General features: G+C 37.8%; 1 protein-coding gene across 3 annotated transcripts; it reads right to left on the bottom strand.

The window, feature by feature from the left end:
- Window positions 1-27,660: 27,660 nt before the first annotated feature.
- On the bottom strand, window positions 27,661-142,295 carry PTPN3 (protein tyrosine phosphatase non-receptor type 3). 3 transcript variants are annotated; one of them, XM_072329831.1, is made up of 27 exons: window positions 142,158-142,295; window positions 112,329-112,483; window positions 103,658-103,765; window positions 103,481-103,538; window positions 102,419-102,497; window positions 100,876-100,920; window positions 99,013-99,065; window positions 91,982-92,102; window positions 87,749-87,836; window positions 82,328-82,416; window positions 76,531-76,594; window positions 72,184-72,356; window positions 69,212-69,346; window positions 68,763-68,939; window positions 57,143-57,166; window positions 56,187-56,385; window positions 54,655-54,732; window positions 53,695-53,751; window positions 50,225-50,381; window positions 48,396-48,553; window positions 45,370-45,460; window positions 45,028-45,089; window positions 42,698-42,844; window positions 40,458-40,586; window positions 33,617-33,762; window positions 32,895-33,030; window positions 27,661-29,109 (listed from the first exon to the last, which is right to left on the bottom strand). In XM_072329831.1, the coding sequence occupies exons 2-27, from the start codon at window positions 112,464-112,466 to the stop codon at window positions 29,032-29,034; spliced, it is 2,790 nt and encodes a 929-aa protein (XP_072185932.1). In that variant the 5' UTR covers window positions 112,467-112,483; window positions 142,158-142,295; the 3' UTR covers window positions 27,661-29,031. The 3 variants fall into 3 exon arrangements, with proteins under 3 accessions (XP_072185932.1, XP_072185933.1, XP_072185931.1); XM_072329832.1 differs by having other exon boundaries at window positions 142,162-142,295; XM_072329830.1 differs by having other exon boundaries at window positions 103,481-103,523; window positions 142,162-142,291.
- Between the last annotated feature and the right edge of the window lie 1,884 nt (window positions 142,296-144,179).

The raw sequence follows: 144,179 nt of genomic DNA, 5'->3' as shown, positions 1-144,179 counted from the left end.
TTGAAATGCAGTGTGTCATACCTCTGCACATGTTGTTCTCCTGGATGGGCTGAAAAGGATGAGCAACACTCTTATGAGTCAGTGCGCTCCCAAGAGAACCTTCAGCCGCAGCAGTATGAAGGTAGTAGTAGTTTTGTTAATTCAGTCTCCTGAGTATTTGCCTTCAGCCATTAACAGTGGTAGGACAAATCATTTCTTTCATATTTTAGGAAATCTATGCTTCACATCATCAAAAGAGCTGTTTTTTGAAGGGAGTTTGATCAATCTTGTATTCACTAGAACCAGTTCCCTATGCTGGCTCTGCACTCTCACCTACACAGCTGGTTTGGCTCACTCTCCTAGAACAGCTGAGAGTAATGCAGCTGGCTGCCATTATTAACATAGGATCACAGCAGGCTTGCATTTATCACCTGGTAAGTCATTGGTGTCTGGACAAAGAGCATGGTATTTCTGCTGTTATTTCCATGGCACAGTGTAACAATGATGCGCAGAGATGGGGAGGTCGTAAGAGCAGAGCCTGCTGCTTGGGCTGGGCTACTCCTCCAGCAACATTAGCTGGGTCTTTAAAAGTTAAGGTCCAGTGTTTACCAGTAATAAAGCAGTTAGCTTTACTTTTAGCTTAGTACAGGCTGCAAATCTGGCCATCTCCATGTAAATGATTATATATTCCAGCCGCTGAGGAGGAGCAGTAGATGTGCCCAAGCCTATGTGAAAAACTTCAGATCTTTAGAAGCCTTGACAGATAGAGATGACTCCCAAGAAGACAAGGCGCATCATGTTTAAGATCTCAGATATTCCAGTGGTAGGTGATAATTTTACTTTAGCTTCAGCTGTCAGCACTAGTTAATTCTAATGCTAAAGAACATTCGTTCATGTGCATCCCTTGGTTGTAAGGAGAGGGAAATCTCACACGCTGTGAGTGCTGTGCTACCTCTTTGCCTCTTGTGCTTTCTACTAATGCTTAATGCATACTTTGTATTTAAAAACCTTTTCTGTACACATAAGGGGTAGGAGTGCGTGTTCTTCAAAACAAATTTAATTTATTCCCAAGGTCTGTGTAGCTGAGAGCAGAACTGGCAGCAGATAGATCCAGCTCATCTTATTATATAATACTAAACAGTTGCTGAGTTATTTGCTACCTGCAATATCCTTAGAATTTAAACAGAAGTTTACAGAAAGTAGGGATGTGTTGTTAACAAAGCTCACGGAAGTTTGGAGTTGTCTGTCTGCTTGCTTTGTGGCATCTACAAAGGCTGCAAGAGCTGATTTTAAGAGATGTCTGGCAGTCCAGCATCAGAAACTAATGCTGGGATGACTTTCTGGAGTCACCATCCTCAAACGTTTCCTTTGCACAACCCATTTACAGTGACAAAATAGACAGCAGATCCTTTCATTCCAACAGATCCTGGCTTCAGCACTGCTATCTCAGCAGGATGTGAAGACAAGATAAAAAAGCCAGCAGTGACTGTGCCTGCAGATGGGTCAGAGGAATTTTTCAAAAAAACAGCTTTCATTTCATCCCTGAGATGGAGTTCAATGACTGCATCACAGTCAAGTCCCAGGCTATTACATGTGTAAGTAAACTGTTCAGAGGTTAATATACAGCTGAGAAATTGTTTGCTTTCTCCCCTGACTCCCCCTTATTTTTTATACATATTTTCCATCTGAAATGGGATTCAGGAGTGTACCACAGCAGACACGTGGCACAGGCTGGACTTCTGTTCCAAATTACTTTACTATAACTCTTCCCTGTGATTTAATCCTAAGGACTGCAAGCCAAGTAAGATGCAAGATTTACATTTTGCAAGCCCTGGCACCACCTGCTCCCCCAGAACAATTCATCTATAGCAATTAGTGTACAGCAACAAGCCCTACACTAAAGTGATGTGTAGAAACACGGGACTGACCCAGGCTCTCCCAAGGCAGTAAAAAACACATCAAACAAGAGCCTAACAAAAAAGCCATTTTTCTACAGAGGTAAGTTTCAGAAAACAATCTCAAGATTAGGTAAGTGAAAGCCCAGCTCTTGATAGCTAAAGGTGAAAAATTCAGAGGGTGAAGGCTGAGCACGTGAGACAAAAAGGCTGAACCCCAGTACTGCTGTGTGTGCTGAGCACAGCACCCAAGCCCAGCCAAACAGAACACCAGCACAGTCTGAATCAGCTGGGATATTTATCGGAGTATGAATGCCTGAAGAGTTACTAAAGTATTTTTCTGGATCATGGTAGCTGAGATCTTAGACTGGAGAGTTTTCAATCTGCAGAGACTTCTCTGCATCACCGAAGAGGAACATTTTAACTTATCCAAACACAGGCAACAGAGTTGGGAGACACTTAATGCCACAGATGTGTTGATAGTATTGTGCATTTTTTATAAAACAGATGAGAAAACTTCATCAGTTTCTACACGTCAACAGAAAATGTAGTTCTATCGGTCAGCTACTTAATAACTTAATAACAATTAAAATTGTTCCTTGATCAAACAAAAGATGTCACTGAATGATTATATTGTGGTCACTTCTGTTATAATCTTTTGCCATCTTCGAGCATCCATAGCAACTTCTCAGTTTGAAAACTGTAGTAACTTACACAAATTACTGCATCTTGAGTCTTTTCAGAGGAACAGAAAAGGTGAGTAGCAGTTGTTTTTGCAACACGGTGGCTCAGACATATTTCTCTATATGCAGAGTTATTTCTTTTTACCAGAGTGCATTCACACCTTTTCTTTTCAAAGCTAGGCCCTAGAAAAATACTCTCCCAGTTGAATAACAAACACTCTTCAAATTTTCAATGTAAGCTTCAGAGAGGATGCAGGGAGTCATACACCTGAAGTGCTTGGCCTTGAATACTTTAAAAATAGAGGTTTCTACATCTGTCAGAATAAAGAATATCCAGCCAGGCATAAAAATAAGAGCCTTGGTCTTAGTAATCTAGCACTTCCACCTGGATAAAGAAACACTGAAAGAAATTTGAAGACAGCCAGCAACATGACAAAAACAAATGAGTCTGTGTGCATACCCTGAAGCAGCTTAAGGAAAAGAGGTGTAAACTTAGAGGAAAATTCTTGATATGACAGGAAGAAAACAAATTTGGACAGACAGTTCAATTCAAGGAGACATTGGTGTGCTTTCCTTTGGCCATCTGGGCAGGCACTGGCCTTGCACAGGCTGTGAGCTCTCCTGTCTCCCCACCACTGGTGCAGTTGTTCTGCCTGGTGGGGCAGCAATGTGTATTTCTGAGAGATGACAAAAGGATGGCAAGGGACACTGTGGGGGACAGGGCTGGAGTCTCTTACCTGGGAGGTGTATTTCCATGCCAAGGAGGACCCACACTGGGTAAGAGGAGCAGTAAGAGTGTGTTGGCAGAGATAAACTGCTATGTGCTGTACTCAGCCTCCTGTGTCATCTGTCACTGCACCCAGAGAATTCTGCAGCATGTGGTGGACATAAGGGAAGTGGGGGACCAGGAAAAGGGGAGGAGAGGTATGGGGCTGAAGTTCAGCCTGGGAAAGGGAGAGGAAAGACATTTCCCTCAGTGTTTGTTTTATTGCTTGTTTTCTTTTCTTCTTTTCCTCCCTCAGTATTCAAATCAGTAATTAAATGTTTATGGTAACTGGCAGTGAATGAAGTTAAGTGAAATTCCCTGAGTCAAGACTGTTTTGACTGGGAGAAGAGGTCTTCGTTTACTTGACATTTTCACATAGCTCTGGGCTGCTGGGGATTTTTTTGTTGTTGTTCATCTGTTTGTTATAGGCAAAGGGCAACCACAGCAGTCCTCCAGTCTGCTTCTGAGAGTCTGAGTATGGGGGGGCTGCCATTGTTGTGATGTTTCACATATTCATATTCCTGGCTAGGAGCGAACAGGGACTTACCTGTACATAAACACCAGCTCTGTGGGCTGCACCACCCACACACCAACAGTGTGTATTTAGGAAACCCAGCCCTCTCAAGACACCTTCAATACCACACAGTCACAACTTTGTGCTAGGAGCATGTGTAACACCAGGACCCATTGCAGCCAATGACGCATAGCACCATCATCAAGCTGGTAGTGACAAAGTCATCCCTAATGCATATGGGGGAAAAACAAAACAAAACAAAACAGCTTTGGTCAAAATGAGCAGTGTCCCCCAGGGGTCTGCCTTGGGACTGGTGCTCCTTGACATCGTTATCAATGACAGTGACAACGGGATCGACTGCACCCTCAGCAAGTTTGCTGATGACACCGAGCTGAGTGGTGCAGCTGACACAGTGGAAGGAAGGGATGCCATTCAGAGGGATCTCAACAAACTTGAAGGGTGAACCTGGGTGAATCTAATGAGGTTCAACATGGTTTTGCACTTGGGCTGGAGGAATCCCAGGCATGTGTACAGACTGGAAGGAGCAGTCTTTGAGAGCAGCCCTGCAGAGCAGTACATGGGGGTCCTGATAGATGAGAAGCTTAACATGAGCCAGCAGTGTACTCTTGCAGCTCAGAAAGCAAATGGTATCCTGGGTTCCATCAGGAGAGGGGTGGCTAGCAGGGACAGGGAGGTGATTGTCCCTCTCTACTCTGCTCTTGTCAGGCTCCATCTGGAGTACTGTGTACAGGTATGGAGCCCTCAGTACAAGAAAGACAGAGAGCTGTTGGAAAGGGTCCAGAGGAGAGCCATGAAGATGACTGGGGACTGGAGCACCTCCCCTACGAAGACAGACTGAGGGAGCTGGGCTTGTTCAGCCTGGAGAAAAAAAGGATGCGAGGTGACCTCATTGCAGCCTTTCAGTACTTGAAGGGAGCCTATAAACAAAACAAGTGAGGAGTAAACTCTGTGAAAGGGTGAATAACAGAGGACAAGGGGAAATGGTTTTAAGTTGAAGGAGGGAAGATTTAGGTTGGATGTGAGGGGAAAGTTCTTTACTATGAGTGGTGAGGTCCTGGAACAGGCTGCCCAGAGAGGTTGTGGATGCCTCATCCCTGGAGGTGTTCAAGGCCAGGTTGGATGGGGCCCTGGGCAACCTGATCTAGTAAAGGGGGAGGTTGGTGGCTCTGCCTGGCAGACGGGTTAGAGATCCATGATCCTTGAGGTCCCTTCCAACCTGGACCATTCTGTGATGCTGTGAAAACATTTCAGAATTCTAGAGGAAGGAAGGATGGAATACTGATATGACAAGAGGATTACAAAATCTTACATGCAGGGTCAGAAAAGCCCATAGCTTTTTAACCAGCTCTGTGATATTTGTAATCTAGGCAAAGTCCTATGCTGTTGAGTTAGGAGTTAGAAATATATATAGTGTTTCTGAAATCTTTAAGTGTTTTGTGCAACCAGGAAGCCAGGAACAAGGGAGGCCCAGCAGCCTCTCATCAGCATATTCAAGCCTGTTGGGTGGGACAAGAGTTCATGGGTGTGGAGGAGAACAGATCTATGCAGGGCATGCAGCCATGGTTTGTCATTAGCACTTAAATACTGGTTTAAAACTGAAACTATGTTGTTCTCAATTAACTAGTACACTAATATTATTTTTTACTTTCAAATATAGAATACGCAAATGTTCATGTATAATTCTCCATTAACTGAAATCCAGTTTTGTTTCCAAGGTTTGTAATGACAAATGGTCTATTCTGGGTGTACTCCAGAGGGAACTGAAGAAAGGTGGAAAACGAGACAACACATTGTCAGATTAAATATATGTGATTTGAGCAGTTTCCAAATGCTGTTAGGTACTGAATCGAGTATGTCGATTCAGAGTAGGCATCAGTGCATTGTAATAGACAATTTAGTGACAATCTCTGGACAATCATCTGTAAGCAAAAACAAACAAAAACTCTAAAAGTAAAGAAAATGTTACAGAAAAAGATAGAATAGCATTGTACTCATATCTAGCTCACCATAAGAAAAAAAATCACATGAATAGCTGCAGCATACTTTACGTCCTCATCCAGCAAAGCACTTAAGTGCAGTCATTGCTTTGTCTTCAGTGAACTGTAAAGGAACAACGCTGCTGTGAAATTCCTTTTCTGCTATGGCCTGTGTGCCTTGAGAGGGTTCAGGTATGGTGGCAGCAGAGATGTGGGAAAGATACTCAGACAGGCACTGACTTTGTCATACTTCACTCGTGAAAGTAATGGATGTGGAAAAGGCTCAGTCATCTGCCGGTTCAGTTTGTTGGAGGTTGTAATCCTTAGGTCAAGGGAGATGTGGCAAAGGCTTATGGGCATGAATCTTGTCCTGTGTGAGTCCTGTTTAACATCCTTGTGAATGATCTAGAAAAGAGGATTAACTTGCTTATGACATTTAGAGATGGTCATTAATTAGACAGTGAGGCAAGGAGCTAATAGGCAGGTTATAGACAGTAAGATGATTAAGTAATGGTGAAGCATACACATGTGGTCAACAAACACACATATCTGTGTGCATTCACACCTACTTACAAACACAGTAAAGGAAGAGATTTTCTGAATGGCTGTTATTAGTGTTTTGTGGACCCACTCTGTTGAACAGATCAATGAAAATACTTTTCCACCAAAAGCAACCATCTCTCACTGCAATGCTGCTGATCTGTCTCTTCATCTATTTCTGCAAAGGATGAAGATTCCTGATACAGAGCAGATTCTTGATACATTTGATTCCTTTTATCTTCTGTTCCAGCATTTGAACATCTATGTTTTGTGAAAGTATTTCAGGTAAATTTCAAATAGAAAAGCATAATTTGTGTGCCCCGGTGGCGCAGCGGTAGAATTCCCGTCTGCAACACCAGGGGGCCCGGGTTCGAATCCCCCCTGTGGAGCAGGGGGTAGAAGTGCCGCTCTGCTACACAGAGGGCTCGAATCCCGGGAGTTGGACTCGATGATCTCTAAGGTCCCTTCCAACTCGCACAATACTATGATACTATGATACTATGATGATAATTTAAAAACACACATTAACTCAGGGAGCATGTGAGTTCTGTACGTAAGAGAACAAAACTTCAGCTCGAGGTGCGTCCTGGAAATGTTGTGTGAGAGGATGGAAGGAAAGGGTGCATGGAACAACACTTGAGGAAGCTATCAGGGAGCTGGCTCTCTTTCCCATGCAAACACACTCAATGCTTTCAAGTCCCGCTTTCTCTCTGCCTGGCTTCCCTCTGGGGCTCCCAGTTGGACGTGATGGCAGGAGAGCAGCAGCTGAGGCATTAACACCTTCCCACCTCTTTGCAGACAGCAGGAAGGCTATTTTCTTTGCCAATTACTCTGTGACCTATGAAAAAAAACCTTTTCATCTTTCACTTCTGAACACTAGGAGCCAGAGTTGCTCATGGTCAGTGCGGGGATAGCCACTGAATTGCTGCTTGCTTTCCATTATACTACACCATTGAGCTTTTCTTTGAAAAAGCACTTATCCTCCCTTTGCACACTGTTTGTTTAATCTCTTCTTGACTCATGCACAGGGCTCAGCCCCCCCCCTGCCCCCAGGATGCCTGCAGCAGGACCACTTTCTTGCCTACCACAGAGGTGCTTTAATGGTAGTGTCTGGGGGCACATAAAGGGGAGCACACAGTGCCCTGAGGGTACAGGAGCACTCATGGAGGTTAGATATCTCAATGGGAGAACAAGAGGTGGAAACCAAAGGGCAATCCACATGCTGAGCATGAGAGAGCTGAGAGAGCTGCCTGTGCAGCTAATCACTGCCTGCACATCTCACCCTCACAGCTGCTGAACTTGGCCTTGCTCTGGACCTCTGCACAGCCGGCCTGCTGCCGGGCCTCCCAGCAGCAGGGACTATATCAGGAGCACTGACTTATGCTGTGAACTTGCTGCCCCATATTGCACATGCAGATGTGCTGCACCCAAGAAGCCCTTGTGTGGTGAAAGCATCTTGCAGGCTTGGCTGGGGCCAAACTTTTGGGTGTTAAAACTCCAGGGTATTAAAACTGACTACACACAGGCCTCTTTTCTTTTCTTTTCTTTTCTTTTCTTTTCTTTTCTTTTCTTTTCTTTTCTTTTCTTTTCTTTTCTTTTCTTTTCTTTTCTTTTCTTTTCTTTTCTTTCCTTTCCTTTCCTTTCCTTTCCTTTCCTTTCCTTTCCTTTCCTTTCCTTTCCTTTCCTTTCCTTTCCTTTCCTTTCCTTTCCTTTCCTTTCCTTTCCTTTCCTTTCCTTTCCTTTAATTCTTGGTTTGCTTTTTTTCTTCTTTTCCTTGTTCCTTTTCCTTTTGCAGATGCATCAGTCTGCAGACAAGATGCTCTCTAGGGGAAACCAGCAACACACACATATTCAGAATGAGCTGGACAAGTTGCTTTGAAGGATTTATTTTGTTTAAATCTGTCTGCTTGGAAACCCAGCCTCGTATTCCAGGTGTTGGCACTCCCCTGTGACAAGTCAGCACCCAGTTTAAGCAGAGCAAGTGAATCATTCAGTCCCACAGGGGCCAAGCTAGAAACTCCTGGTATCCGTGAGTGTGCAGAAAAAAATGCAGAGCACCTCCCATTAGCAAAGAAACCTCTGATAGCATCCATGTCTCTCTAATAGTGTCATACTGTGGCAGACACAAGCCTAAACCTTTGTTCTGGCAACGTGTATGATTGCAGGAAACTTCTGCATGCATGTATATGAAGGGCTTGCCCTTCCAAGTGCCAGTGAGGGAAAAGGACGAATAAATTTCCAAGTATTGTAGCCTGAGTACACTAGCTCATTTCTGATATGATGCCAAGGTGCCTCATGGGGCTTTGTGCTCCACTTTCCTCTACCTGCAATCCCTGATGCACTGCAGGATCTGCACTCCAGTGACAGCCAGATCCTGAATGCCAAGAGTTGCATCTCTGTGGTGCAGCCTCAAGAGCGAATGTCTTGGCTTTGTTTGGGTAAGGTAAGGGTAAATTGACACTGAGGAGTGGTACTTCCTCCTTCCATGCTCACCATCCATGCAGTGCCCCTCAGGATGTGTGGAACTTGGTCAAATGAACTTTAAACCCAACACTTGTGGGTCAATCTCGATAAAACAAATAGACGTGGATGGATTGAGGAAAAAGGTATAAACCTAAGCTGTTCTGATACAAAACATCAACTGAAGTGGATCTGGACATGTTTCTCTGGGTAACTCTGCGATCCAGGAGCCCACATGGAGCGATTCACACAATCAAGAGATGGAAAACAAAAGCATTTATCAAACTGAGTACAGCCCAAACCAGATAATGTTTTCCATAGCATGCTGTCAATATGAACAATTCTCCAGAAGAGTGTGAGAAAAGGTTTCTCTTTCGGAGGACTTGAAATAACTCATGCATGCTGTCCTTGACCCCGAATCTTGCCAGAGCCTTTAGAGCAGGCCGCAGGCCCAGGATCAGAGTCATTCACCTGGGACTGTTGCTGGCTTGGTCTGGGGCCAATCAGTTGGCATATATCCATGGTTTTTCATTGTTAAACACTGGAATAGGCTCCCCAGGGAGGTGGTTGAATCGCCCTCCCAGGATGTGTTTAAGAGCCATTTGGATGTGGTGCTCAGAGATATGATTTAGCAAGGGGTTGTTAGGGTTAGGCTACTATGGTTAGGCTGTGTTTGGACTTGATGATCTTTGAGGTCTTTTCCAACCTGAGTAATTCTATGATTCTATGGTTCTATGATAACAGCAAAAGGACAAGATTTAGCATGCTAAGTCTTCCCACTGCTGAGGAATCCCCAAGACCTTTCAGAGTAGGATCCTCTCCTGTGGCCCCATCTGGTGTTTGGCTCAATGTTGCAAGCCCCTTGCTCACATCAGAATACAGGTTGCACAGGAAGTGTATGTTTCATCAGGAGGTCACTGAAGATAAAGTTGCCCGTGGGACAAAATGTCTGCATTCCTGGGGTCCCAGGAAGCAGCAGGTTTACAGAACAGATTGCTGAGGCCCAAATCTTTCCTGGCAGAAATATATATATATATATTAAAGCTCTTTTAAGGCAGATTGCTGGCTTCTGCATAGGCTAATACCTCTCGTATATCTCTTTTCTAAATCATTGGATGAGGTCATGATTGCTTGTAGAATGAGCAGGCAGGCTCATCTCACTTTCAGATATTCCTACAAAAGGTAATCACAGTGTCCAGCACGTGAATTAGTGTCCACAATAAACCAGTGAAGCTGCTCAGTATTTTAATTCTGCTGTGGCTGTCTCCAGGCTTCTGCTTGCTTCCTCAGGCATGAACACTATTGCACTTACTTTCTTTATGAGTCAGGAGATGAGCTACATCTGGCTGTAGTGAAATTGATAGGAGAAATAAAGGACTCTCCTTCAAGCTTAGCTTAATGCCAGGCTGTTTATACAAAAGCATAACCTGCAATATGCTAACTACACAGCTCTTTAAGGCACATAGAAAAAAAAAAGCAGTAAAGAAGTTGTTTAGCTTGCCAGGCTGCATTAAAAAAAGCTGGGTTTAGTCATAATTTATTATTGAAAACAACATGGCAACTCCCCCTTGCAGAGCGGGGATTATCTTGGGCTCTGGAATAGGTGGGATCTGGTGCAGGTTCTTTGCAAGATTTCACAGCAAATGTGATTATAATAATCTCCGTAGAAACAGCATTAATACACCCAAATCAGGAACCCAAGCTGTTATAGATGATGTAACAGGACTAAGAGCTGAGTACTACATGTGGACCCCAGAGTGAATGGTAACATAAACTCCCAGTTGTCTGTCTGTCTCCATTCCTCTGTGACTGCATGCTGCAGACTGGTGGTTAGGCTGAGGTCTGCTTTAGTGCCTGCTCTACATCAGGCATGTCCAACCCATGGGCTTTGTGAAGCCCTGGACAATTAGTAATGCAGCCCCACAAGATCATGAACTTAAATGTTATTATGTGGCTTTTAGTGATATTTTGCACAAGGCAATTGTGGATAGGTGGCCCAGGAAAGCCAAACAGTTGCACAGTTATGTTCTGTGTTGTCACTGGTGGCATTTCTAGATGGCCCTGGTAGGTTGTCTAATTCTTCTGAGCAAGCTTTTTGTCTTCAGAAAAATATTGTACTGTATGGGACTGAACGTGTTTTTTCAGTGTATGTTTTTTCATAAAAAGTTTTATTTTGAGAGAAATCATAGTATGAAAATTGGAACCTGCTCTCAGTTTTACTCCATGTCTTTAGAAAGAAAACCTGTGAAACCGTAACTCTGGGCTCATAAGGATGAGTTTTCTTTGAGGAGGAGTTTCTTTATACACTGTTTGAGGTGACCTTTGCTATAAAGACAGGAAGTGCATGTAAATGAAAGATGATGGGCTTTGAGCAGAAAATGCCCCTGTCTGCTTTAGTAGAAAGCTGATCCAGAGGTTTGATGTCATTTGGACCAGTGCTAGGAGGAAAAGTAGCATTATAGAATCATTAAGGTTGGAAAAGAACACTAAGATAAGATCACAAGGTCCAATTGCCAGCCCACCCCCACCGTGCCCACTGACCACGTCCCTCAGTGCCACATCCACATGGTTCTTGAACACCTCCAGGGATGGTGATTCCACCACCTACCTGGGCAGCCTGTGCCACTGCCTCATTGCTCTTTATTTCTGAGAAGAAATGGTTCCTAATATCCAGTCTGAACCTCCCTGGTGCCACTTAAGGCCATCACCATCACCTCCTGTTGTTGTTACCTGGGAGAAGAGGCTGACCCCCATCTGGCCACAACCTCCTTTTAGGTAGCTGTAAAGAGCAATTTGTTTATTTGTTTGTTTTAAGAAGAAAGACTGGAAGATTTACATAGATTCCACTATATTTAACTGGACATACAGGAAGACAATGCAGCAGCCTTGCAAGTCTGCCGCATGGTATCTATCGTCGTTCCATCTAAGAGATAATTTGTGCTTCTGTTCAAGAAATACTGGATGATATTGTTGTAACATTCAGCTTTTCATCATACTAATTTCTAGTTTAAAAAAGGCTACAGTTTTCATATAGCAAAGCTCTCATATAGCTGCAGCATGAAGGCAGCTCGAGAGAATAAGTTTGTAACCAGGAAAACCCACACAATCACACACCTCCTGCTTGAATATTCCTTGCTGTAGATCTGCAGAAGAGCACAGAGCAGCAATATATTGTGCTGAAGCGCTTTTGGATCTGCTGGTAGAAGAAAGACCTAAGAAGTCAGATGGGGAAAAATCAGTAGTGCCTGAGAGGGGCAATAGGAGCAAAAGAGCTGCTGAGCAGAAGGTGATGCAAAAACTCAAAAGATACTGATGAGTTACCTCCTGAAGCGCCCACCACTGATTTCAAAGAGTGATGGACATTGCATTGGTTAAAGAAAACCCAAAGGCTACCTGGGTTCTGAAGCAGTGGTGACCTCACAGTCATCTAAATGCTTGATAGCTGCTGTAATGAGAGATTGTATGTGCTCCAGAAGGTCAGCTACCACAGCATAAGTCAAGATGAGAAAAACAAATGAGCATAGAAACAGCACTAGCTCATGCCTCCTTGCCTTATTCACAGAAGTGGTAAGAGCAAACCTTGGCCCCCAGTAATGTGCCAAATGGAAGGAAAGGGAGCTGAGACTGTGCTCGTAGAGCTGGCACAATGCATCCAGACAAGTTAGTTAACTAAGGCAGCCTATAATACTGCTTCTGAAAACTGACAGAGGTCTGATGTGGCACCAGTTCTTTGACATGGGATGACCAAGCAAGGGGTGGGTTTCCTCTGTGCGCATCCAACCTGACAATCCTACCAGTGACACCTGCAAAGACTAAAGGTGGGGAATGCACCCTCGGGACTGCAGAAATGCTGATGGTTGCTCTTTGGGTGGTACAGTAGCGTCAGTTCTGGTAAGAGAAAAAAGCTGAGCTTCTCAACGCAAAACATTTCAGCTTTAATCGTCTTGACTTACAAAAAAAATATCAAGTGTCTACTCAAGACCTGAGGTAAAAACCTTCACTTTTTTCAAGTTATTTTATGACCAGAGGGCTGGAATCTCCCTGGGCTCTTGCTGAGACACTGCTGTGCAAGCTCAGGCAGCACAGTGCTTTCAAACTGACAAGTGGAGGAGATTCTTGGGTTGAGTCCCAGACCCACTGGTAAACCACAGGTACAACAAAGCAAGCAAGATGTCAGATCAGGCAGTCTATAGGATCTCCTCCTTCCCTGGAAACTTAGCTTTTAGCCTGGGAAGAACACAGAGATGACCTCACAGCTTCTGATTACAGCTGGCTATTGGTTGGGCTTTTCAGGGACTGTTTTCTTGGAGCCTTGAGCCAGCCTAATTCCACTGGAAGAAGTTAAGCCATCTCAGAAAGAGACAGCTGTAAAACGTGCTGAGAAAACCCAGGTTGCTTTAAGGAAGGTTCTGCAATTAAAAGAGACAAAGCAGTTTGGTGCAACAAGGGAGACTTACCATTTGGCAGACCTCACAGTCTCAGGGTACCAAGCAGGGTGTGCAGCTCCTGTCCTGGTGACAGTCCAGGTGACAGGGGTCCCTTCCAGGCACCAAGGGAGCATCAGCAGCTCCTGAAGTCAGCAGATAGGGCTGGCTGCTATCCAAACTGCAGGGAAATCTGTCACGTTTCAGTTGCTTTTTAAGGTTGAGCATATGTCCCCTCTTAAGTATCAATGTGATACGCGCAGCAGAAACAGATCAGAACAGCCAGCTTGCTCCAGCCCAGCTTTGTTCTGCTTTGCTCTCAGGAACTGGTCATTCTGGCACCTGGGCTGCCTCCTGGATGGTGGGGGAGGAAAAGGGAAGGATGAAGAGGGTGAAGTAAGTAAGTGAAGTAAGTAAGTGAAGGTCCAGAACCTCCCTTAGGTGAAATATTCTCATGGGAGTCCAACCGGGAGAGGAAAGGCAAAAGGGTAGAAGGAGGAATGCAGAGGCCATCTCTTTCTCCCAGGGGACTTCAACACTCATACAGGAGCATGTGTCCCAGCCCATGCATTGCTGGGCAGTTAATTCAGGAAATGGCAGTGCCATTTTTGCTGTAATTGCTGTTTCAGACTAGATTTGTTCACTGCATTTCTCTCTCAAACTGCTGTTTGCGTAAGTGTTCCAAGCAGCTTGAGTTCCAGTGCACTTATTAATGTTAAAATATATATAAATGTTCCTTTTATGGCATCTTAAAAACATATCTCCACTTTGAAGGAAAGAGTTCTTGTAGTTTTTAAGCTTTTCAGTGCTTTCAGGTCTAACCCAGTGTGCAAGGAGATAAAAACAAGAATTTTGCAAGGCAGTGTATTGCCGGGTAAATTTAAGACTCATTAGCCTGCCTGGTTACTGACTAAACTGCTTGCTTAAGCATTGGTAATAGATGTCTGGTGAAGCCTAGAATACATGACAGGAAGTATTGTGATATCTGGATTGACTAAAGAGCATTATTTGTGCTGGATGTGTCTTCCTTCCTTTGCTCCTTGTGGCTAGAACAGCTTCCCATGAGAACTGCTAAAACTCATTTTGCCAACAACATTGTCAAGGGAAATAAATAGAACCAACTTTCATGACACCAACTTGCACTTCCTGATCAATGAAACAAAATAATCTTCCTGTCTTACCCAAAAGGCCAGGTGCACCTCAAGTTGGAGCTTAAGTTGTTGGTGTTGCACAGATCTGCTCTGCTTGCTGCTTTACCAGTGACATGAGAGAAGATATGTTGGAGTGCCAAAGTTACTGCATGCCCTACCAGACTGCCTTCTTAAAAGAGAGGGATGGTCACTGCAGAAATCTATCTTCATGGTCCTTGGATTCATTAGGATAAGCAAACTGGTATGCAAGACAATCAGTAAAACAAGAAAATTCAATACAAAAGCCAAGCAGGCCCAAACTGCTAAGAGATGGTTCAGGAGAGCCTGGTGATGCATCCTTCCATCAAGGTAACTAGGTTCTTCAAGCGCTATTATCTTAATTCTTTTTCAGGAAGAGAATAACATGCCACAGTGAAATATTTTACTTCAAGCTAATATATGCTGCAGGCTGCAAGGTAAAGTGCTCCATGAATTCGCATTAACATTCTTCAGAGACTTCTTAGCTCTTATGTCAAGATGCCGTGAAGAGAAATAGGTTAAATAATGAAAATATGAAGAACCACTAGCTGCACTTCTTTCTGCTGGAAGGCCTTGATACTTCACACAGTTTCACTCTCGGTGCTGTGCAGTAGTGAGGACCAAATGCAGCAGCTGCCTGGTGTTTCTCTGCCTGCTGCATTGCTAGTGCTCTGCTCATCAGCAACGGTGTTTTGTCTGCAGCAAAGAGGAGCAGAGGTGCTACAGGAAGCAAGGGAGATTCATTGGGAGTCACCATTATGCTAATGCTGTGCTCTTGCAAAATCAAGTCCCATGTGCCAGTTAATTGGCTGGTAGTCTCACATGATGAGAAGGACATGTCCAGCCATCCGCTCGGTGCTTATTCAGAGGATTGGCTGAAGGAAGTCCTTCATTCTCTCACTAAATAAATAAATAAATAAATAATTAAACAAACAAATATATATATACATATATATATATATATATATATATATAAAATTATTATTATTATACAGTAGGTATAGAGCTTGAGGGTACTTAGGGAGGAAGTTCAGTCCCACTTCCCCCTTCCCAAAACTGCCACCAACACAAACATAGTTTCCTTGCCTCACTGGCACACACAGATACTTCTCCTGACCCTTCACACCAGGATCCCTCTGTGCTCCAGAGAATTTGGCCCTGAATACAGGTAGTGGAAAGCAAGCTAACAACTTCTCTTCTACTACAAATTTGACCATAAAAAAGAATCTCCATGGAATGAGAGAGTTATTAGCCAAATGTGTTGCATCAATGAAGTATTGTACACTTTGCTTTTACTCTGGCGGGACTCAAGGATAAACATATTAGAAACCTCCATTTAGTACAGAAAATGAGCAAAAAACCATGGGGCACACTGGAGGTGCGCTACAGGTCATGATCATCCAGCAGTGGGTAGACAACATTAGGCAGACAGCTTCAATTGCTTTCTTTTTGTTTTCTTTCCCCCTAAGCTATTAGGTGGAGACTTTGGTAGCCTTTTACATTCCCAGCAGAATGTTATAAAACAAACATGAAGCTCAAGATCATGTTGGAATAGTGTTGGAATAGTAACAATTTTGTATAAAGTTAAAGGGAAAAGGGAGCTGGGAAGGCTGGGTAGCTCCCTATGTTAATGATATTGACAGCACGTGCATGAGCTATGCCAGTAAGGAGGAAGCACAACTTGGCTCTGTAAGAGGCTCTGCAAAAGCCTGAAACTTACAAATATGAATGTTAGGAAATAGATTAAGTTTTTCAAGGTAAACACAATGAAAAACATGCATATATAAAGGTAAATAAAAGGCAGAAAAAAACCCACAAACCACAAAAAAGGACCTGGAGAACAGTAATCTTAACAGGAAAGTACATAAATCAATATGTTAAGAAAGATTATAATGATCATTTCTCAGTGATCAGGGAAGGGAGCAGCCAGTGCTGAGGAGCAGAGCAGTTAATGTCTCTCTGCTTCAGTCTTCACCAAGAAGGATCCAGCTAGAGCATGGATGGGTAGAAAAATAATGCTCAGGGATGGCTGTAGGAGCTGAGATGGCTCCAGAAAAGAAGTGAGATAAAGACTACTCTGGGAAGGCAGAAAACACCTAAGCTTATCTAACTGGCTATGCCCAAAGAAATACATGCAGGCTGCTATTCAGAACCACTAGAACTCTGATTGAGCACTTGGGAGAAAGAACGGGACAATAGGAAAGAGAGAAGCAAGACATTCATCCTAAAATATAAATAATAAAAATGGACAGAATGTTCAAGGACAATAGACTAAGTAGTTTTGATTTCAATACCTAGAAAAGCACTGGAACAAATTACTAATTCTATGTGAAAATGCAGCAGGCAGCCAGGATACAAGCAATCACCACCACCAACTCACTGAAAATCACATCAAATTAACCTAGCTTTCAACGCATTACCTTTCTGGGATGTAAAAATCTAAGAGTGGATTTTATTTTCATTTCTTCTTACTGTTAGAAGTGCCGCTCTGCTACACAGAAGGCTCGAATCCCAGGAGTTGGACTTGATGATCTCTAAGGTCCCTTCCAACTTGCACGATACTGTGATACTGTGATACTTTTACCCAGATGTCACTACTATTTCCAATGTGCAAGTCAGGACAGCTGTCTCTCCAGCCACAGGATCCCGACAAAGCCTTTCTTTTGCTTCCTTGTTGTTATGGCACGCTGCCTGGAAGCCAAGTGAGGCTTATGGGAGAGGCTCTGCCTTCTGACTTTTCATCCCCTCTCCATCCCACCACAACCCTTCACTCTCTTTAGAAGATGACTGTGGCTTTCCCCAAACTCAGCAGGGTTCGGAAAGAGGAAGTAATTGGTCACTGTGGGAAACAAACAGCCCAACCTCAAGGGTCTTCTTGACTGAGATGGTCTAATAATGTGTTGTGAAATGAAGTCTCTTTGATGCTCATCTTTATTTATTTTACACTTTCATGGTTGGGATAACCAGAGAAATAAAGCAGCAAACTGGCTCCCTGCTGTGGCACTGGCCCCACAAGGTATTTCTTTAAACTGCATGCTTAGAGTAAGATTTATACAGTGTCTGGTGTTCACAAACACCAGATGAACATGCACACTCTGCGTGCACATGAAAGCGTACTGCAGTGACATCCAGAGTTGCTTTAAAAATAATTATCTGCATTAGTCATGGGGCTGAGCAAAGAATATTTTCATGGAGGCAGAGCTGTCAGCCTCAATCCACATGCAGCCGAGCGTGGGGAGGTGCAGGCAGAGAGCTGATCTATTAAATCAGCTGATAAATACCTTACATCAGTCAGCGTGAAACATGAAACTGTGAGCTATACAACATATGTGAATTATCTTCTGATTTCATTAGGCGGGAGCCTGTGGAATGTTGTTACTGGCAGGTCAGCAAAGCTTATGCAGCAGCTCCAGTGCTGTTTAGTTAAGCAGGGGAATTCAGCTCCTGCTTTTGGTGCCACAGGTCTTCAAGGGACTGCTGCAACCTTTTGTACTAAAACATTTGTACTAAAACAAATACGCTCATGCGCTGTTGGCAATGAATACCTCCTCCTCCGAGTTTTGCCAGCTTTTCCCTCATGTAGATTAAAGTCTCTTAAGCTAAAAAATCTACTACAGCTGCCACAAATGAAATACTGCAACAAAAGGCATTATCGTGATATTTCTGATTGCTTCAGAAAAACCTTCATGGAAAGCTCCACCTAACGAGCCACCCTTTAATGATTTTCCTCTACTAGGGCAGATGTGTTGACACACCCCAAAGGCCCCCTGAGTTGTGCTGAGTACCACGAGGCACAGTGCAAGTGGCAGGTGGCCTCGGTTACAATAAGGGACATACATATCAGAGGAAAATGGGGACACATAGAAGCTGTGGTCCAGAAATCCAGCTACTTGCAAATTATCAAAAGGCAGAAAACCATTGGTTAGGTTCCTCTTCTCTTAACCATCCCCATCTCATCACCTTGGCCCAGTGTACCAAGTTCCTCACATCTTGATGAAACCAAGCTTTACAGTGGACAACCATCAGTCACTGTAAAACCCAAATTGGCCTCACGTTTCCAATTGCCCCACCCCCAATGCATAAGAGAAAACCAACCAACCTTTTCAACCAAAGCTCTGAATTATTCCCTTTTCCTTTAGCAACCACCTACAACACATCTACAGAGCTGGTGGCTGCAGTGCAGACACCATCTGTTCCAGCACAACAGCAACTCACCCACTTCTGCCCACTCGCCAGGACCAGAATTTAGCACTGCATGCTGCGTGTGCAGGGGAGGCACATGTGTTGCAAGTGATGGAGGAGAACAAACAGGATAAGGAAAGGATGGCCACTGCTAGTGCTGGGAGGATGCTGAGTGAGCCCTGCCTAAAAAGCATTCATTCTGGGAGAATGAATTTCACTGTCTTGTGAATTGCTTTGTCCTGATGCAGTGCCCCAAACCTACTTCTTGCTCATCATCAACCCTGGCCTCACCCCTGGCACATTCCAAGAAGCAGAACTTAGGTTTTAAGTCCAGATCCTCCATCTGACAGCTCTGCTGAGAATAACTGCTCTGTACCTCACCTTACCCCCTTGGAGAATGGATTTAAATAACTGCATCTCACACTATGGTAAATCAAACTTTTCTTGGCAAGAAGATATTCACAGTACTGTATTCACTGGGAGGTTATAGAAAAGTGTGTTCACTTTAGTAAAATTTCAGCTATTACTACCTTTTTGGAGGGGGGAATAAACACAAACTGAGAAAGGAAGCTAACAAGAATGTTGTATTGCAAAAACATTTCTTTTAGGTATGAATATAGATAATCAGCACAGTTCCACCAATGCCTTGTTTCCATGAAGCAAGAAGAACACAGCAGAAGCAAATTTTTGCACAGGGTTACAAAACTCTTTCCACAAGGCTACTTCCTTGCTGCGCATGGATAAGCCAGGCTCAAAACAATACTGTTCCCTCTGTTGGCACTTGGACACTTCAGAAACCCTCCCAGTTCACGTGGCTCAGCTTCTGCTCCTAACGTGTCTCCTAACAGTTTGGGGGATTGCTTTTGATAGGTCCTTATGAAGGAATAAAACTTCTCATTTGCTTACTTACCATGATCAAGAGAAGCATATCATATACCTGCTTCACTATTTCCCACTGCCTGATTGACTGTGCACAAACACAATGTTTTGTTTCTGCTCTGCGTCAGATTGAAAATCCTCTGGAAGTCGGGTTGCATTTAGTAGCTATTTGCACTGCATCCGGCACCGTAACTGTATCAGATATACTTAAGCAATAACTGGTTTAAGGAAGCAAGACGTGACACATCAGTCTATTTAAATATATACTGAATACAATGATGGCTACAAAAAGCATTTTATTTTCCCTGTTTCTTGCCATCTAAACTCCCTCAAATTCCAGGAAATTCTCTTATTTAAGCGATGAGCCTTAGCAAAGACCTTAGTCTAGATAACCATGTTGTAATGGAAAAAAACCTCATAAAACCCCAAAATCACAGAAAGCAAGGAAGTAAATAATACTCAGTGTTAACTGGACCAATAAATCTCTGCGTATATTACAGGAATCTGCTATAGCAAACACTGTGCATATAAATCATGAAATCAAGCGATATACGGATTTGTCCAGTATCTTGGATCAAGTTTTTAATTTAGTACAGATATTACAGTGGCATGGATGAAGAAAGCACTCATCATTTATACATTATATTACTTCTATTGCTACCTTGGTTATGGATCTCTTCTGTTCTGGAGTCCAAGTTGAAGTGAATGCATATCTGCTCTGCTTTATCTGGAGTTACTTTCCCTACTCACTTACATACCCAATGATATATGCAATTATTTTTATACATATACATGCATACACACACATACGTTTACACATCTGCTTTCTACCTGCTTAATAGAGAACAAGTCAGCATGTGGAAGCAATGCAATTTAAGCAAGTCATGAAGACTTCTCTGTAATAGGAGTTGCTAAGGTAGGTTTCTTGGTTACACAGCTCAGGAGCTGTTCTCCCATCGCTTTGACCAGGTTTGAGTACTCACTGCTGATTCTGTTAGGCTGAATTATAGGAAAACAACCTGGCTTGTACCAGGCTTCAAAAGAACAGCTGGTATTACGGGAGAGAAGAAACCTTTCTACCCTAAAGGGAGCTCAGACCTGCTGCGGCACCCCTCTCACAGGGACTACAACTCAATTGCTTGCTTTCCTCTCAGTAAACATATGAGAGGAATTGAAAGAAGAGCAAGAAGCCCCCTGCAAATCATCATACAGCCGCACCCACAGAAGTTCCAGCCACACTCTGGTCTTGTAGGCTTTGCATGTAACATCTAGGCTCTACTCAGAACCAACTTGTCAATTTGTTTTCTCCCTCAGTTCCAGCTCTGGAATTGTATAGAAGTGTGAAGGTGAAATGCACTCCTTTTGCCTTAAATATCCACCAAAAGATTCCTCCCTGTCCTACCCTGCTAAAAGTTGTGATGACATTGCTATGTCTTTCTGTAAGCTGTTTCATATGCATCTTCAGCAAAACCTCTATTTTGTTACAGCTTGTTCTGTACCTATGAGAGATTCGAGCCTGCGTCAATATCCTATGTCCTCAGTGCCCAGATGTGTGCTTTTGGCCTTGCACTTTCTTTCACCAAGATTTCATTGAATTCATAGCTTCATCAGGATCATTCTCAAAGATTACTGTCCTCAAGCATAAAAAGACTAATTAGCAGGCAGAGCCATCTCTTGTTAATTGCAAGAAGTTCTTCCTAACAGCTATCCCGGTTCCTAACCAAACCCCAAACAAATTTTAAGGTCAGCGCTCCATCCATCTGCTAGTGTTGGATTCAATTTTCAGTGCATTTCCCAGTTTGAAATCTAAAAACTTCCGTTTCACAGACACACACAAAAGAGAACAATTCAAAACCAAACAGTACCACTGGGCTCTGCTTTGTTGTGAAAACATGGCGATAACTCCGGAGCACCAGCAGGTGTAGAACATACAGGAACTCACATGGCTCTGGGAGTAGGCAAGGGATTGGAAAGCCCAAGGGGAAGGGCAGTCTGCACATTTCATATGCAGCCGCAAAAGTTAAAATCTACAAACAATTGCCATGTGGCCTCACATGCCACGAGTACAAACTCCCAGTGATCTCTAATTAGCCAAGGCAATTCTCCTTCATTAGAAGTGCTGAAAGTAGAGTATCCCTCTGAACGTTAGGCTTATTTGGTGGTATTACTTCCCCAGCAAGCTCTTTATGAGAAATCACACGCTATCTATATGGAGCAGGCAATTCCCACACAGGCTTGCTTGCTGAGATAAAATTCAAGCTGCAGACATGTGTGATTTTTGTTAAAGGAATTAGAAAGGTCACAAACTTTTTCATGCAGCTCTTAATGATTCCTTGAAGAAAATCACAGTAAAACCATACAGCCAAAAACGCTTTATTTCAGCATCACAATGCTTTATTTAACCAAGGAGAACGAAATGGTGGCTGTAATGCTGTTGTCCAAAACAATTCCAAATCCCAAGGAAACTACTTAAATCATTAATCAATACTTTATTCCTCTAGAAATAATAATAATAATAAAAGAATGATACATTCATCTCAGCAGGTGTCTATATCTTTAACAATAAATTAACCTTTGTAATGTGAACATAAATTTACATTCCAAACGATTTAAAAGAAAAGCACAACTTGGGACACAAAATAAACTCTTTCCTTGCCTTCCCAATATATCCAATACATCCTCTTACTCCTGCAGTGCACTGGTACCTAAGGTCTCCAAAGAAACTAAAGAGTGGTATAAAACCATCACCGACCAAAAAGATACATGAAACAGACATATCACTGAATGGATATTATCTCCCAAGGTTTTTCTACATCTCTGACAAAAGCAGTAACTGAACATATACAGAAAGACAAACTTTGCAACGATAACAGTGGAATCTTTTGCAAAACTTCCCCAAAACTGCTTTGGCTTTCTCAAATGTTATGCAATTGACTCCAGTACTATTAAGTGTGATTCCCTCTCAGTTGCAATGAAGGTCACTTTTAAACATTACCTCATTTGTTATTATGAATGTCCAACGATTTGTAGCGTTGATAGGACTGTCCCCTTATTTATCTAGCACCTCTCTATATTAAGGTTACACAATGAAGTGTGAAAAAATTCATAAATTATGTTTAGTACTCACTGCAAAGGTTTCTGGAATATCAGCAGAGATATTTGCCATTTAGTTTGCAAAATCCTGATTTAAAACATATTTGAGCACATGTACCAATTCCCCACCTAAATTCTACATACAGTAACTTATAATTTCTATTAAGAATTAGGGGAACAACAGTTATGCCAGATTTTCTTTCAGGTATGCTAAGCTCTGAATTAAAAGGGCACTGATAAAGAATAACTCAACCTACCACACTACACTACCGCCTAAGTAAGGCAAATGAAACCCATAAAGAACTGACACCGCTGGGTTGTCTTGAATGATTGAACTAGATGATCTTGTAGGTCCTTTCCAAGCATGCAATTCTATGATTCTGTGATACCTCTCCTCCTTGGAGGGAGCAAAGACTTGACTGATACTGCAAAGTTTACAGTAAAATCACATGTAATAAGACCACTTGGGTTAGATAACGCAGCACAACAAAGGTCAACACAGGTTGCTGATATACTGAGCAAAGATTTTATCATGTGTCCCCAGAAAGGAGGAAAGAAGTCCTTCCTCCTTCCATCCCACAACAAAGACTTGGGAACCAGGGTAGCAGCCAACCCTCTACAGGAAGTTGAGAAATTAATCAGGCAGTTGGGTCAGTTCTTATTTTTCCATGTTTTACTAGCAACACTGCTTGCTAGTTGAAAACTAGTCTGTTTTATGTCTACCTAAAACAAAGTCACAAGAAATAAAGATGCTCCCTTCCAGCTTTTTTTTTTTTTTTTCTTTTAAATATAAGATAAAATTGTTTTGTGTGGGTTTTAGTAAATAGGCTTACCTCTATAATGAAAAAAAGCCTGGACTTTTTTTTTCTTTTTTTCTTTTTTTTTTTTTTTTTGAAAGTATCAATTTCATTTTAATACAAGAGGATGCCCTGATGCTTGAACAGCAAGCTACAAAGACTTCCTATTAGGAAACAGTCATTTAGTAGAAAGCTGATAGGAAGATGACGACAGACTGATTTCAGTTGGTAACATGTTAGGCAGTGGCTCTATCTGATCTAGCAAAGCGTGTTTCCGTCAGCACATGTGGCAAAACCTCACTAGTGACCCACTCCCATTCGAGCTCCATGCACAGGACAGAAAAAGACACTAAACGAAAGCAGCCAAAATCATTTTTGGGAGAAAAAGATTTCAGTTTCCTTTAATGTTATTTAAAACCACAGAGTACATGTAGAAGAAAACATTTCCTACATGGTCTTTCAAACTATGTGTACCATATCCATCAGTGTTACACAGTACTGTTCAAATTCCTCTGAGAGGAGCTGAGCTGAGGTGGGTCCCAGTGACACACAGCATCTTCAGCAGGCACAGGTAATGTTGCTTCGTAAGCAACATCGATGTCCTTGGTGCTGTCTATGACAGAGCCTGCTTTACAGCTGTGGGAAACCTGAAAGTATCTGATAATGTAGGGCAATGACAACTCATGAAATTACATCATGAAAGCCAAGAAAAAGGAAACTGAGCAACTAACACTAAACTGAAGCGTTTCACAAAAAATGTAAATGTTTGAATATTTCAAATAAATTCACTGAAGACTCAAAAACTGCAGCTAAGCTCAAAAGAGCACACTGTCAAAGACTCTTATGTAAGTATTTTGCAATAAAATCAGGAAGGTCTAAAAATGCCCGTCCCGATCCCCATTCCCAGAGTCACCTCTCCAGATGAACGTGACAATTTTTATTTCTTTATTTATTTTGAAGTCAACAGCAAGAGGTATCTTAACTGTAGCCCAAAACAAACAGCGTCAGTGGTCACAGATTTTGCTTTTTCCATGATACTCTTGGCCCTCAGTTGCTGCCCTTTACCACTGATTTGGTGAGTTGGAAAATGGATAATCTATCAAAACCATGTGCTAGTTATTTCTTTGCAGTAGGAGAAATTTCCTTTTGCCTTAAGACAAGTTGCAGTGACTGTGGATACTCTTGTTTGATGCTTGTACAGCTACTGAACAATGGAAACATTAAGTATGTTAAAGCACGCTAAAACTAAGCCACAATGCATTAAATTGCTATATTTAAATGCTAATATAATGCTATTGTTAAAACAGACAGTCATCTGAGATGGCTCAACACTATCAGTGTCAGAAATTAAATGCAAGAGAATCCATTTAATCAAAACATTATGTTTTATATAATGAATTAATCATTCACTTGGCTTTCAACTGCCTTTGAACAAAGTGTTTCGTGACACAACTTTATGTCCTATACAGTTTCAATTCATAAATGCTTTTAACCAAGTAGACTAATTGCACCTTACCAACTGAAACACAAACACTTCCTAGTGCAAGCTCTGGAAAGGGTTTATGTGAGACTGGATATGTTTATTTGCTCCTAAATACTACGTTTAAGGATATGACAATAAAGTTGTTATCAGTGAAATAACTATGTTTAAAATTTTAATTACCAAAAATGAACCACATATGCCTATTTTCCTCATTTTCAATCAGTAGACCATTTGTGCATTGAGTCTGAAAAGAACAAAATCTAGAAGGAAGAACTCGTATTGTAAAACAGTATCATGCTCATAATAAAGTAAATGCACAGTTCTGTACACGTTTCAGAGCTACAGTGCTTTACATTTTTTATTATTTCACCAAGTATTGCATAGTAGAAAAGGAAGGGAAAAAAGAAAATCAACTCTTTAAAATAGAAGTGTGTATTAAAAAATATTGCTGATCTCCTGGGTATATTGTGAGTGCTTATAACTTAGTACCAATACTTAAAGACAAAAAACCCTGGATTTTGAAACTTTTTTTTTTTTTTTTTTTTTTTTTTTTTTCTCTCTCTCACAGAACATCACAGCTATGTAAAGTTTGGTTGTATTTTAATGATTCATATTTCTTTTATCCCAATACACAAAAGCCATACATGGTTTACGGCACCATTTTTCTCATTTTCAATAAACAGTAAGATCTGTCTCTCCCACTTCTGTCTCAGAAGTGTTCCCTTGTAATATTCTGGAAGATGCTCTAAATTAGGCATCTTATTTACTTCTGTATCAAATATAAAGCCAGTTAGTAAAAATCTGCTTACTTCCGAGAAAATAATGTCACTGTATGACATATTCATACATATTTCACTGTTGGCGAAAACACCTCCAGGGTTTTCCTTCTTCATCCTCCACAATGTTAGAAACTTGGAATGCTTATTTTCATGCTCACACAAGCAGAGGTGAAATACAAGGTTAAAACATTTAGGAGGGTTTTACAGAATCCTGACTACATGGCACTTCCTGCTATTTGTCCATTGTGTGGCGTTAGGAGTTTTAAATCCTACAAAGAAAAACAAGCAACTCTGTTCCTTTTTAATTTCCCAATTCTTCTGGAAACAACAGCCAGCAGTAAGACGTTTCTGTGATCATACTTTTGTCTAAAGCATAAATCATTCAGTGCCAAGTCATCAACATGGTACAGAGAGAAGACAAAAACCTCTTCATACTTCCATAAAGACCCAACAAGTGCATGTGCAAAACCCAGCAAGACTGAAATAAAGATGGACACAATGTACAAGACAACTGTCTAGTTAATATTTTCTCTATGGTTTTACAAAAAAATAAATCAAGTACTACACAGATTATTGTTTTTATAGCTTTAAGGGGAGCAGCAGTGACCAGCAATTTCACACAAGTTATTAAAATCCAAATAACAGCATTAGAAGAATGCTATTACTGAAGCCACCTGACTTTATCAGAACAAGAGCAGCATCTGTCACAATATGACGATGTTCACATAAAAACACACATACTAATGCAAGTCAAACCCATACCACGCATCTTGAGACTGGAGTTATATACTGAAGAAATTTACCATGTTTCGGTAAATATATATTCAACATGAAGAAACATAAGTAGTGATAGGAATAGGTCACTAACCTTGAAGACAAATGGTAATCAAGGGCTGCTATTGAAGAAACAAATGTCACAGAGATGCTCTAAATATTTTCAATTTATTCTCTTGCTTTTATTTTGTTTTTCTTCTCCTTTGTGCCTTTTTCACCTCTTGACAAAGTCACACAAACTGCAAGCAATGACTTTAAGATCTAGGCACAGCATAACTTCAAAGCAAGATATTTTAACAGAAAGGCACACACATAACAGCAAAAGAGAGCTTCTGTCAAATAGTAGGCGCAGTCCCTTCAGTGACCCCTGCTCAAGTGGAGACATGTCACTAGGCGTTCTCACTCAACATGATACCAAACAGCAGCTGAAAGCTTGCACCCGTACAACACTTTTCCATATGTACTTTTTGAAAAAGCTTCCCAAGCAAAATGTGTGTCCACAAGTATTTTACAATTGAAGTCACAGTCGGAATGACCTGTTGCAGTTTAGTGAGGAAAGAGCTAACCAGATTTACCATCTTTTGGTTTCCAATCTATGCCCAATTTAGCAAAAGGATAAAAACCCCATGCACTATAAAAACTTTCATGTAACGATAAAATCAGGAATGCAATACATAAGAACAAACACAAATCTATTCACCCTTCAACCTACAAAGCCATGAAGATTTTTGTGTTGCCAATGACCTTGCGTGTTTCAACCAAAAAACTCTTTTAACCAGGTAACTAGGAATCTTCTTTCTTCTACTTGTAACTAATAATGTAACCTGGAAGAAAGGACTAAGTCTGTAGGAGACAAAGATTAGCAGTTTAGCACGTACTACATTCATTTTTCAGTCATCTCCTGGGGAAAATAAAATAAAATCAAACCAATCCAACCTTCCCGTAACATGAGAGATGCATATTATATAGCTATGTCAGTTTCTATAATGAAACTTCAAAAATAAATGACAATATCCATAATACAAACCATAGTTCTAAAATATATCTGGATGTATATGTGTGTATTTTATATATATATATATATATATATTCAAAAAGAAAATCATCTTTTTTCCTTTTATATACATATAAACATTTGGTTAATGTCTTAAATGTTTTTCCTTACATAGGACTAATTTTTTAAATAACAGTTTCAAACAGTTCCTTAAAATAATTTTTTTTTCTTTCTTTTTTTTTTTTTTTTTTTAAGATAATATTCAAAAATGAAGAACTACCTTAGGGTAATCACAAAGCACACGCAAAATAAATTAACATCATACAAATGTGGTTATATTGTTCAGAACGTCCAATTCTCCCATTTGAAATGAAATGGAGACCAGTGTACCTTAAGGGTGAATCATTTAACAATATACAAATTAATTCTCTCTTTCTATGTCAATCTTCATGTGAATTTTGCTGCATTTCCATAAAGCAAGAAACACAATAAATCCACAGAACTCTTGCAACAGAGCTGTGTTCCACTGGATAAACGTACAACATTTGCTGAAGGGCAGCAAGTCAACATTTTATCACCATCTGAACACTAGAAACACCTGTGTCCTTGTAAGCTTCACACCTTGAATTAGCAGCAACATATTTGGTGGGTTCAGTAGTAATTTTTTCTTCCAGTATTGGATTAGATTACTTTGCATGTACAAGTCAAACATCTAGTACTTGTGTGCAATGTTAATCCACATTTACATCTGAGAACTCATAATACACATGGAAACAAAGATGAAAGAGAATTAGACCTCACCTTAGATTAGAATGTTTTCAGTCCACATACAGAAATAGCAGTGAAAAATATCTGCCTTGGAGGACATCCAAAATGGAAAAAAAGAAATACAACAGCTATCACTAAGAAGTAGGTCACTGTTGAAAGGGCAAATTGGAAGTAAAACTGATCAACAGAAGATGTAGACTGTACCATCTGTTTAAATGTATAAATGCAGTATCATTTTGCACATCACATACAGCGATACAGTATTACAACAGCTGGCATACTATTAGACTTATGGAAAGTGAATACTTAATTTCTCCTATTGTTAATGTACAGTAGTTATGCATTAGGCTTTGAAGCTTTTCATTAGCCATTGAGAAGTCAAGGTTACATTCCTACAAATATTTAGTGTCCCAGTAAGAAAGTTACAAATATTCACTTTCCACGAACTTTCATACAATACAAAGATATTAAATGCCTTCTTAAACTGAGTCATTTCAGTCCTCTTAGTTTTCCTTTCATATTTTCAAAAGAAACACAAGGATCATTGTAACTTCCAAAGTGAAGGGTGTTTAAGGCAGTGAAAGATATGCACTGAGGTTTCCATGATTGCTTATGGTGCCTAAGTAAAGCATTTACACACCATTGCTCTCATATTTATCTACACGATTTCTCTATACTGTACATGATTCAGCAATCTTCTTGAGAAATTTAAAGTGCCACAGTTCAAATGTGCTCATCTGTCTTCTCACGGGTTTCTAGTCCGTTCTAGTTGCTTTGAGAAATAAGCTTCTGCTTTACTTAAAAAGCAGTCTTTTTAGGGAAAAAAATAAAAAAAATGCATACTTCACTGCTGTGCTAACTAGAATCCAGTGGTCGAATCAATCCTTCTTTGTAAACACGAAGAATAGCTTCACAAACAAATCTGTATTGACTCTGTATAAGAAAAAGAAAAAAAACAAACATGGTGGATTAGTCAAACTCCTGACTGTACAGTAGTATTTAATTGGACTAACAGTCTCACTGCTTCATTTTCTCCTGGACAATAACAGGAGAAAAGATACAAAACTGAAAGTGAAAATCCATCTCTTCTGACTGCATTAATATGACACAAATGGAACACTTATTCTTCTCTGAACAAGAATTAAAAATCTTACAATGAGAAAAAAGGTCTGCAAGTTTGAAAGAACGTATCCTTATACCCTAGGGAATATTACTTGTTTGTAAAAACTATGAATCTTTAAAGTTTCTTCTGACTTTGATGAAAGCTGTCCTTCATACCATCTCACCACAGGATTTGATTATTTTTTCATACCATTACCTGGTAATTACAAGGTAATGGCATGACTTTTGGTTATGCATCCAAAAAGTTACCAGATAAAATATATTGGTGAAAATCCATACTGCCTTGCTACAAAAACTTTTATAAACCTTCGCTGCACTGTCACAGAAGATGGAGTTGCTTTATTTCAAGTGGGTAATAATATCAAGCATTATTTCCTTTCATAGTAGGATGTGATCAAATCCTTTGGAATGAATACTTTTGAAGAGTAGCAGTCATGTTAATTCTTCTGTCCCCAACATTTTGAGCTCATTTAGTTTTTACAAGGTCTTAACGAATGAGATTGGTATTTGTTTTCTAAATTACACTATTACAAAGATGGTTCTTCCACAATGGTTCAAAGTTGTTGTTAAAAGCAAATAGTCTGATAATCTCTTTCTGAAAAGTGATACAAGACAACATCAAAATGCACAACGAAAATTCCACATAGCCAGAATAAATATTTACGAGTGGCTTAATCTTGAGAACACAAAAAGAACTCGTGAGGATCGAAGCATACATCTCCCAAAAGTACTTCTGACCGCTTATTCAGTCAAACCTCCAAACGAACAGCTGTGTCTCAACATTGTATCAGGAGAAGCACAGCTTCGTGTTTTCTGAATCCCGTTTTCATATCTTTGAAATATTACCCCAGCTGCCCTTCCACGCTAAGTCTCATCAACACTCCAGAAGGATTTGGAAGCATTCCCCCCAAATCTCTCCAAGGACAGAAATAAAAGATGATGCACGGACTGTGAAGAACCTTATGTTGCATTTCAGTATTGGTAGTTCAGACCTTATTCTTGTCCACACATGTTCAAAATACTTTCTCTTAAGTACAGAAAAAATAAGGGAAAAGTTCAGGATAGAAATTCATGTTCTGTATATCTCAATTTCCTGCCTTTTCTTTCAAACCTTCAGTCAATTACTCCCACCTCTAGTATCACTCTGTTCTTTTGTCTTTATTTCTTAATTACCTTGACTTTTCTCTTGTTATTTTCATTTGCATATTTCTGCTGCCAGAACAACCCAACTGCGATATTTAGCTCTCTGTTCACCACTTCTGTTAACTCCTTTGTGTGATGAAGTTATTGAACAAGAAAGAATGAGCACTTCAGTATTGCTTCCTCTGACTCAGACTTTGACTACGTGTTTTCTTTGCTGCTATCTATTTCCTCTATTCCTACTGTTCACTTTGCTCATAACTAGCTCTATTACAAATGTCCTAAAGCATTCCTTTCTACACTGTTTAGTATCTCTAATTAGTCTTTAAAGGAATACAGAAGCTTTAAAATAATAATAATAGGGCCACAGCATTGCACATATTTTGTTGTAGCTTTATTATATTTTCTTGTTAGGATAGATTTTGTTTTGCTGTTCCTGATGACCAGATTATAGGTCTTCAAGTAACTACAAATTTGGCACAATAAATAGAAGACACTAAATTGACACGTTAATAGCTCTGCTAAGTCAATCCTTATCAGGCACATCCCATCTGATCTTAATTTACAACACACATCTGGCTATGTATTTTATCTTCTCAGAGCTGAAGCACATGTACAGATACCACAGAGCTGCTGAATATGCTTCAGGTCAGGCTGCTACAGCTGAACAACTTCCTCTGGAAACCGTACACTTGATATGAGCAATGGAGCTAGATGAAATGGATGCGAAGGAATGAAAGAGTATTCATGATAGATAAATATAGGTTAACACGGAGCTTTTTGGTCTTCTGCTCTCTCATAGCTGAGTTCTAGCTCATGTGCCTCATTTATAGCACAGTATGCCAGCTCTGCTCATTGGCTTCTGCATACTTCAGAAATAACAAGTGAATTTAGCTTCACAGTACTGCTGCTACTTCCTTCTCTCCTAATTGTGCAGATAGTGAACTGGAAAACATAGCAAGCAAAGTAAGGAGCCCTATTTTAGTACTCAGTTTTTCATAATCAAGGTCTTATGGTCAGTGTATTTATCACTATACTCCACATACTTTAGTTACGTCAAACAATTCCTGTGGATGACTGTTACAATAGGAGGTTCTCAGCACCTGTTAAAAAGTAGAGAACTTCAGGTTCTCACATCAGATTCTCAGAAATAAGACCATCTTCAGAAAGTTTAACTTTCCACTTCCTCAGTTCATTTTAGAAACAGAGAGGCACAGGCAGCGAACTCAGGAAGTCAACATTCAGCTTCCCAAGCCTTGAGGCTAAGACATCATGAGATCATGTGTCATTTCCACAAGGAACTAGCAAGGCACTATTCATACAACTTGCTCATCAGTCATACAGTCAACTCTTGTTGCATGTCCAGGGAGTGAGGGAGTGTACTCATACAGCAATGAATGACAAGAGTCTCAGCAACATGCATGAGAAATCTCTGTTCAAAGAGCACTCTAGCAACCATAATTCCTGATGCTTCAGTGCTTTCATACCCTTAGATAACAAAAGACCTCCTCACATCTGGTAAGTCGTATTCCCAGCAAGTCCCTTCTAACCCTAATTATGCTGTGATTCCTCTGCTCAAGGGGAAACCAAAGGCTCGTGTTTGACTTCTTTTTTGTTTTTGTTTAGCTTTTTAAGATGAAAGACAGAAATGCCAGGTTTAACTGTTGACTGTGTGGGTCTAAACTCCTTTACTTTGATTTATCATAAGGCATTTAGCTCTTTTAGATAATACACATAATATTCTGATACCTGACTTCTACTGAAGGCAGTGGAAATTCCTATCCCTAATCTCCAACGTCAAGTTGTTCGTTTTCACATTTAACACAAAAAAAAGCCCTCTGATCTCCAACTTTCAAACCCCCTCCTTGTTAAAAAAAAAATCAGCCCTTATTTTTCATATTTCAGTTATCGGTATCATCCAGCTTTTCCTGAATTTTATTCTTATCCCTTGATTTTCTAAACTGGAGCAGCAGCACAATTTAAGAAACATATTAATCCTATCAAATTTCTACTCCTTTTCAAATGACAGTTCCTCCACAAACCACAGCACAAACACTTTTATTTTACCTTCCGTTTGAGAACTACCTATGAGGCTCTGTACAAAGAATGAAAAACAAAAAGTTGTTTTATCTTCTTGCACGGAATTTAGATGGAGTATAAACAGATGATTTGACTAAATGACTTTCTGCATTCTAAGTGCAAGGAATAGAAATCAATCACCTTCTAATGACAAGGCAAGAAATATTTGCAGTTAAATACACACCTCTCCAGTAAAAAAGCCTTTTGCAAAATATTATGTTTCACTGCACTATGTCATGATAAACATAGGAAGCATGAAGTATAAGGGCAACTGAAGACAGATACAACTAGAGATCACGTAATACTTCCTATCTGTTTTAAAACTGAACATGAGCAAAATATATACAGAAAATGAGAGTTCCTGCTCTATCACTTACTGATGTTTGAACCATCATAGCTCGCTGGTCTCGCATTTTTCTTACAATATCCAGTGGATAAACAGGTTGGTTTCTTTCAATTAAGCACATGGCTGTTTCCATAGTGACCAATACACCAGTGCGACCGATTCCAGCACTGTGAAATGTAACAGAAAAACAGTCTATAAAATTAGGATTTTGCAGTTCACCAGACTCTTATCATAATATTATGACATTAAATAGCTTTGTGAATTACAGGATGACCTTTATACATTAGAATAGAGCACAAAGCTTATCTTTAAAGCAGTTTCAATGACATTTCTTGCCCGTGATAACAACAACAAAATATTATACAAAGGTAAAAAAAATCCCAAAGTAAATGATTTTTAACAGTTATAGCTACTTATAAATCTACATGCTTATATTTTTGACTAAAAAGATAAGAGGTAACTGACTGCTTTTTGACAGGTACTTTAACCACAGTAAAACTTTGCAGTGCCATTCACAATGAATTTACAGAGGTGGTGGAGGATAAAAATGGAGAACAACTTACATTACAGATGATCAGCTTTATGATAATTACATAGCTAAGCAATTTCATCAAAAGAATGAAGGAGAAAATACTGCAGTCTTAGTGTTTCCATTTAATTCAAGGAATCTTATACCTTGCAGACAGTTCTCAAAGCAAATGTTTATTGTAAGGCTAAAGCAAATGAATGGGTAGAATTTTAAAACACAAGTACCTGCAGTGAACGAGAACTGGCTCATTCGCTATTCTCTTTGGCCTCATGCAGGTCACGAACTCCAAGAAGTCCATGGAGTCATCAGGAACACCATGATCAGGCCAAGCAACATACTGAAGATGGGTGACGGTGTGTTGCTGTTCTGTCTAAAATACAGTAAGATTTGTAAAGAGAGTTCAGTGCTACAATTCCTGTGTTGATATTTACTCGATACTAGTCGCACTTTTCACACAATCTGCAGATGCTGTAAGATGTCTACGACACTGAAAACATTTGTCATTTTATAATTCAGAGTAACGTATAAACATGTAATTCTTAGCATTCAATAGACTAACACTTCCTCCATAAATGAGGTATCACGTTTTACTTGTGATCTAAACAGGTTTTCAAACCAAAACAAAACAAACAACAACAACAAAAAAAAAACCCTCACAATTCTGTGAGGTTTTCAGTTTTTAAATGTATTGGCTCTTGACGTGCAATACCTTGATATCAATGATTCACTTGAGGTAAAATGATACGCAACTTACACAACACTTTAGGAGAGGCTGCAAGAAATAGCTGGAAGCCAATAAAGAAACATTCAGAATAACACCAAAATAACTGGCATTGGGGCTTCCCAATCACAGCTCAAAAGCATTGTTTTGATTTTACAATGAGGCTGCATATGAACTAGGACATCTAGGAATGATACACTGGCATACTGGTTCAGTGCTGAAAGGTGTTTTCCACTTGTTCATTACCTGCAGAGCATTAGGTCCTGCCATAAAAAGCAGATGAATGCCATTTTCCTCTCATTCTGCAATCCAATTCAGTCTCCTGAAGTATAGCTGCATATCTAAATGCGCCTCTGTGTGTATTTACAGTCTGTTAAAAAATAACGCTGCCTCTAACATTTGCTTGCTGTGGTTTCTGTTAAAAACCTACATATGTTAATTGTAAACATATGAATGATTTCTGTACTGCCACAGGACATTTTTCTTTATGAACACAACTTAACTCATTGAAAATTCTGCAATATGAATATATATATTTTTCCATTCAATCATACTTAAAAGCAGTTTTACAGAATTTCTTGCATTTTAGCTCTTTGCTAACTTTGATTATGAAACCACACAATTGTCTTTGCATTCAGACTGGGCCCAAATGTTACGTTACAGGTGTTGCCAATGATTAGACTGGGGAAAATAAACAAGAAGCTAAAGACTCTGAGCATTGCTACATTGTGCAATGAGGATATATTAACCTTCATAAACTAAACCTTCATATCTTTCCTTTATTTCTTCCACATTTAGCAGCAGATACACTGTTAGTTCTGCTTGACTGATGTCCATAGCCAAAGTTAACATTTGACACTTACTGAAACAAAACTGTCCTTTATCACTGCACCAGTCTATAAAGGCTGACCTATTCCTAGTGGTCTGTGCAATGATGCTTTATTGATGCTAGCGACTTGGAGTTTTATTTATTTTCCTAAGTATACAATTACTGGAATACATGACCTGTTTTAAATGCCTTTGACTTCTGCTTTCCACTTCCATTAGAGGAAGTGGTTCCACTCTCAAGGAGCAAGGTAGTAAGACAGTGAAGTAAGAAGACAGAATGCCTACAGCTTATGTACTGAGCAGAGTTCTAGGAAATGATTTTATTCCAGGTAACATAATTACGAAAATTTGTTTGTATCCAGGAATATAAAGACACATCTCATAGTCTGCTTCTTGAAGGCAAAGTCTGAGCAATCAGAATTAAAAGGTCTAGAGGAAATTCCAAGTGAACAATGACAGGAATCTCTGAAAGAAGCAGCATGGCCTTTTAACTACTCAGTAATCCAGGTCTGAATAAATGGAGTCCCCCTTTTTTTTTTTTTTTTTTTTTTTTTTTTTTAAATAGCTTATAAACATTGAGTACAACCAGATTTGTACACTTCTGGTGTGATCACAGTCCATGTTCTGCTGCATGCCTTATTTTTTCTTACAGACCAACAAACTTGTTTGTTAAATATTCCACATATTTCTCAAGTTTCAGAGTAGTTTTCTAGTCATTTGTGTTTCGATATAATCAGCTTGCTATTTGTTTTTTTGCTGTGCAGTTCTGAGTTGATTCAAGCTGTTAAGAACTTGATCACTATTTTGCTTATCAAAATGCTCAAATATATCTGTGTTAGAAAGTTTGTTTTTTTTTTAAACTCAAATATCTCATTCAGAAAACAAAAAGCTATTACTATAATTCATTATTTTTGAGTGATTGATGTTTTCCTTTATTTGTTTTTACTTTTCAAGTCTTTATACTCATAATGAAGTGAAGACAGTCAGCAGAATACTAAAAGTACATGGAAAGCACTACTAGACAACAACTACAAAAATCTATAATCCTAGGTTAAAAAGACAAACAAAGTGCTAGAATTATATTTATTGGCTCCACAGTTAGCCCCACTGTGTGTGTCTGATTAACAATATTTACTTTTAAACAAACTACATCTACCAGATCCTGCTTCTTAATGAAAAACTGGTTAAGAAAAATGAAAAGGTAGGCTCTCGTTACACTTAAGCCACTTAGCAAACCATTATTGCCTGCAAGACAACTTAAATCATAATCACAGTGGTTTGGTTTTTTCAACCCCACTAAGATTTCAAGTGACAATAATTAGTGTAACATCCTAATTACCGATAAATGTGGAACTTCTCTTTAGAAAATCTGGCTTTATAAGTCCTGTTTTATAAGTCTAATCATATATACTCTCACTGAGACAACAAGAGCTGCTCATTACCCAGTTGCTACATTTGCCTAACTCAACATTGTATACCTTGACGCTCCAATCACATGGACAGATTTCAATTGTATTTTGTATTTGCTATTCCCACAAATCAGTTTCCATACTAATAGAACTATAAAAAGAAGCCCAATCAACCTATTCCTGTGGCACTTCTGGACTGTGTAATTTTCCCCAATTTATCACCAACCATCTGGCCAACATTAAGTTCTTTCAGGGCACTGACCCACATTTACTTTGCATGCAGCTGCAGAGGACTAAGACATTATATCCAGCCTCAGGTATCTGTTGCTGTCCTTCTGATGATGATTATTGTTTCTGCAGCAAAGACACTGACCAAAGAAATTACACACTTGCACTTACTACTATGCAAACTTACATCATCTTATTGCAAATGCAACTTCACTGAGGTTAGGCTAATATCCTGGATTTCCTCTCAAAAACATCATGTCCTTTCCTAGGGTTGGCAGAGGTAACAACAAACGCTGTAACACTTCAGAAACAGATCTCATCTGTGAAGATTTTTAGTAGCAAAAATATCCATCTTTCATCTTTCTGTAGATTGATACCTTGCTTCTCATAATTACGCTGGAATGCAGGATGGAATGGAAAACATTCAGTCCAGACACTTCCCAGAGTAGTCTTTGAAGCACTTCTGCAGTGCGGTAGGTTCCAGACATTTATGACATGGTCAAATTTATATAAATGTCATTGGAAAGAAAATAAAAGGTCTTATTTATAATGTACGGAAACATAAGTTTCAGCGGAACAGCCTAAGAGTCTTTAATGTGAACAAGCTGAATATTTCCCTTAAACTACCATGCATCACACAACTTGCAAAGAAGACAAACTGCATGTTAAACTAAGCCTTAAGAATAGAGATCTGTAAAAAAATTAGAAAGATCACATTTTCAGCTTCTGATAGGAGAAGATGCTACTCATTTACTGCCTACAATTAATCTCATATCAATTTAACACCATCACTAGAAGGCCTGCAAGCCGGTCATTCATAAGTAGAAAGATGTGTCGTTATATGTCTTGCAATTTTACCTACTTGCAGGAAACAGCAATATTCCTCCTTAGCAAAATAAATTTATGCCTAGTTTTCAATTTCTTTGAATTGATACTCCAGTCTATTTATTTTTTCTTCAAACCATCCCACCCATCACTGTGATGTCAATGGAAAGTGATAGCTTATAAATTAAAAATCAGCTTTTCTCTCAAAATCTTATTTGCATTGTCATTATTTGTGCAAACACTCCACATTTTGATACAAGGAATTGTCTTAATCACATTGACTTATGTTGTTTATAAAGTGTCAGTGCTCTCTCTTGTGGTGCTCAATTGTTATTAAGGCAATGGTTTAACTGGTCTTTAAAGGATGAAACTAAATCAATATTTTAGTATCTTTAGTTCTTTTCTTTTTGGTCAAAAGATTATTTTTTAGTTAATAAACAAATCAGGAGGGAGAATGAGAATGCACTTTGGAAATGACTATAAGTAAAGTAAAATGTGATGGAATGAAAAGAACCTATCTCACAACATTTCTTATTTCAAGCTTTTTGAATACTATGCTCCAGCGAACATTATCTCCATAGCCTTCCTAAGTCCCACAGCAGGGTTCTAGTTAAATTTAACTGAAATTGCTTAAAGACAGAGGAAACTAGAAAAATAAATGTTCAGGCTTTTCATCCTATTTTTTTTCAATGACTAAAGCAGACGCTTATCTTGTTTTATAAAATAGTGCACTGTGTGATGAATTTATCAGTTACAGTATACATTTTTTCTCGAGTATGTTTGCTTTGATTCCCCAAAGCCTTACACCCTCAAAAACCCCCCACAAATTTACTGTTTTCTGTGCTTTGCTTGAACAGGATAGATTTCAGTCTTGAAGAAAATGGGGCTACCTATGTATTTCATACATTTGTAGACACTTGTTTCAATTTCAGGTAAAGACGCACCAAGAAAAACTGGGTCAGAAAGATCCTCAACATTTCTTAGTTCAAGTCTTCTGAATATATGTGAACAAAAGGCCAGGGGCACTATTTCACTTCTGAGCCATTTTGCCCTTAAGGCAGATTTGAAATCTATGCAATTTAATACACACAAAGATTCTTCACAAACACACTTTTCCAATCAACATCAAATCTCCTGAGAGTTTTGAAGCTTTATCTATCTCATTATGAAAAGCTACTTGTCTTCATAAAGACCAATGCAATGATGCTTGCTTTAGATCAGGGAATGATAAAAACCTGATTTGAATTCACACAACTTTTTATGTGTTCTTTCACAGAATCCAGCAACAGTATTTGTGAGAGAACATATAAGGCAAAGTACACTCTTAAGCAGAAGATGCCCCCAGAGGAATAGATTTACTCAGATCTAAAAAGGTAGCTCAAATGATGTGTAAAACTAGGAGATACTTCATTTTTTTGTCCCCCCCACTACATTTTGAAACAAAAGACTTTTTATCTTGTTAATTTGAAACACAAAACTCGCACAGGGCTTTCAGGTTATTAGGATCATATTTTTAACTGCATAGGGCAGGTGAATGTTTCTCTGAGTGTGATCATGTGACCACTCCATTTAAATGTGTATGGAAGCTTGTCATTAATGACAAAGATTTAAAAGACAGCAAAACAAACAACAACAAAAACACAAAACCAAAACCAACCAGAACACAATCAAAACAACCTCTTCCCACAGTAACACTTCCACTGAGGTCTAGCTTTATGATGATTTTAAAAATCATGCCATTTTGTCTCATGGCAGTGAGCTCTCCAACAAGAATAAGCCTTTGCAGTAGAAAAGATGTTCTCAACTGATAGCTACCATGAGACAACTTCTTGTACAACACTTTCACATTTATTAGCATGACTACAAAAGCACAATCTTTATCTCAAAATACCTGTAAGAAAAAAAACACCTGCCCCATTCTCACTAACATTTTTACCTACCAGATGATAGTAACTAGATGCTAGAAGTGATGCACACTGAATACAGTCATTGTTTAATTTATTCAAAATTATGAAACAGTTATAATTACTAACTGGGAAAAAGAATTTGAGGGGGCTTCAGCTAAAATTAACAAAAAGGGTTAGATAACCATATTTAAGTGGTAATCAACTAGTTTGAATGATAGTGAATAGAAGTTTGCCTATATATTTTCTGCTTTAGTGAGGTTAGTTTCTTGTGCTCTGACATTCAAGTTTATCACTTACAAAGCAGTTGGCTGAAAAACAGAACGAAAAGTCATAGTGCTCCCTGAACAGATGGTTTCTCATAACCAGCATAAACCATCCCTCCTTTTAGAAAATATTTGTGTCCACAAAATTTTGAAAAAGAGCTAAAGAAGGAAATGTATAAGAAATGCTGGACAACCTTTGAACAAAATCCAAACTTTATTCCCTATATTCATGCTGTAGGAGACAGAAATGTGATCTGAACGTTAATTTCACAGCACAAGCTCATATGTAAGAAGTATTCCAAGTAGCTCACTTCCCTTTTAGTTTGTAACCCTCCTTTAAACAGAGAATAGCTAAAGTAACTAAGTACCATACATTAATTGAGTACATCGGGTTCGAGATTCAGAGCAATTTTTTCTTTTTAAACTCTAACTAGAGATGATAAAAAAAAGCTGGTAAGATTCTGTGTACTCTCTGAAACTGACATTGTTTAAACTGTTTCGTTGCTAGCTATTCTAGGCATATGTGCCATGAAGCAAGTCACCCATACTTCATCCTTGGAAGGACACAGAAAAAAAATCTTTCCAAAAATCTTTGTATGAAAGTCAGTGACTGCAACAATGCTTGCAGTAAAGCATCAACTTCTTCATGAAACTCATCACAGTATCTGTAGAGTATAATGGATTAATATATTACAAGGCAACACAACTTTTCAAAAATGTATGTTTTGGAGAAAGCCCTAAAGAAATAATAAAACTGCACTGATTCGTATTATATATATAGATCCTTTTATAAAAATGTATATATTCACGCAGCATGGATTCACCTATCTTCAGATATATTTATTCAACTTGCTTAGACATAGTTTAAGACAAGAAGCATTTACCTCAACGTTTGTAATCACCATTTCTCTAACAACGTACGCAATTGTACAATCTTCTGAGTGGCATCTGACACGAAAGCCGCCATATTCCATTACATCTGGTGGATCAGGCCAATACTGATGACATTTTGTCTGTAAAGACAAAGGAAATTTAAGCACACATCAACAACTCAAACAAGTACTTCTGTTTCCAGAGTCCTCTCCCGTGGTTCAGAAATTCAGGGAACAACTGTAATCCTTTGCTGCTGATAATGTTCAAACTCAAACATAACAGAACAGGATAAATCCTCTGTAAACTTATGTAATAGACATTTATAATTAAAAATTCATACAAAGTGGATGCAAGCTAAAAGCTTTCTGCCTGGCACTTTCATTTCTGAAAACTATTTTTCAAAGCATGAGGTTCCTTCAAAGTTTGGTGAGTACACTTCTAATTTACATTCAATCACAAATATTGAATAAGTATCAGAGCTGCATATTGCAGAATAACCTACCAGGATAGTCCTGAATGAAGTAAACTACTTACATTAGTCTGTAAAGAGCTTGACAACAGATATCACCAATGTCCTGCTCAGAAACAAATCTTTTTCCAAGCAGCTGCACAGAACTCCACTGAGCATCAAGATGCGAATTTTGTACAAGCAGTTGGGCATGCTGTTGATCTAGTTTCCAGTTCAGTTTAAAACTCTTGCTTTTCTCTTTTCATTTTTTTTTTTGTTTTGTTTTGTTTTTTTTTCCCCCCAGTCAGTTCTTAGCAACACTAAGACTGTATAGTGAATACATTGCTTTTCAATTCCATAAAGTAACTGGATTAAAATTCCCTGGAAGATACTATATAGCTTTAAAATCCTATTCTGTGTCATCACAAAGGTTCACAAGTTATAAAGCATGCCTCAAATACATTAGAAGTTTGTAGTGCCTAGCACATCTATCTATGGCAAGTCAGCCACTACCGAACAGCCTTGTTAATTCAGTTTTACCAGTGGAAATGCCTTGGACTCTAAACTAAAGCCAATAATCCTTACTTGTTTTTATCAACGATGACTGAGAGGGAGGGTGAGAAGTAGGCAGTCTGGCTCATACAGGTAGAAAAAAAAGGAAGACGTGCTGAACTCAATGAAATGGAACACTACCAATTTTCTTGGCTACACAAAAGGTCATGAACTGTAAAGTCCAGCTCTTCTAAAAACTGAAAAGGTGTATGACAGGCTTATTAAATAAGAACACACATCTTAAAGAAGCATTTCGTCATAAAAGCAAAACTATCACTTATAATTTTTATTATGTTCCAGTCTGTGATGATTCAAAGAATATATTACTTCTGTAAAAGAGCATCTAAAACTACATATCCATTTCCAAAGTTTAAAGATCTAAATACAAAAATGTGTTAAAAATTTAAAAGCTCCTTTAAAAAAAATGAAGCAGAAGACTAAGTTGTAAATCACTCAGTGATAAAAACTTTAACAGACCTTGCTTTTCACATGTATGTAAGTGAAGTTTCAGTGTGCTATTTTCACAAGGATGTGTAGTGGCAAAGCAATAAGCAATAGGCAGAGGTTGCTTCAGGGAAAATTATTCCAGGATAAAAGATTCTTCATTGTTAAGAAAATCAACCTTTGGAATACAGGTGAGAACAATTCGACTTTGGCACTTCTTAGGTCTGAAGAACTGATGGAATATTGTCTGCTGGAATTGCATAAGGCTTGCCTCAACAGACCTGAATAAATGAATCCAATGCCTTCTTTTTCAACAAAAGGACATGACAGATCTATTCACTTCTAGTCTCACCTACACAAACTTTGACATAACTAAATGTCAGCAGGTTGAATTCTGACAGCTAGCATTAGCTAGTACTTACTAGCTAAAACTAGTAAGTACTGAAATGATAGATTCCATTTTCAAGCTGGACCGCAAGTTTTGCTTAGAACTTCTAGACGTTTGCTGAATCACTGAGAAAGTGATTGAGACATAGAATCCAATTCTCATGGGAAAGGACAGTATGCAGTACATGACTGATCAGTAAAATTCAAGTCAACTCTGTTCATCAGACAGCTGTTTTGCTTTCAATGAAACAGAAAATAATAAAGTCACACAGTTTGTCTTCCCCCAGTTAATTCAGAAAGCCTTCAGAGAAAGTTTTCAACGGAATAAGATGGCCTATTTTAGAGTTCTTTAATCACAACTATAGGAAAAACTATGGGAAAAACATTTCTTCAGAATACAAAGAACCTGAACACACTTACCCGCCCACGTTCAGTGAGTGTTGTTAACATAATGATCAGCGACAACTTGTGATCCCAGACAACTTGCCAGAAGTGTGCACATGTGTGAGGAAGAGGCCCTTGAGTAGCAATGTACCTATTCACAATGCCCACAGAAGGAATTTCCATCTATAAATGAAAAGATATTTCTTAAGTAAAATTAGTTCTCACTATGCAATATTATTATTTTTAATATCCAGCATTTCATTCAAACAAAGAACATTTTGAAGGAAGATTAAAAATTCAAGTTGAGCAATAAGAATCATAATCATGATTGTTATGTAATAACCTTTAAATGTGTATCCCTTCACCTGAACTAGGAAGAGCTAAGTAAAACATCTCTCTGTTTTCAAATATATTACCAACTGTGAAGCTGAAAACCCTTCCAAGTTTTCTTTAATATTTAGTAAGGAATAATGGCAAAAAATACCAAAGGTGTATTAGCTGTGTAATGGCTGATACTGGATACAAGGAGTCAGTAGTTTGTGATTTAGGTCTTTCATGTAAACATTTGACACACAAACACATTTTTTCCCCTCTTCCCTGTCTCCTAAGCCTATGCATAACTAGGGTAGGGAGAGCTCTGTTTTCTCTTCTAGAGCCTTTGCAGCACAGTTAGTAGGTTGTAAGTTGTTCCAGAGGAAAAAGGCGTAATTCAAAGCCATAGAAGACAACCCTCAGCATTTTCAAAATGGAGAAAAATGATTTGAAGAAAAAAATTTGAGGCCCTGGAACATTTCTAGAGAAAGGCAATGAGACTGGTGAGGGGTCTGGAGCACAGGTCTTATGAGGAGCAGCTGAGGGAGCTGAGATTGTGTAGTCCGGACAAGAGGAGGCTCAGGGGAGACCTCACTGCACTCTACAACTTCCTGAAGGGAGGTTGTGATGAGGAGGGGTTTGGCCTCTTAGGCAATAAACAGGACCCAAGGAAATGCATACAAGTTGTGCCAGAGGAAGCTGAGATTAGACATAAGGAAAAACTTTTTCTCTCAGAGAGTGGTCAGGCACTAGAATGGCTGCCCAGGGAAGTGGTGGAGTCAGCGTCCCTGGTGGTGTTCAAGAGGCGTCTGGATGAGAACCTATGAGAGATGGTTTAGTGGCTTGTGGTAGCAATGGTAATGGGAGGATGGTTGGACTAGATGATCTTGAAAGTTCTTTCCAACTTTGTGTTTCTATGATTCTATGATTTTAACTGAACCAAAATTACCAATTATACCTTTTATAAGATATGTACCCTAAATACCTAAAGCTAGCAAGCTAATTTAGAAAGGTTTTTTTTTTTTTTTTTTGTTTGTTTTTTTTTTTTAAATATATCATTGAAAACTATCAAAAAACCCAACAGACTTGGAAAGGCAACAGACTGACAAGAATAGCTCAAATACTTCCAAGGCTACAGAGGTATTCATTGAGAAATCAAAGTTGACAAAATACCCAACTTAAGTGGTTCTAAAATACTTTTAATCTCCATGACTGTGCTCAGACAGTAAAACAGTTTCAGCAACTAGCAAAAACCTACAAGAGTCTTAACTGCCATGCTTCATTAGTTCGATTCCTAATTATTCACAGTCAGAGAATCACAGAATGACTCAGGTTGGAAGGAACCTTAATTACCATCTACTTCCAGTTCCTTGGTATGAGAAGGGCTGCCACCCCCCAGATCAGAATGCTCAGAATTCCATCCAACCTGGTCTTGAACGTCTTCAGATATGGGGCATCCACAGCTTATCTGGGCAGCTGTGCCAGGGCCTTTCCACCCTCTGAGTGAAGAATTTCTTTCTGTCAACTAACATAAATTTCTCCTTTTAATTTAAAGCCATTCCCCCTTGTGGCCTCCTCTGGACCTGCTCCAACAGCTCTGCACTTTTCTTGTGCTGGTGGCCCCAGGTCTGGAGATGCAGTACTCCAGATGGGGCTGAGTACAGGGGAACCTCCCTTGCCCTGCTGCCAGCTCTTTATTGATGTAGCCCAGAAAAGTCAGGAGATAAATATTGGAAAATTTTCATTAAAAAACATGAAAAAGTACTCATGAATGTTACCTATATTCTGAGGTACACATAAGGAAATAAATATTAAATTCTATAAATTTTTGTTTTGCAGTATATGAAAATAATGGTGTTTCTACCTTCTGTGTATCAAGGCAGCCGCTTGTTTCACAAGAGACACTTGATGTTTTATGGTACATATCTACATAACTTTTATATTCAGGAATCCCCCAAAATTAAAACAAATATAACTTACTCCTTAAAATGGCTAAGTTTAGTCTGCTATTATAATACAAAAAGCGAGTAAGTGCAGGTCGTCCTGTGACTTACATTCACATAGTTTGCATTAATGTAATCTTCATCACCCTGCAATATTATCCTGGTGGCATCATCTGCACACACACAAAAAAGAAGAGGGGATCATATTAGAAATTAAGAGGCACGTTTCCCATTTAATGAGAAAAAAAAAAAAAAGTGGAACTACAGACAGACAAATTAACAATAGACAAATCAAAATAGATCACCCTTTAGAAAATAAAGTGAACGATTATGTAATGTTATTGAATGAAAAAATAAACTTTACCAAGAAGTTAAATAAAGCAGTTTTAAGCATATATACTATCTTTGAGAAAATAAAACGAAAGATGCAGAAAATATGTACTTAATACTCACAAGGCAGAACATCTTTGTATCGATTCTTGTCCATATTCTGAGGTACTTTTGCACATGTAACAGCCAGTCCTGGTTTCTTTCTATAAAGTTGCTGGAAAACAGAATTTTTCAAAGGAGTAAGACATGATCATGCTAAATAGATCCACATGAAGACAACAAAGGAAAAAAACATCAGAAGCTACTTCAGTTTTTGCAAGCTAACTGCAAAATTCCCCTGAGAGCATTACTTATATTTTTACATGAAAATAACTTCTATTATTACTTGTTCATCATCATCTCTAGAAGAATTTCTAGAAAGAAATAGAAAATGTGAGAGTCACTGATCTGAGCTGGCTGTTTCCCTGCAAAGTCTTCTTTTTCTTACAACACATACCACACAATTGTGGAAGGGCTAGAAGGAAAATCAAGAAAGTAGAAGAAATGAACAATAAAAGACAACAACAACAAAATTACAGACTGATATCTGTTATTACTTGGAGTCAACTATAATACAAAAATTAAAATATTCTCTGGATTAAAACTACCACATTCAACTCTGTTAATACCTGAAAGACCCTGAGGGTGTTCAGTACCTGAAAGACCCCGAGGGTGTTCAAGGAAGAATTGGATGTTGTGTTGAGGGACGTGGTTTAGTGGGAGCTATTGGTAATAGGTGAACAGTTGGACTGGATGATCTTTTAGGTCTTTTCCAACCTTGGTGATTCTATGATTCTATGAAAAGGCAAATCTTCAGCACACCGCAGTGTTTTAATATATAATTCCCTTCTATTTTGCCAAGGCCTAACATCTTGCAAACTTTATCTTCAGCAAACATGGGCAAATGTGCATACAGAAAAAAATTAATTTTGTGGTAAAATGTATTGAATATATGGTACAAGTAAGAAAAACGCACTTGGGGGGGAGGGGAGGTGAGGAGAAATACCAGAAATACCACCATAAACAAAATTGAAGAAACGCAACCATACAATCATAGTTTCCCTGTATTAAATATACATGAAAGCAATTTACAACTGAGTTATTAACCTGGCTGTGCCAGAGTTTTATGTGCTTCACTGAACACTTGTCAAAGAGGTAATTACAGCTTTCATGTTTAAGTAAGATTTAGAATATGGTTTTGTACATAAAATTAAGTGAAACCAATAGGATGCTAACATCTCTACTTCAGTTAAGAGAAAGAGATGAGCACATAAAACTTATTCTATTAAAAGACTTACTGAATCACAGGAATCAGTATGTACCATAGTTCATTTCATTTCTCAGCCTCCATAGCAGAAACAAGTAAAAAGGCTGCATGGGAAGGGAGCTTGATAATCTACACAGCAACCAAAGAGCTTCCACCAGTTGTGACTTAAGTTCCATTTTTAACAGAGACAAGTTAAAATTTCTACTTTTTTTGTGGGAATCAAGAACAATTTCATGTAAAGCAACACTCCTGGAGCTCTCTTGTTGCTGCCTGGCTAAAATGCTATTTCATAGAGAGAATTCTTGAATTCTGTTTAAGTGGAAATAAAACAGAGAAAGATATTAAAGGGGGGGAAAAATGTGTACATGATAGCATATTAATTATTCTCTATTTTACTAAAATGAATGGAGGGCATGATAGTTACCAAAGGTGATAAGAAGACACTGCAACTGACTCTGAATTTGAAGTAGGAAGACCACTAAGCTATCACTAAGCTAACTACATTTATTAGACTTCAAAAGGGTTCTGGCACTACTTTGTAACATCAATATCATCCTACTAAAACTGCTGTCAGGAAATTGGAATGTCAAAGAATCAAATATCCAATGAAGATTATCAAAGAAACATTGTCAAAGTTGTTGGCTAAATTCATGTACAATTAACACACTGAAACACTTGTTTGTATCCTTTGAGTTGCTGTTTTAGTAGCTGTTAAACTTGCTATTACAAGATTCCAACATGTTTGCGGATTTTGGAAAGCTGATAGAAGCCACAGAGTCAAGAATTCCTAAAAGACAGGGAAGACTTAACTCTTTAGAAATTTTGGAAACAAAGGAGAACTCATAAAAGGAGTGTTATGTAATAAATAACATCAAAACTCTTCAGCCTCCAGCATAACATTAAAAACAGCATTAAAAAAAAAAAGACAAAAATGGGAAAATTGCCACTGCTGTTCAATATGTTTGCAGTGTCTGAAAGAATGATTCCAGACGCTAACAATGTGAAATTATTAAGTCATAATAACCAGAATTTCTCCAAAGTTAGAAAGCCTACAAAATTAATGTTTGTATCTCCAACAGAAAAATGGACACAAACATGTTGTGTGATACATTTCCATAAGAAAAAAAAAAGAAAAAAAAAAAAAAGAATTACCTTTTCTAATTTCTTGCTTCTAATTTCTATGCTAACATTGAAAAGCTGTTTTAATAAACTGCAAATATTTTAATGGTCAGATTTATAGAGTACGCCTTGCAAATACTGAAGAATGTATCAAACATTAATGAATTATTCTATGCAGCAGCTTGTCAAGTCTCATCTTGCATATAAGAGAACCTCACCTACAAAGTACTATGCCCAAGAGGTAACCATCCATGTTTTAAATTGCCAGGAAAAAAACATCACAGACCAGATACTAAAGACCACACATGGAAATTAACAATGCAACACTTCCATATTAATCTCCCAGAGAAGAAAAGCAGGAACAGCCAAGTTGCTGATGTTATTCAATGAAAAGCAGCAAAACATGAAAATGAGAAAAATCTAAGGATAAAAACGATATTTCATAAATGACACCTACTAGCATGGAAAAAGAAAAACCACAAAACTACCTTCTGTCCACCTCCTACTATTTTACTCAAAAAAACAATTTAAACAATTTAGTGAGCTTTGGGTACTTGAGCTGTAAAAATGGTAATCAAAACAGAGGGGCAACTCATATTCCCACTCTCTTAAGATGAGATTGAAAGAGAGAAATAAGTTTTCTAATCAATTAAGCCCTGATGTTACTAGCTGGTCACAGCTATCGGTCTATACTAACAGCATTTGAGATTTGAGTATTACCCACCTCGAACTGATGAATTACTGTCCCGCTTTCCAGTCCTTTCCTTAGCTGTTCCATAGACTCATCCAGAGTATCAGCGTATTCAGTACTAAGAAGAGCTTCTGGGATATTCTGGGAATCAACTTCATCTTCTGATCTAGGCTCCACAAACTGTTTAACTACTGAAAAATGTATTGAAAATTAAAATTTGTTGCATAAAGCATTAATGTACTTGCGATACATAATAAAATTTACCAGCTTGTGAGAACAATGAAGTTCACAGAGATAAAGTTTCAAGGAAGCAAATAATTATAAGCAAATAACAGATTTACTTCATTTAGTTATATTTTATATTACTGTACAAAGGACTAGAGTAAATTGTCCTTGTAGACAGTTTCCTTTAGGAAAAAGAAATTCCTTAAGGGGCTAACTAAAAATGACCGTTTCCAAGCATAGAAGTATTTTTGCTGCTATCGTCTGCCGGATAGGGTAATGACTCACAACTTTATCTTGGTAGAAATCAATTAAGTTCTACATTAAAAAATTTGAAAGATAATTAATGGAGTAGCTCTAAAAGTTTGGAGTCCCTCACAGCAAAGCAAACACAAATACATTTACATAATCCCTTTCCATTAGAGGAGCAAATAAATTCCATTTTCTAATTTCGTATTCAATCAGATCTTTCATTTGAACATAAATTACAAAATACTTTCTCACAGTTCTCTATGGCATTTCTTGCTAAGATGTTGAAGAACATGAAAAGTGTTATTGAAAAACTTCACCACAGTTTAGTCTATGAAAGCTGTTGCTTTGCTGAAGGTACCCACTCTTGTGGCTATTCCCTGTAGTGATCAGTATGTCCCATTCCTGCCAAACTATAAAAGATGAGGAGTTCTTACTTGTGTCTATACATATGACTGGCACGGGGCCACAGGATAAGCCTTTAGCTCAAAGCAAAGACTTATCTGCAAGCAGGAAGAGGATTAAAAATGTTAAGAAACTGTTTGGAACCAGTGGAGAGACCTGCACTAACAGAAGCAGGACTGTGCTCAGGGAAAACAACATGAAGAGCTCATCTATCTTCCCAGAAACATAAGAAATTTAAAATAAAGTAAATGCTACAGAGGCATAAAACATTCATGCAGTTTTCTTGCCTCCTGTTTCCCAGTAGTGCATAATTTCTCCAGATTTTTAAGTCATAATACAATCAGAAACTCTTTGCCCATCCTTTCTATAATCATTTGTGTTAAGGTCTTACCATTGCTCCTAGAGAAAGTAAATAATAAAGTAAATACTAATTTCACTTCACCTGAAAGCTCCTGCAATCTACATGTATTTAGAAATGGAGCAAGTAAAATGGAGCAGGACTGATTCCTAATTAATTAATTTATTTAACAAATAAACGCCTGTTAACCTATGTATTTCAGAAACTGTCTTGTTGTCAACAGGAATTTAGTGAGTAGTCTACATGGGTCAGGCTCATCATCATTATAAAATATCTATAGTGGTTAGTTTGTTTTGTAGAATTGTTGTGCTGGGGAACAGCAGCTCATAGGTATTTGCAAACTCGCAACTAAAGACTTGTGAAATTATCCTCTATTCCCGAAAAGAAGCTTTAAAAAGAAACACTTGTTTTATTGAGTTTTAAGTTAAAATCCAAGCTCTAACTTGATAGACATGTTCGTACTCAAAAGAGCCTACAGTTAAAAATATTTATGCTACTAATTTAAATGCAAGAGGAACTGCTTTCCAGCACAGATTTATTTCCAAGTGTTTATTTGAATAGGTGTACCACCAAGCAGAAGAGCAACATTCTCAAAAACATTGAAAGCGAATAATATAAGCTCAGTTACCTTTCCTTCTGACCAAAAGGGCAAGCTCTCTCGTGTGAGATTCTCTGCTGGCTTTTATAAACATGACCACCTGGTCATGCGTGTGCTCTGAGATATCTCTGCCATTAATTAATACTATCTGATCGCCTTCATTCAGTTTTGGAATGCATTTATCAGCCTGTTTCAAGACCAAAAGTACACATTAATGTCATTGCACCCAGCCACAAAAGCAGGAACAAATAAGAATATTAAATTCATCATGTAAGCAAATTTTTCGGAGTTCTCTTGACAAAGTTCCATCTTCTGTATCAGAACTACAATCAAAGGATTCAGAGCTAAAGCTGTTTTGTTGCTTCAAAAGCTGAAAGCTATTCCAATTTTTATTTTATATAGGAAGTACTCAGCTGCACAGAAGAAATTTAGTTAAATACACACTGTATTTTAAATCTTTTATAAATCAGATCTAGTCCACAGCAGTATGCTATTCTCCACTTATAGCTGTTCCCAGTATTTCCTTAATGTTAACAAAGGTACCCTGACCTTTATTCATCTAATGTTATTAGCTCTATCAAAAAGCAAACCTGAAAAAGACATCCTAATTAGCTGTTTCCTTTTCATCCTGGTTATGCCTTGCTGGAAGCCTGGATAACTCACCTGAACTAAGTCTATCATTACCAAATTAAAAACAGAAACTGACAGAAAAGAGAGGTAATAATGACAGAATCAATAGGGGAAAAAAACAGAAACCAAACAACAAACGAAAAAAATTCTTTCCCTACAAAACCAACCAACCAAAAAAATAACCTGAACATTTTCTAAAGAAAGAAGAAAATGATGAAGGATAAGGAAGATTGACAGTGCTGCATGAAAAAGATATGCAAACAGAGGAAGAATGGGAATTAGAAATAACCATGATGCTCCTCAACACTGATTTAACTTAGTGTTCACAGTTTCCCAAAAGAGATGCTGTCATTCTTTGTATGATTTATGGAGGCAAGATTGAAGAATGCAACTATGAACAATTGATTTAATTGCTTTAAAATACAATGTTTAGCAATGATTGAAAGGATAAATGATACAAAGTTCATATCAGTCATGCTGGTCACATTAGGTCAGTCTAGCAGTGTGAAGCAGCCAACAAGAACACAGAGGGAATGGTGTCTGAGCTCCTACATTTATCTATAATTTAGATTTCTTGGCTGGTTGATGTCTAATATTCTTTATTACAGGAGAAGACTAATATTGATGTTCAAGGAGGCTGTGTTGATCACGTGACACATTAATGCCTCAGCTCTCTTGTTTAATACATTTTATACAGTAAGATGTATCTCAAATGGGAATTAATTCTTTGCACGTGAGCATAATTTGTAGATTTTTCAGATACTGAGCGTTTTCAGACAATTAATTATGTCAGAGGTTTTCTCTCCTATTGACTCACCCAGTGTTTCACTTCATGCTAATCTCTTTATTATTGTTCCAAGAAGCATACATACTATTTTTTCAATCAAAAGTTCAACTAAATACAACTACAACAACTTCTGTATCACCTTAGGAAATTAATACTGTTTCTGGGGGGGAAAAAAAATAAAATTAAAATAAAATCAACAGTATAGGAATCTTATCTAAAAAAATACCAGATGCAATAAATGGTCGGGTTTTGGTCTTTTTTTGCTACTCTGTCTTCAAATCTCCCCAGAAATCCAGATTTCTGCTACAGTAGAAGGGAATTTAATAAAAAACAAACAAACAAAAAACTTTAGGATGCCAAAAATGATATACTGCCTTGCATGTACATTTATTTCCCTCTCTCCACAAAAAACGGATCTTTTAGGCATTGCTGAGGTTCTGTGGAGCTAAAATAAATCAAAAACACAATCCATACAACTACATACACTTACAGGTATCAGCTGTATGGCATTAGATAGTCAAGAACAGGTAAAATTTAATTTACAGAACACAATATTATCAGTGTTAATGTTGTTATACTCTAAAAATAAGTACTTGGTTTTGTTTTTTTTTTTCCTTGCTGTAACATGATTTCTGATGTGATTTCTCTCACACTGCTCTCGAATATACTGCATTGCATTATGGTTTCCAATATATCCCCCTGAGTCTTGATAACTTCTTCTCTTGGTGTTTTCTCATCTAGGGAGCTAATAAGTCACTAGTATCTATGCCAATGCTTGTTAACTGGAGACACTTAAATGAAGTAAGTTGGATGTCCAACCCCTTTTCAATCTGAAAAGATAAAAACAGATCAGAAATTCTGTACCTCCCAGAAGATAATCTGAATCTGACAAAGGAAAGCACTGCCTCTGGAAAAGCATCTTCTGTTTCCAAACTGTAGAATAAGCCTGCTTCTAGAATCACTTCAGTATCTCAAATCACCTCTGTTTTTTGCTAGGTTTTCAAATCTTGTCTGTTTTATTTTATTTTGTGGCTTTAAATTATATTGTTAATTTTCTACTACTCTTCTATTTATGTGATTATTGTAGTTCATGACTGAGTTCAGCACACTGCGTAAGTCAAGCCATAAATTTTAAAAAGGACAACATACAAGATCTCAAACAATCAGTTTTAGCTCAACTTACATCATGACATTCAGATACTAGGTCTATGAGCACTTATTAAATTTCAAGAGTCAATAATATTCCACGCACTCCAGACTTTTAAGTCTGTATCTCCTACCAAGTTAGCACTATATTATCTTATGAGAGTTGGTAAATAAAGTCAAAAGAAGCAGAGTGAAAAAAACTTGAGATGAGATAAGCACGTCCTCACAAATTTTTGCAGAAAAAAATTATTAAGGTATTGTGAACTGTTCACAATTCAGCATCATAATACAGTGACTGTGCTGGTTCCAACAAACATCCCATCTAGTTCAGAAATATTTCCACATGCAAAAACGCATGAAGAAATACGACCAGTGTATCCTTTGCCATGGAATTTCACAGGTCTGTCTCAGGCATGTAGAGCTGCTACTTTTCATTCATTTTCAACCTTTCACTAACTAATTTGATAACCCCCCACTTCTTTAAATGGAATCCTCTGCTACCCATTTCACAGCGCTCCAAATCTTGCAAAACTCTGTTGTAAGTCCCTTAAATTGTTTCTGTTTCATAGGCTGCATAGACCCATATCACTCACTTCTGTACTTTATCTTCAATCATCCTGTTTGCATTTCCCATGTTCTAGCACACTATTTTAGACAATGAAGAAAAATTTTCTTTCCAACAGTCTCTTGTTTGGCTAACAATTCCTAATCTTTTTATTCATGGCTCAAAATAATAATAATAATAATAATAATAATAATAATAATAATAATAATAATAATAATAATAATAATAAAAATCACTGATCAGATCAATTTGTAAAGAGAACAGCTCAGTTACAGTTTCACACTGGTTATGCATTTCCACATTCCTGTGAACGAAGACTTATGAAAATGGTAGAAGAAGCAATAAAGGAAAGAATGGTAAGATATTACTTACAGGTGATCCTGGAGTTATTCTTGATACCACTAAGGGCATTTTTTGATCTATACCACCCTATAAGAATATCAAGTAAATAAAGATCATCAATACATTATGACCATAAGCATTCTAAACAAACAACCACTTTCTTTTGTTTTCATATAAAATTTGTTCTGTCACTAGAGGCCAGTAAGACTGAATTTTCATGAGCAAATTTCAGGATGGGTGTATTTTTTTTCCAGTAGACTTAAACAAGTGGCTTTGCTTGTCCATACATTTTAACAGGCAACAAATAGATCATATGAAATATTAGTCAAACCCTATCCTTCAAGCAAACCTAACTCAACATTTGAACTCACAAGGTGGACGGTATTATGGTGAGTATGCAAGAGATCAGATAGGACTGAAGTTCTAAAAAAATACACTCCCTTATTCCCTTTGCATAAAGCTCTATCGACACTTCACCAATAAATAGCAAGGCAAAATGAACAAACATTACCCTGATTTTGATAATATCGCTATTTTATCTGTTCAAATGGAATGTTTTGGTGATGCAATTAGAAAATATACAGGGGAATCAATACTTGTTTCCATTTTCGTTTCTCCAATTTGATGTTTTCAACGACATATTTGATGAGCTAGCACAAGCTATTTAACTTGCTCAATAATACAGATACTTTTTCTAGAAATTAGTATCTTAAATTACATTTCCAAGTTCGTATTTACACAGCAAAATAGGCAGTATGCTTTGGAAACATGTCATGTCCTTAGTATATGCAACTAAAAAATAGAGAAGTAGCAAAGGCCTGTTTTCATAAATATGATTTTATCATTCAAGGATTAGGCTGCCACATCTAAAATTTTTTTGAGTCCTTAAGACATTCCCATGGAATATGCTGATTCTCTAAAGTATTACTTTACAAATGAATAATGATCTATATAAATCATTTTACAATAACAAAACGATTGCTGATTTACCTTTAGATTAAATCCAAACTTCCCATCTTCATCTGGTGTGATACGCACCAAAAGTAAATCTCCCTCAATTACTTCATTCTGCAACATACAGAAAAAAACTCAAACCAAATATTTCTAAAACCAATCAGCAGAAAATTAGAGTATAGTGTACCCACATTTAGACACACTCAACAGTAATACTCCGTGCAAATCCACGCTTAAAAAAGGGAGAAGCTAGGGTTAAAAAATACACCCAATTGCAACCTTTAAAAAACGGTAAAAACTGCAACAAGAGCTGCTCTGAAAGTAATGTCTCCTGCTTTATGATGTTGGCCCACAACTTCAAAGATGGATGATGGTGGTATGGCAGTAGGGGTTGAACCTTCCCACCAGTATTTCATTACATGTTGTTCCTGTGTGACAGATGGCAGCAGAGGAGCAGTCCGAAACAATGGCATCTGACATGGAAGTGCAATTGAAGCAAAGGAGTGTCACTGAATTCCCTTATGTGGAAAAACTGGCACCCAATGACATTCATCAATGCTTGCTGAATGTTTGTAGAGACACGGTAGTGGATGCGAGCACAGTGAGGCGGTGAATGGAGCATGCAGGCTCATGCCCATCACTGGCAAAAATGCAGAGCTAATGGCGGTGGCCATGTTGAAAAATAGCTTTTTGTAGCTGAGAATTTTCTCTATCAAATAGTGCCCCCTTGCTACTGGTTGTAGTTTCCATGGAAATAAATAGGAGACATTACTTTTGAAGCAACTTACGCAAAATGGCAAATACGTTCTGTGCTTTTCCTGTCCTCTTTCACTGTTACTCTCATCACAGCTTTTTCAACTGAGATCAATTAAAACTTTCAATGTATTGCCATTGTTAACGATAACTTAAAAGGAAAACAACAACAACAAAACAAAACAAAAAAAAACACAAAAAAAACACATTTGAAAATTTTTACTGCGAGGATTAGGGAGTAACTACAATTTCTTAAACATTTCTCCTCTAGGAGGGTGAACTGATATCTTCCCCAGAAAATCTCCAGGGAAGGAAGATTAAAATTTGGCTACAGCTAGTGGGAAGCCAGGTTAGGAGATTAGGAACAGCTTGGCACAGCTCTGGAAGGCGCTGTAGAAAAGGTGAGAGAGGATCTGCCGTTGTAAAGCTAGCAGGAAGCAGCTGCTCTCTAGAATTCAAAACACAGATTTTCGCCATCCCAGACAGGAGTTGTAATCACTATCAAGACATACAGCAGCTTGAGTGCCCTTATCTTAGGGCAAATGAGACACAGCCATGCAAGGATTCCCATTTGATTAAGAACTTCTTGCAGATGCTGCTGGAAATCTGGTTGCTATGAGAAATGAATGCATATGGTAGGCTTAACTACTACACTATATACACAGCCTTAAAGAAATATGAGTAAGACAAGAAGTTTTATCCCTGTTACTGCGTAAAACATGCTCACCCCAGAATAAAACCACAGTTTCTTAATCTACAGTTCAAAACTACATATGGTACCAATTTTGACTTGAAGAGAATGCAACTGAACATACCTTATCACAGTAGTACTGACTGGAATCATCTGTTGAGCTACTTTTTGTAACACTGTCATATGTTTCCAGGAAGTGTTTATCCACCCCTTCCAGGGGGTAAGAGTCAGAAATGTTACCAACTCCGTTGGGAGACTGAGTCAATGCTTTAGGTGAGGTATGGGTCAGGGAATTCCGCGTTGGACTATTTCCCAATACATTCCTTCATTTAAAATAATAAATAAATATTAAAAAGGTATTATTACCCAGATTTTTACATTAAACTGAGTAAAATGTGCAAATGTGTAGCTCAGATAAAAGAACAAGTCATCTTTATACTGGAGGTTAAACAGCACTTCTTCACATGCATAGTAATGGGACTGGAGAACAATCTACACGTATCACTTGTTCAGTGGAGGCCTAGAAGAATGGGCAGAATAAAACTAGAGCAAGAGAAACATTTTTAGCAAAATACTTGAAGGTCAACAGTGAAAGGCAATTCTGAAGTGGTATATGAAATCACAGCAAGAAAGGAGGAAATGAGAACTAACCCCAGGGGAAAGTACTTCAACTGCCAATTCTATTCACTTGTATTACCTCATTGTAGAGAGATCTTTCACGTGCATCATAGATCATCATGATCAGTGCCAGTGCACTTTGCAAGCATGCTCTGTAGTGCTACTGACAACCAGCACTACAATGAATTATATTTGATCCTTGCAAGTATGCACGCTGTTAGTTGCTTGCTACAGAGTGTACTCAATTCATTATCTATTTCACCATTCCTAAAAGCAATATCAAACTCTCACAGGATGGTAGTAGTAGCAGTAAATCCCAGCATGAAGAAATAAAGCTATAATATAAAGGAATGTAACTTCAGTCATACAGGACTGGTAGTTAGAAAAATCAATTCAAGATATGTATTTTATTAAGATATTAAAGATAAAGATTCCATAGTAGAAAGTTTAAAGACAACTCACTTTGGTGATTCTTGTTCAGATGGCCTGTTAAAAAAAATAAATAAATAAAACTCAGTAAGTGAAGTTCAATCTTAAAGAAAACAGGAACTCGATTAGAAAAAGCAAAAAAAAAAAAAGTCTGTGTAAAAGCCAAAAAATGTGCTGACAGTAAATTAAAAAATACGTATTCCTGTGCAGGGAGTCTAAACCAGTCAATTAGGGAATTTGTGAAACAACAAAAAATCAACGGGCAGCTCTAATTACTCACTTCCACTTTTGGCACACGCCCAACTACCAATAGTACATATCTGCTACTGCAGCTTAAACTGTGCTGGAGTTTACAGAGGCAATTAATTAACAAGATACACTACATCGTTTGAAGAAGTTTAAGATGTGGTTCACAATGACCAAAGATGTCACCGATCGTATTTCTTTACACGCAGGTAATGAGAAATTAGCATAGGCTGCTTTTGAAGTGTTAGTTACAATGCAAGAGTAGAACAGCTGCTGACAGAGAATTTTAACATAAAACGTAACTAAAGCAGCGACTACACAGACCGGGATAAACTTATGCAGAAAAGAAGGGTAGTTAATCAGGGCTTTTCACAGATCAGCTTGGCTGACTGTAACAGCATAATCAAAAGAATGTCCACACACATGGCACCTGAGTGAATACACTCCTCTCTGCTCATTATCATCTAGGAATGAAGGAACCTAGGTAATTGTAAAACTTACTGTCCTAGAATAAACGACAGCTTAAACGATAACTTAAAGTGCAAGAAGAAGTGTTAGACTGGTCACCTAGCCCAGTACTCAGAAGTGGCAAACAAACATTCAAGGCCAGGCTGGATGTGGCTCTGGGCAGCCTGATCTGGTGGCTGGAGACCTTGCACATAGCAAGGGAGTTGAAACTAGATGATCATTGTGGTCCTTTTCAACCCAGGCCATCCTATGATTCTATAAATCAGACATTTAGCGATGCTTTGTGAGAAGACATGGTCACCAACAGTTGGCAGTTTTGGGAATTCTGTTGTGGTTTGTTCAACCAGACTTAAATAAAAAACCAATAAACAGAAAAGCAGTTGGAAATGGAAATGACTGACAATCCTCTCATGAACTAGTTCTAGTCTTCCAGAATATGCACAGAATTTCCTTCAAGGTTGTACAGGCAGAAGAGAGAAATCAACACAAGTCAGAGGCTTCTCTACTTATTACTGACTTACTATTGACTGCCTAGTCCCTTTAGAACTAATTACTATGTTCCCATGTCTGTCCCCACCTGATTATTGTAAACACTTCAGCAAACAAGTCCTGAGCTGCAGGTACACTCCCAACACAGCCTCCCTTCACCAAAACTACCCTTGTCAGGTGCCTCCTTTCCAGAAAGAGGTAACAGCTGGAGGTCAGAACTGTCCAGGTGGCACAGTATTTTCCTTACAGTAAGCCGTGTCATGATACTGTATATTTATTTCATGAAAACTGTATATGAATATACTTATGCTTCTCCTGCTAAGGAAAGCCATGACATGCCTCAAGTTTGTATTTCTTTTCCAATTATTTATCCTGATTTTTGTAGCCTAGCTATGCCCACTACAGCACGTTTTTTTGGTCTGTCAAAACCACTGCACTCCTTTCCTTACTCTATTCAGTCAGTCAACAAACTTAAAAGCATTTTTTAACTTAAAGGACAGGACTTAAATACTGTCTATTACAGTTTTCCCTTTAAACATTTAATCACAATAATTACCCAGCAATGAAGACATAAATTAAATGTAGGAATATAAAATGAGTTCACACTGCTGTTATTACTGTTTCTGATTTGTGTACTGTGTTCCATCAAAGCTACAGTAAAAAAGTGAATATTATTCTAGTTCTGTTTCCTCATGAGGATTCTATAACATGAACAAATTCCACCTTGAGAGGCAGAGATGGTGAATTCCATAAGAATTTGTGAAGGTTTGGTTGTGCATGATTTTTTCCCCGAATGCTACAGTTCATCTTTACTACAACCATGTCTCAACATGTGATCCCACTGACATTCACTCCCATTCTCCCAGAAGTACCTCCAGCTCTCCTCTTTTATAACAATCATAGTTCCTCTACTCCTTAATTGACAGCAGTAGAAAAGATCCTTTGGCACCATGCACACATATATATGCTGCCTGAGCAGCCAATCTAAGCAGTGCAGACAACTGTTGAGCTCATACTGGAGTTACTCAGTGAGAGAAGGTTGAAGTTTTTACTGCCTAGTCAATGTTTTTCACCGAGCTTGTTAAAAATCATTTCCACCTTTGAAAGCTCCACACCTACATAAGATTTGACTGCAGCTGTCCAGACTTTATGAAGTGGGAAGACAGGCAGTGCAATGACACAAGCTTTTATTTATTTTCGTTTAAGCTAATTGATTTCCATCTGATGGAAAGAACATCAAAGCCATACATATTTTGTGTGTTCTGCCACAAGAGAAGGGGTACAGCTCTGTTACTAACATCTGTGCAGAATTCAAGTTGATGTAAGTTAACCCTCTTGAAAGCTTCCACCAAGAACTACACACCTTAAAATTGTGATGCAATTATACACAGTATCTCTATTTTAATATAATCTTCTTCCTCCTCACCTGAAGAGAGAGAGGCCTTTTGAGACAGAAAAAAATACTTCCACTTTCATTCATACACTTTTTAATAAACAAACACCTAATTCTCCTCTCAATAATATATCCAGAGACTTAAATGTGGGATATAAATTCTCAGTAATATTTGCTGAAGGTTCATCTGTTGAATTACTGCACTTTAATTCAGATGTATCAGTCTGAAGGAGTCACTGAATCATTCTGTAACCTTTTCGAGTATAAAAAGGTTATCTAGAAAATGACCAAATTCAACCCCTACAGAATTCATCAGTGACAAGGGAGCTATGTCTTCATAAAATCCTCAGCAGCACAGCATGCTATGGCTGAAGAATTTTAATTGTCACAACTCAATGAAATATTACTTCTGACACATAATTATTTGCCAATGTGATGAAGTACTTCGAACAGGAATACCAAGATCATATTTTCTGGCTACACTGCATTCCACATTCTACTACTGTATCTTCCACATTTCACAACAAACAACAAGCACTGTATTTTAAGCCAATAAATGAGACCACTCACCAGACCAACCAATTGACTTTTTCATCAAGAAAAAGAGACATTCCTTGCAAGGAGATTAAACTTTCCATTGGCTCAGCATGCAAACGCTTCAAAACTGCAAGTAATTTCTCTTCTTTACTCCACTGCGTATCTAAAAAGATGCCATTTCAATCTTCCATTCACTGCAGATTGCTCACTCTATCAGTGATAATCTCTACAATGAGACCCTCTACTGTGAAAATCTACCTCTCTTCTTTCAAGTTTCAAGGAAAGACCCCTCCTTCTCTGATGTGTGCCTTACCAGAGAATTTGCTATTCTGAGAACTGATGATAAGTTAAAGTAAAATCCCAAGAGAAAAGGGACAACTGAAACAATAGAACTGTAGCAAAACTCCCTCTCTACAAACAACAGAAGGAAACATCTGTAGGTTTTGCCCTTGTAGTGTTCTTCAAGTTATTGATGCTTCTTTTCTCTAACACCTGCAGGGGTGGGGAGACTAAATGCAGCAGAATTTCCACTATCATCTCGATTCTGAGAACTACCCATTTAAACTGAGACTATTATTCATAAACAAATTAAATGGAAGATATTTATAGCATCATCTTTTCTCTGCCTTTTAGACAAATTTATATACAGCATGAGTTACATGGTTAAGATTCAGAAATTCTGTGAACGTGAGAACAGAAAGACTGTTTGAAGCAGCTACATGGATTCTGTTTTATACTTGAATACTATTACAGAAAAACTTGTGGCTTCCACAGTATGCTCAAGTTTTGCAGTGATTTTCTGTAAGTTCCAAACATCCATATTGACAAGCTGCTGCCATTAGCCACAAAAAGGATTCCTTCCATTCCTCTACAGTTCCTTTACTGACCATACTTCATATACCATCATGTATTCTGGTGATTTTCAAAAGCTCAGCTTGCTGCAAAACTTGCTTTATCAGAGATTTGCATTTTGGCTTTAGAGGTGACTTTTATTTTTGACTGACAAGCAAAAAGTGTAGTACATTTTAATAAAGACATATTTTAAAGAGAAATTTGTGTATAAGTAAGACAAACGTTCTCTTTTTTTGCATGTCTGAGTGGAAGAGCACTGTAAAATCCACAGTAGTTTATTAGTAACAGTCTTAAAACCCTAATTTGAAACTCACAGGGTGTTGAACCCCAAAATCACTTACTGGTGGTTCTGAAAGGTACAAATAATAACTTGAGGTCATGATTTCTAAAGTTGTAGCATTAATAAGTTTCTTTACAAAACGTTTGGTGTTTATTTCACAGTCGCTTAGGCTTCAGATTTCACACGTTTTATCTTGTCTGGTTGATGACAAGTGGTTTTTGCAAGCTTCCATCAATAAAGGTGTATAAGTGGAACAGAGGGAGGATAGAGAAGTGATATTTATATTAATGAGCAAACTAAGAAACATATGGTATAACATAACATACCGTATAATCCCAAGTGAGGGTCCAGGAACAATATTTTAATTCTAGGTTTGTCTAAGTATGAACTAAATAAAAATAAAAATAAAATAACAGAGAAAGACTATAGAAAAGTCTCAAAAAACCAAAATCCAAACAAACAAACCAAACAAACCCACAACCCCTCCCCCCCAAAAAAAACCCTCAACAAACCAACATTTAAGTCCAGTGCAGCTGATGAGAAAGATGCGAATGGTAAGTGATGGAATTGAAAGGTACTGAGATCTATTGCCTAATATTAAAAGAACATCTTCCTTGAGAAAGACTGAAATACACCAACAAAGACAACAGACTGAAGAAATGCAGGAGATTTTCTAAGAACAAGGAATTAAGCATGAATGCATGTGATTAAGGACTGTAGTAAAAAGCATTATAAATTGAGTTCTCTAAAAGTATTTCCAATTTTGTGTCAAGATGGTAGTTAATGGAATCCTATATATATCTAAAGAATACTTCCATCAAGAGAAATGCTTTGCAAATGTTGTATACAAAAATATCTTTGTTAGAATAAAAATGCATTTCTATAGGAAGTTTTCCAGCTCTCACCATGGAGCTATAGCTTATCGTCTATCAAAACAGTAAGCTGAAAGAACTGAACAAATGCAGGCTTAGCTCAGGAAATCTATTTTCAATGCAATGCCTTCGTCAGATGATACATCACACTTACATTAGGAACGTATATGCACTTCCAGAAATTCATAGCATAATGACAGTGAATTTCCTTTTGTATACTAGTTCACCCATTTATTTCCTTCCCCTCTAACTCTGGAACTGCACACATTATGCCATCTATATCACCAGCAAAGGATAGTTTTAGAATGTAAATTAAAGATGTTTATAGTTTTGGCAAACATGTTTAACAAAGGAAGAAGTTTATGCAGGAACACACTGCATTTATAACAAAATTATAGAATTGAAGTAATTTAAGTTGGAAAGAAACATGGGAGGACGTTCAAAGACTGTCCAACTTTAAAGTTAGATAAGGATGATCAGGACCTTTTCCTGATGAGTTTTTAGTTTCTCCAGGGATAGAAAAAAATCTCAACCTTTCTGTCAATCTGTTTGAGGGCTTAATCAAACTCAGCATGAATTTCAATTTCCTTGTGACTTTTCAGCATTTCCCTTGCTGTAAATTGGGTTTACCACTTCACATGTTTTTGCTGCACACATCCAAGAAGAGTCTGATTCTTGATAACCTTCTTTTGGCAGCCTAAGGCAAAAACATGACTGACTCCCCCTGCTCCAGCCTTCTGACTCCTCTCATACATCACATGCTATCATCTGTGAATAATTAGCCAGATTTATCTTGCTGATTAATCAACACTAAGTCTTTAAATATAAATGCAAGATCTAGACAGACTCATCTGTCAATTTTTCTTACTGACTGATACTATAATTCATCTCTTAGAAACATATTTTACAACAATCTTTCTGAAGCACTGATTAAATAGAAAGTTGCAGCTAATCTTTTCTTTTAGGATGTAGAGTCTACCCCAAAGAACTCATCAAACACTTGGTCCTATGCAGTCTGCTGTTCCAAACCAAACACACAGTAAACTAGAGAAACTGAACAGTTTAACTCACAAGACCCTCTACAAAGCTTTACAGGAACAGTTTTCCAAGTCAGTAATTCAGTGTTCCTTTCCCTTAAGCTAGCACTTCATATATGTGGCTGAATTTATACATGCTTATTAACAAGCACTTGGAGAGATATATCCAAAAATGTTAAAAAAAATCTTTTAGAAGAGCATGTAACTACATTTACAATCCAAACTATTTCAGCTATAGCAAGGGTATAGGTGCATTAAAAAAGCATAAGCTATTCAACCTGAACTTACATTGTCAAAGATACTCTGATCCTCACCAGCAGGAAAAATTAGTCTCACACAAGTAACACAAATAAGCAGGTAACATTATCTTATAAGAAAACTCATTTGTTTCAGTAACCTTTCACTTCTAGAGCCTTGCCATCTCTGAAAGAAACACTAGATTGCTTTAGCTGCAACATTCAGGTAAAGGGGAAGTAAGTGCGTCTGTTTGTGGACTGCCCACAAAATTGGATTAGAAACTTAAATATGCTACGAGGGAATTAATGGAAGATACTCTTCTTATTCCATAGCCACTGCCTGAAAGACTTGCAGTTTTCCACAGCTGGATCCTCTGAGGTTAAGATCATTAAATAAAACAAGCACCTTTCACAGCTGTATTCCCCTCCCCTCTTTTTCATTCATCTATTTACATTCATTTTTCATTTCACAGTGAAGTGCCAACACTGCTGTCACAACTAAAGCACTAAAATTTCCAATGAAATGCTGTTACAGACAGGGGGGAGAGGAGAGAGAGAAAAAAAAGTCATATAAGTGAAAAAATGAAACCTAAAGCTCCTTAAAATACTACTACTCAGTAATATTTCTTTATGGTTTTTACAGTAACTCTTGAATATTGAGATTTTAAGTTCACCCAGTGCTAAAAGTGTGGATTATTGAAACATGTAAAAGTATAAAGCATGAGCAAACTTATTTATTTTAATTTTCTTAATAGATGTTAAAGGGTTTTCAAACCAGCTGTGGAAGATCTTACACATGAACTACTGGGCATATGATGCACTCAGCTGACGTTCCTCACATCAGCTACTTTTTAAAATAGATGTCAATTCCAAGAAATAGATCTTGTACTGGGGATGGACAGCACTGTGTCAAGACAAATACTTGCTACAACATCAGGCATGTTAGATCATATGATTGCAAAATGTAATCAGTTCATCACTCTAGCTGAATACAACTTACATTTAAAAGTTACTAATATCCTAATCTGGTCTTGAACAGTGTCACACACTTCAATAGAGACACTTAATTTCTACTGTAGCCTTTTGATGTCATAGAATCATAATGGTTGGATAAAAACACTAAGATCCATCTAGTCCAACTGCCAACCCCCACCCCCCATCATGTCCCTCAGTGCCACATCCACACATTTCTTGAATGTCTTCAGGGATGCTGAATCCACCCCCTCACCTGGCAGCCTGTGCCACTGCCTCACCACTCCTGAGAAGAAACTGTTCCTAATATCCAACCTGAACCTCTCCTGGTGCAACTTAAGACCATTACTGCTTGTCCAATTACTATTACCTGATAAAAGAGGCACTCTGCAGCGTACATACTGAGTTAATGTCATGGAAATACAAATCAGTAACAATTTGTTCTTCCATACCAAATTTGGTGCATGTGTGTATATTTCAAAATTTGGAAACTGTAGAATATACTCTTATGAAGAAAACTGCAGCAGTGATCACCTTCAGGTATCACAGTAGGTTAATAATAAAAAGGAAAAATTTTATCTGAAAATTATTCTCTGCACAACTCCATCGGCCTTCCTTTAGAACAAGTCATGATTTAAATACATTATATTGAAACATTTTTCTCAAAGGCAAGCTTCTCCAGTTCACAACGGTGCCTATCAGGATAGCAGATGGTCAGGATGATTTGATGCCAGGCAGCCTGTGGTATAACACAAGCAGCTTTGAAAAAGCTACAAACTAAAGTAGCTTTTTAGCAGACGTTAGAAATAATAATTCCATATAACAACATATTTTCTATATTAAAGGCAAGTCCTAACCTTTCATATTCATATGCAAGAAATTCTGAAGGTAGGAAATGTAATCTAGAAAAGCAAAAATAAATTTTACACACTGCTTAAAATGAGATGCCTAGTAAGTCAGTTGCAGCACTGCTTCAATGAAGAAAATTAAGATCTTTCAACAAAAGCAAAATACCTTCAGGGCAAGACTGGGGAAAGCAAACTGTAAGTGAAAAACAGCTACCAAACAAGAGTTCCTAATAAATAATACATTTTATCTTACTACTAGTCTTGAAACAAAACTGTAGTAGCAATATGTGTGTACATCCAGAAGGATAAATTAAGTATATTGTAAAATAGTGCAACACAGAGTCAGAGGATAGACTAGATTATCTGCTCTGATGCTGGTGAGGCACAGAAATAATAAAAATGGTTTAGCACTCAAAGCAATTAGAGGTAAGTCTTCAGCGTGTACTCCAGCTGTGTAATTTTTCAGAGGCAGTAGTAGTCAGATAAGACAGACAGCAGCACAGAGGAGCAAAGCAAGAGGAGAAAGAACAGGGAAGGTTTCTTCACAAAGGCTGGATCACCCTGGACTAAACAAAAGTCTTCTTGAAGTCCTCTTCAGCACCATATTCAATGACAGGCTTTGCATGCAGCTGTAATTTGAGATGGCTCGGCTTAGACAGGCAAACCTTTGCATTCTTCTATAAATCCAATATCCTCCAAGATTCCAAACATGACTTAATAGATTAAGTACACAACAAATCTCGTCAGACACGTTTCATCTATACATTTGTACCAATAAGCAAACAGATGAGTCTGAAGGCAATTCTGTCTTGGGTAGATGTTGCTTTCATGAAAAAAAAAACATTCTCCCAGTCCCTGAAATGCTCTTGATAGCCATAGATTAAGGTTAAGGAGCTGTATGATTATAATGAAGATTCAAGGTCCAGTTCAAGCAACAATAAAGGGATTCAAAATTAGCATCTTGCAGTTGCTTGCTGGTAACTTTCCACAGTTTCTTCAGATTTTTCCTCACACCAAAGACACTCATCATTTATACTCAGTATACACTACAACCACTTTTGCCTGAGATTGCAGGCTAGGCAGAAAAAAAAGTCCTCTAAAGGCAGTACAAAAGCAGGGCTATGAGAATCTACTTTGGGCCCTCTTCTATGAGAACAGATTTGCAATTTCAATATTTTTCCAAAGCATGTCTTGATTGTGTCAGTTCCAGTCTACTAAAGACCAGTCTGACAAAAATAGGCAAGTTAGCTTTAAAAGTTTTATCAGTACACTGCAAGCTGTTTGCTAGTTAATAACTAAACTATCCTGAAGTATGGCAGAAGTCCAGGACAAATGTTTGTCCATACATAATACCTAAGATAGGCAAGTTAAATGCTTTTCTTACAAAGCAGATATAGCTGGTAGACCAGATCCTATTTCAATAAAGCATTCAGAGAAAAATATTTGTCTACACCTAAAATTAATTTTACCTTACATCTTTCCACCAAAGAAGCAAGGCAAATAATGACAAATGTAAGAACATAAAGAATAAAAAGTGGAATGCGGACTAATACTAACTATTGAAAACGTGAGTGTAGAGTTTAAAACATCTTGTATTTGTACGGTACCATAGTGTTTTACCTCAATTGTTGAAGTATTAATGACCATTTTACTTCACAGATGTCTAACAGCTAATGTAATAAATGACCATTCATTCTATGCACGATAATTCACCATCCTAAACATACTCTCAATTTAAATTAAGCACATTTATGTAAATATTTTTTCAATTACATGCATGAAATCCAATACTATAAATATACCAAAGAGACAAGGAATGTGTGGAATAACACACAGAGAATTAGGTTTATCTGAGGTGTAACCATAATCTCTACAGTGAGTGATGTAACTCAGATACAGCAGAACAATAAATAAATTAGAAAGTAAATAAATAAGCTATTTTCACATTTATAACACCCTATTTCCACTGTCCATAAAAACCAGGCCTTCCCACTCCACCCTCAGTAGGAATAAGAAAGGTAAAACAGGAAGGAGAAAAATTGCAGAAGAAAAGATAAAAACAAGAATTATGAAGTCAGGACACAATCTACCAGTCACAGTACACAGGGTAGCAACTTTTTTTTCTGTCAACAGCATCTACTTTCACCATCTCCTCATATGGTCTACTTCTTATTAATTTAATTTGGTTAACTACTTCTGAAAGGGCATAGTTTGTCTGTAAATGTTAAAACACACGAAAGATGCAACTTCATATCTGTGGCTACTCAACATCTTGAGGCAACACACATTATTACAGCCATTACGGACACTATTAGCACAACGGTTCATCGGACTTGCAGGAAGAAAAATAGAAAAATACTTTCAATAACCCCAGTGACCAACTCCAAATACACACACAGCACGTTAATTCTTCATTACCTCCCTTGCTCAACCCCTTCTCCTCCTCCCACCCCTCTCCCCCAGAAACTGCAATGTTATAATATAGTAACAAAAACTGTTTTCTTCTTACTTGAAGACAACTTTATGCCCCAGGTTTAAAGCTACATCTACTGATAGCTGAATGCTATCAAAGAGACAGGCAATTCCTATCAATCTGCTTCTCAAAATACATCATGCCTTTGAGTTACAAGGAAGGGGTCACCCAAGGCTATTTTTCTTTTGTAATAATATAAAGGAACCTGCATTTTAATACAAAGTATTCGACCCAGATGAAAGTTTCAAAGTACACTGTTTTCTTCATAAAATTTCACTGATCAGTGACCTGGTACCTTTATTATTTCTGAAGTTAGTATTATGCTAATATGAAGTTACTCATTAAGAAATAACTCTAAGTAAGAGGAAAGCCACATAATAAATATAATGTATAAACAAAGAAATAATCAGTGCACAAAGACAAAAGCTTCAGGTCATGGAAGCAAACATAATAGCCCTGGTGAGACAGTTGGTCTTTAAGCAATAGAGCAAAAAAGCTTAAGGCAACAAATACAGACTGCCCACAGAGTGGCAATCTACAATTCCTCAGAGTAAGAAAAAGATAGATAACCACTAGTATCATCATGTTTCCATTTTTAATCTAATACAGTACAGAACTCTTTTAAGAGTCCAATGAAGATTCCCCAAGAGAAAAGAAAGGTTATAATAGGTGGGAAAGGGTTGCAAAACCTACTGGGAAATGGGATATTACAGATAAGAACAGGTTTCCCACCTCTGATTTTATTGAGAATTTTTGTTTAGGGGTTAAGGGTTGGTTTTTAAACTTGTCATTTTGTATCACAGCATTTGCACTTTTAACAATTTCTCAAAATAAATCTTATGCAAACAAAAAACTGTAAATTATACTGTAAATTATGATGACTGTTTCATACTAAGGCTGTTTTGTTTTTAAAGAAAAATGAGCAATGAATTGTTTGCAGAAGCCCTTACCTCCTCTGTGGACTATGGTTCTGAGAGAACTCTGAATCGCTGTCTTTGGATGTTGGAGAGCCCTTATATGTATAAAAAACATCTTCTGTCTCAGTAATATAAGAAATCTCATTTGTAAGGTTATCTACAGATGAATGTCGTGCTTTACGAATTTCATGACGTAGTCTAGGACTCCGCCTTAAAAAAGGGAACATGAAGACAAGTTAGTAGGTTGTAATCATTTGCAGAGCATTCTGAGGATGATTTTTATTCTACTGCACTCTATGCCTTGAAGTCTTCTTGTCAGGTTTACACTTCAAACAACAGATACATTGGTTAAATATGTCATTACACATACTCTCAAAATAACAGCATATATGTAAACACTACATATCTAGCCTGCTAGAAGACATGCAAGGTAGAAAAGGTAGGAGGCTGGAAGGTGGGGAGCAGGATGAAACTTGTTTTACCAATTAGGGGTAACAGGAGGTGATCGAGATGGAAGGCTTTTGGTCTCTAGATGCTCAACAGATAAAGATCTCCTCATAGATGGGTTCCAAACCATCCCACCTATGACTTTTCTGCAGTACTGGCTGTTTACAGACCTGAAAAGAATTGAATGTAAAAATCTATGTGTTAATTATGTTGCACAGAAAAATTCAGTTAAATAAAATATACTTTTTAAAGTACATTATATAATTCACATTATAAAGAATCACCTGTGTTTACACCCTCACTATAAAAGAGCCATTTGCTTTCCCTCACTTGTTGCAATAAAACTGTTTAGTTCATCCCTACTTCAATACTAGTAAAAAACCTGGATAAAAATAACTTTTTCTGAGGGTTATTTTTAACTTCATTGTGTTCAAAAAGACAAAAAGGAAAACAGGAAATTTGGTATGTTCTGTTGGCACCAAGCCAAGTGCCTGACAAAACATAATTCAAATAGAGGCATAAGATTCTAGACATTTTCTGTTAAAACTCATGAACTGGTAACAACTCACTGTGGCTTAACTGAGCACACAACCACTTTAACTATCTATCTGATGCCTCAGCAGATAAGAACTTGTCCTAATTTCAGCTGTGACGGAACTGCTTTCTTCAGAGCATTTGGCATGATGCTATGTCTTGGCTCTAGGAGAAAAACAATATCAATAGCACAATCATAGCTGGTGCTGAGCCATGTTGTACAGAGCCAAAGACTTTCTCAGTGAAGGGCCCAAGGAGCTGGGAGTTAACAGAATTAGGACAGCTGACTTGAACCGGACATAGGGATATTTCATACTATATGACATCATGCAGAAGGAGTTTTGAAGAGGGTGTTTACCTCACTCTCTTCTGCTTCCTGGGGAATAACTGAGCATCACTCAGCAGGTGGTGAGGAATTACTTGTTACATACGTTCACATATAACTATCATACATAACTATTACATAGTCATAACTATTATCCTTTTCATTATTTCTGTCTTATTAGCTTTATCTCAACCCATGAATTCTACTTTGTTGCTTTTTTTTTTTTTTTTTTTTTTTTTTAAATTATTATTTTTATTCTCTCCCACATCCCTCTGGGAAGTGGGAGGAGAGTAAGGGAACAACCACATAGTGCTAAGCCGCCTGTCAGATCAAACCACAACAGTCATTTTGCAGTGCTGAATTCATACACCATATCAGTTTATCCACTGTTAAATTCATTATTGCATCAGACAAGGTCATATACTAGAGCAAATTAAAAAAACTTAATACAACTCCTGAAGATGATAAACAACATAGCAGGGAAAATAAACAGCAAGAAAGATGCTACACAATATAGTGCCAGAAGAAGATTCTCAAAAAGCTTCATAAATAGTGAAAAAAACTAGCATAGTGAATAGCAATTACCTAACTTCCCTGTGGTCACTCCAATCCCCGTGTCAAGTCCCACAGTGGGCTCTAAAACTGCAATAATACTAAACTGGTATCCTTTGAAACTCATTCCTTAAAATTATATGGGCTGTGCAATGTCTGTACGTGCACTGTGTATACAAACATAGGATTTTTTTAATCCACTTGCTGATTTTCAGAGGGAAAGGTCTCCAGACATAACATTCTGACAAGTGTTAAGAAAGTCACCTCCTCAATATAAGTTTGTATTTATCCATAAAGGATCTAATCCCCAAAATACACACCTCTAGACACCTAGATCATTCAGCTACTTGCTTTTATTCATTTCAGCTATGATCTAGTACTATGCAAAATATGGACATTCCACTTCAATGGAAAATGTAACATTTTATCAGTGTTCTCATGCCTGGACAATTCTTTGTGCCCTTACTGGCATCATTTATAAGCAATTTATAGGCATTCATAGCCTTGGGTATGAATTTCTGCAGCACTGAAAGAGACATCAGAGTATGAAGAGCCAATTGCCAAACTTTGGCATAGAATTACAGAATATAGTAATATATTCTACATATATATACAGTGATACATACTACATATGTAGTTATATCTATATATCTATATAGAATATAATAACATAGAATTATAGTATATAATGAGTAAGAAGGGACCTACAAGGATCTAGTCTAACTCCTGACATCATTCAGAAGTTGAATCTGGGTCAAAGTAGAAAAAAGATAAACAAGAAACTATTCAACAGTGAAGGGGAAACACTGCAAAAATAAAGAAAAGAGAAAGTAAACAATACAATATTCTCCCAAAAGCCATCAGAAAAAGCAGTTTTCTGGTAAGTCCACAGAGACCACAGATAATCAAACGACTAAAGAACTCCCTGAAGACTCACATTCTGAGAGGATAATGACATAAGACTTACAGCCCAGATGGTGCATATGGAAAGGGTACATCCCAACTTCATGTAGCAGAATGACAGGTTCTGAACTACATTTTAGATACCACTGTGAAACTACCAGCTCAATGACAGCAGAAGCCAACAAAGCAAATAAAAGATGAGAAGTGTCACGACAGTGGAATCTTGAATGGTCGGATGGGGAATTTTTTCTCATCCCCACATAACTAACTGACATCTTTACGCACTTCAGAAATTGCCCTAACATATTAAACAGTGTTTATATAACAATAAGGAGTAAACAGTTCAAAACAAATCTGTTCAGCAAATTGTCTTATTGGATCATTAACCACATAGCATTTTAACTTTGTATTGCTGTTATACCTTATGCTGAAAAAGCAAGTTAGAACGATAACAGTAAAACATACTTAGACTCAAATAACTTTTTATGAGCGTTATATTGTAATGACATCGTTGTGCAAAAGAAGAAAAAAAAAAGAAAAAAAAGGAAAACAAAGTTAGACAATGGTTTACAAAGACTGACATGACACGATCACAAGCAGAACTGAGCTCCGCAGCTTCAAATTCAGCTGCCACTGACACAGATCCTCCTTCTGTCATATACAATGGGGAACATGCTTTCACACAATACTTACTTTGCTGGATTTCTAGAACCTAGGGTCCAATAATGCGACAATACTTTTTTTTCATGAGGTAGTGACTTCTTTGCCTGAAAAAATGTGTGATGCTCTACACAAGACTTCCACAGATTTTTGCATGCTCTGTAATTTAACATGTTGAAGGCAACAATATGCTCTCTGGATTCATTCTGTAACAGTAAGAAAATGTATGTTTCAACATATACAAGCTGATCAAGCAGAGCAAACGAGATCTTAAAGCTAAGACATAAATAACAATGAAATTACTTTTGCCTAAATATGCAAATCAAATTCAGGAAAATAAAAATTCATCACATAGTAGATTTTGATCAGGAGATGGATGAAATGGTATGATCAGTATATGAAATCCTAATGCCAAAACAAACCTTTTAAAAGTGTAAGCAATGTTAACAATTATTAATAAACTTAACAGTTTCTAATCATTACTATCTAATCATTTAATGCAATGCTTAAGTCTATAGTTTTAAAGATATTTTATATACAAGTATAATACAAAACAGCTAAACAGATTTTTGGATTTCCTGTCAGATCTCCCTGTGACAAACAAAACTCTTTAACATTGTATTAAGGCAGTCATGTAGAAGGGAAGAATCTATTTTTGAATTCAAACTCTTCATATAAGACTTCATATATATACATTTGTCCCTTCAAGTGATAAAGCATACAAAAATCATTTGCTTGATAGTCTCTTAGAAGATAGCTAGAAGACAGTAGATGTTAAGTTTTCCATTTAGGGAAAATGTAAGAAACCATGGTGGACTGGTGCTGCTGCTGTTCAGATCCAATCCCGCTTTCTGGATTATAACATAAAGCCAAAAATAAGGAGACCAAAAAGAAGCAGAATATAAAGCTTGTGTGTGGACATTCTCACTTGCAACTTCAGTAATCAGCGGAATGTAGGTATAATGTAGAAAGTTTTGCAGGAGATCCAGCTTGGGTTAGTTTCTGAGGTTATTAACACAAATAGCAAAGCAGAACAAAGTGTAAAGCGAAAAGGAGAAAGGTATGTGAGATAAGCAAGCTTAATGGCTATCAGAACTCAGCATGTCTGTAGAAAAAGAAAAAAGCAAGTACACAATTTGTTCACTCATCTTTTTCAGCTATTTTTTTCTGAATTTTGACATTGCAGCATATAATTAGGCAAGAAGCTATGTCAAAGCCCTCTTTCTAGTTCATACTTCCGAGAAAGGATTTGAGTAGCAAAGCCTATCTATTAAATTACTCAAAGACCTAACAAAACTTCCTACCACAGTCCAGCAACAAATCATATGGATGACACCTAGACTTCTACTTGAAGGGTCCTTTTGTTTGTCCACAGTGACAGATCAGTTTAGAAGTAACTACAGACCATTTTAGACAGAATAATCAAGCTAGCTTTCTTGCATTCTTTTTCTTTCTATGCAACATTTTAAAAACTTTATGCATCAAAAATCAACGCCACATTTTGCAAAGCACTAGCACTACGCAATTACTTCATTTACAGATTCTTATAGTGGAAAACACAAGGAGAATCTCTAGGGGAAGCAAAAAAGGACCTGCCCCTTTGGCATTGCAAAGCGTTTAAATGATTGTAATCTATATTCTTCCTGTACCTATTAAATAATGGAAAAACAAACAAACAAACAAACAAGTTTTTGTAGGGTTAATTTGTTCACCCTGTATGAGAATTGCTAGGTCACAGCCTGAACCACTGGTTGACCACCAGGTGAGAAGATGTGGCTAACCCAGGGAGCACAGTTGCAAGGAATGCACCCCTGAGTGACCAAGAGGGATGGACCCTCCTCACCTTCATTTAAGGGTTAGAAGCATCTCTATTCAGAGATTGCACCCTTCTTGAGACCACTAGCTTTTTGGAAAGGGTAAGCAAGTTTTCTCTGTATCACTTTCTGAACTACATCTTAATGAATACCTTTTACAAGCATGCTCCTATCCTACTAGAAGGCACTACCATTGCCTTCCATTGCAGCACACGCTCAACGTACTGGAACCAATTCATCTTTGTCAGCTCACCACAGTTACTTCTAATTAGCTTATATAAAATAATATGTTCAAGTCCTGTAAAATTTTAACTCAGAATTTCTTGTGAGATAACAAGCATACAGCACTTAAACTTTTAATGAATAACAGCACTTCTGACCTACTCTCTGCTGGCTGAATACCACTTCAAGTGTTTTATACTATTCCAGAGAACAATTTAAAGGAAATTTAAGATATTTCTGTTGGCCTGGAGCCCTGGTCCTGTAATAGGCATAAAAATCTGTTTATCTGAATATCTCAATTACACTGAAGGGTGTAAAGATAAGGACTTAAGTACACCTGATACTCCATTTTTAAAATTTAAATTTGAAAAACCCAATGAATCTTGGTCACAATTAAATTTATGCCAACTGCTGACACAATCTTCTTGAGTACTTTCAAATAGGCTGAGAATTTAAATATGGACATATGCATAAGTACCTTAAAGAAGTTTTAGAAAAATCTGTTCAACTTTTAAATTAATAAAATCTTTTGTTAACTAAGTCTTCTAGCTCACTAACACGGCATCTTTTAAGTCATACCACAAAAATCTATGTACCATTTTAAGAGCTGAAGGGTATTCTAGTAGGACCCAAAGATTTAGTACTTACCATTGTTCTCAAGGCAAGTTCCAAAAGAATAGTATTCTAGTCATTTTTCAAGAAATGAGGATTGGAGAAGTGTGTCACCATTAAGGTAAAGGGAAGAATTCTCAACAGCTAAAATGAGCATCTTACTATTTTAACATAGAGGAAGAACTCTCATAAGGTGTATGCCTATTCCATCACAGAGAATTTGGGCATGTCTACAGCACAGGAGGTAAAATATACTAAAATGCAGAAAAGGAACAGCTGTTTTCAAGTATTGCATAAGACACAAGTTCTATTTGGGAAGCTTCAAAAAGTTGCCTGTAAATTAGCATAGCTTCTATTATTATTATAAATCTTATACCCTTCATTAAGTCTTAGTATCATGGGCTTTTAAAACATCAGACATCCAGTGGTTCATTAGTCTTGCTTTCCAGTCCTTCTGTAGCTTTTTAGTAAAAACAGAAATACTGCCTACTTCTTTCAAAGAGCAGTTCTAATAGATCGATGTGGTGGGATGGTCTAAGTGGAGATGAATAACAGAAAGAGTAAGACAGAAAATAAGTTGATTCTTCAAAACAGTGGCATAAGGAAAGAAAAAGAGCAGGAGAATAAATCAAGGAAACAGAACATACACTAGGTGACTGCAAAGTGTTTCTGTTACCATCTTTAATAAAAATTTGCCTACTAACACACAGCAACCACTTTGCTTTCTTCACAAACTTCCATCTTCCTTACTTACAGCCTTATTCACTTATTTTCCTCTGTGCTTCCAAGCAAAAGACCAACACAACATCAGCCACCTGTAGTCACAAACCATTCAAGCAACCCAGTGCTCAAGAGAAATTCACCAGCAGTCCAGATGCTTCTCACTCCCACAGCAGACTTTTCAAAGCAGCATCAATAGAGCACTGCAGGTATGCAGACTGCTGCCCTACATTTCAAGCAAAGGGGAGATAAAGGGCAAGGATGACTGTATCTAACGGTTTAACAGCTTACCTGGTCTGCTTTTCATATTTTCTAAGAAAAAGGTCATGTAACCAAACTCACTTTCCCTACAGTTTTGTAGATCTAAGCATAACACAGCACGCATTAATGTTATCTCATACAGGCCTAAAACTATGTAAGAGATAGGTAAAACAAATTAAGGACTTCAAAATGTCATCATTTAACAAAAGTTCAAATGATCAAACTTCAAAAACGCTGCTCTTTTCAAAGGTGACACTGGTCTCCAGAAAGAGAACTTCAATTTGACAGCAGTGAAGTCTTAAAGACCATCACACACTGATGCTTCATTTCTCCAAATTCTATAAAGCTGAGTAGATTTAGTAGACTCATTGCTACAAGGCACTCCATGGGGCACAGGGAGCATCAAGGAAAAGAGCAGTAGCTACTCACAAGAAAAAAGCTAGGTTACTAAACACGGAAAAAAGGATGAACAGCTGTGTTTCCCTCAAGTATACAATGGAAAAGATAGCAGAGTTAGAAAGATGTAGTCCAACAGACTGAAGGTGGAAGGGCTCCAAGTTGGAAAGGAAACAAAAATGGGAAATGAGTGAGCATAAAAGAACCACAATAGCAAAGGCAAGCTAACAAAAGACAGTTTCAAAAGGAAGTTAACATAACAGAGCACTTACAGTTCCAGCCCTCTGTTATCTTATGTTTTAAAGGCAAAAATTTGAATATGATCACTTAAGAAAAAAGTGAAATGACTACTTACATGTTTTTGCCGTTGTTGTATAAAAAACTTTTTCCTTTTAAAGGAAATTTTTAATATGTTCACCCTAAAAGAGAAAGGCAGACCATGAAACACTAAATTTTTGAAGGGGAAAAAAAAAAATAAAAAGAAAGAAAAAATAACACTGTGCAATGAACCTAAGAGATTATAGTTGTTAAACATTCAGTGAATAATATGCAGTCATCTCCTGTACGTTGAATGGCAAATAGATGTCAAGAAACTAAAAAAAATTTAGCTAAGAAGGAAAGGTCTTTTGAAGATTATGGTTCTTCCTCATTTACTCTTTAAATAGCTCACATAGCAATTCTCTCCCACCAAATCTATTCTTGCAGGAAAAACTTGATGACATCCTTTACTAGCTGCACAAATGTTAAACGTGTCAAGTTTGTATAACTCAAGAATCATATGACAACTGTGACTGAAGGAACAAAATTTAAGACCTTAATGACATGACAAGGTTGGTCGTACATTATCTAAAATTGCCCAGAAATTTCACAGAGCTGACTTAGAACACTGAAAGATAATGTACTTCTCTTAACAACAAAAGCATTGTAATCAGTCAAACTTGATGGATGAAAACTGTAAGAATAGGTGTTAATCTTTTTTTTCCTCGTATTATTAACACTGTTAAAAAAAAAAAAAACAACAAACTATGTAGCTGAAATGAATATTTTTCCATAAATATGTGGTATGAATAAAGATTTTTTTCTAAGGCTAGGATTACACTGGAATTGGTGCTTAAGCATATTATTAAAATGAAAAGTGTTTATAAGTTCTGCTAAATTAGATAAACTTCTAGGTTCCCACACGTTTTCCTACAGCTAAACAAGATTTGTCTGAATTCTCAATTCTTTTGTGCAATACTTCTCTTCAATAATTGAAATCTACACATTTGGAAGAAAAAAAATTCATATTCTTTAATTGGGTGGAACCATATGGATGACTGGGGAAAGCTATTTCAGGTCTGCTCAGTGTTTGTGGAAAAAGCCACCTACAACCCGACAAAAGATTTTCAGAAGGTTGCTATTAAAGGTCTTGAAATACTCTGTTAAATGCTAACATTTCACAGCACCTTAGATTTCACCAAATACAAAGCATATCAAACATCATCTCAGTTCTTAACACAGTTTTTACATCACTAAGCAAGTAGAACAATCGCATATCATCCGTTCCTGTGCAGGATGCACTGTCACAGAGAAACTCTGCTTGTTCACACAGGAGATTGTATATGCAAGTTACAAACAAGTGAATTGAACAACCAATTCCTACTGTTGTATAGAAGGGGCAGAAAACCGAATCTGTGTTCATTTCCAAAAAAATATATATATATTTTTTTTTTCCTCTATCAATTACAGAATCACAAATGAACAAGAATTTCATTCACAGCATTCCTAGGCAGCCAAACTGTTGTTCAAGGTACTGGAAAGTTTAAGTAATAGCCACCTTTCTTGTAAGGACAGTTCTAGAAATATCTGCTCCACTTGACTTGCTGCCTCAAGTGGTAATGGCCTGCACTGTATATCTAAAAGTTTTGCATTCTTATCTCACACGTCATATAAATTTGTAGTAGTACTTACAGAGGTGGAACTTATTACTATCTATTTCTATCTATCTTAATATTACTCTGGCTGAAGTAGTACTGTTCCAGTTACTTTCCTTTCACGTTTCTTTATTTTTGCTTACACCTCAGCGTTTGGAGTTGTTCACGCTTTACACAGCTGCTGTCGTTGCTCTTACACTAATGTGGTGCCAGCAGAAATGCAAAATACAAATGAGTGACCTTGCAGACTAAGCAAAACATCCTCCAGCTAACAACAAAAAGGTAGCCAGCACCTAAAATCACCAAAACTCTCTCCACCTTCTCCCACTTCTTTTAAAACAACTTGCTGCATGACCACATAACCACTTCATGTCAAATCAGGGCAATAAGTCTCTTTTCGCTGTACATACAGCATAACTCTCAATTCCACTCCTTCTTAAAGCACAACTAAGCCTATTTAATTCAGTGACAAACAACACTTGCTAATGTGACAGTTTTATATAACATTAACACAAAATCACTTGCAGCACTACGCTTATTAGTCAAGGCAATATTCATGTACAGCACAAGTCACAGACTAAAACAAGAGATTAAGGCACTAAAGGATTTAGATTTAACAAGGGTTTGAAGGTGTCACATCGAAAATATGAGCAAATGGAGTACAGTTATCTTAACAGGTGGCTCAGCTGCCCCTACTACTCACCAATCATCTGTCCAGTGAACATGCAGCATTCATGAAATATCAAAATTCACCATTTACTTTTAAAATGCTCAATAGCTGAAGCTCAGTGGCAATGATACGTTTTTGGCTCCTGTCTTTCTATCATTCACAAGGCTCAAAGCAGATTTGTTACTCACTGAACAATAGTCACTCATTTCTGAGCACCATGGAGGTCCTGCTGCTAAGAGCTGTTATTTTTTTTTACTCAAAGCAAAAATATTTCTTAACTTATGGTTTGCCCTAGGAAGATTCAGTAGGGCAATGCTCCTGTCAAATGCTGCCCATGTAAGACTCAGTTCAGTAGTTTCTTGATTTTAGCTAGCAATGAAGCGTATATTCTTTTAGCATTTTCTCTCAAGTTATCAAAGCAAAGAATCCGCATCCAATGAACAGCATGTAATACACTACCTTTGCTGCTGATGTAAAACAGAGACAAGGCTGCATATTTTTGCCTTTAAGATATTTTACTTGCCAAACGAACCTGGAAATTATTACGTAATAGTAAAGCACTCCAATAATAGTTTTCTAGAGAAATGAATTTCTGGGTTAAATCCAAAGTTACTTTAAAAATCTGCCTTGACTTGTGTTGCCTCTGCCTGAATGCTCAGCTCCTTACAAGTTTGCTTTAATTGAAAATTCTCCCTTTACCAAGGCAGGGTACTCTCATCACTACCTCTGCTTCCAAATACTTTCTGTTCCCTTTGACTACCATACAACACAGTTGTATTGATATCCATTAATACTGCAAAGCATTTTGGTGTTGGAAAGAGTGCTTTGATGGTGTTTGCTGCCACCTTGAGTTCCATCATGCTTATGCTGAAGCCTTCTCAGTTCACAGGAAGATGACTTACTGCAAGCAGTTACATAAAAAGACCAAATAACAATAACAATTACAATTAGCTGAATAGGTTTTTGCATTCTCAGACATACAATGTTCCACAAGGAGCTTCCTTCACACTTTCAACACAACCTACATACATTAAAATTCCAGATACTGCCAAAATGTACTCCACTTTGATGCCTAAAAATAAATTGAAAGTATACATTACAAGCATACACGATACTACCTAACATATTTACCTGACACCTGATAATTTATTTATTTTTTAAAAGAGGGAGGGGGAGGGTTAGGATGGAAGAAATGGACACAATTTCTGAATGAATAACTACAACCTACTCAGAAATAAGATATCTAAAGTCATCCCCTATGAAGTGAGTTTATGCCCTTTCATTCCTTGCAACCCGAGAATACAATTTTAAAGAAAGAATAGGAAAGCTTGAAACAATTGCAATAGCAGCCAATTGAAACTACTAGCGCCCATAACTGCTATTTCAGGAGAGAAAGTTATTTAAGCTGAAAAAATGTTTTTGTTCCCACCCCAATTCTCTTTTTTTTTTTTTTTTTTTTTTCCCCTTTCTTTTAAAAAAAAAACAAAACAAAAACAAACAAAATCAGTTACAGCAGTTTTTTGTGCAGAATGTTTCAGAAGCTGTGCTTTATTCCTTCTTGCTCTTCAGGAGTAAATGTAGATTGCTTCAAAAGTATCATCTCTTAGCTTCTCCAATGACACTGTGATAGAAAATCCTCAGCAGCAAAATACTATTTTCCAACATAGCCACCACCATTAGCTATGCATTTTTGCCAGCGATGAACAAGAGTCTGAATGCCTTGTTTGTAAACATCTGTACTAGTGGAAGTGACTCCTGTCACCCCTGCTGAAATGTACCATCTATCACTTCACTGTGCTTACATCCATTGTTTGGTCTCCAGAAACATTCAGGAAGTGGCAATGAATGTCAATGAGTGCCATTAATTCCATATGGAGGAATTCAATGCCACACCTTTACTTCATACAAACTTTCATGTCAGTCGACACCTTGTCAGACCACCCCTCTTCTGCCATCTCTCACAGGGCAACAAAACGTAACAGAATATCATCAAGAAAGGTCAACCTCTACTGCCCTTCTACCAACATCCACATCTGATGCTGTAGGCCAAGACAATAAAATAGGAATCATTATGTTTGAGGCAGTTACTGAACTATAGGATGTTGTGCATTCCTCTTGCCCCATGTGCTGTAAAGAGTTGTTTCCCTACTATAAAAAATATATAGTACTGGATTTTAAGATGTAGTCACTATTGTTTCCTCTATTACCCATTCATGCCAAAGGTCACAAAAGTTGGCACAGGAAGTCTTGCAAAAGATAGAAAATGTGCCTGCAGTTACAAGTTTTTTAAATTTGCAGCTGTTTAAAGAAGCTGGGAGATGGACATATGAAAGGATGGAGCTCAGGGCACAAAGATGAGAGATAAAAGTCTGTAAAATGCTGTAGTGTGCATTAGAGGAGGAAACAAAAAACCAAGACCCTGCTGTGATATATGAAAGCATTACTGACATGCATTTGGGATGGCTACAGTATATTAGAGTTGAAAGACAACTCACTGCAATGAAAACAAAATCCAGAGACTATACAGTTCATTTAGCACTAAAATCTAAACAGAGACCTATTTTATTATTTTATGCTAGGAAATACCTGTTAGGTTATGTACCTAGCAATCTGAGGGAACAACTTGTGCATTTAAGGAAGATTGCTTATAGGCACTTTTCCTGTGTAATCAAGGTACAAAAAGCCAGTAGAACTCACTGAAATTATCCTGTTATAATTACAAGAATTTCATAATTTTACTGAAAAGTTTCTCCAGAAAAACTGTAACAAATTATGTGAGGAAGTTATGTATGACAGGATAAAACTGTACGTTCTAATCAAATGACACTTATTCTAAAGAAGAAAAAGAGAGAAACATTCTTTTCTTTCTAATCCAATCAAAAAATCCTAAGGAAAAGCCAAACCACTGAATCATTTGCCACTTAACAGGTCTTACTATAATATAAATAAACTATATAAATTCTACACATAACTAGACCTTTCCTAATCTCTGATGTCACTCACATTAGGCATCTTATGTGCTCTGCTTCTTCCTATAGAAAACACTGTCAGGTGTTGTCAGAAGTGTAGTACAGTGAAAAAGTCTCTTCCCCCATGGACTCTAAATCTTGCTATTAGACAGCCTTGTTTGATGACATCTAAAAATTTATGTGTGAGATTATTCTAGTTTCAATATGTCCAGAATCCCAAGTAATTCACCTTATGTTTTCATGAAGCAAATATCAGACCATTTGCTGTTGAGCTTCCTACTTATGCTGATTTAAACAAAAGCAAAAAAAGCCACCACACATCTTTGCGTATAACAGCAGTAAATCTCTAAAACCACAGGGTTCTCCTATTTATACACCGACACCTTCATGTGAATGGACTCAAACAAGATTTCACATAGTTCAGGAAGTTCAAAAGTTCTTAAGAATTAACAAGTTTCATTTTCACCTCAGCATAAGGAAATTTGATATTCCACAAAGAACAAAAGTATAAAATACAAATTTCTTTGAAACAAATGTTAAAGCAGATGGAAATACAATTTAAAAGACCAGATATAATTCTTTAATAATAAATGAATTTACCAGGGATAGAAGCTTGTGCAGATGAGTTTTCTATACACAGCAATTCCACTGGATGCAATTCCAATCATGAGATCTAAATTATGGAGATCCTGCAACAGAAAAGTACAGTAAGAGCAGAAGCGTAAGTTTGTGTGATCCCTATTAACCTACTTATACATTCATTTTCAAGTTTTCTATACTTAAAGTATAACTCCTGTGGCAAAAATTCAATCACATCTTAGGATTTATTTTTTTCATTGTCTTTTCTTTGATCCTATTTACTAGGTATTGCAGTCACTAAAACAAGCTCACTTAACTACATTAAATATTCTTTAAGACGATATGACACAAAAGTTTCCAGCCTAGCCTCACACTAATTCAGTACTGGTAATTAGCTGAATTATTTCTCAAGATCAGCCAGTCAAAATTTCTGAAATGGGCCAAAATTTGTCTTATTTTAAGCTGACCTCCAAAGAGGTCTTACCAAAGGCTGGGCAAGAGGCAGGCACAACTCTGCACATGGCAGCATGCTAAAGGAATATGCACATATACACGAATATATGATACACAAAATGGAATTCACTGTTAATTAATAAAGAAGCCTGTGTATTAGCTTAACATGCTCAACTGGAAAGATGCATCCATGAACTTACAACAGCTTTATGATTACTGAGATAGTCAAAGAAAACAAACAAAAGCTTAAAAATAAAGCAAAAATGTGAAGTTAAAAAAACCCAGAGGATAGAGCTACATGTTCAGTTCGGGGTGAAACTCAAACTGATGCTACAAAAACTACAAATTCTGGCACACATTTTCTCTATTACAGTAGATCATAGACAAGTTTCTAAACAGAGCAGAACATATATGTATCTACACAAGTACAGAACTCACTAGTTAAAACATCAGGTTTGACTCAAATGTAGCTTCGGATTATTTTGCAGAGGATGGCCAAAAGTTCTCTTAAAACCTTCAGTAGCTTAGCTGCTCCTCTAGATGGTACTCTGTGCTCACTGTAATAGAAGTAATTCTTGTATATCCAATCCCTATTTCTCCATATTAGATAAAAGGAATAGACCACATACCATATGATCTAAGTACAGTGAAAAGTCTACAGCAAATCCTTTAAAAATGGTTGAATAAAACTGTGATACAGGTATATGACTAAATTACGCTGTATCAACTTGCAACACAGTTTACAAAGCCTTGAAATACTACACCAGTTCACAAAGAATGTGAGTAACCTGAATATTTAATAAGTAGTACGTAAGCACTAAAAACTGACAAGAGAGACTCCATTTCTATTTCTAAGAGTTTAATAAATGAAATTTATTATGTAGGTAGCTGTACAAACAAGCGAAATCTCAGAATAGCGTAGAATTCATTGAAATGATGAACACTTCCCAGCTACCTGCTGCCCCACTTTTCCAAAGGCTGCTGCTACAGGAGGTGGTTGAACCTCCATCTGAAAATGTCCCTGGCTTGCCACAGTTTATGGCAGCATAATACAGAAATTGCACCTCTTTATTTTAATGTGCTGGGATAAAAACTGAAGATTTTTAGCAAGGGAATACATCTAATTTAGCTGCTTTTGTCCTGATACCACCAACCTAACACAGAGCAAATGCCTGTATTACTGGAACTTGAAGCTTACTCCAAGTTCCTGCTTTAAATAAAACATAATATTTAAAAAAAATCAATCAATCAATCGATAGTCTGAAGGAAAAACAGCTTAGGAGAAAAAAAACAAAAACAAAAAAAAAAAACTGAAAGGCTAAATTATTTACCAGAAAAAGAATCACAGAGTCATAGAAAATTCCAAGTTGGAAGGGGTCCATAAGGATCACTGAGTCCAACTCCTGGCTCCACACAGGACCACCCAAAATTCAAACCCTGTCTGAGAGCGTTGAACAAACACTCCTTGAACTACACCAGCTTGGGGCTGTGCCCACTGCACTGGGGAGCCTGCTCCAGTGCCTGACCACCCTCTGATGAAGACTCTTTTCCTAATGTTCAACCTGAGAATTAGCTAAACACTTAATGGGAATTAGGCAGACAAAGCACTCTATTTTTTTCTAGAAGCTGTGCCAGAACAAACTTCATATTCCACCTCTACCTCAGTCCAAACACCTAATCTTCCTTGCCTATTCATTTAAGGAGTTATTCTGTATTAAACAAGTAATCTGAAAACAAAATCTTGGACCAGCGTGAAGAAATAGGGTCTCACAAAAGATGAGGTAGATGGGCAGTTACTTCCCTTTCAAAGTGTTTGTGCTATTAAACTGCACAACTAAGAACTGTCACACATACACTTTCTTCTTTCTTTATAGAGTTAAGCACACAAAAAACAAATAAACTCAAAGTGAAAAATTATTATGCCAGGGACCTTGTTAAATACCCTTTGATTTTTCATTTCAAATGCAATTACCAACAAGATTTTTGTACACATAGAAATAACACTGATTCTGCAGGTATCCCTTCAGTTTCTATAAGTTCCACTGCAGAGCAGAAATAGGTTAATACTAGAACAATCTTTCATCAGATCAGATAATGTTCTAAAGTAAAAAGATAATATTGTGCAGAATTCAAGAAATCTTGACATAGTTTTGATGCATTAAATTGTCTTGAGTTTCTTAGTATCATTTCATTTTTGAATATAACAATTCTAAAGGTTCAGATTGATCCTCAGAGAAATGCAGAAACGACTGCTGATGAACTCTGAACTCTGGTTAATTCACTACTCAAAGTGTTCTGTTTGGTTGTTAGAAGGAAGATCACACCTGAGTTCTGCAGGATGTTTGACTTCAAGTAATAGAACACTATGATTAAGGAAACTAGACATTCATCTTATATTTAAGGAACATCATCCAAAGGCATCCCTCCCCGGACCACCAGTAGAAGAGCACCAGCTTCTTCTGTCTATTAGCATACAGACCAGCTTTCTCTGCCACATAGAATATCTAAGAAGACTAAGATTATTTTATCCATAAAGAAAGAGCTGAACTACAAGGATTCACAGAGGTAAAACCTTTCAAAATGTCAGTTTTGTAACTAGTCTCTGCTAACATCTGTTCAAAGCACTGGGATTTGGCAAAACAAGAAGGATGATTTAAGAACAGTATTAAGCAGGGAAACCTATGAAGAGCTATGCCAAATATCCCTGTCAAAGCTGGGGTTTCATGTAGTAGTCTCAGTAAAGATGTGGTGAGGGGAGTCACTGCAGACTTCAGAACCAGAGACCATTTCAGCAGACTCTTTCACTTCAGAAAAGTGTTGTTTACAGCCAACATGAACTACCAGATGAGACCAAATGATTCATATTTTTCTGTAGGACTGCTGCCATTGTACATGTACAACACTTAGCAAATGACAAAGAACACCCTGAATGTCCACTTTCATGAAATCCACTGCTATTACTTTTCTCACAGGCTTTGAAAACTAAATGAATTGCAACAAAGGTATTAATTCAGATTGAAATAGTAGCAAAACAATCTGCATGTTATCAGTCTGGAATAGAGAAGCTTTGACTCATATGTGTACTCTATTCGATTCAGATCATACAAAAAATACTTTTTGGTGTCAGGTAGGGTAGGTGATCATGACTAGTAGTCAGACATCCTGTGCCATTAAAGACAAAATAATGCACTGAAAATAAGAAATAGACTGTTTAGCAGTATTTCCAGAGAATGTTATACTCTGAACTGAAATCTTGTTTGGCTGAAAACATCTTGGTTCGCTCTGAACTGTCCTTCCTACTTGATGCTGTCTGACCTCAACTAACACCCTATTATTTCAGTAACCTACAATTCAGGAAGTCTATAGGAAATTTAAATAATTTCAGAAACTGCATCCCATGAATCTGAAGAGAATAGAATGTTTGTCTCCTTGTGGAAGTCTGGAATTTAAGGTCTCTTATCAAAACAGTAAGCGATAAAAATAGTTAAAAGGTACAAACTCATGAATTAAGGGCACATGCAGGGAAATCTGAGGTGTGACAGTACAGGGCTTTCAGTAAAGCAGAAATTTCACAGACGTGACAGAAAGGACAATGAATCCAGAATCCAGACAAAATCAGATATGAGACACTCATTTAACATGTAAGGGTAAATTTTTACACTGCCAGAACACACAACATCATAGCATGCATAAAGAAACTTCTGGCATCACTTATCCACAACCTCTGCATTTGAAACAATTCATCTTAACATGCTGTCATGTAAAAGAGGCCTCTCCTAATTCCCATATCAGATGTTATAAGCACAGTTTACATATTCTGATCCCTTCAGACTTTTCCTTCCCTTTCTACTCATCACATTCCCTTAAAAAAACAAAACAAAACAAAAAAAATCAGCCACTACTGTTTTTTAATATAACTGTTCCACAAATATGAATGCAATTACAGTAGCTTTATACACCAGTAGTTTACGGATCTTTACAAATTCAATGTACTCATCTGTGATAGCATACATAAAAAAAAACAATGAAAAAAAATAAGAATTTTAATGAAGAAAGAAAACGGTCCTTTCTATCCACTGCATTGTTACAAAATTGATCATTGAACCTTCAAGGTTTCAAAAGATCTCAAAGACCATTTAGTCCAACTGTTCATCTCCCACCAATATTTCTCCACTAAACCACATCTCATAGTACTGCATCTAAAAGTTTTTGAACACCTCCAGTGATGATGACTCCACCACCTCCCTGCGCAGCCTGTACCACTGCCTCACCTCTATTTATGAGAAGAGATTTTTCCTAACATCCAACCTGAACATCCCCTGGTGCAACTGATGATATTTTCATTAAAATCCTCAATATCAGGATAATTAACAAATCTCAGATGAATCTTAGTAGAAACAGCAGTCATCTTCATTAAGGAGCTCAATCTTCTGCACTGCACTTCACTAGGTTTTTACATAACAAGCTTTATGCCAAAATAGTTCACTAAGCCATTAGAGCACATATAACCAATTTTGCAAAAGAATGTGTCAGTGACTCCTCTTATAGACACTGTAATCAAACAATGAAATGCTGGGACATATTTCTTATCAATGTATAACCTGTGCCCTAGTGGTCATCTACCACTTAGTTTTAGCCTATGGTCAGGGGATACAGGACTAAAAAATGAGTTGATATTTTTAATGCTGTGTAAGCACTGAAATAAAATGAATGCTGTTAATATAAAGACATTCATAAACTTTAGTAAATTTCTTAAGAAAATATACTGCAGTATTAAACAATACATTTTTAAGATGCATTGTACTCTTGAGATTAATCTAGTTTATTTATTATTTATCTAAGTTACTCAGAAACTTTTGATAAAACATCAAATTCAAAAGTGACACATGGTAAAGTCAAGAATCAAATGTTACTGTTTTCATTGTTGTATACATCTACAAGAATGTATATACAGCATTTTCCAAGTGAAATATTGCAATGTAAACATACTCTACCACTGTGCAATTCCACTCCATAGAAATCAAGCGTCCGTGCTATATTTATGTAGCAGGACTCCGCTTCAGATTGCTTGAGGCCACTGAAAGAGGGCAAAAAAAAAAAAAAAGATTAAGACCATTGACAAAAATAAAATACATGACATTAAATGATGTCAATTTCAACTCAATTAGTGTCATTTACAGTGCAAAAGGTATCTTTGTATACTGACGTAACTGTCGGTACTGAGGGTATGAAGGAAAGCAATGCTGCTGGTCACCTGAGGGCAACGCTGTCCAACAGACACAGGCCAGACTGTGTAGTTTTAATGTTTTGTTTTTTTTCCCCAATTTAAGCTATTTTTTTCTTTGATCAGCAGCACTTTAATTGTGGGAGCACTAAAATACTTTCTGAATAAATAAAAAAAGGAACTTTACAAATACTATTCCAGTGTCAATGACTACTATATGGCTAAGGTCACTGAAGAGCTTCTGCATTTTCTAGCAAAGACAGCCTGTGCAAAGGGGGGTGGGAGAGTTCCCTTTTGTAAGTCTTTGGTGGAACAAGGCCTCTATAGGGGCTTCTTTTATAACAAGAAGCTGTATCCAGAGATATTTTATTTTGTTTAGTATCTCAGAAGGAAGTTGTTAAGAAGAAACATTATAAGCAGGAAACTACTCAGAAGTAAAGGAAAAGGAGGTAAGAATATTAAATTAGTTAATGTTATAAAACCCAACAAGCCATATTTACAATCAATAAATAAAATCCAATTTTTTCCCCTGCTGTTAGGTGTCGAAATGTGGTGCCAGACTAGCAAGGGTTCTACCTTCTACTTTATAAAAAACTTTCTGACTCTGACAGACACCTGCTTTCAAAAAGAACTCAAAAATCCTAACCCATCAAATAAACTAACTTTAGAACTTTGTAGGACTACTACATGGAATCTACCAGGAGCTTTAAAACACAGAACTCAAAAGTAACCCCTATATAGTTCGCTCTCCCATGCAGCCTACTAATTATTCACCTGAAAGCATTGTAATGCAGCCTAAACAATATTCCCTTAAGATGACAAAATGGTAGTTGCTTCCAACAAATCGTAGGGCCAAGAGATTATCAGATGAAAATTGATTAGACAAGAGCCCACTCTAATACAAAATCTGCTGTAGGCTACTGACATGCTGTGCCAGCAATGATCCTGGTCTTGCAGCACAGACCGATGAATCAGGCACTACAGCATATTAGAGAAACTGTCAGAACAGAGATCAAAGCATTACTATCTATCCACATTTAAGAAGAAAAGCCTGCAGATACTATCATCTCATGGCTACTACTAAGTGCAGGTAAAAGTAAGAAATTATATGCAATAAATCATGTTAATTAAATGTGACTTAAACTAGCAACCTGTAAGAAAAACACTTAACAACATTACATTAGGATTCTAGATAGAAAGGCATTTCATGTAAAGCAATAATTGTGACTTTAGAAGGAGTCTTCTTCTTGAAAGAAGCCATCTATTACTTCAAGATAGTATCCATCCTTCTAAATTCCAAACCTACTAATCTTCCCTGAAACTGCCATTCTAACAAATATTATTCTTCATGAAAAAGTTATCTTGAGTAATAAAGCCAATGTCAGCAGCGTGACTTGAGAATGTCACAAAATTGGAACAAGGACTGAAGGGGAAACGGAAAGCTGCCTGCAGATAAACTTACTCAGATCTACATCTACAGTGTCCACCATCACCTTGCTTTAAAAAAAAAAAAAAAAAGTTGCCCTTGTGTCTTTCATTAAGTCAGAAAGATTGAGGATGGAAAAACAAACGTACAAAATGACAATTTGATTATGCAATGGGATGCTGAATACAGAAGACCTAATGTTCTCCAAACTGTATGTTTTCACATTTTGTTAAACTTTGATCAAGAATTTTGCTCAGGAAGATAAGGAAATCCTGATGACTAACAAGAAGGTATGCCTATAAGCTTTACTTCTCAATTTGCTTCTATCATCTACATCAAATTAAACATGTCTTGTGTCTTGAAAGGCCAGTAAGAAGCGCCTCAGCACAGACTGAAGAGTTTTTTTGTTTGCCTCACCTCCTACTCCTCTGATACTGGGGGAGGTAATGCTACAGGTCCCCAGTGGTAGGGAGTTAATCAGTGAAATAAACAGGCAAGAGAAAAGAATCCCTCTGTAGACATAGAGATGAACACCGAAGGAAAATATCTGAAGTTTTACTAGTTCAAAATGATAACAGTTGCTTTCTCAGCACCTACAGTCCACTGAAAGGTAATTTCAGTATGTTCATAGAACTTCCTTTTCAGATTGGTAAAAAGAATATGAAATCCAGTTAAAAATACTGCATCAGAGCCAGAGCAAGTATGATGCAATGCAGTTTCTCAAATCCATATTCCATTTCAGCAATTGTGATCATTTATTATTTCCCCTTCATGTTGAACAATAAAGAAGAACAGGTTTTCACAGAGCTGGGTTTGAAATCCTAAGAACGGTTCAAAAAGTTGTAATAACATTCAGATATTACACAGGACCTATGGTAAATACTACCAACTCTTCCGATCTCATTTCAAAAGATTGCTTTCCTCAAACAATAAGATGATTAACTCACCCTTTCGCATTTCTTTCTTAGAAGGTTGAGTGAATACCACAGTAATTCTTGTCAAATATGTTGCTGGCACTGAGCTCATCAAAACAATGTCTCAGACAGCAGTATTCACTAGCCAAGAGGGATGCAAGGAATACTGCCAGAATACACAATAACCTGTCTCACTCTCCCTCAGCTCCAAAATAAATATACCTGAAAATTTAAGCATCAAAAAATGTTTTAAATGAATAAAGAATTATACGTCTAGTCCAGTCTATTCAAGTATTATTATTAATAATTTTTATTACATGACCTGTGTGAACGGAGGGCTCACAATATAGCACTTAAACTTCAAAAGAGCTACCAGTGGCTTTAATCTGGTAAAAATATTCAATGAAAGCATCAGTTTCAGTGAAAGAATCCAGAAAAAAAAAAAAAAAAAGAAAAGTGCTTTCCAACAGACTTCACCACAGTTCTGTGAAGGCTTTTAGTTTGTCCTCTGCAGGACATAGTCATATCTTTGACTACGATAGCAGTAAAGCCACAACCTCAGCATACCCACTCCAAGACTCTCCAGAGTCTTCCCTAAGTGGTCTCCAGGACAAGTTCTTCCTAAAGATGACCAAATTTATTCATGCATGCCTACAAGTTCCTTTCTAAAGCCATCTGAACCTACTGGAAACTTCTGGAATCAGATTAATCATGAAAGAGTAGAGGCCTCGGGTGTTGTGTTCCTGAACTCGAACATTTAGAAAAGAAGAGCAGACCAGATTACTACCTATGCTAAAGGAAGAGTTGCTGTGTGAGTTCAGTAGTCATCTCTGTTTTGTCCCCATAACTGAGAAAACAGCATGTTCTAAATTGTGCCAAGCAGGCAGACATGAAGCTTTGGCTACTCACTACATCAATCAGCAGTAAAGAAAGAAGAGGAAGAGGTCAGGGTACTGAAATATAGAAAATAAATTAAATATAAGAAGAAAGAAAGAAAGAAAAGAAGAAGGAATATTAAGGGGGAAAGAAAACTGAGATATTTCAAGGCAGAAATCAAAGGAACTAGGAGAGTAGTGAACTAGCTCTGCTACAACAAAGATAAGGGCAGAATGAGTCTCTTGAGATTCAAATTTCAGTCACTTAAACACAAACAATTTATTAGGTTAACATATTTGCATGCAGCATATGAATATCTGAGCAATATCGCTAATTCTAAATCTGCAGTCTTACAAGACACAAATTAGCAAGGTTAGCAAGAGCAATCAGTAGTAGACTTCAACTGGAATAACCAATTACAATCTTAATATTACACTCAAGAGAGAAGAGAAAGTGCTTGGCTTCCTAACATACCATTCCTTCCATAGACAGACAAAAAAGAGGTTTAGGATTTCAGAAGCATTCAATGACCATTGATCCAAAACATTCACACATACCTAATACAGTACTCTAGATTGTTAATGGCAACCATGTACTATGCTAACTGTTCTACTCCTTGTGACAGTTAGAAATGTATTTTATAGTTTCAACACACCTACTTGCTGAAAGCAAGTATTTCATTTAATACACACTATATGAAATAGAAGTAACTTGAAAAAAAGTGCAAAAAGAAGATTTTTTAAGAGCTCATGAGGCAAGAGAGAACTAAAAATTAATGTTACCTGTGTTGTTCATGTAGTGCTTCTACTTTGGTAAGAAAATCTTTGTTCTGTTCTGGTATGAAGTTGTAATTGGACAGATATCCTGAATGATGTATTGAAGCATCATAGTCTCCAAGTTGTGCTGTTGGTAAACAAGAAACACAATGCTTTCACAGTTAATTATCACTCAGAAGAAATCCCTTCTCCTAAGTAAAATAAAACATTCACATGTAAGGAGAAACGCAAGAACAATGAACTATTTTTTTTAAATTTTTTTTTACAGGCAAGCAGTGTTGAACACAGTTAACAGTATTATATCCACAAAGAAAAACCTTTCAAAATATGCTTACCCTAGCTATGGTCTCAGGTACTGAAAGAAATCAGTACTTCACTTACTCGTACAGCCACGCTTTTGCACCCCCAATCTGTAACACCACCACAACATATGTGTCATATTGGCACAGACGAGTGAGTAGTACTGAAACATTAAAGAAAAGCAAAATGGCCCGAAAGACAAATGAAATCCATTTGATACATCTTTACTTGACCACAACAGATTAGAAGACTTTAATTAGATCTGTCACTTAAAGAACAACTACTCTGTACACAGTAAAAACTGTTTTAACAAGAATCACTGGAACTGCCCTAAGAATCCAACTGTTAATCTTGTTTCTGCTGAACATGAGGTATTTAATGTAGCATAAGAATAACTCCTGATTTACACACAATAGTAACAAGCTCCCAAAATTAAACATATAGATACATAAACAAGAAACAACATTTCTTAAAACTTTATCCCTTAATCAATGATACAAAATGGTATGTATTTTTAATTAGTCACATATTTGGGATATAATTAGTTGGGATATATGAAAACACAAAAGTACAAATGATCACAAATCTCGGCCCCAGCCCATGCATTATTGAAGAACATGTCAGCATAAGCTTATGTCCTAGAAGATATAGATGTACATTTACTCTAGTTATATATATGCAAGGTTTGTAGCAGGAAGGTGCTTGACTCAACCTGGCAGATCTATCCAGCTTCAATTTAGCAAACAAATTAAAACCTTTATTTCATGTTAACTTTGGTACTTTTATGAAATACTTAAAGACATTAAAGCCTAAAATAATGGGATATTTAAGCAAATCATTAGAACTTGTATGGTTCTCCTTTTTTGCTTGAGGGCATGAAGTTTTCTTTTTATATGCAATAAACCATTAAAGATTCCCAAAACACCTCTGTATGGTGTGTAAATTAGCACAGGGTAAGTATTTGTATTTGCAATCTATTCTGCAGCATGAAAAACTGCAACTAAATCATGAAACTAAAGAACAAACCTTTAGGAACAATTATGTTACCGTTATTTAATAGAAGAGAGACTCAAAAGATTTGGGCTAGGGGAAAAGTAAAAAACAAAAAGGTGTACTTCAGAAATAACTTTGAGGTACAGTAAATATAGTGAATTCGTAATGCAGGCTATAACCAGTATTTGCCACTTGTATATCCAAAAATTATGTCATGTACAGCCTAGTAAAGTGAATCACCACAACATAAAACAGTTTCTTAACAAATGCAGTCAGAAGCTAATACAGTCACACAGGTAACTGTCAGCATTAGGAGAAGTATTTAAATTGAGAATGGAATGATGAACAATGAGTAATTTTAATTTTGCATACTGAAGTTCCTGCAATGCTTTGATTTTTTTTTTTTTCTTCTTCTTCTATATGATAAGCTGAATTTTAAATTAGTAACAAAACAGGTGTCAGAAGACTAAATATTATTTCAGATTAAATTTTTAGTATTTGAATATGTAATATTAAAACTGAAACACATCTGAATACTGCTGCCAAACAGTGCATCTAAGAAGAAAACAAAATGAAGCAAAAAAAACCAAAAACAACAACAACAACAAAAAACACAAAAAAAGAAGATTCAGAAGCATAACAAGAAACAGATTATTTACTTATTTATAGGAATATCAGGATATAAGAGAACACCAGGTTTCCATCAAGAACAAGGCTATAACTATGGAACAACTGAATATTTTGTACAAAGTAGACATTTGGTAGGAGCAGAAAATGAAACAAAACAGCAGATGAGAGCAGTTGATTGAATTTTTTTCAAGCGATCCTTTCTATGAAACGTAGCATATTTTTTTTTTTAATATCATTGTCCATCACAAGCGACAGGATGAGGGGAACTGGCCTCAAGTTGCGCCAGGGCAAGTTTAGGTTGGATATTAGAAAACACTTCTTTACAGAAAGGGTAGTTAGGTACTGGAATAGGCTCCCCAGGGAGGTGGTTGCCCAGGGAGGTGGTTGAATCACATCACTGCATGTGTTTAAGAGCTTCTTGGACGTGGTGCTCAGCGATATGATTTAGCAGAGGGTCATCAGAGTTAGGGTACTACGGTTAGGCTGTGGTTGGACTTGATGATCTTCAAGGTCTTCTCCAATCTGGGTAATTCTATGATTCTATGACTCTGGTGAAAGAGCTCTGTTGCATTAAGTCTGAATCACAATTCTGTCAACAGGAAGAGACCAGATTATCAAGAATAAGACAATATGATTGTCCAATTGAATTCATTTGTATTAGGTTTTTTTTTCTTTTTTCATTCATTATGAGATAGGTTCTTCTTCCTCATCTATATATGGAGTTTCCTCTTGCCTCTTTCTCACTTCTCTTAGTTGTATGAGGTAATACCAATACAGGGAGCAGCTCAGAGTACTACTTGTTTCTTCTTCGGCTCCCCAGACAACACTTGAACTGTCACAGTGAAAGAGAAACTGTAAGTGCTGATTAGCAGGCATTTTAAGAGAGTAATGGTCTTGTGCATGATTTTACGTATCCAAAAAGAAAAAAATAGTAGGGTGCATCAAAACAGTAAAATCCATAAGACTTCTACCTCTTCAATGGATTTTTGCAGCAGGGACTGTGGGGAAGAGTATATTAAGATATTTTCAAAGTTTCTCCTGACATAGCTTCTGTTCTGACCACTCAGGTCAGCAGCAAATATAGACTTAATGGATACGAAGTTGCAGTAAAAAAATAAACTAACTTTTAAAACGGTGTGTGTTTCATTCACTTTTTAAAGCACATATCCCCATTCTAGCTATCTATTGCTCTTTAAATCATTATAACTGGTAGAAGCAAGAAAACTGAAACAAGAAGGAATTAAAAAAACAAAAAACAGTTGTTTTCATATCAGTTTCCTGTATTTTACAGTTTTATATTAATATGACAAGCTTTAAAGAAGGGAACATGATGGAACCATTCACACAGAAGGCAATTTCAATGGCATTTCTCTCAGTAAATGGATATTTCAATTGCCAAAGAACCGTATAATTTTCCTTGGGTGAAGTCCCAATTCAGTATTGTATGAATTTAAGAATGTTTGAAAAAACAACTAAAAGATCTTGAGCTCATACACGTTGACACAGGATATGAACTGTCTATGCCCTAATGTAGCCTAAATAAATAATGTTTTCTTCAGATTTCTTACAAAGAATTTGCACAGTTAGAACGATGTGGGAGGCTGTATATTTTTGTCTCTTTTTCCTGACAGCAGAAAAACTTCTGTGCAGGAAGGCATCAAAACAATGAAAGGCCCAGTTCAAGTGAGGGTAAAAATAAAATAAAAAAAAAATTAGACATTTTGATAGAATTCTGATGCAGAAGATGAGAAGACCAGAAAACTGGTAAAGATGACAGGCAACAGACAAATCTGAATACTGGCAACTTAAAACTGAAGTGCAAATGCCCTGAGCAACTTGATCTAACTTTGAGGAAGTTTCTTCCAAGCTGAACTTTTCTGTGGTTATACTTAAACGATGTTATTTTTGACTCCTGCTATGTGACCAAGGTAACTACTTGCTTGTCTCCATTTTTAGAAACTGCTGTTGAATGCTAACAGCATCAAAATATTATCAGTTCAATCTTGTCTGGTTCATTATTTCCACAAAGATGTCTGGAAGCTCCACAAAGCGTAACGCTAAAAACAGCAGCATTTAGCTTCATGTAACTCAAAAGGGGAATAGAAAATCATCACGGTTTATGTGAAAAGCCTCATAGAGGTGCAGAATACAAGTCCTGAATTCTAGAAGTTTTCTTTTAATGCCTGTGCACAAAGCAATAGCACCAGAACCAGTTTTTGCAAATAGGTGCTCCAAATAAACACAAACAAGTAGAAACATCAGAAGGCTAGTGGGTGAATGCTTTATTTAATAAGTATGATGTGGAATCAGTCAGATATTACAAAGAATTTGGTTCAAGAGACTCCTCAGAGAAGTTAGTGCCTGAAAGTAGGTTTAGTATCAACTTTCTGAAGACCTGAGAAGTAGGTATACCTAAAAAGGATCAATTAGTTTCACAATGAATTTGTAACTTATTTAAATGTTGAATATTCTACTTGACATTAATAAAACAATAAGTGAACTGAATTGCCTGATCTTAGGACAATAACATGAACAGCTCATGTTGCCAGTGGAATGGAAAATAAACAAATGATGGGACAAATTCAGGATATAAATTAAATAGTAACAGCAATTCTTCACGATACTGTAAGAATACTATAGAAGGAAGTTTAAGTAAAAAAGGTTAAATTATTTACTTTTTACCAAGGAGTAAAAATCATCAGGTGAGAAAACTGAAATCCAAGGTTAAAATAAAGTTAGAGCCATATGACCAGTCTACGTATGAGGATTTGAATAATGAGTGATATATATGAGAGTAAAATATAATATTGAAAGTTGATTGTAAATTTGTCTTCATATGAACACTGAAATGCAGTTCAAGTAGTTTAGGTATTGCTAGTTACTGTTGAGAAATAGTGAATGCCAGATATTCCATCATGAAAATATTGCTGGAATCAGGAAAAAAATCCACTACAGCAGAGTACAGTTTTGAAGAAGAAACATAGAAATGTAGACTCTTATTAAAAAGAAACTAAAATGACACTAAATGAAGCACTGAAATACGCAAAATCTATGTAGATGTAGAAATTAGAGTAGAACTAGCTATTGTATGAATAAAAACAATTGATTTTGATGATGACTGTAAATAGGTGCTGAATACACTTACAGAAGCTCGTCACTTTGTGGTGAGAAGGAATGAGAAAACAGACAACAAAAGTAAAGGAAAATCTGTAGAAAAATGACTATATATACACAACAGTGGTTTTAAAGTTATCCATTATGACTCCAGAAAGATAAAGGAGTCAAACATCCTACTATATTTTTCATTTTGGAAACAAATGAATAAATACATCAGCTGCTCATAACTCACAATTAAACATGAAAAAATAAAAAACAGCAATTCAGTAGATCTTATATACCTATAATTAGTCGCATTTAAATGCCATTGAGGAAATGGAAACTTACTTATATATTAACTTAAACTCTCCTTTAAAAGCACAAGCAGAGATTAAAATATCAAAAGAAAACTAGAACACTTTTACTTGACAAGAACCGCAGCAAACATCATGTTGAGATAAGGAGAAACACATGCCCAGATTTCAGAAGGTACTTTTTATCCAATTACTGTGTGAATCGCAATAACCTGGTAGCAAAACAGAGACTGCATTCATTCAAGGGAGTATGTCTTTATTGAATGTTTCATTCTTAGCTGAAGCAAACAATAAAGGTAGGTATCATACCTACTTTTAGCAAGAGCTAGAAGAAAAGAAAGGATTTTATTATTTAAACTGGTAACTGTACCAATAGGAATATGAGGCAAGTTAGCTGAATGGGAAATTCCAGAGTCTACCAGGAAAGATTAAAACACACTGCATCACCTTTTCACAATCTTCACTGACCTTCATACTGCTTTAATAAAACTAACTGCATTTAAATGTATCCAAAGCACTGAAAGGGGAGCTCTTATAAAACTGAAGGGAAACTGAAATTACTTTGGCATTTCAGGTACACTATCCATAACACATTTTGAAAACCTTGTTAACCCTGAGCTTGTCATAAATATACACATTCTTCAGCACACCTTTTCATTTTCTGGCCTTAGCACGATTGCGTCACCAATACTTCACTAACCATCTTAATGGTTTTGAGAGTTTTAGTATCCCTACCATGTCCCAAAGATGCAGAAGTGGGTATGCATTTTCTTTTGCAACAAAACTGTGATGCTAGCTTTCTATAGAAAACATGTTCTGATTTCAAACTCACTCATTAAGAAGGAATATGTTTAAAGGTTCATTTAATAAAAAGGTACTGAATACAATAAACATAAAACTGATATTTTTCACAGCTACTTGGGATTTTCATAGATACTAAGAGCTTGACACTCTGTACTTCCTTCTCTCAAAACTGTAATGCAACTTCACTGATTCTTCAAACTGTATTTTGATGACTTTTTTTTTTTTTTTTCCCTAAACTAAGAAAGGTCTCTCTTCAGCTGTTCTTAAAACCATCCATCTAGGATCCCTTTAAGGCACAGGATTCAGATGCATTTTGTTTCTCCTACAGAAGATATTTTTCTTCTGTCACCCTTAGAACTTCTTTCCATCAGTAGCAGACAAATGAGAAGAATGGAAATTATTGCAGGCAGAATCACTGCTGAGAGTTTTCCCATATCTAACAAATCAGTATTTCCTGAAAAAAGCATTACGTAAGAACATATGTGTTTCTTAATCATAATAGCTTATTTACTCCCCCTTTAACTGTTCTCTAGGTGATTTCTTATTTCCCTGGAAGGCAGTCTTGTAGTTACTGTAACATGCACTAAGCTTTATGATTTTGAAGAAGGAAAAAGAAGACAACACTGGGAACAGTACATGTTCTACAAACACACACAAATAAGAACACCATTAATCATTGTATCATTTCTTTTTTTTATTATTATTATTTTTTTACAGATTCAAAAAGTAGGCTTTTTTTCCTATGTAAAACATCTGAAGGCTGTAACTTTCCCCCACCTTCCGAAGCATCACTCATACCACTCAAACATTTCACATAAATAAGGATATATTTCCTAATTTTTCATTGCAGAACAACCAAAAATATACTTACTAATCAAAGAAAAAATGATTATCACTTACATTGTACTGCATACGATGCCAGCACAACAGCAGAATTAATGGGGCATGACAACCTGGAAAAGGAGAAAATAATTTTTATAATAATTATTTCAGCATTTAAAGACATGTTTATCTTCAATTTGTGTCTGATTTTTTCTTATTAAGTTTAACCACCAAATCAGAAAGACTTCAGAGGTTTAGTTGTTTAAAGGCTTCTTATGCAAATAGATGTTCCTCTTCCTAAAAGGACATATTCTTGCTGGATACTTATTCTGGAAACCAAAGAAGGGTTTTTTATGTGACTCCAGACATCATTTTAATAGCTGTCATACTTAATATACTTAAAACTAGACACAAACACTAAAATTAACCAAATCACAGAATCGTAGAATTGCTCAGGTTGGAAAAGACCTTAAAGATTGTCAAGTCCAACCACAACCTAACCATAGTACCCTAACTCCAACAACCCTCTGCTAAATCATTTCCTGGGGCTCCACATCCAAATGGGATGGTGACTCAACAACCTACTCAACAAGTCTATTCCAGTGCTTAGTAACCCTTTCTGTAAAGAAGTGTTTCAAGATATCCAACCTAAACCTTCCCTGGCACAACCCGAGGCCATTTCCCCTCATCCTGTCACCTGTCACCAGTGAGAAGAGACCAATCCCACTCTTTCTGTAAACACCTTTCAGATACTGGAAGAGAGCAATAAGGTCTCCCCTCAGCCTCTTTTTCCTCAGACTGAACAGCCCCAGTTCCCTCAGTTGCTCCTTGAAGGGCACATTCTTCAAGCCCTTCACAAGCCTTGTTGCCCATCTTTGGATCTGCTCCAGCATCTCAATGTCCTCTCTATACTGAAGAGCCAAAACTGAACACAATACTCAAGCTAAGGCCTCACCAATGCCAAATAAAGGGGAAGGATGACTTCCCTAGCCCTGCTCACCACACCATTCTTGATCCAAGCCAGGATGGCCTTCTTGGCAACGTGGGCACACTGCTGGCTCATATTTAGCCAACTGTTCATCAATACACAGAAGTCCCTTTCCATCAGGCATCCCTCCAGACACCCCTTCCCCAGCCTGCAGGGTTGCCTGGGGTTGTTGTGACCAAAAAGCAGGACCCAACACTTGGCCCATCGATCCAGCCTATCCAGATCCCTCTGTAGCGCCTTCCTCCCCTCAGGCAGATCAACACTGCCTCCCAACTTGGTGTTGCCTGCAAACTTACTGAGGGTGCACTCAATCCCCTAATCAAGATCGTTAATAAATATGTTAAATAGAAGCGGCTCCAGTACCGAGCCCTGGGGGACACCACTCATGACTGGCTGCCAACTGAATTTAACTCTACTGACCACAACATTTTAGGCCCAGCCATCCAGCCAGTGTTTCACCCAGCGGAGCATATACCCATCCAAACAAACCATGGGCAGCCAATACAAAGCCAGTACAAATGTCAGTACAAAGACAGCTCTGATCTAATGTTCAAATGTAATTCCATAACAAACATCTAGTAAGAGATCCTATTTGGCATCAAATATCTGGATGAACTTTTTGTACAAATACAAAGGAATTGGGCAAAGAAATCACTGGGTAAATGTTCATTATAAAGGGAAGATATTCCAAGACTAAAAAGAAACAAAAGCACGAACTGCTATTTATGAAATTTATGTATGTGCAGAAACAACATCTCCCACAGCTCATTCAGAACAGACTCATAAACTGCTCTTAGTCAGCTACATGAAAATTTGAAGTGTTTCCAAGAAACTCATGTTTTTTTTTAGGCAGTATTTCACAAGGTACATCTTTATAGCAGAAATCGATAAAGGCTTATTTGTTCATTTCTGTTTTTAAAGGGAATTATGCAGAAGTTGAAGATTCTTATTACCTTCCTTCCACAATGTCAGTCTTCAGTTGCAAGAAGAATAAGTGCCTAGAAAACATTTTTTTTGAAAAAAATAAAAAACCCACTCATATTTAAAAGGTACTGTTTCAATTATTAAAAGTATTGATTTTATTTTATTATGGAAGTAAGTTCCCTGGCAAACTATAAAACAGATGAATGAAGCTTAGTGGCATTTACAAATACATGCTCACACGCGCACTCTCTCACAACAGTTTTAAGGATCTTTGACCATCAATACTACAACTGCAGGACCACAGTATTAATGCCATAACAAACACTGCACAATACAAAGCACTACAGAATCAGGCTTCTTTTCTTCCATGATTACCTACCTGGGATATAATTTCCTTTAAACATTCTTTGAGAGTCTATTGTGGGACTGTTTTTTATGATAAATGGAGGATGAAATGTTTGTCAAGCAGCATACGCTGACAAAAGCTCTTGAACAATCCCCTCAGAGCCATTTAGCCTTGCTCATATTAGAGCGTTTGACTACGCTACTTGAGGGCAGTACTGAAGAGTTGGGAGTAAAGAATCACAGAGAGCAACTCTTGGAATAATTTCACAGACTCATAGAATGGTTTGGGTTGGAAGGGACCTTTAAAATCATCCAGTTCCAATCCCTCTGCTGTAGGTAGGGACACCTCCCTCTAGTCCAGGCTGCTCACAGCCCCATCCAGCCTGGCCTTGAACGCTTTGAGGGAGGGAGCATTCAGAACCTTGCTGGGCAACCTGTTCCAGTGTCTCACCACCCTCATGGTAAATAACTCCTTCCTAATATCTAGTCTGAATCTACCCTCTGCCAGTTTAAAACCATTCCCCTTGTCCTGTTGCTAACTTTAGAACTGCAGAACAGTTTACAACTGCATAAAGAGCAAATATCAAAATGGGTCCTTACTTAATTTTTCTGTTAAAAAAAAAACAACAAAAACATCATCATTTATAAGGTTGTACCATTTATATTCTCAAGGTACTAAAATTAACTAGTAGACAAACAAAGAAAGTGTTTCAAGAATGCCAGATCTAGAAAACAAGTACTGTTATCCACTCTTCCTGAAACAAAATGAACAATGTCCTCTCACACCCCTGGAAACAAATCTACTACACACGTTCAGAACTGACTCAGTGCTCATACAAATAAAAATCTGATATGCTTAGGGCACACAGACAGCTTAATCACTGAACTTCCCATTTTTTAATCATTGCATCTGGTTAATTAAAGGATTAGAAAAGAAGAAAAGCCCAACAGGCAGCCATGAAAGATTCAGAAATGGAATCCAAGGAGCAAATAAAACAAGGATTTCTGTAACTAACTTTTGCTCTACCAGTATTTTGGAACTGCGGGCTGCTTATAGCAGAAACAATTTATTACGAGCATTACACGAAGCTGCTAATTCTAGATATTGTTAATAGAAAGAATTATATGCTTTGTAATATTATAACATACTGTAGTTTGTCATGTTGTGGAGTTGGAAATGAAGGTTTTACACATACTCAGGCTATGGAATCAAACATCAGACATTACCTGGTTTGTTCTTGCTGAAGTGTGTTAGGATCAGGTATGAAAAACCTTACGCGAAAACGAAGGGTGCAGGGAAAACCTCCTAAAACATTTTAGAATACCAAATCAATTTTCTTCTTAAAAAAAATACACCCAAAGTTCTTACGTTTATGTTTACAGAAAAGTTACACAAATAATCACATAGTAATCCTGTGTATTTTACTCTTGGTTTCTTATTAATTTGAGATAAGTCCCTTCCTATCCCCCTAACCAGCCACAAGAAGAAAATGTGCTTACATATTATAATGCTTTCCTTTTAAGTACTTTACAAAAAAAGTACTATTTAGTTATCTTTGCTGCTTTGCTTGATTAATTATTAGAAGAGAAAAAGGCAGCAAATGTATATGAAGCATCTCAATCAGGATAATTCCTTTTAGAAAAACAAAGAAACACTAGAAGTTCACATGTTTTTTATCCTAATTCCTTCACAACCCACAGCATACGGTAAAAATAAGAGATCTTAAAAACATAGCTCAAGTTTTCCAACACAAATTGGAACACTGTCACTCAAGCTCTACTACACTACATTCTCTAGGCAGCTGTACATGCTGTAGCATGCTGGCTGGCCCATCCTCAAGCTCTCCTTTTCGGTAAACATTCTGTACTACTCAAAAGTGTTTATGAACAAAAAAGACTATAACAATTTATGGACTTGGGAATACATTATTTTGTTTGTTAAAAACAAGCAGAAAATTAAGTTTTCTTATCTTCCATGTAAGGATGAATTTACTGACACCATAAACTCATTACTGCATGCACAGCCCTGATGCCCAGCAATGCTGAGAAGCCTCCTGCAAACACTATTACAGCAAAGTTAACGGCTCACCAGGTCCTAGTAACACTCAGGGAGCAGTAAGATAACGCAAATAGTTCTTCTTAAAAGACTGATAGAGCTAAGACTTTCTCTAAAAGAAAATCTAACATATGGATACAGTAACAGCAAACCGCATTCCTTCTGTTCAAAAGAACACAGAAAAACTGAACTATCTATACAGTTACAATCAAGAAATAAAAGCCAAGTCTTACCTTTTAACTGTTTCCTAATAGGTTTGTTTGGTTCAAGCCACCGCTGTGAAATGAAAAACTATTAGATGGATTAAAAATACTTACAGATAATGGCTGTTTACTTTTACATGCATGTGTACATATATATACACATATGTACATATACATACACACGCATTTATTATTTAATATACTTACAGGTGAATCTACTGAAGTTTCATTTTGCTGTAAACCAAAATACTCCTTTTCCGTCACACCCAACTGACTATAGGTCATATCCAACAAAATCTGACCAGTGTCTTGTTTCTGAAAACAAAAAACATTTAGAAGTGAAACTGCGAAACACATACACATTGCAAGACACAAATAGTGAAATAAATTTTATTTAAGAAAAAATAAACCACTTTTGAATAAAAAGAGCAGCTATTTTATGTGTTCAGTTTCTCAACACTGTAAGAGCTTTATTATGAAATAAAAAAAATATATATATGTTTTTCTTGTTGCTTTTAAATAAGAGAGGCATTCCTACCAAAACATATTAGGTATCCCAAATCTCACAATATGAATTGGTATGAATACAAGTCATCGAGGTCTGTCCAGCAATTAACTGTTATGCAGGTCATCCTTCTGTCAGTCAGTCTTTAGGAGCAACACCCTTCTTTGGAGCAGTAACCTGCAATCATGGCTTACAGCCACACGAGGCTGCTATGGCTCCTAATGTCATCCCAAAAGCAGCTCTTTCTGTTTCCACATGGGAAAGTTTGTATACGCAAGAACGAAGAAAAAAGGTAGGAGGAAGATGTAATTCTAGCTATTAGATCCTGGACTTCTGCATGAATTCCCACTGACCCTACTATCACTGCGCCACAACACTTTCTCCTTAGATATCTGTCCAGTCAGGCATTCCCAGAAGAACCAGTGTAACCAGGGAATTCCACAGGACATCAAGACATGAAAGCATGGTATTTTTTTCCCCTGAAATTAAATCAGCCTATCTTCACACCACTGCATTGCGGAATACTGATAACCAGCTTCCGTCAAAGAGAAACACTAATCAATGCTATTAAAGAAAAAACTAACAAAAAACCCTGAACAAGATTGCAATCTTCAATATGCTCACATGTAACATAAATTGCAACACTGTACAGTGCTTCAAATGCAGTCAAGCAAAGACAGTTTGCTTGGCAGCTTGTCTATTAAAATATATATATATATGCATGTAAAAATTTTCGTATCATCTTCTGAATTTTATTCTTAAAAGCAGAAATAAGTTGCATATGTCCACAAAAGTAACATCAGAGGAAAATTCTTCATGCCACAACATAAGTACTTTGCTTAAAAAAAATAAATCAAAGTTATTAATGTGCATGCATTATAGTGACCACATCTCTGTGGATGGCCTTATTCAGTGTGTAAGAGTGCTCACTCAAGCACTCAACAGACTTCAACTCCCTTTGTCTAAACCTTATTATACAACAATCAAGTTCTGCTGAGAAAACAGATTTACCTGTTTCTGGGTGGTTTTTTGTGTGTTTTTTGTTTGATTGTTTTTTTGGTGTTTCTGGTTTTTGTGTTTTTTTTTTTTTTCACTTGTTTTTCAAGTTTTGTTTTCTACAGTGCACCAACACTGTAATTGAATGCTTCAAATATTAACATAGTCCATATTCTTCTCTTATCTCATAAAAAACATTGTTCCTATTTAAAAGATAAGAAAACCAAGGATTCAAGTGAAAGACATACACCTTATTAGGAAGAAGTGAATATTACTCAGTACCTGCTACCGCCAGAACAGAACTCCAGTGACTCCACTGCGATCTGATCACTCACTATTTCCTCACCAGATTCCAGACAAAAGGTAAGGCAATAATAGCCAATTACTGGCCTATGAAAAGCTATCCCTAGCTTTCTAGGGCAAAGTCATACAAGAAGACAAACGTAGACAATGCTAAACTCTTACATATGAGACGAGCCTTTTACCTCTGACAGGCTTTCCTACTTCCCCCTTTTTAATGCTCCTTGGGACATTCAAACTACAGCACCTATCAAAACCAATTTCTTTTTTTCCCCCTGAAATAGCAGATTTCAGTTCAGTATAAACTTGCAGCATCTCAGGCAGAAAGCATGTGAGTAAGCATTCCTCATCACACATGGCCATGATATGCATTTTGAGGGCAGTCCTGTCCAGAACTATCAGTAAGGTGGGCTCTTATACAAAGACTGAGATTTATCAGAGTATCAATACACATTCACAAGATCTCCCAATGGAAACAGCAAAAGCAGTCATGATCGTCTGAAATAATGGACATTTCCCAAGTTAGCTCCATAGAATTCTTTGTTTTTGTTTGTTTTGTTGATAACGTTGCTTGTTCTTTTTCTTGGAAGCAGAACGTTCAAAACTGTCAAGAGGCATCACATGAAGCCCACACAACTCTGAAGCATGACCACGCTCTCTGGAGCATACACCTAACGCTGAGCTAAATGAGAAACTAATGGTTATTTTGCAACCAAAAGCTGTAATTACTTAGAATGATGCATACACTTCAATCAAAAGAGTTTGGGAATTTGGGGTTTTGTTACAAATAAAGAGAAGATTATGATGAGCAGATTATACTGCTGATTTACTCTAAGTTCAGACACTCCCAATTTCCTTTCTTTTCAACAGCACTGCCTCCTAATTCCTGTATCATTTTTAACACTTCTGGCTCTTCAATCCAGTTCTGACATCTCCACTTTCTCTCCACCTTCCCTCAGTAGCATACCTCTCTTCCTATGCCATAGATGAAATACTAAGCCTTTTCACTCCTCTCTAAAACCAAGCAAGATCCCTGTTTCGATATTCTATATCCCAAGCCTAGATGTTCAGCCACTGCTAGTTTCCTCTACATGCCTAGCATTCCACTTTCCTCCTCTTCTCCACTTCTTTTCACAAGCAGTTATAATATCACTTTTCTCTACTCCAACCCTTGCTCTTTCGTATCAAAAGCACAAATTTTCTTCTCCACAGTGCCTAGATCAAGTACTGACTTCAGAAATCTGTGCCACATATAAGAAGTCATTTCCAACTGTTAAAATCTTTTCCAGTTGTCAAAATTCCTGCAGCTGAAGGCTTTGTTTTTCCTCAGTAAAACTGTACTTACTTTAGCCTTTCTTTTTTAAGAACCAGATGCATCATTTTTCAGCTCTATATAACTAGAAGTTACTCACACAGCTCACGCTGCACAATCCTTAGTCTCTTTTGCACATAAACAAGTTTCAGATCCAGCTACAAAGTGAGGCAGGCTAAGAATGTCTTCACATCTCTGCTTTTGAATTTTGACATCCATTCCAATAGACATTCCTAATAAACACAGCACTCAAACACTATGAAGTATCAAACACTTTCTAACAAAGTATTTTTACTCCCCTCCTCCATAGGAGGAGGCAAAACAACATGAACACCACTCAGATAAACTGGACGTTAGAACCCTACATATCCTTACAGTGAGTAGTTAACAAACTCTTAATAATGCTATTTCTTTTCTACAATGAGGTAAGAAATTACACACATTCCACACTCAAGTATTGTCAGCAAGTACTATCTCGTGATAGTTTCTTGTTTCTGCTCGGAAATGAAGTTTCCATTTATTTCAATTTTCTGACATCCACCAATCCTTATTCTGGTACTAAGGGTTTTGTGTTCATGGAATTAATTTGCACTTGTAGAGGTGTTAATCACCTCACAGCTACACATCATTCAGATCCATTTCAGTCTGTCCTGAAATTGCTTTCACCTTATGTTGAATACATCAAAATTAATATTTAAAGCTGTCACAGCTTATGTTTAGTATTGTCTGCCTGTGCTACAGTATGAGTTCCTTAATCACAGCAGGAAATTATTAGGCAAGTTCAAAATCTTATTGCTTACTAGAAATTAAAGATCCCCATCACTAGTTTTAATATCAAGTACTTCCCATCAGCTTATATGATCAAAAGTCCTCAGAACAGTAAACCCAATGCAAGTGAAGACTGTTAGTTCTTCAGAGTGGAAGGGTAAATATGCAAGTAATCCTTTTCAGTTTGTTGATTTCTATAAAGGGGCACAAAGCAGCACCTGAAGCAGACAGAGCAACACATATCCCTGTCCTCCTTTGCAAGAGCTTTGCCCCATGTTCTCTCTCCCATGACTATGTCACATTTAAGCACTTCCTATGCTTTTACAAATTCAGTGTCACTTCAGACAACATTCCTCACGTGTTGAGGCCCTCCCTTCTTAACTTAGGCCTTTAAACAGCCACTTATTACCAAACAGCCTGGGTCCATTGGTCTCTATATGCCTAAGAAATAGAACAAACCGCTAAAGTTTCTTCTTACTTGCTGGAAATAATCTACTTACTGGATTTACTTATTCAGAGATTGTAATGTTTTGTTTAACAGAAATAAACAAAAGACCCTGTTCTTTCTTCAGGACCAGACTTCTGCAGAGCATCCTAGCTGTTCCTTCCATGTCTGCCCAAGCTGGAACTTGCCTCTTTTGTCTGCTTGTGATTGTGCACGTGACTTTCCACAGAGTCTGACCCCAGTGCCAAGACTAACACTGCTAATATTTCCTTGACAGTGGCTCAAAATTTCTGCCTGATGTAAAGTAGCGCTCATCTCATTAACAGCCACAATACCAGTAGACCAAGCCACCAGTGACTTCCTCCTCTATTCTTTAGTGCTGAAAACAAAACTACAAAGTAAAAAAAACAAACAAAAAAAAAAAAAAAAAACCCCCAAAAAAAAAACACCAACCACCCTCAGCACTACTACTTAGGAAAGCTTTTAGTTTAAAGCACTGATTTTCCTTAGTTTGCGGCATTCCATCTGCTACATCATACCCCAGTATCTTTTTTATTACTAACAATGCCTTTAATTTACTAAAAAAATTAAATAGTACTTTAATGAAATTTGCCAGTCAGGAACTCTGCCAGAGATGTCCAGTTTTGTATCTTTTCTCAGCAGGAACTCTTGGCACCTTGAGTCAATTCCCTGTCCATCCTGCAAATCTGCTAGATTCCACATACTACAACTCAGTATCATCCTATACAAAGTCACACAAAATAGTTATCTAAGCCTAATGAATATTGACTCACTGCACTTCCTGCTTACAAAAACAACTTAATAAATACATATATGAGGTTAGTTATGCCAGATCTAACTTTGGAAAATCCTCCTCCACGCTAATTCTTTCCTCCAGCATTTATTATGAAGTCAGGCCCCAAGAAGGGATCAGACTAACAAGCCCACAGTAGGCCAGATCACTTTCTTGCTGTCTTCAAAGTCATCATCAAGTTTCATGCCGTCTTATTGTTTTCCAATCATAGAGTATCCTGATCTGTCTCAAAATACAACTAAATATTTGCTGCCAGTCTGAAATTTCATACAGCAGTTCTTTCAACACACGGAGATGCAGATTAGTACCAACCTCTCCTGCATTATCCAACAACAACCAGCAGGAAAACCTAGTGATGAAGACGATGCCTTCATCATCCCATTTTACTATGAGCACTTTAAAGTCATAATGCATATAACAATTAAAAAGAACCTTGAAGAAAATCTCTGCTCATTGTTATAAACATACAAACAGTAATTATTGGTGGTAACTGTAACAAGCATATTCCTTTTCAAACATCTGAAGGGGCTTGATTGAGATGGTGCGCAAAAAATAATGCACAAAGACATTCATATGACTTCTCATTATTACAGATGAATCCTTTTATTTCTCAAAGGAAAGAGTATGTCAAGAAGGAAGCCAAGTAGTTTGAAAGCAAAAAAATGGAGATACTAATGACAAATGCTGACTATGCTTCAAAAACATAATGCAATATAGAAATTATCTGACAAAGCTTTACGCCTTCCCAAAGATCAGTTTGCTGGAAATTGAGATGCATACATCCCAAGTGGTCATTCTTGGTAAATGAGACAAAGAAGAAAAATAGCAGAAAACTCCTATATGTTTATATCAAAACTTGAAAATAAATCTGCATTACTGCTCAATATACACACCTATTAAACATATCTAGACATGGTTCATGGGCACATTCTGTATGTATTAGAATGATAAATATTGTCTTCCCCGTGTGGAAGAGATAGTTATCTTCAGAGACACATTACATTCACCTTATCACAACATTCAAACAACTAACATATATTGTAAGGCTTCAAAAAGAACTTGAATATAATTAATACTAAATTCCATGCCAAGTATAATCAAGTCTTGGACACAAATTTTTTTTTAAATAATGTTTAGAAGTTTTAGCTTATATACACCTTCTGTTCTTTGGATGGACATCAGACACGTTCCATCTAAATAGTGAAATACATGATATAGGAAAGACAAAGCAGGCCATTTCAGGCAGGTAAGGTAAACATATATCTCTGTTTGAACTGCAAGCAAAGAGGCAGTGTGTCTCTGTACCCCAGTGAGTATTTTCTTGATAACAATGACCTAGAGTATCACAAGTGATACTAATTCTTTGTGAGACCCTCAATATAAATTTTGCATTCATCAAAACTGTAAGCTGTTTAACATAACAAAATTAAATCTTCCTTTTCACCTGCCAAACTAACAGCATTCCTTAACATATGAGCTTAACAAGAACAAATTCACAGAAATCAATTTAGCAGCAATGTTCAGGTCTCTCAGAAGACAGGAAGTCCCTTGGGTTACTTCCACAAGCAAAAATCATTTTCCTCCTTCACTGCTCCATTATAGGATGGTTAGTTTTTGTTCAGATTACTACAGATACAATCACTTGGAAAAGAAAGTTCCATGTAGGAGAATGACAGAGTTGCCTACATTTACCATTTTAAAAGTCTTCCAAGCCTATACAGTTTGCTAACAAAGTTGGAGGAAATTGAAGTTCAAAGCACACAAATTCCTCTCTTCAGTGTGTCAGTAGGTTGACAGACTATTCAATCCATCATCTTTGTATTAAATTTAAATTCACTTCAAATTCATCAATATTAAGCATCTGTGTAGTGCCAGTCAATCATTAGAATGTACAATCTTAGAATATACATTTGCATAAACTCAAAGAAAATTTCTTTTGAACTACTTTACTCTTGATTTATTCCCCCCACCCCCATTTTTCTCCAGAAAGTTCCTATGCTTGGGAAATAAATCCTCTTGCTGTAAGAATTCTGTGTTCAAATAACTGCTGCATGACAGTTGCTGTCCTCAGAATTGGAAGGGCCTTTATTCCCACTCAAACTATTGCATGAAAGAAGGCCAAGCTTTCAGCATTCTGCCTTTTTCCATTCACTTTTTATCCTCATAGTGAAAACAATCTTGTCTACAAATGCAAAGCATATGTACATGTATGTGAATATCAGTTCAATATTACCTTAAAGTGTAACATACATCCAAACACAGAGTTTTCATGAATTAGTCAAATACCCTTAGCCCACAAATCAGCCCTGAAAAAATGCCAGCATTTTTTTTCCACTGATAGACTGAAGTTCACTGTTCACAGAAACAAAAACAAATGGTCTTGGCCAAAAAAAAAAAAAAAAAACAACAAAAAAACAAACTTGCTTCTAATCCTTTTCAGAGATAGACCCAATCAGAAAGTAGGAAAGCCTGCCCTGAGGCAGATCTCAAGGTTAAGGAATCTGGAAGGACAAGGGCCCTGATGGATAAGAGTAGGCTCCCATAGTATCAATATGATAGCTCAGTACTCCAAAGACATCAATCTTCCTGAAACTGGTCCTTGTATTAACACACTGTACCTGGATGGCCACACTCCTCACTTCTATTTAACAAAGGGTCCTGTACTACCTCAGGGCAGTTCAACCTTATAGCTGCAGTGAAGGAGTCCCTTCTGATCCTTGGATCAAGGAGATAATCAGCAGAGACACCCTGAGGGTACCTTCAAGGCAGGGAGCTAATGGTTTTGATGATTGTCAGAACTCACTGCTCAAAGGATGAAATGAGAAGCACAAAGTTCAGGTGTGCAGTGTTAGATTTCACACCTAATACTAAATCTAAAGCTATGTAAACACTTGCTCACTGGAAAGAATATACTACTATGCAGGGATTTCAAAAAGTTTTAATTCCTCCTTTTTCAGCAGTCCTTGTGCATGAGGGGGCATTTAGGCTAGATCTATTCAAAACTGACAGATAAGGCAATCTTGCAGGGAGTGCTGGAAATGAACAATGAAAATTTGCTATTCTCATACTGCTCTTCCTCTTATACGCTTACCCTTCACTCCTGAGCGTTAGCTATTTCACATTGTATTCATATAACATATATATGTTATTTATATATATATATACACACACACACACTTGATAACGTGTATATGAGTGTCTATATACATGTATTGTAAATACATATAAGCCTATAATGGATAAAATGCATTCTAAAATATTAGACTAACTGAATGTATTGAAACAAAAATCATTAGAATTAGAATAAAAGAAATAAATAAAAAAGACCTGTTTGGCATGAAAATTCATTTTCTTTCAATAAATACCCAACAGATAAAGTTCAGAAATAAAATCAGTCTGCAAAAAAAGAATAATAGAGTCCCCTTTAAATACAAATTACTTATTCGTAGCTGATAACAGCCTGTATATCTATTTCTTTGTTGTTCCTATATTGTGCAGAAGACCTTTCACCAGATACAATAGTCATGAGGAGATTTTATGACACCTTAGTCTGTTGGAGAAAATTAAAACATCACTTTATCAACCTATTTCATAACCAGTAAATCTGGAATTTGAAATGACAAAGCTACATCTTCAATATCTCGTGGAAATCCCATACCTTTGGGTACCATATTTGATCTTCAGCTTTCAAATGAACATTAGTGGATTTAAAACAAATACATAATTTTCCAAACTTACATTGACTTTGAAGCTTTGTATTGAGCCATCCAAAAAGTGAACGTTACAGGTTATCTCTGATCGGGTTTTCTCTTTTGGTAGTTCTGAAGCTCGTATGTTATTTATCCTCCCACCTAAAGCTCGTAAACGGGAGTTCATAACTATTGCTGAATAACCTACAAAACAAAAAATACATTAAGTAATAGTTCTTACAGTTCACTTATGTTTCATCAACAGTCTTCAGAGAAACTCACAACAACATAAAGGCCTTATTACAGTCCAAGTACTTAAGAGTAACAAAGACTTCTTATACGAGAAAATGAATTGTAAAAATAGCAGGTTCTAAACCAGAACATAAACAAGCTAATACGTTTAACAGAATCATAAGTTATTACTGCGATGTATTCTTAAGTTAGATCCAGGCCATTGTCTTAATTTGAAAACAAACAAACAAAACTCAAAAAAGCAAGTCAATATTTTAGAGCCCACCGTACATAAATTCATGAAGACAAATCTACATCTAAGAAACACAACTCATAAAAAATATATTTTCAAATTTTTCTTGGAAAAATCTTCAATGATACAATCTCTGAAAATAAGTGTTTCCAAAAACACAAAAATCTATACATATATATATATGTAATAATAATTAAAAATATACTTTTCACCAAAATAAGAGCTAAATTAAACACAGTCTCAGGCCTGTAAACATTTCAAGCCTCTCTCCACTAGATCAATTTACCAATTAACATCAGAACATATAAAGCCAGCTGGCAAGCGAAGCTGAGGACAGTTTTCCAGGTTAGTTACCATACCAATTACTGAATCATACCTTGCTTATTAGAGCCTAGCTACAAAAAGATTTGCATAATGTGAGCGTTTCCTAGACAGCCAGCCAAGCCAGACAGGAGCAAGGTCAGGACTCTGTTGGAATATACCCCTTCTTCTCTGCCTGACTTTAAAACATAGCTGTCTTTTTGTTTAAAAAGCTAAAGAAACTGATTTTTTCTAAATAAAATTCCTTAGAATTTGGTAACATCATACCTACTCCCCTTAGCCCTGTAAAACAAATGAACCAACAAAAAAAACCTAAACATGAAATACATGATAAGCCATGAGAAACAAAATATTAGAGTAGTAAAGACAACAAAAAGCAAAGTAGTGAATGGTCAGGAATGGTCATTCAATTCATAATTCGCTACTGTCTAAAACTGAAACTATATTTAAATTGCTAAGAGTGATACATCCAGCTAGCCCATTGCCTTTTTTCCCCCTGGAACATCAACAGTATTTTTTTCTTACTCTTTTCCAAACACACACTCTTATGTTGCTTTAAGAAAGGAAAAGAAGAGGTGATCAATAGGTGAATTCTGAACATTATTTCCATATAAAGCATTACATACTCCTACTACTTTGAAGTTCTTGTTCTTGATGTACAATCTCCATTTAAACATAGTACATTAATATTATTATATAATTTTTTACCCGGGTCTTATTAAAGGAGTGGTTGCTGAAGAAAACACACAGTTACCAAACTGTTAAGAGCATCCAAAGAGACAAAAATGCTAAGAATGTGCATGTTCCTAACAGTTACATTTTCAACTACTTACTCACCACTGGGTTTGTCTTTTACCAAAAAGCAAGGTGACTACATGAATTATATTGCATACTTTTCTCCCTTTCCCACTCTCGGAGGTCAGAAACATCTCACTGCAGAAAGATACCTCTACCTGCTAGGCCACTGATGGGTAAGAGAAGAAAATTATTTCCTGGGGCCAAACACAAGCTGAGGAAGCAGCTTTTTCTAGACTGGTGCAAACCTCGGTCAGCTAGCAGAGGGCAGCCTCATGCTCTGCCCTTCAGGGCTCAGCCTGCACTGTGAAGACTTGTTCTTCTTTAAGCTTACACACTCACGTACTCTTGGGAAAATCTCACCTGAACCTCTCACTCCTCTACATATTTATTAACTGCTATACAAAATTCAGCCAGTGCTCCCACTGTCTGCAACATACTCCCTAAATTCAATCCCAGGTTTCTGTTGAATACTAGCAAAAGATAAATGGAATTTCATGTTAAAGCTGTTCATAACAAGTTCCACCTGGAAGGCTTTCAGAAATTTTTAATTTTTGATTAAATAGTATTTTTTAGTGCTACCAAAGAGAACAAACAGTACGCATCTACAGAACCTACATGGCTCTCCTCCAACAAGTCAGACCCATTCTTTTCCTTCACACAAACCTCTTAATCTGTCTTCAAGTACCAGTGGAAGGTGGCCAAGTGCTAATAGTAACAATTCCACAGACACAGCTACCTGTCATAAAATCCGAGTTGTTTAGCTGTAGGCTGAAGTTAGTTTGTTTCCTTACACTAGCTCTTCACAGGTGGGGCTGGATGCTCAACTTGGAAATTTATCACAAGAAAGGTAAACCTTTTAGAGACAGGTGCAGAAAAGAAGAATTTCTTCCCCTCCCCCCAGACAATTTGATGACATCATTAACGCAGTTGGAGCTCCCAGATTGTGCCTGCAGGATGCACAGATCCTTGGCCACCCTGGACAGAGCCAGGTGAGCATAGCAGCCCATCCAAGAGCAGGATATGTGCCAGCATGCTGGGACAGCACAGCCATCAGTCAGGCTGGAGCTCAAAAGGTTTTAACAAGGCCCAGCAATCTGCCAGCAGCTGGGCGCTCAGAGTACAGAAAGCTGGCCTCTACTTCCTAGCTCCGCATCCTTCAAATTTATCCTGTACAAGAGCCACAAAATCCCAAAGGAGTTGTTTTACAGGGATCGTGCTGCAGACACCAGTGTAAGTCATTGTGTGTGTCAGACCTCAGTGTGCCGCTCTGTAACAACACAAACTCTGCGAGTACCTAGCACGAAGGACAAAAGGAAAACAGAAGACGTGGAAATCTCAGTTACTAGCACAGGCCCTTCCACTTTTCTTCCATGCAGAAACTGTTTTAAAAGCAGTATTTAGAGAAATAAAACAAGCCTAGATTACAGAAATGCTTGACTTGTCAACCCCAATGCAATATTAAGTGATAGAGAAGGTGGGTGAGCTGTCCCTGGAGATGAGCAGAGCCAGAATGGATGTAGCCCTGTGCTGAGGGTGTCAGCCCTGCCCATGACAGGGAGTTCAAATTATATGGTCTTCAGAGACCCTTTCAACCCAAGCCATTCTGCAATTCAAGGAACAACGCAGCTGCTTTGGGACAGGAAAAGGGTCCCTGTGCTGACAGTCAAAAGCAGCCCTGCTCTGAACATCCACAGGCAGCACCCAGACCCAACCTGCCAAGGGCAGCCATTACATGCAAATCCCAGCTTCCCTTCTGTAGCTTCTGTGGGATGTTAATTCCCCCCCAAAAAGGGGAACAAAACCAGATACATTTGAACATTATCAAAAAGAGTACATACCTCTTCCTAAAATAAGCATCTCAAATTCAGGAAGTTGAGTAATAATTAAAAAAAACAAACAAACCAGAAAGCAAAACAGAATAAACAACTCCAAAACACAGTCATTTTCATACTGAAGTATAAAACCAAACACATAGAACTCCATCCCGTAATCAAATTTTGCAATAAGCTCACAGGAACAAAAAACTTAACTACAGAAAGAGGTTAATGTTTTCCAAGTGCATTAAATGCATTTCTGAACAAGTTCAGTTCCGCGTGGCTTCCCCAAGAATTAAGCTGCAGTCAAGCAGAACAAAAATAATGTGTTTTCCTTCACTTTTGTATTGAAGACTGACTTTTTAAAGAGGCCTTTTCCATTCCAGCTTTTCATATCTTTGCAACTCACTTAGGAACTCTTGGTAAAGAAACTTATGACCCAATTCTCAGCATAACTATCGTTAGTGTGTTTGCTACCATGGAATTAAATCAAGAAGAGCTTTTCTGATTATATTCTTAACGACCTTCTACATAGAATCACACAACTATAAACACCTGAAAAATACAATAATCATCATGCATTACACTAAATCATTACATAAATGGAGAGCATTTCTACTCCTGCAAAGGTGTGCACTTATGTTTTAATCCTCCTCAGAAGGAGACTGCTGTCCTCTAAGCATTCTTGTATTTTCTTTGTAATTGTGACTGAAAAACCATGGTTCTGCATTGGTCTAGTGAAAATTGCCAGTACTACACAGAGCACAGGAATGTCACTTATGAAGACTTAGATTCTACTCATTCACTTGCATTATCTGAGTAAACTCAACTGAAAATGAGGTATTTTAATTACAAAGCCCTGTACAACATTTCAGTAAGGGTTACGTTTTACGGCTACCTGTTGCTTTACTTAAAAAATATGAAATAAAATCACAGAATATCCTGAGCTGGAAGAGACCTAAAAGGATCACCAAGTTCAACTCCTAGCTTCACACAGGGTGACTCAAAACTGAAACCTTATGTCTTAAGAGTGTTGTCAAGATGCTCTTTGAGCTCCAGTCATTTGGTGCCATAACCACTGCCCTGAGGAGCCTGTTTCATGCTCACCACATCTAGTGAAGAACCTTTCCCAAACACCCAACCTTCACAACGCTCCAATGAACAACAGATACCCCCACTCCACTTTGTACACCCTGGACTTTGTAGGAAAATAAATAAATAAAAGGAAAACATGACGGAATACAAAGACAGGTAACACATTTAAGCTGCCTTTTTATCAACTTATTGCCCCACAAAAACCAACACAAACAGCCTTTATCATGCAGCAGCTTTGCCTCTTTGCTGACTGAAAAGATCTCCCAAATGATCATCACAAAAAAACCCTAAGTACTTGTAAACTACATTCTCACTCTTCCTCCCATGCATTTAAGTATTATTTACACATCTTGTAGCCACATCTATCATCAGTGCTTTCTAATGAGTGTTAGATTATTAAGCCAGCTTTGCTGAATAGAAGACTGAAGTTTAACCCAGCATCCATGAAAACTAGCTTCTGTTTTCACTTTCTACAGAGACGACTCTCCTTCTTTAGTCCTTCTCCTACATTACCAATATAAAAGTAGATGTCTCACAATTAACATAAAATGCAGCTCTAATGCTTCATGGGAAAATCCCACATAATATTTAACCACAATATAATATTTGCAAGCTTTCATTCAAATTAACGAGCATTTCTAAAGCCACAAGCAAAGTAAAAAGATAAGCTTCATTTTGAGCAACACAAAGGTTATCACTAACTCCTTATCCATAGCTATTTCTCACAAACTTTGCCTGACATACTGCTCAAAAATCACACAGAAAGGAATCTGGGAAGGCATTAGTATCAGGTGGTAAAACTTGTGTCACTAAAAAAAAAATCAACTATAAATACAGAACAGCTATGAAATATAAAAGCACAAAAGCTTTCGATAAAGAAACATTAAAGCTTATGGTATAAAAATACCTCCAGATTAAGATATAAAGCACTAGAGAATCCAACACTGTAGAATCTTCTTACTTAGAACCTAAATAAAAGTTAATACCCGCATCTCCAAAGCACAAGTTCTCCAGATATAATTCCTAAGACACACAGCAATTTCATCATAATAAAAGGTTTTTTTTACAGCATAACAGACAAAAAGATTCAGCATTCTAATATGTACTTCTGGGGGCAAAATCTGAGATACATTCCAACACAGCAAAATTATTTACCTGTCATATAAACAGATACAAGTGCTTTGAGAAAGTTATCAAAAGTGACAGGAACAAAGATTCAGACATTTTAGTTACCTTAATTTTTACAAAAAAAAAAAAAAAAAAAAAAAGATTTTACAGTCTAGAATTGGTCACAAAAATTGAGTCCATTCAGTAATAATAATAATAATAATAATAATAATAATAATAATAATAATAATAATCAACAACCTTATAAGCACAGAGTGTTTTAAGTTGTAACTTCATAAATACCATTAAATCAATAATATCAGAGTATATTTTCCACATATATTGACAATTCAACATTTAAAATTAAAGAAAAGGTTATCTGCGGTAAAGTATAATGAAACCCCTTCATCTGCTAACTCAATACGTTGGAGCTCATTCACAAGTAAGCCTTCATGGTAGACTGTATATATGACTGTACCTTTGTTTGCTTATTTAGAATAAACTTGAAGACACTTAAATTTCAGTGTAGACAGTTACAAGGAAAAATAAAAAATAATAATAATAAAAAAGCCTTGATTTAAAACAAAAACAAAAACAAAAAAACAAAAAAGAAACCACTATTTTGAATAGTCTCTTCTGTGGCAACTCTTTACAATTGGTACATAACTTTATTTAAAGGTTATTAGGTAAGCAGACAAACTGGATTGCTCCCATACCTAGAAATAAGGTACTCACCAGTAATCATTGCCTCAAAGAAGAGGATCTAGTACATATATACTACTACATTTTAAAAATTCTCACATCACTGCAAGATGCTACGTGCTTAACTAATACAGAAGACTTACAAACTGTTTTGCAAGTCTTCCCAAAACTTCATTTAAACCTTCAGCTATAACATTATTTCAGGTAAACTTGTACCGCCAGAATCTTTGAGAGAAATCAAGCTGTATTGAATTCCAGAATCAGTATGAAAGCACACAAATGTCAAAGCTGGACAGGAGGAGAGGAGTGGGAGAGTAGACATTCCTCAGCGTTAATCCTGGCATTGCACTAGTGCAGATAGACCACACAGCTAGTGTGGAAGCTAGTGCAGATAGACCACACAGCACACCAAACCATCAAGTCTAAACTTAGCTCTACTGCTTGGTACTTACACATCTGGATGGGAACTAAACAGACATAACTCTAAAAAACAACCTTCATCATTTGCTACAACATAGGGTCTGGAAACAATGCAAGTAAGGATAGAGCAAGTGCCCAAAGAGAGAATAAATATTTATAGCAAGTAATGGATGATTTCTATTGATATAAAGCTTGTTGAAGAGGTCAATGCATTCACTCAGTCTAAGAGGAGAATGCAAGGTACGTTTAGAAGTTCTTTACATGAGGGGAGTGTGGTGTGTATAGAATTACCACAGCCTCTCTGCAACATGTCCAGCAGCAAGACTGCTTATCTGAAAACTTATCTTGAAATTAGATAACCTAAAGGCAACTAGATTCTAGAAGAGCTCACTGGTGGAAAAACAATACTGACCATCAATGTCAGTACTCCAGTTCTTAAGCATCATTTCAACTACTACAGAAAATACATTGGTCATATTCACAAAGGATCAAACCAACTCATACCAATGACCATTCGAACTTCAGGTCCGCACAACCAATCTTACGAATGCTACTTTACCTACATAGAACTGAACTGTGTGGTTAAGTCACTGAATGATCCAACACATCACTTGACACAACGTGAAGCATCACAGTCAGATTGGATTAGCAGTACCTAAGCAATACTGTTAGAGTGAGTCAATAGGGGAAAAATACGAACAGGAGGAAAAAAGCAATTGAAGTAATAGCAGAGCCCTTCTCCCTATGCTATCCAAGTACTATAAAAATACAGGTGAAGATAAACACTTGTAATGCTTTCAAATTTTCAGTAGTTTTTACTGCTCAGAAGAGAGGCCTTGTTTACTTTAAAACATATGTATAAAATAACACCTGAAAACATTGTGCTCACTTCAGTAATGGTTCATTGCTCCATTTCCTGCACCATGGGAACTGGAGAATTCAGGAACTCGATAGCTTCCTCTATAGCCTGCTTCTACTTGAAACACTACGGCAGCTTAGAAGATAACTGGCTCACAGAAGAAAGCAAGACCTATCACTACTTTATTTCCTAAATAATTCCTTTTGGGGCTACAAACAATACTTATGAAGTCAACTAGAAACTGCAGAGTGAAAATAGAAGTTTACATCCTTATCTCAATTTTATCTTACGTTAACAGCTCTGAAAACTGGAAGAATAAAAAAGCTCAATTTGATCAGAAGTTGAGCATTGCAGTGCCCAACTATCAGCATTTCTCATAAACAGCTCAGGATGCATCAGAATATACAAAGAGAAATCTTCTTACTGACAGGCTGTAAAATATGAAGCTGCACCGACAGCCACATTAAGCAGGTAACCAAATAATGCTATTTGGTTAAATACAATAAATAATTTATGCCTTAAAATCTTCAAAAACAAAAGAACTCACCACTGAACTTTACAGAGAAAAGCTACTGAAATATTCTGAAAATTCAGGTGTCAAATTGATCAAAACATTTTAAGTTGAAATACAAGGACTTTTTGTATTCCATTAGTGGGCAATAAACTACATTTCACAAAAGTACTGCATGACAAATGAGAGCCATCATAACAGTTCTACTGCCAACTACTGTTGTGATAATAAAGTAAAATTTTAATCATTTGCATTACAGATTCACGAAGGAATGCATAAACACAAATATCTGAAAGCTCTCTTGTAGGTATAACAGACATATCCAAGAATAGTTTTAAGTGGGAAATACACTCTTATATATGCATACAGTGAAACTAGTCAAGAAATCTCAGATCTGTTCTACTGGTTTTAAAAACAAAGGGAAAATACACAACATAAAGCAGGGATTATTCTCATAAATACTGCACTATCCATGAAGCTTGCTGGTGTCAGTCTCTCTTACAGTACAAAAACCTTAAAAATGCCTACACATGATTTGCAGGTAATATCCTTTACTATGTTGACTATTACATAGACGTTAAATAACAAAAACGAATAAAAACTTTCCTTGTATCTCAACTGCACACTCAGAATAGTTTTTCTATACACTACACAGCTCAGTAAAGGATTTGTTTCTACAACTATTCCCTCTGATTAATACATTTTCCTGACAAAGTTTCAAGGATGAAACGAGATTGCGAACATCTTATTCTTTTCAGTAGGAATGATGTTGTTGTACACTACATTTCAGCACTTTTGCTTACAGAAAAATAAAATGAAGTTGCTCTTTAAAAAAAAAGAAAAAAAAAAAAGGCAGGAGAAACAAGGCTGTAGAGAGAAAAACAAAACAGCAGATTCAATATCTAATGGTCTGGTTTTATTTCTGATGTCACCAAAGGCTTTTTGTGAACAAGTTTATTTTCTCCAAATTGAACATAGATCACAACTGCTCTACAATTGCCCAAGCATACACTTGTAATACAAATTTAAGAGCAGGCAGCACACTGCAGGTAACTGGTTGGTGAATGAACTTAAGAGCTTGCAGCTACCTACAGCTCTGTTAAATGCTATGGTATAAATGAAAGAACCAAACACAGCTGAAATCTACTAATAAATTCTGACGGCAGCAGTGACCGTCAACCACTGGAAAGCCCAATGGGAGAAGAGGAGGAGGACAAAAGCATTAATCGCAATAAAAATAGTACAAATGCCACATAAAGCTAACTCTACTTTTAAAGAGAGCATTAAATGGGTCGTGAAGTTCCCCAATGTATTGCTACAGCACCAGAGGAACAGCCTGAATTTACAGATGACTGAGATTGTTCTTGAACGGGCACAGTTCAGGATCAAACACACTGCTTCATAATACTGTATGAAATCTACCTGTCACTTGACAACAGTGGGATGCAATTAAACAGCAAATAAGGAGCAGTCTCAGAACATCAATGCACCATGCAGTATGCAAAGCCTGGCAGAGTTCCTGCCTTAGAATCTTCAGAAGACCCACCAAAACAAAAAACAAAACTGCACAGATGCCCTTCAGTACTGTTCAATATTTATAACGCTGCCCAGCTGTTAGCTAAAACAGTTTCTGTTGTTTTCACAAACCTCAGACCCAGGCAAGCAGCAGCCATGACTGATGACAGAATTTTTCTGCTGAAAATGGTACTAAGCAGAGAAACTCAAACAGGTTGAGTCATTTTTAATTACATGCTAGATTTTGAGCAGTGCTCTTGATCCCAAGACAAACCCAAATCAAAGCTTTGCACCACTCTCCAGGATTTGCTATTGCTGATCATTACGCATCTTGTTTCTTAACACAATATAGGACTGTATTCCATCCAAACTTGCAGGGTTGTTTTGTTGTTTTGTTTTTGTTTTTGGAAGAAAGCATTCCTACTGGAGAATATCCAGACTAAAAATAAAAAACCAAAAAACAAAGAACTGTGTTAAGTAGCAAAAGACAATCAGAATCACTATTAATTACGTTTCTGCAACCAGACTTTGCCTCCAGACTTCATGGAACTGTTTCCTATACATTCATGCTTCACGCGTCACAATCCATGTTCAGCCACAAGCTTTTAAAACACATTCCCTCAAGCATGACAGAAGACTTCCTATGCTATAAAGCTTACAGCCACAAAAGGTCCCCAAACGAATCTAGAGCAAAGCAGTGGAAACTGTGCAGCTAACCACAGAGTACTACTGAAAAAGATGGGAGAATAACCTAACCACAGCAATTCCTCTTTTAAAAGAAGGAAGGACACAACTAGAAGCACAAAATTTAAAGGGTATCTTTAAATCTGACAACTTAACTTAGAACTTTAAGTAGGGGAAAAAAATAATCTTTAGAATAGAGTTGTACTCAAATTTATCTTCCAGGACTGCTCAAAGTGACAGATGTTCAGAAAATTTTGCAGCCTCATAAAACTGTTTTAGATGAAAGAATTGAGTGAAGTTCTACTTCTGAAAATACAGGAAAGAGCTTGAAAACGTATCACAGAAGCCTCATAACTCAAAGCCAGAAGCTAAACACCATGAGGAAATTAAAATAACTCCTGATACTTCAATCATAACTTCTATACATTCAGATTAGCAAAACTGGAGGGGGCAGTGGGAGAACAGCTTCTCCAGAAAGTTTACAACCATGATGCTTTGTAAATCTTCAGGAAGAAAAAACAAACCAAGGAGAAAAGGCGGCCTAAGAACATCTGCACTTTGTAAACAGTTGTCATGGAAGAACAGTTTTCTGCTACTCCTTCTGCATGCATCTTCTTCTGATCTTTCTCCCTGTTTACGATCAGCTGAAAAATTATTGGTCACGTTATAATGTGACCAAAACATATTTCCTTTTTTGTTGCTGTTGCAAAGACTTCAAAGCACCCAGGATCACATCAATATGTTATCACTCACCTAACATTTGCCATGACCTTCAGTGGAACTGTCTGTATCCTATTGTTGCACATCTTCCTTCACAGAGAGGACAGGCAAGAGAAAACCAACATGACCACCCAAAAACAGCTAGCAATTTGTCCAGCCTCTGCACATGTCAGGCTGCCCACATTTTAAAAAGAGCAATTCCTACACATAGCAAAGAAAAAGCATAAACACATGACTGTTCATGTAGCTTGCAAACAATTTGTGCTTTCTGTTTTCCCATCAGCATTTAAACAGTGTATGCTTTAGACCAAAGAAATCTAAACATTTATGTCTTTATATCCCTGTTAAGTAATTTTTTCATCACACTAGAAGATTAACATGCACCTACTGACCACAGCATGCCAAGCCACAAGGAAAGCATTCTGAAAAACACTACCCTAGAATAGATAATACTCTGTCTTCCCTCTACCACATACAGACCAGCAGTTATTTTTTGGTCAGGTTCTTCCTTTGTAGAAATTAACTAACACTGCTCACAGAGAGTCAAATGGTACCCCGTGGTCAGCACACACACTCAACCCCAGGGGCTTGGGTGAGCCAGAAAACACAGAAAGGGGCGTGCAGCTCATGGCTGGAGCTGCAGTAGAGCATGAGTTGCCATAGGGAGCCATTTTGGAATGGTGACTTGGTAAAGGTCTTCTTGCTCTCCAGTAGAACACCCTGTTGTTTTTGGCTTGTTTGAATTTGACTACTGTACTGACATACAGTGCATTCACATAAAATTCAAGCTCACTGAGGGATATTCTGTTGTTGCTCATTTTTAGATGCAGCTCCCCAGCTAACAAGCTTCCTTTTGCTATCTCAAGTAACATAAACTTCTTGAACCTTGTCTTTATGAACTTGTTAAAGCTCCCATGCACAGCATGGCTCATTTACAGAATTAAACCACCTTCTTATTTTAGGTGAATCCATGCTATCCAATACATATCAACTGTTGCGATTTTTCAGAGCTACAAACTACCCTCCAACTTCAAGTTCCAAATCAGTGAATTTGTGAGATGATGCCAAGATTTTTTTTTTAAAAGCACACACACAAACTTCATTTTGCCAAGTAGATCTTACATTTCCCAACCCTTCCTATTTCGGCATTTATATTTCTAGCTAGCAGGTAGAATTATTATCTCCTTCTCTCAAAGCAAACTTAGCATGGTGTGGCAACTGATTACAGAGGAATGCAGACAACAGGCCAACTTTGCTGCTTTATGCTAAAACAGGAGCAAAACGGGAGAGCTTGCTTAGACAGTGCTGAGATCCAATTTCTCTCTGGCAGTTGCCCCACCGTTAGGTACTTCTGCATAGCAGTGATAATGAGTAATGCCTCCCAACAGGCAAATTCCTCAAAACACAGTATGGAAGGGCTGGGAGAGATGAAGAGGGAGTTCACTGAGGCTCTTATCAGGTTAAAGCTACAGTCACAGCCTGGTTGCACCAACAAATAGAACAGAAGTTCAGAATCACTAAAGCTCTGTCATTAGTGTTTCTTTCACAACATTGCAATCCATTAGAAGTATATTTTAAAATGAAGGTATGTAAAAAAATTACTTGAGAACATAATATTGTGTTGCCAAATCTAGTCAAGCAACCAAAAACAATTGCTATGGAAGATCAATGACAAGACAGTCCATTTCTCTGAAAAGAGCTGCTTGTCATAAGAGCTTTAAAGGAGAAATTAATTTGACATAAATTCTCCAAGTAGTGTCTTCAGGCTTTTTTTTGCCTCAGTAACTGAATAAAGTAGCTTCATTATTTTAATAGCCTTTATTTATATAGATTTGTAACATTTAAGCATATGTTAAGGTCAACAACAATGACCCTTATTCCAGGTTGCCTACCCTATATTATGTGTCTATAAAACTACACAACTTTGTTTATTTACTTAATTGCTTTCCTAGTGCAAAATGTACCTTATCACTACCACGCAGGTGGTCTGCTTGCCCACAAGAACTTTGTGACATTAAAATTTGCACACAAGGAATGCACTCAATCAAATCTGATCTTTGGGACCTACAAATTCTAGCCTATGCCATATACACTTTAATTAATAAGCTCTAGAATTTCTCCTAGACAACTTTGTCTCTTGAAAAAAGAAAAGCACGAAAAAACTGTTAACTTTAGGAAGCAATAGAGATTAGCTGTCAAATCTAGCCAAAACTTCAATGAAATTTATATGTAAGGTACCTAACCTTCAACCAGGGAAAATTCATGCTATGGTTTACAGTCTCTCTTCTGAAGCAACGTGTCAAGAACAAGAATCCTTTAGAAATAAATGCAATGTGAAAGACTAGACAGAAGAAGTGGTAGAACAGCTTTATTGGGAACTGAATGTGATTACAGACTGGCTGCCTATCCAGCCTCTGTAGACAAAAAGTTGCCAAAAAGAATCACACCAGTATGGGTAAACTGGAAGCACAGGAGAACTACAAGGCAGATCACTGTCAGGGACAAAGTTCAAAACCTCTAGGAAAAAACACGGTGACTACCTCCTGCTTTGATTCACGTTACGCTCATAAAAAGAGTTTTCCCTAAAATTTTAAAAGCATTTCATCAATTCATGTTTAAGTGACAAAGTCTGCAGGTTACTCTGAAATTAATTTCTCCTTTTTATTTCTAGATAGAAAGAACACAATAGTACTACTTGATAGAGCAAATTCTCAGCTATGAAACACTGTTTTTAACATACTCTTCATCATAAGCAATAAACAATAGCCTCCATGCCATGATCATAAAAAGCCACACCAGCACAGGTTACACACTATTTCATAGCTGCTATGTTGGTGTCGTTGTTAGGAAAAATTTCCACATGCAGTCCACTTTTCATTAACCTGAACAAATGGATGTCAGAAAGCACTAAATCTGGACTGTGCAGAACATGGGGTACAACGGTCCAGCCAAGACTGGCAATGTGCTTCACAGTCCTCAGGTTGGTATGGTGCCTGGCATAACTGTATGGTAAGAAAAAGAGTTTCCTTGTTGTAATCCTCTGGTTTGCATGGATAAGCCTATTAAGATGTTCTTCATTTTGTCATGTGAAAGAAGTACATGGTTGCCTGGAACGTGGCTTGTCTTTCACATCACTACTATTGAAATTTACCACTCTCCACCTCACTGTCCTCGCATCCACTGTTTGGTCCCCAGAAAAGTTCAGTAAGCATTAATGAATGTCAATAGGTGCCATTTTTTCCACAGGGAGGAATTCAATGACACACCTCGTAGGAAGCCGTTTTGTCAGACTGCCTCTCTGCTGTCATCTGTCACATCGCACCAAAATGTAATGGAATACTAAAAGGGGTAGAGTCAACTCCTGCTGCAATTTCACCAACATCTCCCTCTGATATAATAGGCCAATATAAAATAGGAGGCATTACTTTCAGAGCAGCCACCATACATCAATTTCTGATGTAGGTTTTGAGCTGTGTAGGGGTTTTTTACTAGAATATGCAAAAGACAAGGAATGAAACCAAGTATGAATAAAAACATAGTGAGACAGGCTGGAACAAAGCAAAGAGCAGCTAAAGTATGACAGCAAGGCAGAGCATGGAAGAGGAAGAAGTTACATAAGACAGTGGAAGGATGTTATCTTACATAAGATTAAAAAGATGAAGTTTCTTCCTGATTTAGAGTTAAGAAAAAAATAAGATGGATGATGTTTCCATTTGTTCAAATCCTTACCAGCACTGTAAGAAAAAAGTTCAGGTTACTTTTTCTGTTGTGTTGATTTTTTGGTCTTTTTTTTTGAAGGGGGGGGGGGGGGGGGAAGAAAGGGAGGGGGGCTTCCATGCTGAGCTTGATGGGTTGTTTCCCCCCCCCCCCCCCCTCAAAATGAAGAGGGTCTTTACTAGCTCATCTGTAAGAATCAGCACTGCCTTTGAGTTCTAGTCAAACAGTATCATCTGCAGTCTGGTAAAGACTCTGAGGCATCTCATTCAATTATCTGGCACTTACTTAAGGCTGAATTTGTCATCTTCTCCTACAACATTGCTCAAATATTTAGTATGCACACAGCTGGCTCACAGTGACCAGACATGGGTGTTACCTTCTGTGCCAGACATGCGCTGCTACACTTAGATTTTAGCTTATTGTTTTACAAACAGATAAAGCCTTGACCTATTGAAACACAAAACATTTTGTAAAAGTTCACTTTAACACTTTCAGACCAATCTTCCAACATCACCTAAAAAGAAGGAAACCAAAAGCACAAAACAACAAATGTGGCAGCTCCAACTAACTGCATAATCACAGCTGTTGTCTTGGACCACATTAATTACCTTCTTCCACTTCAAGCTTCCAGTCATTTCAGCACAAAACAGTTTAGCAAACCATTCTCCTCCTACCAAGAACAGGATGCTAAATGATCAACACTAAATTACTTAGCAAAAAGCTGACAAAACCAAATTAATATGCTACAGTATAATAAGCTTCTAAGAAATACATTTGCAGATATACACGGACTATGTGCATTCTTAATTCTTAATTAGGTTTAAGTAGGTTTGAATCAGGAGCCGCGCTGTAACTTGCTCCATAAGGTTATTAATTTTAAAGCTATACTCAAGTGGTTGAAAGGATAAGATAAGGATTTTGAAACTGCTGAAGTCCCTGTAAGGCTGTAGCACCTTTATGAGGTAGACTCATGAGGACAGCCACAAGCCATTAAGTTTAATCCAGATCCCTCTTCAGCTCCAGTGTTACCAAGTCAAAGGAATTCAGTATCACAACACAACCCCTGTAACAAACGCCATGAAGAAAGGATCAAGAACATTTACAACCAAATAAGTTAGATATCTTCTGGATTAAGACAAAGTTACACTTCAGGAAATAGCAGGAAAAAATAAAAAACATAAAACTTGTAATATTACAGCCTGCTGAGACCTCACCTGAGGGTGACAATTAGTCGAGAGCAATAAAAGAAATTAAAACAAAGGAACTGTCTGTTATTCTTGGCAAAACACTCATTGTGAAGCTTTGAAAAAGGTCACTCCCAGCTGGTCACTCTCCTCTGATAACCTTCTGGCAACGCAAACATCTGCAAGCACCCTTTACTACCAACACCACCAACTTCTTTTGTGTGGCCCACTAGCCCAAAAATCAGCTTCGGAACTGAATGTGTACGTGAGCCACCTCCCAAGCTCTGGACTCTGTCCCTCTCTGCTGCATGTCTCAGAAAGCAGCAGCGCCTCTCCCTGCCCCATGGCTTCTGAACACTGAAATGTGCGCTGCTTCAGAAAGATTGCTTTCTTGTTGCTGACAAGAAGCTAGAAGTGAACCCTGTGCATTCCCTGTTGTAAAAATAAATAAATAAATAAATAGACTCATTGACAAGAGCAGGCATTTCAAACAGGCAACTTCTTTATTTGAGGGTTAGTTTGTTTAAGGATCTTTCCTCCGTTTCTTCCTCATCCCAGGAAGTTGTCAGCTAAATTATTCTATTTGCAGTTGTGCAAGCAGTAGTTAATTATAAATCAAGCAGTCGATACAGAAAGGTGACAGCACGCAACTGCCTGAAGCAGTGCTATCTGCTTGAAGGTAGTCTGGCATGGCTGCTATTGTGCTAACAAGTCAGGAAAGAGTAGGAAACATCTACACCAGCTCCTCTTCTCGTGAACACAATGAAAACACCTTGCTTCCCAATTAAATAACAGGTCCTAAAGTGGGTAGGTGCCAGGAAGAACAAAAAAATTATGGCTGATCCAGATGCAAAAGAGAAAAAAAAAGATCTGAAACAAGAAAAGAAAAAAGCAACAGGAACTGTACAGGAGATAAGGGGGGGGAAAAAAAAGTATTTTACTTCAGAGGAATGCTAAACTCGTAACTGTTTCTTCCCCCCTGAAATGCTCTATTACAAGCTGGAACAACAGCCATGGTTTTTCCTCAAAAGGAAAAAAAAAAAAAAAAAAAGAAGAAGAAGAAGAAGAAAGAGCCCCAGAGCAAAAGCAGTTAAGGAAGGAGGCATAAAGGAGGCATAAAAGGTATATCCATATTCATGCAATAGGTGCTGGCTGCGAAGTTGAGCATTTGAAACTACCTGCCAAAAGTTGCTATCTAAGTTCAATGCAAATCATAACCAAGCAAAGCAATCCCTACATTTAATTTCACATGCCATAAGTGACAGAACTGCACATAAGATTATTGAATATTTATTTTACCATAAGGCTGCTTACAGGACTTATCTCCAGTAAGAGACACCAAAGTTCCATTCTTACAGTCAGGTCTAAATTTTCAGGTTTCCTGGTGTACTATAACACATTTCACTTCTTATTCGCAGACATCACTATGCTGACACAAATCTTAGGACTATTTCCCGAGCTATTTTGTCAGCAAAATTACTTCAGCAAACTTGAAAGCCTAGCCAGAGTACTGTTACAAGGAATAACAAAAGCGTACTTCGAATGTTGAATGATTTCTCCAAGGAACTGCTGGGGTAAAACCAAAAAGACTTGCTCCAGGAAGGCAAACCACAAACACAGGGCATTTTGAAAGCGTTAAGTTGAAAAAACAAACACGAAATATAACACTAAACAGTCAAAGTGTCTTAAAAGTATGTATATAACTCACCACCATTCATAAGTTTGTCTTAACATGCTCACTTTGTTCTGCAACAAATATATGTATATACACACACACACACACTTCTGTTTCAGATTCTGCTCTCGTAAATAAAAATAACCAGGTACCAGTATTACTTTTCTCAGTATTGTAATATATTAATATATATATTTCTATATTAGAGAAATAATGTTATATTTATCAGCCTTAAAATTATCATTGGGTAGTGGCAAAGTTTGGCGCTGGTGTATTTATTTCCCACATTTCTTTTCAGCAGGAAAGAAAAAAATAAGTATTACTTTAATATGACGGATTCCATTTTCACAGTGTTCATCTACCACCAGTATGTTATAAAACACGTGGTTATGCATGACCTACATTACAGAAACACAAAAAGGTCTCGTTTGGAAGGGATCTCCGGAGATCATCAGATCCAATCGTTCTTAAGAAGCAAGGCTTTAAATTAGGTCTTCCAAGGTCTCATGAAGTCAAATCTTAAATATTTCTGCAACAAGCAAGGTTCCTTTACTTCTCTCAGAAATCTATTCCAGAGTTTACCGGGTTAAGGCAAATATTTTTTCTTCTATTCAGGAATCTAATTAATAAAAAACAAAAAAAGGCTCCAAATAGCAGGAGCAGTAAACATGTTGTTTAGTACAGTAAAAGTTTCACCCTCAAATTTCAGCACACCACACGGGTGTATCATATTATTGGATAACATAAGTGAGGACTGTGAAAACTCTGTACTGTGAGAACTATCCCAACCTTGACAATTATCATGTCTTACCATCAGCAGTGCAGCAGGCATAGACAGGGATTAAGAGCTAATGCCTTCAGAACACTTATTTCGAATAATTATTGCTGACAATATATGTAACTACTTTTTAAGACATTACTGAATAACTTGCAATATATTAGTGACCCTTTTGGTGACTGCCTCTGGCACTGTACCCCAAACTGCCAAGGCACACAGGCATGCCTGGGATGTCCCTGATCACTTGCATATCACTCTCACCACTTTATGGGACTGGGCTTGCTTCACTTTAAGAAGAGCACAACTCCAGAACAGATGAGGTACGTAAGTAACAGCCCAGCTACTGGAATCCAATCGTTGCAGTCAATGACTGCTATATTTAACTATCAGTTGCATCATTTATCCTTCACTGGTATCCCGTCACTTTGTGACATTCGTGCATCTTAAAAATATTCAATTGCCTATATATATTAAGCAAATGTGCAAGTTCCAGAAGTTAAAAGAATATTTAAACACTATAGTACAGATGCTATAACCAATAAGACATGCTTTTAGCTTGTTACAGCAGAGACAGAACTAACAGGTTTTCACTTCTAGAAACAAAAGCAAAAAATACCACTTTGAAAGAGAACAGCAACCCACCTACACTAACAGTGCTAATACAACACAATAGAACAAAAGTGGTAAGTTTCTGAACAGAACTGTATCTGAAAATGGTGGGAACCATCATGGAAACATGTTGATCTGTGTAGAACCCAATCAGAAACTCTAGTTTGCCTGTTTGCCTGCAAGTCTTTATTTTACAGTCCTAGGCTGCAGCGTCTCCAAATCAGCTCTTCCTATCTTCTGGTCCCTTCCCCTCCTTCCCTCCCTTGACTTTAAGTCCCATGTATGTTTCAGTACTGCCAGGTCTCACTCTCTTCTTGCACAGCTTTCAGTTAGAGGATGCAGAAGGGACACAACAGAAGCAGACCTAGAACCCAAGACAAGAACCTGCTCTCTCACTACTCAGTGGCACAACAGAGTACAAATCTGCTGAATCCCACACATCAGGCTTTCCCCTAGAGCAAGCACTAACCTGTCAGCCTCTTCTGTACACCAGTCCTTCAACAGCTCATAGCTTAATAACCAGCAGACCCAGAGATTAACAGAATGGATGAACCACTTGCATGTCCTTCAGACAACAAAACATTCAGGAGTTGAATGTTCACTTGATCCAACGTTGTTTGTGACCACCCAACAGCACATGACAAAAATGAAAGAAACCAAAGAAACCGAAGCTTTCATATTGCATACTCACTGGATATCCATTACCCAAAGAGAACTTAAAGAATAAAAGGGAAGAGACTAGCGAAGCTCAGCCCATTGCACCAGCTGACCTCACTTAATGGTGAGAGGCATGTTTGCCGGTCCCCTTGAAGCTACTATTTGAGCAATGCAGTAAAACCAGCTTTTCTGTTTCCTAAGAGAGGACTTCAACCTTGCCTTAGAATGTACAGCAAACGGTTGTGAAGATTAATTCTTTCCTTGCTGCCACAAGCTAATGCACTTCCCTGAACAACACGAGCCAAATATAACCAACTAAGAGCCCTACACAGTTCTAGGCCTTGCAGCTCGTGAACATCAGCAACTCTATGGCTGATCTAGGACCATGACAGCCAAGTCAGCAGAGGTGACATGGAAACACATTCTTCAGGGTTCCTGTAACATTTGGTCAATAATCTGCTTGTATACTGAAAATCTTTAGGATAAGCATGTTAACTTGAGCTTAGAAGTAGTTTATAGTTCTATATTCATACATTAAAAAAAGGGATGAAACTGGGTTTGGCATTCGAATCAGTGTTTTCTGTTTATGAATGCTTGAAGTCACAGATAAAGGCAGGAGACAAAAAAAAAAACTATTTTCACCTTTGATAAATCAGTTGTTGCACTTGGCAGCCTCCAAGAAACATGCTAACTTTTCACACCAGCATAACACAGCTTATATTTGTCTTTGGCTGCTTTCTTCAGACACCCAAAAAGAGAAATATTAAATATGTCTTAAACTGGGCAAGATTTATTTCCTGGAAAATTAGGAAAAAGAAAAACAACAACAACAAAAAAAAAAAAAAAAAAAAAAAAACAAAAAAAAACCCAACAACCGCACACAAAGTTTGATTGACCCTAGAATTGAACCGGACTCTACTCTAAATAAGCCCAACACCTAAACACACACTAGTTAACAAGTAACAGAGTTGTAACTGATAGCAGTAACAAAATCTCTCCTTCTTCAAAATACCCAATGATACAGCTAACCTTACACTTACAGGCCTTATTAGATTCTAAAGCCTTACTTGCTAAGCTCTCCGTTCATTAATCAATCTAAACAGATGTTGATGGATTTTATCTATCAGAATTTGTTTTTAAGGAGGAGTCAGATTCCTCATTCATTATCTAAGAGCAATAACACATTAAGCGAGCTTTTCTTATATAGAAAGGTCATTCAACTGCTCAAATATTTTGCTCCAACAAGGTTTTCTTAATATTCCTGTCAGAATCAGGAATGAATTCAGAATCAGGAATTCTACATAATTAGCAGCAACTCATTCTAGCTACAAAGTGCCTTTATTACCAGTTCTATTCTGAATATATCTACCTTCATATTCTACTAAATATATATATGCATGCTATTTGATTAACACAAAATTGCAGCTTACTCTAAAGTCAAGTGCTCCAAACCACGCTTGATTTCTAAACAAGCAACCAGCGACACCTTTACTGTAAAACCAGATGTACCCTAATAAACAGAGTTTACCGATTTCCCAGGTTCTAAACAACTCTGCAAGTGTATTTAGTTCACACTGATTAGAAGAAATTAATTTTCCATCACAAAGTGTAGTACTTACATCATATCAATATGCAGTAATTTTAGAATTAATAAAATTAAAAATAAAATAAAATCACCCCAATGAAAGAAGCACAAATTTGTTTTAGTGGTCAGGACAATGTAAGGAATTGGAACACTGCTTCCTGCCCTTCTACTGTACACTCACTGCACTCAAGTAACAGAACAAGAACCCTTAGAAAGACACAAGATCTTTTTAGAACACTCAGTCTGACGCTAGGCTAGAGAAGAAAAACAAGTCTCCAATCTTAGAAAGTTAGAAACTAAGCATGGATGTTCACTTTCACATTATGTAACATACTGATGAAGAATTAAATCAGTAAGAAAACAGGGGGACAATGGGCGTTCTAAGTGTTGTATGCTTGATACAACAGGCGATGGTTGTATGAAAAGCATGATTTCTCAATGTGCAGCTATCCTTACATTAAGCTCATAGATCCAAAGTTCCTGTGTAGAATGGAAAAGCATATTTCCAAATTGCTGGGGAGTGACTGTTTCATAATGCTCAATAAAAGCACATACTGTCAAAAGAGATAGCCTGATGGCAATACACATAGAAACAGGTGTTTGTTTCACGTTTTAAAGAAACGTTATGCAGCAACCCTATGCATTCAGCCACCACCTGACATTATGGTAGTCCTCCTTCATCCCAGGGAGATGCTAGCTGGCAGATACAGAGCACTAGCTGAAGGTAGCATGCAGGTAGCTAGCTCAGTGTGTTTTGCAGAGCTGTAGCAGTACAGTCATGCACTCCACCAGCCAGGCGTGCCTTTGTTTAAAGGTACCAAGTAGCAGGGCAGAATGCAAAATGTAAATATTTATCTGAAAATTAGGAAAGTTATATGTGTCGAGGGAAAAAAAAAAAAAAAAAAAAAAAAAAAAAAAAAAGAAGAAGAAGAAGAATACACAAACTTTTCCATTATTAAATACTATATCATTTCCTAGTTACAAAATACCAACCCTGTTCCATACAGTTTTAGAGCTCTAGCAGTTTCAAATGTCAAACCACCACCAGCTTCCTTCAGATAGTTCCCCCCCCACCCCCAACATGCGCACTTTCAAAATGAATAGCAAACACACAAAGTTGGAGAATAAACTTAAAATCCACTGAAGACAACAAACAGAAAGCTGTAATTAAAACAGCTGTGAAAGTATCACCGCCAAGTTCTGAAATCTGTCGTGGATTTTTGGTCTCTTGCCACACCAGTAGTGCACCCTGACTGGCACAGTCCCACGGACTCTCTCTCAGCTTATGAAATTTTCTGGCAACTGCTTCAAAGAACAACTAACTGTGTTGCCAAAGACAAACAAATCTAAAAGCAAAAAGAATCAGTTGCTAAAGTTTGTTTAAAAATAAATAAATAAATAGAAAAAAACAACAAACCACCACACTCCATCGTGACTTCAAATTTAAAAAGCACTCTTGCGTACAGTGCTATTAAAAGCTTCTGTTAGTTTAGCATACATGAAGCACTGGATCACACTTATAAATCTAGAACTCCCCAGCGATACTTCAAATCTCATTTCTGGACTAAGACACAAAGAACAGATATTCTCCTCCACCATGAAGCTGCTCCTATAATTAAAAACTGCAGTAAATGTTATCACTCACACAGATGTAGAAATAAAAACTGACCACACACATCCAATACTTGAGATAAAAATACTAAGGCTAAGAAAAATGTGCCTACCTCCATGACCAGCCTAAGCTGTGGCGTTATGCTACTTAGGCAAAGTGACAGGTCAAGCTTTTAACTAGATCATGAAATTCACACACCAGTGAATTCTCTGTCATTTTAAGATGCCGTGCAAAACATTGTATTTAAAGAAACATTATGCAGGGAAGAAAAGTTTGCGCTCCTTAATAAATGAATCAATCTATAAAAGTATTCCACATAGACATGATCTCTTTTCAAATACATCCTGAACAACATACGAGATTATTCTGAGTGGCTTATGCTCTACTTAAACTGGAGTTCATCAGTAAGTTTCCACCAAGCAGAGTTTGTGACATTGTTTTCTGAGGCATCTGAGAAATCCATAGTTAAAGGGGTCACTGTGCAAAACGGAGACTGACTGAAACACCAGCTGATCTTAACACATCATCCAAATTTGCAGGAATATGGTTCTAATGGTTGCATCAATGAAAGACTTAAGAGAATTCAGATTTGAAGCTGAGTTGTGAATACACAAGGGCGGAGACCTTAAAATCTTAAGTAAACAACAGTAGTCTAAAGACTGCCAGGTGAAAGAGCAAACTATCAGAATTTAAGAACTCAATCTCGTTGAAGTCTAATTATCAAAAGTTGCTTAACAACATCCACTGAAGCTCTAGGCCCACAAACACAAAACCAGAGACAATAGATGTTTCAACTATACCCTAATGAGTTAACCCACACTCCAGACCAAAACTCTAGTCAAAAAGTTTGACAGAGCTGCTTTAATAAAGCTTTGCTGCAATCACTGCAAGAAGTATGTGTGAAAACTAGAACTGTCCCACCCTATATACAAGAACACAAAAGCTAATCAAGACGACTTGTGCTCATGAGGTTGCAGCAAAGATGTCTTCTAAAGCAAACGTGGACTAATACATTCTAAAATAATAACATAGCAATAAGGAAAGCTGTACTTCAGCATGTGCTAGTTGATCTTCAGCTTGACCAAAGTACAGCCCGCTCTATCTGCAGACTGGAGATTCTGAATGTGCTATTTAGAACATTAGCAACACATTTGAGAAAACGTTCTCTTCCAGGTAAACCACTACAGCGCTGATGCAACCACAGCAACCAAAAGATCCCTGTTGAGTGCTTAACTTCAGGTACACATCCAAGCTGGCCTACAACAAAAGTGGTGTATCTACTTGTACCATTATGGTTCAAGAACTTCCATCTACTATATTCAAAAATATAAAATAAAACGACTAGGAAAAACATTTCTTACTAACAGAGATGTTGAAATAAAAGATGATCACACATTTACTCAATACTTGGGATAAAAATACTATATTTAAAAAAAAAAAAAAAAAAAAAAAAAAAGAAAGAAAGAAAAAGAAAAATCAAACCCCAGAGATCAGGTCTCTGCATAACATAACCACGGCTAAGTGCTGGGAGAAGCCCAATATTGAACAGCGGGATCCATATTCACAACTGCAGGCAAAACAACGCAAGTGGTACAGAACAAAAAACCATGCGGATACAACTCACAGCTCACACTCCCAACTTTGATTCATAAAATGCGTCACTCCACAAAGTGTAACAGTCTCACATAACTTGGTAGGGAAACAGCCCTGGTTACTCATCACAGCTGGGTGTTACAAGCTGCTTGCTTTCCATAACTCCATACACAGCAGCCCAGAATTTGTCTGGGAGTGGAAAGAGAGGGCTGAAAGAAATCAGTGAACAAGATGTCAAATCAGAATCACTTTAATACTTCTAAGTGCACCCAGAACATCATTTCACTTGTTTCTGTAATACCTTAGTGTTGATTTCAGTTTCTAATAACTGCTCTTTTTCCACAGCTATTTTACAAAAGTCTTATTCAGTCCTGGTTGGTAGTGCACATAACAAATAGACTCGAAAATAAGCTTACATATATGTAAACCCATATAGCTTTACTTGGTGTACATGGCATAATCTTGATATGTTAAATGCTGTGGAGGTATCCAGCCCTAGGTAATACTACTGGCATCCATCAGAACCACTCAAAGTTGCATCAAGCAAACTGGAACTACATTTCACCTCCCGAAACACATGCGATTGATTGATGCAAGCAGGCATACAACATACTTCTTTGTTGTATTTCTGCTCTGTGATGTAAGGAATGGTACCTGTTCCTCTTTCGGCAAAGCAGTACCTTTCAAGAAGCCCTCAATTCCTTCTACTAAAACACTGATTACACCCTTTTAGCTCAAAGAGTTCCTCTAAATACCAGGTTCTGAAATAATTTCCTCAGTTTGTCCTTTAACCATACGTCACAGCCTGGGATACTCTTTATTTCCCCCTCTCTCTGCCATATGTTGCTGTAAGTGCTTGTATGAAACCTAAACTTGTCAAGAGAGGGAAGTGATAACTGTTATAGTCAGTATGGGAGATCAATAGATACCTGGGCCATGTACAAGCTTTGCTGTTTCCTGCGATTTCTATTTTGTCTTTAAAGCTCCATAGTCTAAATTTCTTTAATCTTCCTACTCAAAAGAGATTTTGAGAACTTTTACAAGGGAAACCTAGTCACAGAAATATTCAGATTAGTTCAATCCTAGTCATTTTCATTTCAGAGGAAGTTAGGGTAGGAGGCTGGCTTCAGATTAAGGGGTGTACAGCCTGCAGAGGTCCATCACACTCCTCACTGAGTGCTATGCTCTCCTGTTAAACAAATGGTGAGAAGAGTCTTTTATCTGATACAATCCTGTAAAAGAAGCATTGTTAACAGGCATGAAGCATGAAGAGATAGCAACACCATGTGAGAACAGAATGTCCTAGAACTGCAGACATAGGCCATGCCCTAGCCAAAGCCTGAAGAATTATCAGCATGGTGAAAATACAGATATGTATCTTCATCTCTCCCAACTTCTCTGAAGTTTTAAAAATACCTCCCATGCTTTATTAAGAATTTGTATTCTTAGTGTATGCCCAGAACACAGACTTTGCTTAGGCTTCTTAAACATCTAAGTGCAAGTGAGGCTCACAAGATGAAGGAAAGCAGTGCAATGAAAGCCTTCTGCATCACAGACTCACAGCATGGCTGAGGCTGGCAGGGCGCTCTGGGTCCTTCTGTGCTCCAGCAGGAACACCCAGAGCAGGGTGCCCAGGCCCACATCCAGGCAGCTTCTGAAGATCTCAAGGAAGGAGACCCCACAACCTCTGGGCAGCCTGCACCACTGCTTCACTGCACTGGCGTTTAGAGGGAACCTTCTACATGGCAGTTTGTACCCACTGCCTCTTGTCATGGCACTGTAAGCACTGAAAAGAGTTTGGCTCCATTTTCATTACATCCTCTCTTCAAGTACTTATAGACGCTGATGAGGTTCCCTCTGAGCCTCCTCTATTCCAGGCTAAGTCCCAGCTCTCTCATAGAAGACATGTTCCAGTCCCTTCATCATCTCGTTGACATTCAACCCTTTCCAGCACATCCACAGCTTGCTTCCACTGTGGGCCCCAAAACGGGATACAGCACTCCAGCTGTGGCCTCACCAGTACTCCTAAGTTTTGGAACTTTCTCTTCAGTCATCTTGGTTCAGCAAATGGGAATCCTTTGTTTCCATTACTCACTCACAATGCTCAGAAATCTACAACAAAAACTAGCAGATATGCCTGACCAGACTTCAGCACGGCTCAAGCCACTGAGTTATGTGAAGAAACATCTGTATTTTCCTTTTGGAAAAGATTCTTTGAGGTTTGTATGTAATTTGCGTACAGAAAGAAAACAAAATTAAGAAAAAAGCCTCATAAATCAAGCTATAGGAGAATTTTTCATATACTATCAGATTTCCTATGATTTCAATAAGTATTTTATGTGAAAGGATATGAAAGGAAGAAACAAATGGAATACAAAGCCCTATACAGGATACATGACAAAGTTTAATATTACAATGCTAATAATAGAAATTAGAACTCCCTGTAATGTTCAGTACATGCTGATACGAAGCCAATGGTATCTTAGAGTACAGATAGATTAAATTATCTCAAGAGAAGTCAGGATGGAACTTGCAGCACATCTGTTACTCCACTCCTATGCCTCCGTACCTGCTCCTTCCCCTCAGCAAACAGCCCAACAGAAAACATTAACCCACCTCTCATTAATTTACACTTGTCATGAGGTAAGACTGTACACACCTTTGGCTTTTCTGGGCCCTGATAACAAGAAACACCGCAGCTAATGAAAAGCATCCAACTCCAAAACAGAACTGCAGGCAGTGTTTCTGGCTGACGCTAATACTTCCACACAGCCTGGGCTAGGCTGCTAGGTAGACTCCAGGCTGTAGTTCCATGCAAATAACTGAAAAATGCCATTCTCTTGCTTTTCCACTTCAATGCAAACTTGTCAGTAGATCTTGCACGGTCTGATTTTGGGTGGTCCTGTGCAGAGCCAGGAGTTGGACTCAATGATCTTTGCAGTTCCTTTCCAACTCAGGATGTTCTACGATCCTATGACCACACACTGTTCCTTCTGACTGTCTTCAGTTCTCATCTGTATGGCTGCAAGACGTATTAAATTCTTTTGTACAGGAGAACGTTACAAGGTTCCTATAAAACTCACAATGGACACTCCAAATAATAATGGTAACAATGATCCTCCGGACCCATTAAGCTCTGTTTCCTTTTAACTGCTCAATTTGTAATGAGTAAATAGTCCCATAAGTGGGTGCCAGCATTTGAGTACACACAGAACAGCTGTGCACCGTATCTGCATTCAGTCCACCCAGCAGAATTTAGCATTGGTGGTTTCTGCATACAACACTTCCAGTGTAAGGTTACTCGTGTAGTGTTGGTGAACAGCTATCTACCCATCAATACAGAAAGTAGGTCACAGCTTACAAAAGTACAGGCAACTGCCTCTACTACAGTATTGATTATTAAGAAAAACCACCCAAGATCTTCAAGATTTAGGTGCAACTTCAGACCACTGGAAGAGATAAAAACATTTACCATGTGACAACCTACAAGCATAGGCAAAAAAAGCAATGTCACCACCACCACACCAGCTTTTCCATTATCATTTTCAGCACTCAGCATCATTGTCAACACACTGATAACTTAAGAACCAAGAAAACAGAATGATAATTTAAGAAGCAGTTATGTAGCTTCCTGGATATGCCACTATATCACAGTGTTTGCTTAATTGCAGTCATATGACTGTCTTAATTAGCACCAGAGGTATTCTGGAGGCTGAACACAAACAGTAATTCTTGTGAAGTACAACACATCATTGTGATAGTACCCAAAAGTTCTGTTCTGAAACCACGAACCTCAGCCTTCACATGTGCAAAAAAAAGGTGATAATAGGCACCAAATAAGTGCTTCTTAGATCTCTGAGGGAGATGACAAGTGCTGAGAGGTTTTCCAGGAAACCACTGCCGATGATTATTACAGTGCTTTATGACACAAAATTCACCTCATTTGAAGAAACAAGTGGCTTTGATTATCTGTTTTGTTCAATGCGCTTTTAAATATTTGGAATATCACATTTGTTCTTATGAACTATAAAACAAAGATGAATCACAGAATCATTTGAGTTGGAAGGGACCCTTAAAGGCCATCTAGGACAACTCCTCTGCAATGAACAGGGATACCTACAGCAGGTCAGGGTGTGCAGAGCCCCATCCTGCCTGACTTAGATTGCCTCCAAGGATGGGGCATTCACCACCTCTCCAGGCAACGTTTCAGTGCCTCACTACCCTGACTGTAAAAATCTTCCTTCTCATGTCCAATTTAAATGTACCCTCTTTTAGTTTGAAATGATTTCCCCTTGTCCTATCACAACAGACTGTGTTAAAGAGACTGTCCCCTTCCTTTCCACAACCTCCCTTTAGACACTGAAAGGCCACCCTCAGGTCTTCCCAGAGCCTTCTCTTCTCCAAGCTGAACAGCCCCAGCTCTTTCAGCCTGTTCCATCCCTTGGGTCATTTCTGTGGCTCTCCTCTGGATGAGGTCCACATCTCTCCTGTACTGAGGACTCCACAACTAGATGCAGTACTCCAGGTGAGGCCTCATCAGTGCAGAGCAGAGGGGCAGGATCACCTCTCTCTCCCTGCTGGCAATGCTTCCCAGGATACAGTTCGCCTTCAGGGCCGCGAGGGCACATTGCTAGCTGATATCCAGCTTGTCATCCACCAGTAACACCAAAGCCTTGTCAGTATCAGACCTGTCACCTGTACACCAAGATACTTCTGCCACAAGACAGTGCAATAGCATACCAAGAACAGAAAATTCATTATCTGTACTTCATTAGTAAGTCCTCCCATACAGGTAATCAGGCAGACCTTTTGCCTCCATGTTCCCTTTGGTAAGGGCAATGTGTTTCCCCCTACAGACCGGTTTCAGATACAAACGCCTTTTTAAAGGGAAAGTGCACTTCTATCACAAGGCAGCATGAGTGCACCTACTCCAGAGTCACTTCTTATCAATAACTTTTCTATGCAACCGCATGCAACTTTAACACCTCCTCCATACACCTTTCTATCGAAAGGACTGTTTAGGGCAGCAGCATTTAGCGTTACCAAAGCACTAAGTAACTCTGATCTCTGTTACACAGGTATGGGAGCAGAAAGAACACGCAGAGCGGTGCCCCAGCCCCAACCCGGCAGGCACGGCAGCTCAATAGGAGAAGGTGGGACAGAGGCAGCCGAGACTGCGTGAAACGCAGCCCGCCCCGCTGCCCCGTCGCGGCGCAGGGCCGAGAGGACGAAGGGCAGCGGGCGGAGCCCCGCCGCGCCCCGGGCCGCCCGCTGACAGCCGGCACCGCGCTCAGCCCCGCCGCCCGGAACAGCCGCCGCTTTCCAGCGCCCGCTCCGCGGAGCCTGAAGCTCCGGGCACGGCAGCCCTCCCACCCCCGCCCGGTTGCGCCCCGGCAGCGTCAACTTCTCCCGCGCCCGGATCGCAGCCGGCCCGGTACCTGCCTCGCAGCCACCCCGCCGCCCCCGGGGGCGCGGAAGGCCGTTGCGGCCGCCGCCACGACGAACACCGAAGAGAGCAGGTGCGGAACGCAGCACCGCCGGGACCGCTGCCGCCGGCTCCTGCGCCTTGGGCTGGGCTGGGCTGGGCGGGGCGGGGCGCGGCGAGGAGGGCGGTGGGGAGCGAGGCCGCCCGCCCGTCCGCCCACTGCCGCCTCCTAGCGGGGAGCAGCGACAGCTCCGGCCGGGCCCCGACCCTCATCGGCTGCACTCGGAGAGCTTCGGCTCTTTCCGCAGCTTCCGGGAGAGGTGCGTGCCTTGGACTCCCGTGGTAGGGCTAAGTGCGATACCGCCGGACGGGACTTGAGCCATCCCAAGCTGTGGGGCAGCGGTCACTCGCACAACTGTACCTCGCGTTCGGGGCACGCAGGAGTCTCAGTGCTTGCTGCCCACGGGAAGCCCGCGGTGGCTGCCCCGCTGGGCAAGGATGTAACGAACCGGTGTCCCTTGGTCTTGCCTCCTCAGTCAACCATGAGGTGCACTCGAGCCCACAGCACCAGCAGGCTGCCCAGCATGCCAGGTGTGGGTGGGCACACTGCCGCAGCACAGCACAGAGATGTGGGCTCCAGCTTTGACAGTAGCCAATTGTGTCAGAGCAGCTCTGCACCACGCTAATTAGCTGTGCTTTTCAGCAGAGCTAATTAACTGGAGCAGGGTACCTCCATAGCCAGGCAGGATGGTGATGTATTTTCTCCAGTGGCGAAGCTGTTTGAAGAAGTTTCCAGATGCTTGTGCCTGCCCTTGTGGCACGGTTGTGCTAATGCAACTCTTCAGTGAGATCAGCTCCAGCTTACCATGCACCAAAACTCTCATCAAAAATGTGTGCAGCTCAGATATTGCTTCTAAAAACACATGGTATTTCCATGGTCTGTTGAAGCCCCTGTCCTCGGATATCTCTGTTAGCAAAGGGACGGGAGCAGGGGGGAGGTGAACAGGAGACAGAGCTCCAGAAAAAAAACAAGGGACAAAGAATCATAGAATCATTAAGGCTGGAAAGGACCTCTAAGATCAAGGCCAACCACAAACTCAGCCTAGAACCGTAGAATATCTCAAGTTGGGAGGGACCCACGAGGATCACTGAGTCCAACTCATGGCTCCACACAGGACCACCCCAAATCCAAAACCTATGTCATAAAGCATCATCCAAAAGCTGCTTAAACTCCAGCAAGCTTGGTGCCTTGACGACTGCCCTGGGGAGTCTGTTCCAAGAGCCCAACATGACAGAACTGACACTCATTGGGTCAGTCTGCTCAAAGCCTTATCCAACGTGGCCTCGAACGCCTCCAGGGATGGAGAATCCACAGCTTCTCTGGTTGGAGTCACCTTTGCGACTGTCTAAGTAAAAACTTTCTTCCTAACTTCTAATTGAAATATCCCCTCTTTTAGATAAACACTGTTCCTTCACCCTTGAAGTTAACAGGCTTCATTCTAGTTCTGAGGCTCAAAGCGCATCTCAGCTTGAGAATGTCAGAATTTGCAGAGAAGCCCTGACACTGCCCACCCAGATCAGCCCATCGGTGTCAGCCAAGAACCTCTTTCTTATCAGTGCAGAATGCAGCCGTCTAATACTTTGCATGCCATGGAAGGAAGCTAAACCTGCAGGTATAAAGCTTTGTTTCTGGAAAGCAGATTTCTTGGCTGTCTGTAAAGGTAGAGATCCCTGTACAGATCAGGAGCAGGGAAGAGAAGAAGGAATGAGGTAATGGTAAGTTCTGCACACAGGCTACTGCAGGAGTACTGCTGAATTTGTCCTGACAGCAGCAGATCTCTAGCACCGTGTGTGATGTCACCTGTTTCTACAGGTCACCTACTTGTTAAAGTGTTAAGTTAGACTGAAAGCCAGTTCACTACCCGTAGTTAATATAGATGAGTTCTTTGCATAGGTTGACCATATGGCTGCACCTGCACTTGCAGTGGGAGGAGAAGCAGCTGAGGTGGAAGAGAAGGCCGCCTATTTGAGCTGC

This window comes from Excalfactoria chinensis, chromosome 2 (assembly GCF_039878825.1).
Source record: "Excalfactoria chinensis isolate bCotChi1 chromosome 2, bCotChi1.hap2, whole genome shotgun sequence".
Lineage (NCBI taxonomy): Eukaryota > Metazoa > Chordata > Aves > Galliformes > Phasianidae > Excalfactoria > Excalfactoria chinensis.
The sequence above is the reverse complement of the archived record's forward strand: the minus strand, read 5'-3'. Positions and strand labels throughout refer to the sequence as shown.

Coding starts and splice junctions, on each gene's coding strand:
- PTPN3 (XM_072329831.1), bottom strand. CDS start 112,466: ATGAACTCCCGTTTACGAGCTTTAGGTGGGAGGATAAATAACATACGA. Junction 56,386..57,142: donor TCTGAACAAGAATCACCAAA/GTGAGTTGTCTT, acceptor TTTTAAATGAAG/GAATGTATTGGGAAATAGTC. Junction 45,090..45,369: donor ATACAAAGATGTTCTGCCTT/GTGAGTATTAAG, acceptor GTGTGTGTGCAG/ATGATGCCACCAGGATAATA.